General features: G+C 38.5%; 3 protein-coding genes across 3 annotated transcripts; 1 reads left to right on the top strand and 2 right to left on the bottom strand.

The window, feature by feature from the left end:
• Window positions 1-14,289: 14,289 nt before the first annotated feature.
• Window positions 14,290-18,077, bottom strand: LOC139121494 (cholesterol 25-hydroxylase-like protein 1, member 2). Its single transcript, XM_070686397.1, is given in 2 exon segments — window positions 14,290-17,145; window positions 17,148-18,077. Coding segments are annotated over 2 exon segments (912 nt in total). The 5' UTR covers window positions 17,977-18,077; the 3' UTR covers window positions 14,290-17,062.
• A 4,874-nt stretch (window positions 18,078-22,951) lies between these two features.
• LOC139121493 (cholesterol 25-hydroxylase-like protein 1, member 2) lies at window positions 22,952-24,448 on the bottom strand. Its single transcript, XM_070686396.1, has one exon. It carries the CDS (start codon window positions 24,267-24,269, stop codon window positions 23,355-23,357), a length of 915 nt encoding a protein of 304 aa, XP_070542497.1. The 5' UTR covers window positions 24,270-24,448; the 3' UTR covers window positions 22,952-23,354.
• A 14,625-nt stretch (window positions 24,449-39,073) lies between these two features.
• On the top strand, window positions 39,074-134,648 carry LOC139121492 (nonsense-mediated mRNA decay factor SMG5-like). Its single transcript, XM_070686395.1, has 19 exons — window positions 39,074-39,286; window positions 41,834-41,938; window positions 42,447-42,570; window positions 45,618-45,780; window positions 46,055-46,147; window positions 47,027-47,195; window positions 47,664-47,789; window positions 48,988-49,265; window positions 51,562-51,708; window positions 51,986-52,693; window positions 53,669-53,835; window positions 55,004-55,079; window positions 56,042-56,223; window positions 57,082-57,267; window positions 122,885-122,944; window positions 123,975-124,131; window positions 128,489-128,579; window positions 131,407-131,487; window positions 133,013-134,648. Exons 1-19 carry the CDS (start codon window positions 39,213-39,215, stop codon window positions 133,227-133,229), a joined length of 3,204 nt encoding a protein of 1,067 aa, XP_070542496.1. The 5' UTR covers window positions 39,074-39,212; the 3' UTR covers window positions 133,230-134,648.
• Window positions 134,649-144,179: the final 9,531 nt, after the last annotated feature.

The following is a 144,179-nucleotide window of genomic DNA, read 5'->3' as shown; positions in this document are numbered from 1 at the left end:
GGCATTGAAAACGATTCTGAAAATTGTGCTTTATCGGCGGTTGAACTAATCTGAAGTGTGAGAAGGCTTACACTGATTAGCGGAACGGAACGGAACGGAATAGCCACACCAAATAATAAATTAGTTTCTCTTAATTAGAGTCCATTTTTCGCCCACAGAATTTTTGAGCGGAAAAGAATGGAATTAAGAGAGACATTTTGATTTAAATAAAATATATCATTTATTCAACTCTACAAGTAAGGCACCTTAATTTTTGAAGTTTCCAAAAGGAAACTTATGTCAAATCAAATACCACAGGAAACGAGGCTGTAATTTCAATTTGAAGCTACATCTAAATTTAAATTTAACCCGTAGCCCGAGAATCACGCCTTATAGAGGGCAGTACCATAGTGTGGAGGGGGTGGTCAACCCAAAAGAGGGCAAGTCTATGGCCAACATGTAGTTTTGCACTCTGTTTTGTACGATCGCAATAGCTCAACATACTTTTCAAACAATAATTGCATGTGTACGGCATACAACGACCATTAGGGGTGTAAACACTACCTGCCTTCAAAACTGATCACAAAAGAATGACTTAAATTGCAAAATGGCCGTAGTTTCATGTTAACGCGTTGATCGACTGTGTGTGTAAGTATAAGCGATGCCTTTTGTATGTATTACTGATGTCCTTCGACCTAGTTGTTTGGTCATTCGATAGATTGATTTCAGCCCCACGTTTTTTACCGAGCATGCTAAGGGGAGAATCATTTTATTTCTGAAGGAGGGGCTGGAGGATTCGGGAGGGGGAATATTGTCACCCCCCCCCCCGGCGAATGATAAAATAATTTTCTGCAAAACCCCAAAGTGAGAAAAGAAATGTTACCACTTCCCTGAGAGGAAGGCAAAAATGTGATGCGAGGTTCTGGAATTATCAAAATGAATGTGTAGAACCGACCTTAGTATTTTGATCTTTGAGATCTGGATATTTAAAAAATTTCTAACGTGGGAAGGGGTTAGATATGCAAAATTCTGCAATAAAGATTACAGGTTGCATGAATGAACTTTGACATGCAAACATTATATGCACGTGCACTTCATTTTGAGAACAAATGAAATATATTGCATTGCCTTCAGTTGTGCAGAAAATAATTTGTTGCGCGAGCAAGCTTTTGAAAAAAATGCTGTCATAATGGGTGAAAAAAAATTTGTCTACACCTCCATTTTCACAATCCCCCCAAATCAACTGGTGCTCCCGTAAGTCTGCAGACCCTCGGCAACAAAAAACGAGAAAGAAGTGGCATCCGCGCCAATGAACACACAATCAGCAATGCAGTTGCAATGTAAAGTTGCGATCCGTCACCGCCTCCCTCTTTTTTTCACCTCCGCGCCAAATGTAATTAGGCGCCATGCCATCGAGGTGAATAATTAAACAGACCGCCACCTCACAGACGTTCTGTTGTGTGGGTAGTTTGTAAAAGTGTACTTTATGCTACGTTCGGACGTTCTCTTCCGTAGCCTTAACGTCGGAACGTAGCAGAAACTACATTTTTACAAACTAACCACTCAACAGAACGCCTGTGCGACATCTCACATGCCTCATGGTAGCCATAGCATCCTCCAGCAGATGCGATATCCAGGGCGATGTTTGGATTCAGGTGTAGTTTCAGATTTGAAATATAGCTTCAGTCCAGTAGTCTTATTCATTCCCAGCAGCAGTCTCGGGAGCAGTCTTGCCTAATTATATGTGTAATGTTTGATTTATTGTACTTGTTCTACCACAGCTCCCGAAGTGTGTTTCTATGGAATAAAATTCTTATTAGTAGTCTTACTCACGATTTTCATCACGGCAAGAGAAACTTCGAAAAACAGATGCATTACTTTAAGGGTTGAAAAATGATATTTCATTTAAATCCAAATTTCTGTTTTAGATCCGAAATTCCATGCTGTTCCGCTCCAAACTTCAGTGAACGAAAAAAAATGGACTCTAATTAAAGAGAAACTATTTTTCTTTTTGGTGTGGCTATTCCGTTCCGTTCCGTTCCGTTCCGCTCATTCCGTTCCGCTAATCAGTGTAAGCCGTTTGAGAAGGGCATGGCATTCTATGAAAAAGTAACAATTATTAGGCGTGTCGGTTTCAACGAACCGAGTTCATCTCCCAGTTCATCGTGCTGTCAACGATCCGAAACTTACTTTTAAACTATCCGTCCTAATCATTACATAAAAAGTTAATATAGCGAGTTGTTGTGAAATCTGTCTTGTGTTCATATTATTACTCATCCGTGTTCAGTCATATCATTTCGAAAGCTTCGATCGGCAGTGCGCTGTGCAACGGCGAATGTTGGATGGGAAATGGACTATTCTGACGTTGGTGGTGCTTTACCAGATGTAAGCTAAAATAACGGCATTATTCAAGAAGTTCACGGCTTTTATTCCATAAACAAATACATCTAGATACTATTTTAGCATTTATTCTATCTACTAGCGAAAATGATACCAAAAATCACACATTTTTTCATGCCCGCAACCCGCAGCCCGCAGCCCGCAACCCGCAGCCCGCAGCCCGCAACCCGCAAAATAGCGCATCCCTTTGGTGGAGGGACCGTAACAAATACTCTCTCCCGGATCCCATGTTAGTGGTACTAAACAGTCGCAGTGTTGTCATAAATCGCGTTGGTTTGTAGTTGCTGTAAATCATTGTGATTGTATATGTTGCGCAACCAATGCATTGGAGTTGTCTGAACGAAAATCAATAAGAAAATGACAGGTACGGTGTCAACCCTGGCTGCCTGTGCTTTGTGACTGTCGGGACCCGGGGTCGGGAACAAACCTGATGTTTAGTTTCTACCGGACTAACAGTCTATATTTGGTGTTGAAGTTACAGAACATGGATCTAGAGATATTGATAAACAAAAATATTACCGTTGTCGGACATTTTTGCGTTTCAACGGCTCACTTTATTTTTTTAAGTTTCGAAGATCAAATTCTAGGACTTACGGACGAGGTCTGAGCTTAGGACGTTTACGTGGCATTTACATGGGGTACAGCTTAGAGATAGGCATGTTTAAGCTACAATTATTGTACATAACCTCAGGGCGGTGCGCCGGCTTTCGCTGTCTTGTTGGATGTTTATTTACCACCGACCCCATAGCTAGCTGAAATAGGTGTAAACCCCGTGCGCTGGCTTCTATTGTCGTATTGGCTATACAGCAGCCAGTAGGATTACAATATTGCATCTCTAGGTGCGCACTTTGCTTTTTTGAGGCCACGAACCGCATTTTGCGTCCGCAAAATAGGAAATGAGCTCCGAGGATCGATCGCCCTTTATCCTTTTTTTGCTCGATTTCATAATTTCAGGGTCAAATATGGTATGTTGGTACCAAAATAAATATGTAAAAAAATTACCAAATAACAATGTAGTTTGGGTGACAGGCGAAGAGAAGATAGAAAAGCACCCAACCTCGAGATCTTTGCTCCCGGAAAATTGGGGGAAAAATCGACAATTGTTCTGAATTGATTTGTGTACAATCCGTCGACCAGGCTCTGCCCCCCCCCCCCACTATATCAGCGGTATACAGGAGGGTATTCGCTTGATTACAGTGTAAAACACCATTTGAAGATTGACAAATATGTTTACATCAAAAAGTAGTGTAAGGGGAGTTTATCGATATTCAAAGCTAAATTGCAGATTTGTTTCACCTTGACTCAAAACCCAGATACTAAACGGTAAAAGGTCATCGTCAAATGTGCTTTAATATAGGAGGATGAGCTTCCTTTCGTTATGAAACGTATAGCTTTGCTTATAACATATAGAATAAAAACAAAGGAATCTCGCATCACTGGGGCAAGCAAGTACACAGCTGTAAAATGCGCACGCGCAGTCGTCTCTTTAAAGGTGAACGAACTATTGAGTCTGCAAAAGTTTGTGGCACTGTATGTCAAAGTTACGATGTTGTTAATTTGTTGGTCAGCAATGGTACGATTCGCCATATATGGAAGACACAATGTCTCAAAACACAATAAAACAATGGAACGAGTTATTAAATGACAAAAGGATAATATGTTCGCATATTGAAGTTAACTACATATATTCTATCATGTCTGCGTGTATTGACGCGTCATGACGTGAGCATGACTCTTCTAAATAGCGATAATAATCAATAACTGTTTGTAGAAACGTGCGCACGGGTTATTCATGTCCTTTATTCGAGAAGTTTCGTAAAGAATAAAAATAGAAGACTTAGTCTGTGAAGGGTAGATTAACTAGACCTGATGTACACCACGAATTCATCCACACAAAGCCAGCGTCGCATTAAGAAGTGGAATGTGAGCCTCTGTGTGTAGTGTTAAAGTAAAAGGGATCAAAATATAAATAGCAAAAGGTTTATGAAATGAAAAGATTAAAGGTAGAAAGAAAATAATCTCCGATTGTCACAACCAACACAACCAACGACAAATCAATTTTGCACCATTGCGTTGTAATAGTTCGAGAGTCCACATAGCCCTCCCCGAGGCGCGTTCTACCTGAATCGAAATGAGTAAATACCCACAAGAATGACTACCCTATCGCAACAAAGGTGTTGAAAAGTAAGAAATTTATGATGACTGCAACTTGCTTGAAACAGGCTGAATGTATGCAATACTATGTATACATTTATATATTAGATGTATGTACATGATGTATGTATGTATGTATGTATGTATGTATGTATGTATGTATGTATGTATGTATGTATGTATGTATGTATGTATGTATGTATGTATGTACATGAGCCAATATGCAAATAGCTCAACATTGAAAATGCTCAAAAATGAAAATTTCGGTAACAACCAGTCAACTAACTGGTCTTGATATTTTATACGTAGGTTCCCTAGATATAATGTAGATATTTGGTTTTTTTCTGTGATATCTGTAATTTTCCATTGCTTGTGAAGATTTTTAAGTTTATACATTGTTGGTAAATAATACTTCTCAAAAACTAATCGCTTGATCGCTTTGAAATTTGATTTACCATTTCAAAGAGCTGTTGTTATGTACATGTGTTTAAAATGATGATGAAAATGAGCAATTATTGAAATTTGGGAGAACAGTGAAGTACGTGGTTAGAGTATGGAGTCCATGGCTAAAATGAGCACACTGTCAGCATGGTCAATGCTGTGAAACCTCTGTACCAATAATCGTCAATTAAAACTTTTCAAATTGATTAGGCCTACTCATATCCTGTTTACATGTAAGGGAAGGACCAGTTTTCCTGACCGATGTTGTTGGATCATTGCAAGCATAACAAATTAATCAAAAGAGAAGTAAACAATAGTGTGTCCTTGATAGTCTGTAGTTTAGACATTTATATTCATCCCATTATTTGCGCATCGTTGTGTCGCGTTGAACCCCTTAAAAGATTGTTTTTCAATAAAAATAAACGACTATGTGATGGGGTCAACTGCTTGTTTATGATCAAAGATCGATAGTCTACACGACAATAAAGAATAACTCTGATAACTAGTAAACGAATGGTTGTAGCTCGTTTTGTCTGAGGATTTGTCGTGGAAAAGGTCCTAATACAAAAACTAATGTGTCGTTCATACACCCGTGGCCACTTTACTGTTTACTTGATGCAGACAGAAATTCTGTTCGTACAAAGGCAAAACCAGCTCTATCTGAGGTTGTAAATAAGCTTTTACGATTGGCATCCTGTGTTCAAGATACAAGGTGTATTTATCACCGCATTAGCCTAGAGTTCTATTCGTCCGCTTGCCTCCGTACCTCCGACCCACTACCGTCTAGTCTCGTGAGCAGTATTTCGAGCTGGAGTTGTAAAAACTGCTCATTTGAATGTCAATGGTCGCCAACTGAGACCCTGACGGTAGTCACGGTGGGTCGGAGGTACGGAGGCAAGCGGACGAATAGAATTCTAGGCTATCACCGCATAGACATTGATAAACACTGTAAACTAAGCAAGAGTATTGTGTTGTTGTCCTTTGTTGAACGGGTCAGTTTGTATATGTTTAACGAATGCTTTGGTTCTAGGTCCTGTTGAAAATGACACGAAATATGTCAGGATGGAGATTTGTTTGTCTTAAAGGTAGTAGAGAACTTCTCCTTGGATTTGGTACATCATGGTACCCAAACATTTTGGGATTCCATGATGAAAATGCGGAAAGATTCTAGACTGGTCTTGAGGAAGACATAGCTTAGTTTCTGTAATTGGATGTTAGAATTCGTGATTGCAAAATACGTTTTGTAACTCTTTTATACTGTTGACACGTATGCTACTGTTACAGAGGCTATTTCATTCCCCTGTATCTTCTACTTCGTACACGACAGTCGAATGTAAGTTTGTTTTTATGTAACGACAGACACCGGATGGAGACACTGGATTCTCTCCAGTGACGAAAAAGACTATGAGTGATGTATTTTATTTGTAGTCATTTCAGGGGGCACTTCTACGAGTTGGCTTAATGGAGTAGTTTTAGAACTAGTACATCAATTTTTTTGAATAATAAGAATAATCTAGAGTAAATTGTTTTAACATCAAGTTTTTCTGTCACTAATTTTTGGGAATTGTGGTTCTATGAACATGTATAACTGCTGCACGAAGTGACTTCGTCATGTCAGCCAGCTGATTAAACACTGCACCATTATCGTTTCCTTTCCGTTTAGATTTCTAAATTTTCCTCTCTCTGAACGAATGACCTCACATGCATGGAGACACAAGTAGGTTGCTGGGCAAGAAATAGAGATGTCAAAAGCATTGAACACAATGGTGACTCGACAATATTTCACAGCTCGACATGTGACATCGTTGTTGCTTTTCACCATTGCTTCTCTTTACTGAGTCTCGTGAAAGTTTGAAGAAAATGTAGATACTCAAGGTGACCGTCTGACATTGCATGACGCAGGGGTAGACTTTCACCTTATACAGCCTTTGGAGATCGGTTGAGTTTCAATGAAAGGAGTGAACACTCATGGCAGTTATCATCTTATCAATAAAGTTAAGTTATCATGAAGTTACCATGGCATGGTTCTGTGTCGGTACAGAAAATCGTCTCTGAAAAGAAATGAGGACGACCTTTGTAAATAACAAGTTCCCATCCGATGAAATTAGACTTACAGATGACTCCTTCTTTAACAACAGGAAATAGAGTAATCTGGGTATTTAGTGTTGTTGTTTTGTTGTTGCTTATCCTGCTATTGGGTGATAAAATTGCAGAGCACAAGCATTTTCTGTATTTTGATTTATTTCTATTCAGTCTATTGTTAATCTTCCAAGTCTTGTAAAAGGAAATAATATATCATAGAGCTTCCCTGGCTTCGAAGTGCCAAGAAGATAGATTATATAGCGCCGGTGTCTATTTTTTCAAGACACCGGTGCTTACAGCAACATAAACAGCCAGAGTATTCCCTGTGCCTTCATAATTGATCGGTTGATTAAAGTTCCTGTGCTCATCCTGTTCAGCTACTGTTATTGCCTGGTGCGATGTTGAAAAAGATTAAATCTCAAATTCTGATTTTTGTCAGAATCCATCAGAGTAAACACATTGCCAATGCGGTAATGATGGTGATGACACATCGGGGTGCAGTGCAGTGCTCGTCGGTGGCGTTGGCTCATGATTTGTCTCGGGTGAACGAACTTTAGCCAAATTTGAATAGTTTGTTGACCCTGTTGTGCGAAAGACGTCGGTCTGATTTGCACGTATTCAAATAGCAGTGAGCAAAGACCGCTGATAACATTGGGATATGATATATTTCTGTCACTTGGTAATTTATCATAAACTATGACATCTATACATACAGTAGCGACACAGAGGGCATCCGTCTTCAATGCAGGGCCGTCCTGTCTGTGCTCTTTGGGACAGGTGATGATTTTGAGGAAAAGCTTCAATGGAGATTTAATCTACAAGGAGTGGTGGTTTTCAAAAAACACGGGTACATGGATGGGGCCTTGAGTGTTTTGAGAGTATGATGTGTGTTGTAATGTAAATAGTCACTCCGAAAACGGAAACGGCATATTGACCCCGACAACGAATGTGAAATTGTGAAATTATACACCACATGATATTATATCTATATATATATATATATATATATATATATATATTATATATATATATATATATATATATATATATATATATATTGTCTGTGTGTATACAGAAGTTCAACACGAAAAATTTATCTTTACACGCACATAGACGCACTTACACCGCACAACGATGTGTACGGATAGCTTTGGAAAGCTAAAAAACGAGACAAACAGGAAGACAATCACACGTAGCTATAGAGGAAAACACTGAACACAGATGTACAGACAGCTGGACAGATACACTGACAGAAACACTGATAGAGGGACGGATTGAAAACGAATCATCTTCTGCCTTTGGTCATTCAAACTCCCTGACGAGGCGATTTGTGAAAATTGTTCGGGTACTGTCCCCTTGTCTATCGGCCGTAGACGATAACAGCTAGCTGGGCGGAGAACATAAAACCTACCTGCTAATTCGCAACCATGCAGATAAAGTCAATATAGTCACTTTAGAAAATGTTTATCCGCATATTTTAAGTGTCAAGCAACATAAAATTGCTCTTAAAAGGCTGCAAAGTAATTGAAAAACACTCTTTATATAATGGTTTATGACATGTCTCCTTGAAGGAGGGCTTTACCAGATTTGTCAAATATATATATACCCTCATGCAGTTTGTCTGGAGACAAGTAGCACACACTCTAAGACTGACTCTGTCCTTTCTGGTAATTTTTGGAATGTACTGGATTGGAAGCTGGATCGTAGGACCATTATGTGTCATTTCTCAAGGTAATCGATGTCCATGGCATGAGACGACACGATAAAACGTCGCAAAAACAACAAAGTACTTACCTCTGCAGTTACAAGGGAAACAGCGACAGGATGAAAGATGAGTGATTGATTCATTGTTGATTTGAGAGGCATCGAAACGCTTCAAGATCAATATCGACCTACTTCCCTCCTGGGCGTTTATCTTGAACCTTGAGCAATCTCTACATGGTCATCAGGTGTTTGAGTTCGAACACGATGATGATGATGATGATGATGATGATGATGATGATGAAGACGATGTCACAAAACTAAGAGAGAATGCGAATTACTTACAGTAGTACGCACCACGAAATGGGAAGACAAACTTTTGCTTAAACTTTTTTCGAGGAAACTTTCAACCATTCTCTTTTGAATTTGAAATAAAAAATAAAACCCGGGGGGGGGGGGTTCACCGTGCAAATCTTGGTGCAATAATGGAAACAAATTACCTTAAATTTACAGAATCTTTAATTCTAGTAACTCAAAATGGCCGCCATCCCTGTGTTCACTCTATGCGGCAAAGTTTAAATTTTCGATTTTCACCAAAACATGAAGGTGGAAACTTTCTTTATTCTAAAGAGCTTCAAAATGAGCCCAAACAAGCGGCAGATCACCGAGGGGGTTGAGGGGGGGGGGTTACGACAGCATGGAGCAGAAATTAGATGTACACAAAAAAGGGATAAATTTACTGATAGCTAGTGGAGACGTAAGCTTAAGAAAAACTGGTGCACCACGAAATAAAAGTTTAAAAAGTAAACGATCAGAAATGATTTCACTCACATACACGGGAAAAAGGTAAGTTATTGTAAAAAAAAATGGTAAATAGTAGTTGTTCTGGTAACTTCTTTGTGATCAATATTGAAATGTCCTGACGTGATACGGTACAAATCGGGAGCCACACAACTCGACCTTTCATATGTGACAGACATCTCGAACATAAACCGTCTGTCTATATATAAGTTACTCCTATAGCTTTCAAGCCGTAAGCCGTCCATTTTCTACGAGGTTTAAAAGGGTATGTAGCTGTAATTTTTTGGGGTTTTTTTTCACTATTTTTGTTTTGAATGACAATTGCAAGTTCTTGTTCTGTTCCCCACAGTATGTCGAATCACCGTTTAGCTTGTCAACACAGTGTCTGTACATGCAAAATGCTCTGCTGTTGTTTACATTTTAATGCTTGTCCGGATCAGAATTCAATTGTCAACGAAAACAATACAGATTAGGCCCTACAGATACGCGTACATAGGCTGAGTTCACAAGGTGATCACTAGGTATCTCAACATGCTTTGGAGAGCAGAACAAAACGCTGTCGTCGACATTAAAAACAGAATTCGTGATGAAAAAACATTGAAAATTACAACTACCGGCACATTTTTCAACCATCGTCGCTGAACATGCTCCTGGCTGAATTCTCTACAAAATTTGCATATAACAAACCTGTAAAGACATTAATTTGAAGAACGTATAATAGTGTTGCGTAAGTGAAGGCTAAACATGAAAGTGTTGCATAGAGTGTATATACGTGAAACCACGGTGGAGGCACCGTGGTGAAACAATGGAGCTTGAAGGGTCTATGGTTGAATAGTTACTACTTTAGATATTTGTATAATCTCCATCATCATGTCAACATGTGACAAATGTATTGATGGTGAATTTTGGCAACGATAATGATGATGGTGACGAAGATGACGAATGACGATTTAAGACCGTCAGACAGGCATTTTGAAATGCCATTTTCTCACAGATGGTTCAAATATCAGGTAAATTTATGATGGCGTGATGAAAATCCATAGTACAGCTATTGTTTGAGAATTCTCAGTGTTTGTGTCCGCATGGCACGGGAAATATTACAGTTACAAGAAATTTAAGCGAGTTTTGTCAGTCTCACAAAATTGTACACTTCACAACTTCTTCTTTCACACATTTAATGAGCATCAACAAAGAAAAAATGCAGTTATAGGGACATCGTCAGGCATCATCGACCACGACGAAACTGTAAACAGTTGACCATTCATGACCCAGCGGCGGTCCACTCTCACAGCCAGACAGGAAAGTTTGTTGACCTCAGCTTTGTCAACAGACGGAAAGTTTACGTTGCTATCTCACACTGCACCAGTAGTAGCATCTGCAGTTTGAACTTGAAAAACATGTACCACAACAAGTGTCGCATCATCATCATCATCATCATCATCATCATCATCCTCAACATCGTCATCACCGCCTTGGTGTCGTTGCATATTAAGCATGCAGTTTGAAAAAAATATGGTCGTGATGAATCCAATTGAAATAAAATAAAGTAAGATAAATTGTAAAATTGCCTGTCTTGTATGCAGCAATTTAGATTAGATGAACCATTTTAAACAAATAAAAATTGATGTGTGCGTTAGCAACTTTATGAAAGTAGATTTCACAGACGAGATTTCACAAACGAGATTTCACAGACGAGGGGAGAATGGGGAAACCGTCAAAGCATGAAAGTATGATTACAAAGTCGACAGTGAAACATTGGATGAACTGAATAATTAAAGTTTCCTTATAAAAGGTATTCCTAATTGTCAGGTTTCTTGGTCCAATTTGTGATAGATGGTGACTTTACTCTCAGAAAATGGACTTGAAGATCCGAAGATTCACCCAGATCTCTTATTGTTGCAAGCCTCAATAAGGATTCTATGTGTATTTCTATTTTACGTATCATTTAATATGTGAAGATAATTGATGATGACGATGATGATATTGCTGATGATGATTATGATGATTATGAATGATGATTACGAATGATGATGATGATGATGATAACCATCATCATCATCATGATGGCCATCATCATCACCATCATCATCATCATCATCATCATCATCATCATCATCATCATCATCATCATCAACAACAATATCATCATCGTCATCATAATCACCAACATCCTCATGGTGGTGGTGATGATGATGGAGGACCAACACACGGATTTTGCCCGCTTCTTAAGATGAAGGTTCATCAATGAGGCATGTGCGTTATGTAAAGTCAATATTCGATCAGTGTCATTGTTCGTGAATTCTCAGATCTGTGTTCAGGGTATCATGAGTCATGAAACGTAATATCAAAGAGAATTTCGCACTGCACTTTCGCCAACAGTGACATCTTTCATTATTTTCAAACAGCGCCGAGAAACTTGTAAAGGACACAGTCCCTGTGTGCAGGGATTGTGTAAAGGACATTCATATTTATGACACGCCAACGAAAGAAAGAGAGGAAAAATATGCACACGCGAAAGTTTGTTGACCTCAATCAGAGCGGGTCCCCTAATCCAACACTTGGCCTTGTTTCGTAAACATGAATGATCCGCTCTGTGAAGTGAGAATATGTGACCACGTGTATCGTCGCTATCCACGACACTGCATATCAAAACTTCGTGACAGGCTTGGTGAACAACATTAAAATTACTTAGTCACCCGCCCTGCATACAAGGGACGGTGTTACGTTGCGAATACAGCGAACGCTGTAGCGCTTCTGCCTCCTTAAATAGGGCCGTTCACAGTTTACGTCACTGTTCTCTTATTAATATGCAAAAATAAATATTTGTCCGCATTTTCAGATAACGCTTTTGAAAATAACGCATGCAAGAACGACGAAAATACATCTCAGTGGGTGACTGCTAGTGTAACAATGAATACTAAAAAACATATTAACGACTCTGAGTACTAGCTGCAAAAACGGCCATGTATGCAACATTGATAAAATTTGTCCGCATTTCAAGCTGCGTGTGCGATGTCGCGCGCGTACAGCTATATTTAGTAACAAACCTGTAACCGTGAACAGCGCTATTGTAATAGCATATAAACGTTTAATACATTCGCATGAAATCGATTTTCAGAAAATGTGTTAGAGTAGCGGTAATCTGAAATAATAACCTGACTCAGATTCGGTCTAGCTCGTAACGTATTATCTAACGCCCTTGACCCGATGACCGACTTTTAGCAGAAGTTTACGAAATATATACAGAGAGCAGGAAGTTCATAAATGCTTGGAGGAGCGATCAACTCACTATATATTCACAATGCTCATAACTATGATGATTTTCGGTTAAATGGTCAACCTAGCAATAAACTGAATCAAACCGGGAAAATACCGACCGATTCTCCTGAAATATCGATTGAATAGTTTTTTTTTCAAATTCTTTCTCTTTTAAATCAATGATCGGTGTGATGTCAGTTATAAAAGAGTTTTTATTTCATGAGTCTATGGTGTGTTTATGAGAGAGAGAGAGAGAGAGAGAGAGAGAGAGAGAGAGAGAGAGAGAGAGAGAGAGAGAGAGAATAGACTCAGAATTCGCTCATTCGCAAGCCCATCTATAAAACAGTGTTAGTGGTACTTTCAGTGGGGAGACAATTTCATCATATCGACAAATTCTACAATTATAGGTAAAAAATAAACGAAAAAGCTACAAAAATCCTCCACTGACCAAACAATAGGCAGCACATGATTGGATCAAGTGCAAGGCGAGGGAAAAAGTTTGTTGACATCAGTCAGACTGACAGAGATACATTGCGAGCACCTGGCGGTCCGGCATGTCTTTCAATCAAGCCAGAGCAGTGACACAGACTGTGTAGACTGAACACTTTCGCATGGGGTGGGGTAGGGATGGGGATGAGAGAAACGTTTTGAAGGTATAACCTATTTTACACAAGAAATGGGTAATACAAATCGAAGAAAGAGAAACTAAAGGAAACAGTTAATTACTGTTAAGTATGGATGGGAAGATTTTGTAAGCCACCCTGACGCTTAATTGTTTAAACAATTGGTATCATTTGCGAGGTATCCTACAATAATTACTTTCAATCCCTCTTTTGGACTAGAAAGGTGCCAAATATGAACAAAAATTCGACTTGTTTTTACTTTACATATGCAAACATACTTTCAAAAGCAGATACGTGTCTGATCTGCACAGTCATCACCGGGGGTCATATTTATATGATTTGTTATGTCATTTTTTACTAAAATGTTACACACACCTATATCACGCAATTATCAAACGTATGTACGAGTATCATACGCATTTCTCGTACAAGTGCAAAAATGTTGGCATCTACAAAAATCACAGGCTTTCACGATTGAACAGACGTGGCCAGAAATCATGTTTTTTTGGTTTCATGTACATTGAGGTCCACCTCAGGACTGAAAGCTCAAAGGTCTGGGCTTGCACGATATCACAGCCACGTACCACATCGCATCATATCATTATCTCTCTCAAAACGTTGAAAAACATCGAAAACATGAAAATCAAAGAAAATACACTTACAACGCTAATACGCAAGTGTCAAATGGAATAAAAGGCGTGTGTGTGTGAGAAGGGACATGCGCTGCGCAGACGGACGACGAAATTGATGCTCAGAAATGAGCTGAAGAGACTGACTGACTGACAAACGGCGGAAATGGCGCGCAGTCCGCCGTGGTTGCTCGGCAAAAAGGAATCACAACACCAAAATGTTTGATCTCAAGCAGAACACTTTATTGCAGTGTGGTAATTACGAGAACCATGCCGTTCAAAGCCAGTTAAATACGTAGGAATATAGCCATACAAATTATATATCATACTGGCTTGTCATAAGGCATTTTAATACCTGACACACATGCACATTGATCAACATGCAGAATTTTTGCCGTCAACTAGTAAATCACATTGCGATTAGTTCTCATCCGTCGCTGGCGAAGCAATTCAACTCTCCTCCAATAACGCTGACTGGGCTGGAGGTCGATTTCATTCTGAACACACTTATTCAAAATATTCTGTGAGTGAACACTTCAAAGATTTCACATTTTCTACCCTTGAAATGAAACTTCAGCAACTTTTAGTGAAATTAAAAATATTTACCGTCACCCATTTACACAATGGTCATACAAGCAGGTTTCGTTGCGTCACCCAAAATTCAAGCAGACAATTCGGCGGAATACAGTGTTATTCATATTGCTGCACTGTAATTTAAACAAGGACAACCTGACAAAAATACGTTACTGATTCTCAATAAAAATGGTTACAAAAGCCAAAGCGACATTGAAATCCTTGTAAACGCCTGACACTGGGAAAAACTTCAAGGTTACGCTCAGCTCTAGGTATGTTATATCATGCTTTACAGGAATGAAATGGATCGTTATTTGTAAATGTTATAGTGTCGATAAGCAATAATAATTAGCATGACGAATTACCGAACAGGGTCTACGGTACCGCCCCTATACTGCAACAGTGCATCTTACAGATGACAAAATATGAAATATTCTTCAGAGGGACAAAATCGCTTCTTCAGACACTTTCTGTCGGTTTTGAGTAATTTGAGAAATACGTGCAAATTTTAACGACAAGCTTATTTTACTAATAGAAGCGTAATAACAGCATGGCTGACAAATATGCTTCCGGCTTAGATTCTCTTTGGACAGAGCGGATGACCTGACGGCCGAAACCTTTGTTCTGGTGTCTGCCGGACATATATGTTAAATGGCTAAACCGCAAAAACCGCAAAAACCGCAAACGTCTGTGAAAAGTTCGATGAGGTTACGTGTGACACGAATCCCCAATCAACATCATTTGAGTTAATGATTGATATTTAATTTTTGTTGACGTAAAACCGCCATTTAACGAGCGACTTTGTCCCCTTGTATATTGAAGTGCTTGTTGCCTGAAACAGTTTACTTGTGTAAATCGTGATACGAAAGTATCTTGAAGGCATTAATTTCTTGCAATATTGAACGTTGCAGTACAACTCATATTGTAAAGAAGCAGTTACAGAAATGTAGACAGGGCCAGCCCATCTCTATTTTAAAAAGTAAAGTTGATAAAGTTGATGGGATTGTAAAGGAATCAGGTCTCCTTAGTTAATTTATCATCGCTTCGTGACGCGTTCACTGTGACTGTAAAAACGTGCAATTATTACATTAAAAGACGTGGTGTGTTTATTTTTTGGCTCAGAATACACAAATCAAGATGTTTTTCCCACATACACAATGATTGTGTATCCAAGTTGTGAAAACCAGCGAAAAGCACAATTTCGCAACGTATACCACAAAATCAGGATATTTTTCTATAGAGGTCGCATACCTTTTACTGGCAATGCCAATGTCAGAAGTAAACCACACCGATCGACACATAAATACGTATAGACATGCGTGTGTATGTATGTATGTATGTATGTGTGTATGTATGTATGTATGTATGTATGTATGTATGTATGTATGTATGTATGTATGTATGTATGTATGTATGTATGTACGTACGTACGTACGTACGTATGTATGTATGTATGTATGTATGTATGTATGTATGTATGTATGTATGTATGTATGTATGTATGTATGTAAATTTGCATGTAAGTTTGAGATACAAACAATAATCTATGCATGTATTTATGCATATATGGTACAAAAATCAGGATTAAAAAATGACAATATATCGCTAGACTGGGAGACCCTAAGAGGAGAGCTGTGTAGATGTGTGACGCCGGACTTTGCCGCAATTTCAGAATCCGCAAGAAATTTAGGGAGTGAGGTGTACAAATGAATGAGGCTTGGGTAATTTTTTCATTAGTCTGAAAATGTATCTCATCAACTTCAAACCTCAAAAAAACAGCCACAGCCGGTTAGATAATACACGGTTTTGTACGCCTACACATGCATAGTAGGAAGTTTCTGACACGTCTAACAATGACAAACTGATCACCCCAACAAGTGGCTGCGGATATAACACGCCATTATCGAACACTAATCTCATGGCCTAACAACTCTAGTTCGAGCCTTAAAACGAGCATGGGGCAAATATTGATCTTTGTTAATCGAGGGACATGTTTTGCCGGAAGGTAGCTGTGCCCGGGGTTGGGGGTGAATATAACTTTCATTTAATGTATCTTAAAGTTACAGAAAAGCATTATGTTCATCGTATACAGACACAGTGAACGCGTCTATTGTCGACCTGATCGAACACCTGATTACTGTGCTCGTTTGTATGAAACTGTAAATGGAGCTCACCGATCTCCCCGCTATCTTTTGACTTCGAAACACCGCTAACACTTTGAAACACTGAGAAAAAAAGTTTTTCCTAATAAACGGTAGAATCACTTCGTTCATTGTTTAGTATTAGTTATTGGGACAGCATCAATTCCTCATATAGTATTTTCGTTCTTTGATTTCATTGAGTCTGGTGACATCTTGTTTGGTTGTCGATCCCGTTGCAAGAAGGCTTACCGAGTTCCATTGGATCAATCCTTTGCCTTTTTTACGCTTGCTTCTTTTTCATCTCTTCCCACTGTTCGGCAGTGATGCCGCCGGCATGCCAACCAGGACACTCGGTTCCAAAAGACGATCCCAGTGGGTAAAGAAAGGCTGGAAGTTGGACAGGGGCTTCAAGTGGTGCATGTCGTGTTTCGGAGCCCCTCCCCACAGTCCAAAGGGGCACCAGTGATTCAGAGCCCATGGAAAGTCGAAACCGATGTGTGCTTCAACGCTGACGATGATGCTGACCATCATGAAAGACCAGGTTGTCATCGGATGACTCTTAAAAATCCACGGGGATGTAGTGACGAAAATCCCGACGCTGATTAGCTCCCAGGGGTGTAAGTATTGGGTCACCCAGCTGAATGGGGAGTGGTAGCGGTGGTGTACCGAGTGAACGTGCTTATACAGCCATCGGTTTTTGTGATGACAGTAGTGCCAGATGAAGTACTCGAGGTCGAAGACGAGGAGGGCGGCAACAATCTGCCAGCAAAACTCCCACAAACCAGGCGCTTCAGGTGGGAGAGGGGTCGGCGGGGTGTAGATCCACTGGCCGATGCTGACGGGCAATATAAACACGATCTGATTCCAGAAGGTGAGACCGAGCGTATCGAAAACCTGCGGCATACTGACTTTCTGCTTGGGCTGCAACTTGTATCTCTGTATCCAGTTCCACTGTGTTCCGTAGAGATCGAACAACATGAACGGCAAACAGGCCACGAAGTAGAAAACGACATTCAGGACGATCGGGAAAAGAGGCGAGCGCAGGAAGTCGTGATCGACGTAGTTTAGAACCAAATCCCAAACAGGCTGGATAAGAGAACGTTTCGGATATAGTTCCATCAAATGTTCGACTAACGGGTCCAGCTGACGAGGCAGCGTAACATTCATGTTTGCTAAGCCCAGTATGGTCACCATTATTGTCCGGGAGTCGATGTACGTTACCACTTCGACTGATGGTGATCGAATGCGCACGACTGTATGGCTTCGTATCTTTTCACTACGCTAAAACTGACTGCCCGTTATATATATAGGCTGAACTGACTCACTTCCCGGACAAAGCTCGCACTCTGGCGGCGCAGCTCGTTCGCCGGGCTACTGAAAAAAACCAGGTCATTATCAATATTTTCAGTCTTTTCAACTGCTAAGGAATTGCGCCACCAAGAGGTGATTTGTATGCCCAGTTTCGAGGTATTTGTGTCCGGTAAAGAGGATACTTTGAGGATGCACGACACTTACCTATGAGACATGCTTGGAAGAGCTTGGAATGGGGGCTAATTAAATAAAGACGATGCCATAGTTCTATCACAAACGTGCATACAAATCTCACTTTTATTACCGAACGGAATGTTATTAAACCCTCTGATCGAGGTCTTCGACCACGAACTGCATCTCAATAAACATACAATTTTTTTTTCGAAATAGATTAACAATTCAATATTGTTTCAGTACAATTTTGACACTTTCAAGAACATGTATGAAAGAAGCTCTCAATCTTTTACGTCAGAAATGAAAAAGATGTTTAATATACAATTTATTGATGCCCCCTATGACAAAGCAGATAGACGAGTGATAACTCTAGGCGAAGCTTAGCACTCGATGTCACTCGAAGAAAATATCGCTTTTGACGTCATATTTCTAGAGATAAAATCAAAAGACGTCAAAAAAGTTTGGTATATTTCAAAATGAATATTATTCAATACGTTCTGTAGTATATCTTGAGAAAGATATACAGTAAGTTATAAAAAAAGTTTTTATTTCATGAATCCATGGTAAGAGAGAGAGAGAGAGAGAGAGAGAGAGAGAGAGAGAGAGAGAGAGAGAGAGAGAGAGAGAGAGAGAGAGAGCTCGAGCTCATCTATAAGAATCAGTGTAGTGGGACCTTTAGTGGGGAGACAATTTCCTCATATCGACAAATACTACAATTATAGGTAAAAAAAATAAAAGAAAAAGCTACAAAAATCATCCAATGACCAAACAACGAGTGAAACTTAGTTACACGAGCGTGTATAAGCAGCACATGAATGGTTCAAGTGCAAGGCGAGGGAAAAAATTTGTTGACCTCAGTCAGACTGACAGAGATACATTGTGAGCACCTGGCGGTCCGGCATTGTCTTTCAATCAAGCCAGAGCAGTGACACAGAGTGTTAATCGTACTATAGACTGAACACACATTCGCACGGGGTGGGGGTGTGGTGGGGGTGAGAGACACGCCTTCGAAGATATAATCTGTTTCGCACAAGGAACGGGAAATACAAATCGAAGAAAGAGAAACGAAAGGAAACACTTAAGTAGGGATGGGAAGATTTTGTGGGCCACCCTGACGCTTAATTTTTTTTAATCAATTTGTATCATTGCGAGGTATCCCACAATAATTACTTTTAATCCCACTTGACTATATCGGCGCCAAATGTGAACAAAAATTCGACTGGTTTTTCTGTTAAACCGGGCCCGTGTACATATGCAAACATACTTTCAAAAGCAGATGCGTGAAATATCATCTGCACGCGCGTACGGTCACCACCCGGGGTCATATTTATATGATTTGTGATGTCATTTCTTACTAAAATGTTACACACACCTATATCACACAATTATCAAACGTATGTACGAGTATCATTCGCATTTCTCGTACAAATGCAAAAATGTTGGCATAATCATAGGCTCTCACGTTTGAACAGACGTGGAAAGAAATAATGTTTTTTTGGTTTCATGTACATTGAGGTCCACCTCAGGACTGATAGCTCAAAGGTCTGGGCGTGCACGATATCACATCGCATCATATCATTATCACTCTCAAAACGTTGAAAAACATCGAAAACATGAAAATCAAAGAAAATGCACTTACAACGCTAATTCGCAAGTGTCAAATGGAACAAAAGGCGTGTGTGTGTGAGAAGGGACATGCGCTGCGCAGACGGACGACGAAATTGATGCTCAGAAATGAGCTAAAGAGACTGACTGACTGACAAACAGCGGAAATGGCGCGCAGTCCGCCGTGGTTGCTCGGCAAAAAGGAATCACAACACCAAAATGTTTGATCTCAAGCAGAACACTTTATTGCAGTGTGGTAATCACGTGAACCATGCCGTTCAAAGCATACGTACGAATATACCCATACAAATTATATATCAAACTGGCTTGTCATAAGGCATTTTAATACCTGACACACATGCACATTGATCAACATGCAGAAATTTTTGCCGTCAACTAGTAAATCACATTGCGATTCGTTCTCATCCGTCGCTGGCGAAGCAATTTAACTCTCCTCCAATAACGCTGACTGGGCTGGAGGTCGATTTCATTCTGAACACACTTATTCAAAATATTCTGTGAGTGAATACTTCAAAGATTTCACGTTTTCAACCCCTGAACTGAAACTTCAGCAACTTTAGTCAAATTAAAAATATTTACTGTCATCCATTTATACAATGGTCATACAAGCAGGTTTCGTTGCGTAAAATATACAATTTCTCTGACTTAAAAATCAAGCAGACAATTCGGCGGAATACAGTGTGTTATTCATATTGCTACACTGCAATTTTAACAAGGACAACCTGACAAAAATACGTTACTGATTCTCAATAAAAATGGTTACAAAAGCCAAGCGACATGGAAATCCTTGTACACGGCTGACACTGGGAAAAACTTCAAGGTTAGGCGCAGCAATAGGTGTGTTATATCAAGCTTTACAGGAATGAAATGGATCGGTATTTGTAAATGTTATAGTGTCGATAAGCAATAATAATTAGCATGACGAATTACCAAACAGCGTCTACGGTACCGCCCCTATACTGCAACAGTGCAGCTTACAGATGACAAAATATGAAATATTCTTGAGAGTACGGTGGCCCAAAACTACCTGTTCTCCGCATTCAAAGTCTGCGTCGCAATCAAATGTTTTTCTCTCACATATGTCTCTGCATTCAAAGTCTGCGTCGCAATCAAATGTTTTTCTCTCACATATGTCTCTGCATTCAAAGTCTGCGTCGCAATCAATTGTTTTTCTCTCACATATGTCTCCGCATTCAAAGTCTGCGTCGCAATCAAATGTTTTTCTCTCACATAAGCTTATGTCTCCGCATTCAAAGTCTGCGTCGCAATCAATTGTTTTTCTCTCACATATGTCTCCGCATTCAAAGTCTGCGTCGCAATCAGACTTTGAATGCAGAGACATATGTGAGAGAAAAACATTTGATTGCGACGCAGACTTTGAATGCGGAGAACAGGTAGTTTTGGGCCACCGTATGAGAGGGACAAAATCGCTTCTTCAGACACTTTCTGTCGGTTTTGAGAAATACGTGCAAATTTTAACATCAAGCTTTTTACTGATAGAAGCGTAATAACAGCATGACTGACAAATATGCTTCCGGCTTAGCTTCTCTTTGGACAGAGCGGATGACCTGACGGCCGAAACCTTTGTTCTGGTGTCTGCCGGACATATATGTTAAATGGCTAAACCGCAAAAACCGCAAAAACCGCAAACGTCAGTGAAAAGTTCGATGAGGTTACGTGTGACACGAATCCCCAATCAACATCATTTGAGTTAATGGTTGATATTTAATTTTTTGTTGACGTAAAACCGCCATTTAACGAGCGACTTTGTCCCTTTGTATATTGAAGTGGTTGTTGCCTGAAACAGTTTACTTGTGTAAATTGTTATACGAAAAGTAACTTGAAGGTATTAGTTTCTTGAATGTTGCAGTACAACTCATATTGTAAAGAAGCAGTTACAGAAATGTAGACAGGGCCAGCCCATCTCTATTTTAAAAAGTAAAGTTGATAAAGTTGATGGCATTGTAAACGAATCAGGTCTCCTAATTTATCATCGCTTCGTGACGCGTTCACTGTGACTGTAAAAACGTGCAATAATTACATTGAAAGACGTGGTGGGTTTATTTTTTGGCTCAGAATACACAAATCAAGACCTTTATTCCCACATACACAATGATTGTGTATGCAAGTTGTGAAAACCAGCGAAAAGCACAATTTCGCAACGTGTACCACAAAATCAGGATATTTTTCTACAGAGGTCGCATACCTTTTACTGGCAATGCCAATGTCAGTAGTAAACCACACCGATCGACACATAAATACATATAGACATATGTGTGTGTATGTATGTATGTGTGTGTATGTATTTATGTATGTATGTATGTATTTATGTATGTATGTATGTATGTATGTATGTATGTATGTATGTATGTATGTATGTATGTATGTATGTAAATTTGCATGTAAGTTTGAGATACAAACAATAATCTATGCATGTATTTATGCATATATGGTACAAAAATCTGGATTAAAAAATGACAATATATCGCTAGACTGGGAGACCCTAAGAGGAGAGCTGTGTAGATGTGTGACGCCGGACTTTGCCGCAATTTCAGAATCCGTAAGAAATTTAGGGAGTGAGGTGTACAAATGAATGAGGCTTGGGTAATTTTTTCATTAGTCTGAAAATGTATCTCATCAACTTCAAACCTCAAAAAAAACCCAGCCACAGCCGGTTAGATAATACACGGTTTTGTACGCCTACACATGCATAGTAGGAAGTTTCTGACACGTTTAACAATGACAAACTGATCACCCCAACAAGTGGCTGCGGATATAACACGCCATTATCGAACACTAATCTCATGGCCTAACAACTCTAATTCGAGCCTTAAAACGAGCAAGGGGCAAATATTGATCTTTGTTAATCGAGGGACATGTTTTGCCGGAAGGTAGCTGTGTCCGGGGTTGGGGTTGGGGTAGCTGCAATAATTGTAGCCCTTGGTTGGTGGGGATTGGGCTTCTGTCGTGCGGCTCGCGCCTGGTTGGGGCAAGGCGCGAGCCGCACGACAGAAGCCCAATCCCCACCAACCAAGGGCTACAATTATTGCAGCTAGGGGTTGGGGGTGAATATAACTTTCATTTAATGTATCTTAAAGTTACAGAAAAGCATTATGTTCATCGTATACAGACACAGTGAACGCGTCCATTGTCGACCTGATCGAACACCTGATTACTGTGCTCGTTTGTATGAAACTGTAAATGGAGCTCACCGATCTCCCCGCTATCTTTTGACTTCGAAACACCGCTAACACTTTGAAACACTGAGAAAAAAAAAGTTTTTCCTAATAAACGGTAGAATCACTTCGTTCATTGTTTAGTATTAGTTATTGGGACAGCATCAATTCCTCATATAGTATTTTCGTTCTTTGATTTCATTGAGTCTGGTGACATCTTGTTTGGTTGTCGATCCCGTTGCAAGAAGGCTTACCGAGTTCCATTGGATCAATCCTTTGCCTTTTTTACGCTTGCTTCTTTTTCATCTCTTCCCACTGTTCGGCAGTGATGCCGCCGGCATGCCAACCAGGACACTCGGTTCCAAAAAGACGATCCCAGTGGGTAAAGAAAGGCTGGAAGTTGGACAGGGGCTTCAAGTGGTGCATGTCGTGTTTCGGAGCCCCTCCCCACAGTCCAAAGGGGCACCAGTGATTCAGAGCCCATGGAAAGTCGAAACCGATGTGTGCTTCAACGCTGACGATGATGCTGACCATCATGAAAGACCAGGTTGTCATCGGATGACTCTTAAAAATCCACGGGGTTGTAGTGACGAAAATCCCGACGCTGATTAGCTCCCAGGGGTGTAAGTATTGGGTCACCCAGCTGAATGGGGAGTGGTAGCGGTGGTGTACCGAGTGAACGTGCTTATACAGCCATCGGTTTTTGTGATGACAGTAGTGCCAGATGAAGTACTCGAGGTCGAAGACGAGGAGGGCGGCAACAATCTGCCAGCAAAACTCCCACAAACCAGGCGCTTCAGGTGGGAGAGGGGTCGGCGGGGTGTAGATCCACTGGCCGATGCTGACGGGCAATATAAACACGATCTGATTCCAGAAGGTGAGACCGAGCGTATCGAAAACCTGCGGCATACTGACTTTCTGCTTGGGCTGCAACTTGTATCTCTGTATCCAGTTCCACTGTGTTCCGTAGAGATCGAACAACATGAACGGCAAACAGGCCACGAAGTAGAAAACGACATTCAGGACGATCGGGAAAAGAGGCGAGCGCAGGAAGTCGTGATCGACGTAGTTTAGAACCAAATCCCAAACAGGCTGGATAAGAGAACGTTTCGGATATAGTTCCATCAAATGTTCGACTAACGGGTCCAGCTGATGAGGCAGCGTAACATTCATGTTTGCGAAGTCCAGTATGGTCACCATTATTGTCCGGGAGTCGATGTACGTTACCACTTCGACTGATGGTGATCGAATGCGCACGACTGTATGGCTTCGTATCTTTTCACTACGCTAAAACTGACTGCCCGTTATATAGGCTGAACTGACTCACTTCCCGGACAAAGCTCGCACTCTGGCGGCGCAGCTCGTTCGCCGGGCTACTGAAAAAAACCAGGTCATTATCAATATTTTCAGTCTTTTCAACTGCTAAGGAATTGCGCCACCAAGAGGTGATTTGTATGCCCAGTTTCGAGGTATTTGTGTCCGGTAAAGAGGATACTTTGGGGATGCACGACACTCTATGAGACATGCTTGGAAGAGCTTGGAATGGGGGCTAATTAAATAAAGACGATGCCATAGTTCTACCACAAACGTGCACACAAATCTCACTTTTATTACCGAACGGAATGTTATTAAACCCTCTGATCGAGGTCTTCGACCACGAACTGCATCTCAATAAACATACAATTTTTTTTTCGAAATAGATTTACAATTCAATATTGTTTCAGTACAATTTTGACACTTTCAAGAACATGTATGAAAGAAGCTCTCAATCTTTTGCGTCAGAAATGAAAAAGATGTTTAATATACAATTTATTGATGCCCCCTATGACAAAGCAGATAGACGATTGATAACTCTAGGCGAAGCTTAGCACTCGATGTCACTCGTATAAAATATCGCTTTTGACGTCATATTTCTAGAGATAAAATCAAAAGACGTCAAAAAAGTTTGGTATATTTCAAAATGAATATTATTCAATACGTTCTGTAGTATATCTTGAGAAAGATATACAGTAAGTTATAAAAAAAGTTTTTATTTCGTGAATCTATGGTGAGAGAGAGAGAGAGAGAGAGAGAGAGAGAGAGAGAGAGAGAGAGAGAGAGAGAGAGAGACAGAGAGCCCATCTATAAGAATCAGTGTAGTGGGACCTTTAGTGGGGAGACAATTTCCTCATATCGACAAATACTACAATTATAGGTAAAAATAAAAGAAAAAGCTACAAAAATCATCCAATGACCAAACAACGAGTGAAACTTAGTTACACGAGCGTGTATAAGCAGCACATGAATGGTTCAAGTGCAAGGCGAGGGAAAAAATTTGTTGACCTCAGTCAGACTGACAGAGATACATTGTGAGCACCTGGCGGTCCGGCATTGTCTTTCAATCAAGCCAGAGCAGTGACACAGAGTGTTAATCGTACTATAGACTGAACACACATTCGCACGGGTGGGGTGTGGTGGGGTGAGAGACACGCCTTCGAAGATATAATCTGTTTCGCACAAGGAACGGGAAATGCAAATCGAAGAAAGAGAAACGAAAGGAAACACTTAAGTAGCGATGGGAAGATTTTGTGGGCCACCCTGACGCTTAATTTTTTTTAATCAACTTGTATCATTGCGAGGTATCCCACAATAATTACTTTTAATCCCACTTGACTATATCGGCGCCAAATGTGAACAAAAATTCGACTGGTTTTTCTGTTAAACCGGGCCCGTGTACATATGCAAACATACTTTCAAAAGCAGATGCGTGAAATATCATCTGCACGCGCGTACGGTCACCACCCGGGGTCATATTTATATGATTTGTGATGTCATTTCTTACTAAAATGTTACACACACCTATATCACACAATTATCAAACGTATGTACGAGTATCATTCGCACAAATGCAAAAATGTTGGCATCTACTAAATTAATCATAGGCTCTCACGTTTGAACAGACGTGGAAAGAAATAATGTTTTTTTGGTTTCAGGTCCACCTCAGGACTGATAGCTCAAAGGTCTGGGCGTGCACGATATCACATCGCATCATATCATTATCACTCTCAAAACGTTGAAAAACATCGAAAACATGAAAATCAAAGAAAATACACTTACAACGCTAATTCGCAAGTGTCAAATGGAACAAAAAGGCGTGTGTGTGTGAGAAGGGACATGCGCTGCGCAGACGGACGACGAAATTGATGCTCAGAAATGAGCTGAAGAGACTGACTGACTGACAAACAGCGGAAATGGCGCGCAGTCCGCCGTGGTTGCTCGGCAAAAAGGAATCACAACACCAAAATGTTTGATCTCAAGCAGAACACTTTATTGCAGTGTGGTAATTACGAGAACCATGCCGTTCAAAGCCAGTTGAATACGTACGAATATACCCATACAAATTATATATCAAACTGGCTTGTCATAAGGCATTTTAATACCTGACACACATGCACATTGATCAACATGCAGAAATTTTTGCCGTCAACTAGTAAATCACAGTGCGATTCGTTCTCATCCGTCGCTGGCGAAGCAATTTAACTCTCCTCCAATAACGCTGACTGGGCTGGAGGTCGATTTCATTCTGAACACACGTATTCAAAATATTCTGTGAGTGAATACTTCAAAGATTTCACGTTTTCAACCCCTGAACTGAAACTTCAGCAACTTTAGTCAAATTAAAAATATTTACTGTCATCCATTTACACGATGGTCATACAAGCAGGTTTCGTTGCGTAAAATATACAATTTCTCTGACTTAAAAATCAAGCAGACAATTCGACGGAATACAGTGTGTTATTCATATTGCTACACTGCAATTTTAACAAGGACAACCTGACAAAAATACGTTACTGATTCTCAATAAAAATGGTTACAAAAGCCAAGCGACATGGAAATCCTTTACACGGCTGACACTGGGAAAAACTTCAAGGTTAGGCGCAGCAATAGGTGTGTTATATCAAGCTTTACAGGAATGAAATGGATCGGTATTTGTAAATGTTATAGTGTCGATAAGCAATAATAATTAGCATGACGAATTACCAAACAGGGTCTACGGTACCGCCCCTATACTGCAACAGTGCAGCTTACAGATGACAAAATATGAAATATTCTTGAGAGGGACAAAATCGCTTCTTCAGACACTTTCTGTCGGTTTTGAGAAATACGTGCAAATTTTAACAACAAGCTTTTTACTGATAGAAGCGTAATAACAGCATGACTGACAAATATGCTTCCGGCTTAGATTCTCTTTGGACAGAGCGGATGACCTGACGGCCGAAACCTTTGTTCTGGTGTCTGCCGGACAAGGCTAAACCGCAAAACCGCAAAAACCGCAAACGTCTGTGAAAAGTTCGATGAGGTTATGTGTGACACGCATCCCCAATCAACATCATTTGAGTTAATGGTTGATATTTAATTTTTTGTTGACGTAAAACCGCCATTTAACGAGCGACTTTGTCCCTTTGTATATTGAAGTGGTTGTTGCCCGAAACAGTTTACTTGTGTAAATTGTGATACGAAAGTATCTTGAAGGCATTAATTTCTTGAACGTTGCAGTACAACTCATATTGTAAAGAAGCAGTTACAGAAATGTAGACAGGGCCAGCCCATCTCTATTTTAAAAAGTAAAGTTGATAAAGTTGATGGGATTGTAAAGGAATCAGGTCTCCTAATTTATCATCGCTTCGTTACGCGTTCACTGTGACTGTAAAACATCCAATAATTACATTAAAAGACGTGGTGGGTTTATTTTTTGGCTCAGAATACACAAATGAAGATTTTTTTCCCCACCTACACAATGATTGTGTGTGCAAGTTATGAAAACCAGCGAAAAGCTCAATTACGCAACGTGTACCACTAAATCAGGATATTTTTCTACAGAGGTCGTATACCTTTTACTGGCATTGTCAATGTCAGTAAACCACGTCGACCGACACATAAATAACTATAGTATTTATACATTTGTGTGTGTGTGTATGTATGTATGTATGTATGTATGTATGTATGTATGTATGTATGTATGTATGTGTGTATGTATGTGTGTATGTGTGTGTGTGTGTGTGTGTGTGTGTGTGTGTGTGTGTGTATGTATGTGTGTGTGTGTGTGTGTATGTGTGTGTGTGTGTATGTATGTATGTATGTATGTATGTATGTGTGTGTGTGTGTGTGTGTGTGTGTGTGTGTGTGTGTATGTATGTATGTATGTATGTATGTATGTATGTGTGTGTGTGTGTGTGTGTGTGTGTGTGTGTATGTATGTATGTATGTATGTATGTATGTATGTATGTATGTATGTATGTATGTATGTATGTATGTATGTATGTATGTATGTATGTATGTATGTATGTATGTATGTATGTATGTATGTATGTATGTATGTATGTATGTATGTATGTATGTATTTATGTATGTGTGTGTATGTATGTATGTATGTATGTATGTATGTATGTATGTATGTATGTATGTGTGTGTGTGTATGTATGTATGTATGTATGTATGTATGTATGTATGTATGTATGTATGTACATGTAAATTTGCATGTAAGTTTGAGATATACACGATAATCTATGTATGTATCTATGCATATATCGTACAAAAATCTGGATTAAAAAAAAAATGACAATATATCGCTAGACTGGGAGACCCTGAAAGGAGAGCCGTGTAGATGTTTGACGCTAGACTTGGTAGCAATTTTAGAAACCGTAAGAAATTTAGGGAGTGAGTTAAATGAATTAGGCTTAGGTGATTTTTTCATTAGTCTGAAAATGTATATCATCAGCTTCAACCCTCTAAAAACAGCCACAGCCGGTTACATAATACACGGTTTTGTAAGGGAGCCGTCATTATTTACGGCCTGGGGAGGGGATCGGAGGAATCTGAGGGGGGCGTCACTCAAAAAATCGAAAGCTACAAGGGGGGTTGCTCAAAAGTGGAGAACAAGAAGGGGGGGGGGCTACTCAATTTTGTTGAAATGTACTGAAGCATTTAGTGAAGTTATGAATTAATACAACAATAACAGTAAAGAACAGCAATATGTATGCTTGAGATATGTATGTTCATACCCGGTATACGTACACACACACACACACACACACACACACACACACACTCACACACACACACACACACACACACACACATATATACATATATATATCATAATACAGGTGGTTTCAAGTAGAAACTAGAATCTCATTACACTATGTGTTTCACGTTATTGTGATCTTCAGACGAGAATGATCAGCTATTCGACGTGGCAAGCGTTATGTTAGAGGCTAGTACTGAGTACATTTTCCAGTATTTCCTGATTAAAGATTGATATACTTGCCTGATCATTCATGAGAAACGTCTGCTTTCTATATTCTACATTGTATAGGTTACCGATAGGGGAAAATGTGTAAAGCAAGCTAATTCTGATTCTATAAAGTTTAAAACCAGTGGAATGCCCTGACAACAAACCCATCTTTTATTGCAGGAAAATAATAATAAATAATAAATGTGAATAAATATATATTTTTCAAAAAATGTAATCTTCATTGAAATCAGTGCACTGGAATATAAGTTTTGGAATACTGTCTCAGATTTCTGTTCCTTTGAGTTTTTTATACGAAAAAAATCTGACAAAAATACTCCCCAAGTGCCACAAAATAATACCATTTTAATCTCTATTTTTCAAAAGCTCCAATGGCAGGAGGGGGGACACCCCCTCCTGACCTCCCCCTTGCTTTCGCACCACATCTTCGCCCTCTTGTTAAAAAATACCCCTGTCGCAGCAATGGAACCTCTTTCCGACACAGACCCGTTGACGAGGCAGCGTCACATTCATGGTTGCTATAAAGTCAAGTATGGTCACTATTATTGTTATTGTCCGGGAGCCGATGTACGTTACCACTTCGACTGATGTTGATCGAATGCGCACGACTGTATGGCATCGTATCTTTTTACTACGCTCAAACTGATCACTGACTGCTCGTTATCTAGGATCAACTGACTCACTTCCCGGACAAAGCTCGCACTCTGGCGGCGCAGCTCCATTGTTCGCCGGGCTACTTAAAAAACCAGGTCATGACAATATTTTGTCATTTTTACTGCTGAGGAATTGCGCCACCAAGAGGTGATTTGTGTGCCCAGTTTCGAGGTATTTGTGTCCTGTAAAGAGGATGCTTCGCGGATGCACGACACTCTATGAGACGTGCTTGGAAGAGCTTGGAATGGGGCTAATTAAATAAAGACGATGCCATAGTTCTACCACAAACGTGCACACCAATCTCACTTTTTTATTACCAAACGGAATGTTATTAAACCCTCTGATCTGACCACGAACTGCATCTCAATAAACACAGAATTTTTTTTCGAAATAGATTAACAATTCAATATGATATGAGTACAATTTTGACACTTTCAAAAACATGTATGAAAGAAGCTCTCAATCATATGTGTCAGAGTCAAAAAAGACGTTTTATATACATCGTCGTAAACCACGCGCCTCGTTCGGGCAACAGCTTAGCGCTACCCGTTAATTTTGCGTAGGTCAGCGGAGCGGAAATTATGCTCTGGCTCGCGAGAATGTTTTATATACAAACTATTGATGCCGCAAATGACAAAGTAGCTAGACGCGTGAAAACTCTAAGAGATGCTTAAAGGGACAAAGTCGGCCATTTTTCATGAATTTTTGTTTGATACGAGATACCACTGATATTGTTTGACATGTTGAAAGATACTGAATGAATGGGGTGACCATTCATATGTTCGACCCCGTTTTTTAGAAAAATTAAATGAAAACATCGCGAAAATGAATTAATGGTCATGACCATCAATTCATTTTCGCGTTGGTTTCATGTATCGTGTCTAAAACCGGGATCAAATATATGCATGGTGACCATGCATTCAGTGTCTTTCGACATGTCAAACAATATAAGTAGTATCTCGTATCAAACAAAAATTCGTGAAAAATGGCCGACTTTGTCCCTTTAACAAGCGATGTCACTCGTATAAAATATCACTCTTTTGACGTCATATTTCTAGAGATAAAATCAAAAGACGTCAAAAACGTTTGGTATATTTCAAAATAAATATAATACGTTCTGTAGTATATTTTGAGAACGATATTCAAAATTCAAAACTTTTCTCATTAAAAATAATGGTTGGAAATGGTCAAAATTCTGGCTCGGGTATTAAATCTTTGGTGAAGTAACTCTGTGAAAAAAGAAAAAAAAACGAAAGATCTGGTGTACTGCTAGTTTGAGGGCGTGCTAAATCCCGTACGCAATGAATGCACAAGCAAGGGTGGACGCCTGCTGTTATACCCTTGCTGGTGCGTTCGTTGTTGACTTTATCAAAGTTAATCCAGTGATAACCTAGTGACAGTGTCAACAGATTATTAACTTAGGTACTTTAAGAGTAATAAGTCGCTACAGTTTTAGAGGAGGTAGCTGTATACACGTAATGTATGATTTCCTTAGACAACACAGAGTCTAAGACCAGAGTCAGCAATCAATATTCTTTGCGAGTTTGTAATCTTTCTTTTTGTTTTCTATGGACCAGTCTGAAATAAAAATAAAAATAATAATAATAATAATAATAATAATAATAATAATAATAATTAATAATAATTATCCTTTCTTGCTTTGGTGCATTAGGCATTAAACGCATCAGATAATAGACGCAAATAGGTGAGAGAAAAAATCTTTACAATTCACAAAACCAGTGCTAATATATAAGACAAAGGCACCCAAGGCTGGTAGGATAAATCCTCATTGGCAATATCATAGTCAAACGTATAAACAATGGCAACAAGAAACCTGTACTGAGACTAAGGCACCCCTAACCCCGCCCAATCCCTGGGGACCAATATTATCCCCTATGGGAAGATCAATCCCTTGGAGGTTTTCAGCTCAGGCAAAATTTCCCATCTGGTCTGGTATGCCAAAGTGATTGCATGATTTCTCAGGAGGTTTCTCTCGGCTACATTTGATGCTACTCCAGGCGTTGGAGGCAATTGCAGAAAACTCTGCCGTGACCTAAAGTAGGTCCGTAATAGCAGATCATATTGCTGCCACGACTTCTATAAGTTTGATCTTCAGTAAGGGGTGGCTCATTTTATATTCTGGGGAGAGGGTCTGGAAGATTGACTTTGAAGCATTATTTTTTCTCCCTGCTTTCAGATTTTTTTCAACTGTGCGATTTCCGGTAACTTTTTTCCAATTTCCCTCTCAAAGGAATCTGTATTTTTTCGCGCGTGCATGCAATTATTCCCTTTTCATTTTGTTAGGGTGATTTTCTGTATATAGCAAGACAAAAGCCAGCTTGGAAAGAAATGTACGGCAGCACAAAGTTGACACGTAACTACAGGCAAACAGCATCTGCTTCAGAATGTTGGAAAATTGGAAAGCGAATAAAAGCAACCTGTACTGCAGCAAGATTACTGATGGGGACTTAAAATAAGTCATCGTGGGCTTAATCTGTAAAACCCACAACCACTGTCTAGTGATTCATTTTGTTCTAGGTAGGATGCTAAAACACATGGCACAAACCGACTGAGGATTAAAAAGACTGGAAAATACATACAAAGGAAGGAGAAGTTTAGGGGAAACTTAGGAGGGGTTGTCCATTAGAACATTTTGAATATTACACATTAAATTAAAATTTGGTGGCCATTTTGAGTGTTTTAAAAACGCAAAAGTATATTAGATACAAAATGATTTCCCATCATTACCTTGTCAACAGAGACAAATGAATTATGTCCTAACAGGAAAGCATTCTATTTGATGCCGCAGTGACATATCTGTCTGAAATGTATGCCAAGAATAATTTTTAGAAAGATATAAAATTTCATTTTATTTCGATTAAATCCTCACTTAACTTTTTTATTTTGTACGTCATTTATCAACCCGATTTTAGCTATTGTATATGCTCGCTTTTGTTTGTAATATCAGCTTTTACCATAAAGAAGGCAACTTATGTGTTGCAGAAACGTCGGTTATATTTTAAATAACGATCATAAGATGACAAAGAGTGCTGGTTGAACTGCCTCCTCTATCCACTTATCTATGCCATGATCCTAGTGTTCCCGCACTCTGCGTTTAGCTTCTATGGTTATAGTTGGACTGACTCTTTTCAGAACATTCCTATCCATGAACTTAAATGAGAAATTCGAATACCTTCCACACATGACATGCTGAAATAGACCCAAAGGGCAAAATAAAATTCCTGAATAAGTGCACTATACTTGATCAGTATAAGATACATTTTAAAGGCTCAGAATTTATCTAAACATAAAATACCGGATCCGGGATCGAACATCACATATTAAACATCTTTTACCTGGTCATAAGGGCGGCCGAGGGGTATAGCGATTTTTCTGGTAACACACGGCCACGAGGGGTAATAAACGGGCGCTATAGCCCGAATAAAGACCAGTCCATAGGTGACAGGTGTTTTATAACACGCCAAATGCTCATATTGTATGATAACACGCCACATGCCCATTCCGTATCGCGATTCGCCAGAATACGTCACGTGACGAGAAAATAGATACGTCTCCCCACCGGATCGAAAAAAGTGACGTCAGAGGGTATTTTTTTGAAAAGCTATTTCCCTAGGGAAATAGTTCTGACCAAATTTGGAAAAGTGCCCGGTCACGTGACCGTCACGGGCGGATTTGTCGTCTGCAGCTTTGCAACAATGGCGGGTGACTGGAACGTGATGTGCATCCGGGATAGGTGACGACACATTCTCTAAAACATATTTTCCAACATTTTTCCAACATTCCAACAGCGTAGGAACTTGAACAGCTCATCGACGGAAAAGATTAAAGTGCAACTAAGGATGTCGCTAGGTATGCTTCGAAAATTTTTTAAAGAAAGTAGTACCACGTACAACTGAAACCCCTGTACATGCATCGCTCAGTAAACTTGTCACAATGGATTGTTGCGGTGCAAAATATCAAAACACATTAAAAACTATATAACAATACAACATGAGCATGTGGTGTGTTATAAAACACCTATAGCCTGGTCTTTATTCGGGCTATAGCGAAGGAGCTTACCTTGCAATATCCTTGGTTGCATTATTTTGAATCTTTGTCGTCGATGAGTTGTTCAAGTTCCTACGCTGTTGGAATGGAAAACCTTGCTGCTTTAGAGAGAGGTCATCCCGAGCGCTCATCATGACGTTCTTGTCACCCGCCATTGTTACAAAGCTGCAGACGACACAACGCGTATGGTCACGTGACTGGACACTTTTCAAAATCTAGCCAAAACAGTCTTTCAAAAATACCCTCTGACGTCACTTTTGTCGATTCAATGGGGAGTAGACGTATCAATTTTCTCGTCACGTGACGTATTCTAGCGAATCGCAACACGGAGCATCTGGCGTGTTATGATTAAATTTAAGCATTGAAACGACTTGAAACGATTAGTTCTGTAAGATTTTATAACAATAATTTAAAACAAAATATTTGGTACTTAAATCTTCCACTTCAGTCGATTTTGAATGTTGTCTAATTCCTGTCTCAGTGGATCAACTCGGATAAGATTGAATGTAGGATTAGTGAATCGTAGGTCGGGGAATTTCAACGACTGTGCCAGTCTCCCGGAGGCTAGGATCTTATCAAATCAGGTTACATTACAGCGACTGGAACACACATTGTAAAGGGTAGTATGCGCCTCGAAAGTGAAAGAACTTAAACTTTTGCAGAAACTTTCCTCAATGAAACTTTCAACCACACTCTTGCCAAATCAAGAATAAAGATCAAGGGTCACCGTGCAAGGTTTGGTACTAGAATAACAAATTACTTAACATTTGACGATTTTGGAAATTCAAAATGGCCGTCATTCCTGTGTTAAAAATAAATCTATAGGGACAAAAAAAAGCTAGGACGTTAAATTTGTTTCTTACTCTAAAAGTTTTAAATGAGCCCAAACAAGTGGTAGACAAGATCTGCATCATCTGCATCATCCCTAATTTCTCGCATGAAATACGGTGTTCCGCAAGGTTCTGTTCTAAGCCCTCTCTTGTTTACACTCTACACTGCACCCCTGGAAGACATCTTCGTACACCATAGGATTGATTGCATGATATACGCGGACGATACGCAAATTTATGTTATCTGCAATATACCTGACGATATTCGTAATAACATTGAACTCTGTCGACGACATCCGCAGCTGGATGAAATCTAACATGCTTGTACTGAATGACAACAAAACTGAAGTTATTCACTTCTCATCACGTCTAAAATCTGATGTGACAAAGCTAGACAGTCTGAGAATCGGTTAATGTGACATAATCCCTTCAGTTTCAGTCAGAAATCTTGGCATTATTTTAAGTCGTGATGGTAGCATGTCTGACCATATCAATGCGTTGTGCAGAAATGGTTTCTTCTCTTTGCATAGAATAGCTGAGATTCGCAAACTTCTTGACAAATCTACAACTGAAAAACTAATCCATGAATTTGTGACGTCCCACTAAGACTATTGTAACAGTCTTTTGTTTGGTATCCCCTAGAGGACAACTTGCTCGACTACAGTCTCTGCAGAATGCTGCGGCGAGGTTAGTTTCTCGTACGCGCAAATTTGATCATGTCACACCAATACTCAAAGATTTACATTGGTTACCGGTAGAGGCCAGCTTCAGATTTAGAATTCTCTTGCTAACATTCAAAATTATCCATGGAAATGCACCTATTTATCTGAGAGATTTATTAGATTTATATGTACCAGTGAGAGACCTGCGATCGAGTGACAATTGTGTTTAACCCAGCCCCGTGGCAACTTTAACAAGACATATGGAAGAGAGCGTTTTCAGTATGTGCACCCTTACTATGGAATGATTTGCCATTTGAAATTAAGACCGCCAGAAGTGCAGATAGTTTTAACCGCAGTTTGAAAATGTACCTTTTTACTCAGTTTTATGTGTAGTTTTATGTGTAATTTCTGTTTTAATTTTGTGTGGTTGTACTTTTTAAATGATTTTATCCAGCAATCTACAATGCGCTGAGACGTATGTGTAGTGCAATTTAAACAATTTTAATAATAATAATAATAATAGACAAGAAAAAAGTTGCAAGAGTTTGAGAGTCCGAAAATATGTCTTCGACGCGCATTCTACCTTAAAGGTGAACTAGTGCAGTTTTACTGAGCCATGAATGAAACCTACCACTGTACCAGTGTGAAATCAAGTGACAGGAAATACAGCGATGGTTATGCGCGAAAATTTGCATGCTAAGAGCTTCAATGAATGTTACCACAACATAGGTAGCGATGCACATGCGCAAAGCACATCTGTGTACTGGGTCCATACGCTCCTTAAAAGTCTTTGAATTTAAAGCATCCTGGAAAGTTCTGGAAAAATCCTAGAAAATGAAATTTCGTCCTGGAAATTAATAAATCCACCCACATTTTTTCAAAAATAACAATATGATCAGTCTTGATAATGTAAAAATTATATTTAGAATGATAAATACAAATAATATATTCTAAAATGATATCTTGAAAATTGTTTTTTGAACCTCCAAAAGTCTTTGAAATTGCTGAAAAAGTCCCTGAATTTTAATAATTTTAATAATTCTAATGATTTCCTACTGTTTGCACCATTTTGAGAACAACGCTCAGTGGTTGCATTTTGTCGTGATTCCGAAAGAGAAAAGTTTCTTCTTTTTAGCCAAGGCATTGCTCTTTTTTCATCTGTTCACTTATTTCTCCATTCCTTCCGAGACCAAATGAAATCTCCCTAACTTTTATCAATAACAAGTAGATATCATAGCTATCCTTTGAAGTTTCATAAAACTTATTCAGTTACATGTATTGCGAACTTTACCTTTTTAAAAACAGCACCCCCACATGGGCATTTTGAATACAAAGGAATGCCACTTTGACCATATATGGGCATATGTAGATTACAGGTGACTTTATACCTTAAATTGGAATACAAACTTTTGCTAGAACTTTCCTCTGATAAACTTTCGACCATCCTCATATTAAATTTAGAATAAAAATCAGGCTCACTGTACAAATTTTGGCACTATTGTTATATAAAATAACGTAAATTAACCGATATTTGAAATTCAAAACGGCTATGAGGAAAATTAAATTTTCGATTTTCATAGAAATAAGACGGCATAAGGTTTATTTACTCCAAGAGCTTCAATATGATCCCACACAAACGGTAGTTGTAAACATTTGAGAGTCCAAATATCTGTCTCCGAGGAGCATTCTGTCTTTAAAAAGTCGCAGATCATAGTAGATAAGAAGGCTAGTTTGTCAAAACTTCAACTTTGTTCGATGTATATGGAGAGGGTACAGTCTGAGTCACAAATTGAACTGTAATTTTAATCAGCGCCCTCCAAGAACTCGAAGGACATGCATGGAAACAGAAAAAAATACGAAAATGCGAGTGGACAAGATCAATAAGAATGACATCTTATTTAAATCACAAAAAGAAATCTTTAAATCAAAGTCTAAACAATCGTTTTGTGAATCTCATCATAAAATACTGTTTCTTATAGAGGGGGTGGTGAAGGCCTACTCCATATACTCGCAGAATCGAAAGAGAAAGAATTTTGACCTGTATGTAGTAGAATTTAAGGCAAACATTACCATGACTGGCAGCACGGGTGTTCGACGAAATGTGATGAAAGACACAAAATGAAACAAGGAGAGCAAGGCCATTCAATGACTTGAATTGTCAACATGGCAATCGCAACATAGAAATAGATACGGTTATGATATTTTATTTCTTGTATCAACTACAGATTTGTGTAAAAGCCAAGTGTTCATTGTTTACCAACAACTAATACAGCTTAAATATGCCCGTAAAGCCAATATGTATTTTGCTTACATTACTCTTTGGAGGTAACTCGACAGTGATTTACATATTGCAGGCTCTATCAATAAGTGGAATTTGAGGTGTAGTTGATACAAGGAACAAAAATGAAAAATGGCATTTCGCACTTAACTTCATGTAGTACCTCTTGAATGGATATAAGGCAAAGTACTGAAAACTTCTGGTGAAAGTAGTTAGCTGTTAAAAGTTTACATATTTTCCTTCATTTTACATGTTTCTGTCCTTTTCATTGCTGGTAAATTTGCGTTCATAAAAATATAAAATTTGCAACTTTAACAGCTCCCAGGATAGGTTTTCAGAATATGACCCCCGGGCCCATTCCTCTGGCCAATCCCCATAACAATAAAGCTCCCTACGTTTTGCACTACGGAGGCTGCATTGATTTCACGTATTTGAATGCCGAAGTGTGTATTTATTCAAATGATGACCAAACGCTGACCAAGATTTCAGAAGTTTTACCATATAATATTTACTTCAAACCCACTTGAAAATGACTTTTGTCCCGTCCGAAGGATAAGCTTGGAGAACGTCTGGCCAAACTTTCATATGATATTAATAATTGCTTGTCTTAGGATGCCTTTCCTGGTGAATAAATACAAACATGTCCCTGGGTTTGTCCATATGTCCATAGCTCAGGATGGACATAGTGGTCTTTAGTTCGCTAAAAACCTAATACTGTTTTTACTGATATTAGTGTCCAGATATTTTATTTTGAGGGTCCACTCTTTGTATACATACAGTACATATTGTATTTCAAATTCTTTCTGTTTATTTTTGTTTTGTCTGTTACTATTGCACTGTTCGTTTGTTTGTATTTTTTTTATTTTCTCGGAGTCTGTTATTGGGCCTTAGAGCCTGTTGACCCGTCAAATAGACAAACAAACAAAAAACCAAATAAATAAATAAATAAATAACTTGTTTTCAGACGGCCATTGATTTTGCTCCTACAAAAAACAAAACCAAATCAAAAATAGAGAAAGAATGTGAAAAATGAGTTTTTATGTATCAAAATATCAAAACGAATACGAACAATATTTTAGACAAACTCAAGAGGGCGCCTCTCGCTAGCGAGGCAGTCTGATTTTTGAGGTCAACTCGTCACAGGTGATTGAAAGTACAGTTTCGCTGATTGGTTTCATTTCCGAGCTTTAGCCAATCATAGTCCCCTATACATTTAGGCTATGACCTTTCATTCATACAAGATGGCGGATGGTTTCACCGAACTGTGATTGTGAGATTGGAAGAAAACTTCAAGGTTTCACGAAATTACCGTTGAATTAAGCCGAAAATGTGACTGTCTTGAAACTCAAGACACAAAGAATGAGCAAGAGTGAAACGAAGCCACCTGTCAAAGCAGATGTGGAAAAATTACAGCAAACAAAACGGACCTATCGGTATGTTTACGTCTCGTGACTGAATGATATGTCATGTACGCGACAGAATGCAGCATTCGTTTGTAGTTCTTTTGCATCATTTTCCCTCACCGCGTTGTAGAATAACCCATAGATCCGTACTGAGAGCATGCTACTACGGTGACCAAATATGCTGATTAGTTTTAATTTAAGCATAAATGGTGTCCGTGGGATAAGCAACAGCTAGCAATAACATTACAGACCAATGACATGTCCCACAAGGACGCAGAAAGTACACAGCTGCCGAGATACAGAATAGTCAGGGCTCGAATAGTGAAACTGATAACGAAAAAAAATATTGCACGGCTCTTTCGAACGTACTTCAGAGAAGCGTATCCTTTAAACCCAAAAAGTTCTCATTAATACGTTTTACTGCCAAAATTCCCCAAAGGGCCATACCGTGCATTCCAAATCTGAACTGCTCCATTATTAATGAGTCGACCCAGTTTGTAGACACAACATTTGACCTCAGGACAATATTTAACCCCTATAATAATGGTTTCGAAATAATTAGGCCTTGAATTGGGTCATGTCAAACTCCTGAACTGCATACTGTGCATATTCTCGCGATTTTAGAATGAAGTTAAATCTATACACAGTGATTATGATAGTATATTACTATTAGCTTGGCTCTTCCATTCATACTTATTTGGCAATCTGTTGACACATAATGCATTTCGCAGTAATTACTAGTGACCTAGGGAGTCGTCAGTGTTTAAGTATTGGGTAGTACTAACCAGAAGCCCCTTGGAAAACTGTTTAATTCACATCTAAAATGTTATGTCCACTTATCTTGACTCAGGCCTTTATTTGAACCGCTTCTGTGGAGTATGTAAAAACAGAAGGGGGCAGGTTCTGTTATAGATTGTGTCAAGTTTTGGAGCGCTTTCAGTAAATAAACATTTGGACTATTAAAGCTGTTAATTTTAGAATCCTGAACTCTGAAGAGGATTCCCCAGCAGATGGGCTATGTGTGAACCTTCATTCAACAGATGGTTTCTAGACGTTTCAGTACCAAGTCGTTTCGGCCCAAGACGTTTTGGCCTCCCAATTTCAGGCCCGAAGTCATTTTGGCACCGCGACCCAAGACGTTTCGGCTCTGCTGAAGGCTACCTGTGGGAACTAGTGCTGGAGCGTAATGTTACAAATCAAAGTACTAAAAAGTATAGTGTCAACTATTAAATTATTCATGTACATGCTTTAATCTTTGTGAGAACATGGTAAGAGACCGTAAGAAAAAACTTCATATCGTTTTCAAATCTGTGACACAAGTTTATCGATAGCAATAGCTGCCGACACAGCAAACGTTTGAAAGCGGTGCCAAAACAGCACAGCAAAAGTCACACAAAATGCACATAAAAGTACTGGTCAGAACACAAAGGTCACGCTTACGAATATGACGTGTCAGTCAATTACTAAACAGTTTGAAAAAAAAATTGAAACAGGGATGCCGAAACGTCTTGGGTTGCGAAGCCGAAATGACTTTGGGCCGCATATTGAGAGGCTGAAACAACTTGGTGCCAAAACAACCAGTTACCAAACAGACCACTAATGCAATCTTGTGGTTGTTTTGCTACCTATTTTTCATATAATATAAGACATGGAATCGATCATAGTTGTGCAGAGCTTTCTTCAACTATAATGTCTGTTTTTTTGGCATGCTATCAAAGATATTTTCATAACTTTGCATTTCAGTATTACTCTTGGTTAGTGCATCCATTTTAATTGATTTTCATGCATTGAACAATAAAAATAGAATATTACGACTGTTTGAAGTCCATAATCAAAAAAATGAAAATGAAATAAGACACTGAAAAATGGTGAACCATACAAAATAGAGATATAGTGCAATGAAACTAAAGGAGACTGAAATAAGAGGTTTTAGCCAGTTGAAAATAGTAAAACATATTAAAAATGCCAATGTTAATGTTAAAGGGACAAAGCCGCTCTCTTTTGACATTTTTATGATATCAAGAAGACATGGAATACTTGCATAAAGTCACCCAGTTTACAAAATGACAATGGCACTTAACTGCAAAAGTTTCAAAAATTACCACTCTGCTGAACTCAAACAGATGATTTCATTTGTGACCTCTGAACAAAATAGATTTTTCCCATTCAGACTTTCTCTTCTCCGAGTACGTTGCCACAGTGTAAGTGAAAAAATTGCTATCCTTACCTATATGAAAGGCACTGGCAATTAAAATTTCATTACAAAAAGCTTGCATGAGGTCCAAACCTAACAGTGTATGCTCAGCCATATATGGTGAAAGTAAGTTGCGTACAGAGCTTGGTTTTTTGGTACAGCCCGTAAAATGTTGCACTGAATGTTTAATCTCGTTTGGCTGCTAGCAGTGTGGAGGTTGTGCGCACTTTACCAGGATTTCAGCATGATTCAAGAAGTCAAACAACACAAACTGCTTTTCATATCAACAACAAATTCATGAAAAAAGTAGTTAAAAAAAAACCCACTCTGTTTCTTTAAGTATTTCCACTGACATATGAACATATTCTTACATTGCTGGACAGGTCCATATTGGATACCATAAGAAGACTAGAAGGTGGAGGATCAGGAAAAGGAAAGAATGCATACAAAGATGCATTCCAACCGGAAAATATTGCACTTAGAAACAGGTTGGTGATATTTTCTTACTTTTTAACCCTTTCAACACAGTGGTTTTGGCCCAGATCCCTTGTCTTCAATGGTGAGCTCAGACCTGTCTACAGAGAATTTGGGGGTGCCAGGAACAGGTAAAAATTTCTGAGCTTGAGTCAAATTTTCGTGAATCAGAGAGTGTAACCTAGAAATCAGTGGCATGTCTAATTGGCTATGAGGGCGCACTGATGATAGTAGAATCAGGTATTAATGTTACCAGTAATCACAATCATAGAGAGTCCAGAATTGAAAAAGATAGACTTATGGTATTCCATTGGTAGATTTATGATTTACCAGCCATTTCTTGGACTGTGCACATTGCTTTCTTTGAAACTTAGCAGGATGACCACTGACTCACTGTGATTGACATGTTCTTGTAAATTTATTCTATATAATACAGCCACTTTGTTACAGATTCCACGGTCGGAGCATTTGATCAGTCTTTTTGAGATCCATTTCTGTGAATATTCCCTTTCTTTGTTCCAGGTTGAAGGAGCTTTGTGAAAAAATGATGTTTTTGAACCCGGAAAGCTACGGTAGAAAAGCTGAAGAACTGCTGTGGAGGAAAGTGTTCTATGATGTCATTCAGATTGTCAAACAAAACAGAAAGGTAAACACACTGATAGTGTTTGTTCATCCAAAATGTTAAACATGAATTCTGTTCTGGACTGTGATCCAAATAGAAACAAAACGGGGCATTTTACATGTATAGATGCTGTGTTAACAAGGTAAATGGTTGCTGTTCCAACATGTTTTGGGAAGTAGAACAAGAACTTGTGATTAACATGTAAAACAAAAATAGTGAAAAAAACCATAAAAAATTAAACTACTGGTCCTTTACAGGGCCTATGACATGATTTCCAAAGTTTTTATTTTTTCCCTTCAAAACCTCAGCTAGGGGACCGTCTATGGATTGCATATTGTGTCAGTTCGGAAAGATGTGTGCGAAGGGCGAAATTTGACTCCTTTTTCATGCCTGGTGATCAGGGGGCCTCTTCGCACCCGAGCCAGGCAGCGGTATTTGCATATTGACCAACAGGTACAATTGACGTCATTTGTACCTCGCTATTATCACAAAAGTGTATTTAGCGGTTCTTGCATAAATTAGACCACAAACAAAGTCAGCTATATAAACAGTGCTCACAGACGCCCAGTAAACACTGGCAAGGAAGCCACACAGGCGGTCCAGCTGCTGGGACTTATCAAGTTGCTTCCAGCGAGGACAGTGTTGACCAGAATTCAGAAAGGGGAATTAGCTTGAAGGCGCATAGGCAACCCCAGGCATCTGAGACCAGTGGTTCAAAATCAGAGTCAGATTCTGATTCTGAAGAACAAAGTGCGAGTGGACAAAGCAATAGAATGCTCAGGACAGATTTGAAAGTACGATGATGCTACGTTTCATTTCTTTGTATGAAATAAAACAGTATCAGTCTCAGTTTGAACTTTTCACGGTTTAATTTATTTTATAAAAAGGGGAGCAATCCCGCGCCTGAGTGTTTCAATTCAATATTTACATATTTACATTCAGTTTTTGAAACACATCGAAAATGAAAATCAGGGTTTTGAAGTTTCAAATTATCAACATTTAACCCCTAATCACTTTCCAAATACGACGTCCGATTACTGCGATAGCAGTCCGATTACTACGGACTCAACACAGGGTCAAAAATTTTGCAACTTGACCCCGAAATACCACTTCCATCGTGTTAACAGTTTGAGGATAAACACAAAAAAGTTTCAAAAGGTATGGTAATAAGAATTCGTAGTGCTCGTCATTTATGAAACGGCTTTTGGCGAAATTCACTATACCCTTTCCAAAACTATCACTCTGAGTATAGCTGTGTTGGACATGGACCTTTGACAGAACTATCATTTCCTTGGAGCACGAGACAAATGGTGCAGTCGACCCATGTTCCCGTGCATCTTCAGAGCAAACGAATCCTGCAAAAAGTGATGTTTTAGGCTTATTTTGTACATGTCTTGATGAAGAAAAACAAAGAAAGCTTGTCGCCGCGTTGTCTGGTTGCCATTTTGAATCGCCGTCTTTACCGTTCACGATTGTGAAGAGACGGGAAGCTTCCTGCCGCACAAATGTTTCCCAATGAATGAGAATGAGACATAGACTGTCATCCTTCTTGTAATGTTTATTTCCCATATTTGACACGAAAGCATAGTACACCCATGGAGGTAGCAGATGCTACCTCCATGGTACACCTAATCAGATAGCTTGACAAGTCATTTTAATTTCAGTGATTTTAATTTACTCGATCGGCAAGGCGATCGGCCGTAAGCGACATGTGACCGTTGGTGATCTCCCAGAAAAGACCATGTCACTATAGCAAACTAAAAACTAAGCTTACAATGTTCTCTCGCGCGTTGAGCGCTGGGTGTACGTTCTGGGCTAATGAAGCCCTTGCTTCACACCCTTACGGACATGAGATTGCGGAGGTGTGAAAGACTGTTTGCCCGTATTAAGATAAGTCGTCAGTTCAACTTCGAAAAGCCGAAAAAAGTCGAACGAGTTGGGCTAGGGGTACATGCCCACCCGCAACTTTTAGTTGCGTTTTATCTGGACAAGGGGGTCGATACGAAATGCAAGACAGTGACGTAAGCTAACTTCAAGACCCAAAGAGTGATTTTACATTTGGTTGTAATGGGCATGCAGCATTCTCCCCAGGAGTTTCTGGTAGAGTGGTGGTTATTTTGCATAACAATAAATGTAATTGTTATTGTAATGAGTTTCTATTGTTTACCAAAAATTAAAGAGTGGCGGCCACCACTCTATAATTGCTTTGGGGAGAACACTGGGCATGTCATGGGCCCTTTAATCATGCCATGTCTTTGTTGACACCATATCCACCTGACACAATATGATGGTTTCCAAATTGATATTGTTATATTTTAAGTTTCAAAGAAATTTAGAGGCAATTTCAGAGCAAAAGAAATTATAAACCAGGCAACTTAGTGATGAAACATGTAAAATAGTCGTCAGTTTCTCTCTCTTTGATTGATATTTTTAAACAGGAAGTTACAGGATTGTGGGCGCACAACGGGGGGGGGGGGGGGGGGGGTAGTGATGACGCAGCCTTTTGCATACACTGGGCAGGAGTTTTTGAATTCTCACAGCATCGCTTTGACTGTATGATAAATTTAAATAATCATGATGGGCACTTTTGTGACTGACATATGCAAAGAGGGATCAAATGGTCGTACAGGGAACACATTTTGAAACATATGCGTTCTCTGACAAAAAAGGGAACATTTTTTCAGTTTATTTTCAACTCGAATTTGGTCGCTATATATTCACAGACATTATATGCAAGATTCGATGACAATGAATGCCTGAAACATAGCAAAATTATGGGATTCTGGAACCAAAAAGTAGCGTGGTTTTTTACATTTGCATAGATTTACGATAATCTGGCTTTTGTAGGGGAAGTTCCTGTTTAAGCAACACACTACACTTTGATCAGAAAATGTTATAAATGAATATACACACTAATGTAGTTGTAATATGACAAGGTGATCATTAGAGCAGCAGCATTTTTACGTACATGTATATTCAACCATGTTTGCTGCAGTATTAAAATACTGTATTGACTGGAATTGTATAAAATCCTCTATCATTTCACATCATCAATTTCTTTTTTGTTGTAGCAATTTCGACCTGGAAGTGCCCTGGAATGTGCATATCGCACACACCTCATGTCAGGTGTGGGCTACTATCACCATCTCATAAACAAGGTCCAGCTGGAGTTTGATGTGGATGTTGAGAACATTATTGACTGGACTACAGTACCTGATACTCAGACTCATTCAGGTAAGATATATGGTGTGGTGTGGTGTGGTGTGGTGTGGTGTGGTGTGGTGTGGTGTGGTGTGATTTGATTTGATATGATGTAATATGATGTGATATGATTTGACATGTGATGTGATGTGATGTGATGTGATAAATCTTATGGCTGTAATATATTTACTTTAGCAGCTCCCAATCTCTTGTGACACATATAAAGTACATGTAATTATGTACTGCAAAGTAAACAAAGCATTGATTGTGGTTCCTTTTGTACTTCCCGTCTTTGGCACTCTTGCAGATAAAAAAGATGCCAAGAAGTCGTATGAACCGTTAGCCAAGGGATGGGCAGTGAATGCTTGCCATCATTGCCTAGTTTATCTAGGTGATCTAGGTAAGTCCAATCTTTGCAATGATTTTGAACTGGGAGAGTGTCTGGCTTGTCAAGCCAGTTCCCAAAAAGTAAGGATCAACGTTGCCTTAAGAGGTACACTTGACCAAATCCTCCAATACCATTCTGTCTGTAAAATGTCCAAATTGTGCCTTTGAAATCAAAAGTATTGCACCAGCTTTTTTCAGTGAGACATACAAATGCTTTTTTACAAATTCACTTGAAAGCCATATCTCCACATCCTTTGCCAACTTTCTTACAGGTAGACTATCTTGTTCCATGTTTAACTATGATCAAGGCACTTTGTATTTGGTAGATGATGTATAGCACTTATGAATATACCTGGGTGTCCATTGCATGCTGTGCATTGATTTTGTAATATCAGTGGATAATTCACTTTTACAATAGCCAGCCATAGTTTATAAATATTCTGTTAATTTGTCTGGCTGAAAATGAAAACACTCATACCAGGTTCATTTGCTGTGACCTATCAGGTTAAGTTTGGCAAACCTCTGAAGCATAACATGTCGCGTAGCATACATTTAATCACACTTTGCAGTTACAGAGTTGCTTTGACTAAATCCAGCAGAAATATACAAGGTACATTTCACTGACCTTTTCTGTACTTGAAAAGTACATATCACAGCAATTTTCTGGGTACAGTTGTTTTTATGATGATTTTGAATGACCTAACCTTTATTCTGTGAACCCTGACCCCTGGTGACCTTTAACATCATGCAGAGATGTACCCCTGAACAGTGTGCAAAGGGTTTAAAGAGTGAAGGTCTGTCATGTAAAGCATATTGTTGTACCAGAAGTCAAGTGTGAAAGGCTTTGTGCAGCCAATGAGGGAGTCAATCTGTTATTTTTGCTCCCTGGCAGCTCGCTATCAACAAGACCTGGATGGTTATCGGAGTACCGTCTTGGCAGAACGTTACTACCACCAAGCCATCGTGTGGGACCCAGACATGGGCATGCCACATAACCAGCTGGGTACTCTATCCGGCAACAGGCATCAGAGCTGTGATGCTGCTTATCATTACATGAGATGGTAAGATACGAATTATAGTTTGTCCTGATTGGTTGATCACCAGATGTTTCATTAGGATCATGAAGGCTCCCTGACATGAGACATGAGCCGATGTAACTTATGCCCTATATTGCAATATGTATCAGAGTGTTGATGATATTAAGCATCATGTCAGATAGTAAGATACAAGCTTTACTTCATTCTGACTGGTTAGTTCCCAGGTGTGGCCTTGGCATTGTGCAGATTACATTGTAAACTTTATGAAGGTTGTGTGCAAGCTTGTGCTAATGAGAAATAACAGAACGATACTACCGATTTGTATTCTACCCATACTTTTTGAATCACTAGCACAGCGCACAACTTATTTCATTTGCTAAGCATTCAAATCACTAAAACTTCTTTGAGGGACAGAAATTGGTTGCAAAAATCATGGCAGAAGTACCTTCAACATTTGTGACGTGCAATGACAGTATTTCATGCTTTTCACAGCCTTATGACTTCCAGTCCATTTGAAGGCGCCCTAGCAAACCTCAAGAGACTCTTTGAAAAGAACAGGAAAAAATTCCGGGAATTGCCAGACAGTGATCCCAGAGACTTGCCGCCTGACTTACAAAGGTAAGCTTTCTTCATGTCTTGTCGTTTCTACGAAGAAAGAAAATACAGTGGTTTGCGTCGGGAACTATACATACTATCTAAATTGAGGAATTGCCAACACTATCAGGTGTAAATATCGTCTAGTGCTAATACCGGTCGAACAAAAAGAAATCAACACAGCGAAGTTTGAAACATTGTCTGGAACGAGGTCAGACATAGTCAAAACAACACCATCAGATCTGCACAAACCACAGTTGCAAATGGTGTGTTCTGGACAGTTAGTGGAATGCGTGTAGGTGTGTGGTGTTGTTTTGACTACGTGACCTCCTTCAAAACAATGTTTCAACTTTCTCATAGTTTATTTATTTATTATTGATTAATATTACCATTTTTATGATAATTACACTTGATAGTATTTGCAACTGTTTACAGCTTTTGTGTTTGGAGTTGAACTGTACGTTCATGTATGGAACATAAACATTTTACTATATATTTTTTAAAGTGTGCTTATCAAAGTCATCAAGACTGCTAGACTGACTAGTAAATGTGTTTTCCTGATAAGATATTTTACATCTATGAGCAAAGATGCCAAACGTGCAATCATATTATGGTTTGAAATATATAATTGCTTTCTTAGGTAGTGTGTTCTATTGTGCTTCATTTCTTTTATACCGGTATCTTTCCCTATATCTAGGCTTTCAGAAAATGTATAATGTACGGGGGTTCTGAGCTTATTGAGCACCAGAGAATTGTTAGATTAAAGAGGTCAATTTCTTGTCTTGGAATCTTCAATTTGTACCCTATTTGTTACAAAATAACATTTCAAAGTCAGCCATTGCTTTCACAGAGCTGTGATTGAGTCGCATGGTGTGTGCATGCTTTACGTGCACATGTACATGTTGAGGGCGGTATTCACTCTTTACTGTGAGTTCACATCTTTGTAGATAATGCATTATAACACTTACATATTTCTCAAGGTTTGTTGAATTGGAAGATCTTATATCCTTTTCAGTGTAAAATACAGGCATGTACATATCACTAAATAAAATACTGTGGAATGATCGCAATACTGTTCAGAAGTCTGCTTGTTTGAAGTTCGGGAATACGCATAACTATGACAAAGATTTTTCAGAAGAAGGGAAAAAATTAAAAAGGTAGTATTTTCCTATGAATGTCAGTGGTGATTATCTAACAGATGCTTCATCAATTTTCTTCCCAGACCCAAGGACATTAAGAAATTTTTAATCCAGTTCATGTATTTAGTGGGCATTCTACAGCCAGACTCAATGCCAAGCACTGCAGAAATAGCCGAAGTATGCCAAAAGGTTCTCCATGACTTCAACCTGTGTATGTACTACACCCAGGCCAATGGAGAACAGCCAATCATGCCAACCATCCGTGGGGCAGAAGATGATAAGGAGCAGTATGTCCCGGATGATCTAGTCTTCAAAATTGTCGTAATGTGCTTGATTACAATACACAGACTTCAAGAAAAAGGTTAGTGTGTGGTGGTGTCGTCGCCTGATTGCTCCTCTGTTTGATGCAGTGTTCCTCAAATTTGACAAATGTGAAATTATAGCAGTCAATGACTTAGAAAGAGAAAGTATGTGTGTATCAATTTTAGTTAACCCTAGAGGGCTACAGTCAATATTTGCTGCCTTTATAAAATGTAACCCAGACAGCTTTTTTGAGTTTTTTTTAGTCCCATGGACACCGTCCGGGGGGACTTATAGGTTTGGTCATGTCCGTGCGTGCGTCCGTCCGTTCAAGCAGATATCTCAGAGGTGCCTTGAACGATTTCATTCAAACTTGGTACAAGGATTACTTCATAAGTTATACATATTTTGTTTTCTTTTGTGATACGATCCAATATGGCCGCCGTGCGGCCATTTTGTTACGATTTTTCATGTACGGAGCCATAACTCAAGCACGTCTCAATCGATTTTATTCAAAGTTGGTACAAGGACATTGACCTATACCATACATATGCACGTCAATTTGTTTCACGAAATGATCCAATATGGCCGCATGGCGGCTATTTTGTTACGATTTTTTCATGTACGGAGCCATAACTCAGGCATGTCTCAATCGATTTTATTCAAAGTTGGTACATATTGGTACAAGTTGGTATCTTACTTATGCATGTCAATTTGTTTCACGATATGATCCAATATGGTCGCATGGCGGTCATTTTGTACAATTTTTTCATGTCCTTAGCCATAACTCAGACATGTATCATCGGATTTTATTCAAAGTTGGTACAAGGACATTGACCTATGTCATAATATGCATGTCAATTGGTTTCACAATCCGATGCAATATGGCTGCCTTGTGGCCATTTTGTCATGATTTTGTCATGTCCTGAGCGACAATTTGGATATGTATCAACTGATTTCTTTCAAAGTTGTTACAAGGACATTGACCTATCATGACATAAATATGCATGTCTATCGGTTTCACAGTCCAATGCAATATAATGGCTGCCTGGTGGCCATTTTGTCACAATTTTTTCATGTACAGAGCTATAACTCAGACATATTTCCACCAGTATCATTCAAAGTTGGTACAAGGACATTGACCTATCATGTAATAAATATGCATGTCTATCGGTTTCACAGTCCAATGCAATATAATGGCTGCCTGGTGGCCATTTTGTTACAATTTTTTCATGTACAGAGCTATAACTCAGACATATTTCCACCAGTATCATTCAAAGTTGGCACAAGGACATTGACCTATGTCATACATATGCACATCAATTTGTTTAACGGCATATAGCAGTATCATGTCAATTATTGAATTTTCGTAATTAGTCTGATATGTCAAGAAATACTGCATCAAATTTCATGAAACTTGGTACAGATGTTAAGCTCACATTGCTTTAACATTGAAAAAGACATTTATCAGTGTCAAGTTAATTAATTTGTAATTGCATATGTAATAAACTTTCCTAATTAGAGTGATATATCCACAAATACTGCGTTAACTTTGATGAAACTCGGTACAGATTTTGATCTCATAGTGTTGTAAATACAAATCAATGACACTTAGTGGTATCATTTATATATATAAAGTAATCGCTAGTTTGCATTTACATAATGGATTTTTGTTTTCAGGGTGAATGTCCAAAGTACTGCATCAAACTTTATGAAATATGGTACCGGTGATAATCTGTCAGTGTTAGGATAGGATGCAAAAATGTTTGGCAGCATCCTGTTGATTAAGTACTAATTGATTCATTTTAATGACGTTTTGTAATTAGTATGGCGGCTTACATTGGTTTTATGTTTTCACCACCATGGAACTCATTTTTGGCCATTAAGCCCCATCTGTATCGCAGTATTTTTAATCACAGACCTAATTAATGTAGAGGACTCTTTCCTCTCGGAGGACTTGTAATTAAAGTACCCATTGATAAGTGGGGACTGTGTCATTGTCAATGACTTGTTCCCCAAAGTCTTGATCAAAAACTAGCCTTTGAAAAGTGACGTCCATTTGGTCAAAAGTTGTCAAAAAATTACCAAAAATTCATCGAAATTGGTAAAATTTTGAACTAAAAATTTGGTGGGAAAATTTACAGCACTCAAAGGGTTAAACTTGCAACTACATGTGTGTACAAAGGAAAAACAAGGAGAACATTACCCCATTTCCTGCGTTAGAAGTCCTACTTTACCACAGAAACAATACGATTGGGCTTAACCATTTTGGTGAAGGGGCTAAAATGGACATGCTGTTGGCATCTTGTATTATAGCCTGACACAAGATCTCTGACATCAAAAATTTTCCATTTCAGGTTCTGAGCAAGTGTCAGCATCCATTGCTTTCACACTTGCCCTGTTTTCACACTTGTTAAATCATCTGAATGCAAGAATTGAAACCGCTCTGTATGACGTGGAACATCCCAGTTCTCTCATTGAAAACCAGGACAGAGAAGACCCAGGTATGATTCTGTATTACACTGTGGATGTCAATACTGCCCACTCATGTGTACAAATTGTTTCTGTTGCTGAACATTTTGTTACAGTAAATATTTTGGGAACCCTGCATAACATTTCTGCTGTAGCCATATGATTGCTGTTGACATTGTAACAGCAGCATGTTACCAAACTTAGTAAAAGCACTGATAATTTAGAATGATGTACTGTCAAAAGACAGAGAGTGTTAAAAGTTATTGAGCAAATCTTTGTTCATGTGAAAGACTTGTGCTTCCATTTCAGGCCATGTAGATGAAATTAATAGTGACAAGGAAAGTGGCCGTGAAGAGGACGACCAGCTGACCCCGCAAAGTACAGGTACGATAACGCCAGGCCAGAGTCAAGATGCTTTGTACGGAGACAACAGGGCAAAGAACAAGGAAAAGAAGTCAAAGCAGAGGGCTATTCATAAGCTGAGGAGGAGGAGGAGGGGTAACCATAGCGATGATGATCTCAGCGAGGGGGAGGACTCTGCGAGCAGTCCGTCAGATTTCAGCGATTCCGACAGCGATATTTCAGAGGATGGCATTCTTGCGTCAGATTCCGACAGCGAAGACGATTCCCTGATGGAAAGTCAGGAGTTGGCATCCGGATTCGCCGCCGGTGATGGTACCGATGCAGGAGTCCTTGGTCGGCCGGCGTCAAACTCGCCCTCGGAGATGAACCATGGCAAGTCTGAGCTGAAGAGTGGGAACAACGTGTCCCTCACTAATCACCTCAAGGACATGTCAAATCAGCTGTTTGCCCACAATCCAAGTTCCAGCTTCCTCAGAAGGAACATCAGACTGGCTCCCACTTTTGAGGCGTACGCCATGGACAGGGCCCAGGCAGAGGCACAGAGTGAGGGAAGCAGAAACGGAAATGGAAGCAAAAGCTGTGGCAACAGCACGGAAGATAAAAATGTCAGTGTTATCACCGATGATACAGAACAGCCAGAAGATGAAAAAATGGGTAAGTGCTTCAACTGGTAGTAATACTTGCAGTTGTCTATTGTCTGGAAATGGAAAAAGATAGTCATACTATCGCTGTGATTCTCTCATGCCCAATAACTCCAAATAAACTTACAGGTAGTTCATTTCAATTACAAGAATAACATGTTGCCATTCTATCCGCCAGAACTGTGAATTGATCAATCAGTCAGTCAGTTTGTGAAAGACGGTGAAATTGATCCTTGTTTGTTGTTGTATGTGATAATTATCATTTGCCTCATAATTAGCATGCAAAAGCTGGATGTATAAACAGGATTCTAAGGTTTCCTGCTGTTATGAAAATGAAAGCAAGATTTTATTTTGATTGTTACTCAATGAAACGTGAGGAGTATTTGCTTGAATCTTTTCTACTGAGTTCAACAGTGTTCTCAATAAATTGTTATGTGTCATTATTGTTATTGTTAGTCCACCTTTCATTTGACACTGGACATTAAAGAACCTATTCCACGATTCAATACAAAAAAATTTATAGAGTACCAAAATCAAATGCGAGGTAATGTTCCATAGTGCTGAACAGAGAAAATGTTATGTCAATTGACACATGTTACAGCGTCAGACATTGCATCCTGTGCCTGAGATTAAACAAAAGTAGAACTGACTTTGATAATCTGAGCATGATAGATTCATATTGTAGCTAAACATACATGTACATGAACAAGTTATTCAATGTGAATTACTAGTAACAATCATTAGAAAACAAAACAGTGGCACTGACACCTTTTTGGATACACAGCTACAACTCACAAAATGATGACAAAAATGAACAGTAATACCTAGGGTGTGAAATTGAATTACAGAGAAAATATTATGCAGGAATAGCTGAACTTTACCCAGGTATATTTTATCTTAAATTGAAAGAGTAATATTTAAGGAGAAATTCAGTTTTCTCATACCCTGATTTTTAAACATTTTTTCTTGATCACAATTTCGGGAACAGAAACAGAAACTGAAACACCAGAGGGCGCTGGTGACCAAGTGGAGAACAAGAAAGGTGGCCTGAATAGATTGATCACAGTGCTTCAAGAACAAGGACTCATGTTGTCTGTGAAAGTCTTTGCTGACTGGTTGATGGCTAATCCATACATCATTGAAACATGTGCACAGGTAAGGCTGTCACCTTTCTGTTCTTTCATGGGCAGACAATTGAAGATTTTAATTTTAAAAAAATTGAATATTTCTGCAACAAATACGTATTTCAAGTCCAGAGAAGACAGCCATATTATGTTCCAAATGAAGATGTGGTACCTTGTAAATGTTGCTTCTGGTAAGAAACTGATGTACTCGGTAGGAGAAAATGAACCTACTTTTGTTTAGTTTTTCCTTTAGCAAATACTGGATCTGCATGTAGTTGTGTTTTCTGAGTTTGGTTGACACATTTGCTACACAAGGGTTCCTCTCACCAGAGGTGATAATTACTTTAAAACATCTTGATCCAAAATTTGAGGATGAAGGAAGCCATTGTAACTCTGACTTGTGGACACTGTCATGATGGAAAGTTGATTTCCTACCCAAACCCTGAATTAAGATGTAAACAATATCAATGCATGTTGCTCATGTGGTTTCTGTTGGCAAGGCAGATACTGGGTATTTAACTTTGCTAGAAGGAGTAGGATAAAAACCGTTGATCATACATTGAACAAACATACAGAAAACTTTGTCACAAGTTACAGGAACTATAGCTTTAAACATAGAGTGTAGAGAATGTTTCTTTGGGGTCTATGTTTCAAGTTAAAGTTATATGTGCATCAAAACTGAAAGACTTAAACTTCTGCTCAAATTTTTCTCAAGGACACTTTCAACCATTCTCCTAAGAAGGCATAATAAAAATCCTGGGTCACCATGCAAATTTTGGTACCAGAGAAACAAATTATCAGATATTTACTGAAAGGTGAAATTCAAAATGGTTGCTATCTCTGTGTTTAATAACTGTCTCAGGAAAAATTAATGCTTTAAGTTTCACAACAGTAAGACTGTGTATAGTTGGCGCACTGCAAGAGTTTCCAAATGAGCCCTTCACAAGCAGTAGACCAGAAAAGAATTGTAAAATAAAAATTTTATGAGTCCAAATATCTATCTCAAAGGCAAATTCTACCCTATACCGGTAGTTGTGAATCTACACATGTTGTGAATAAGAAACCATGTCGGATAAATAGGCAAGTTGACAGTGTAACTGTGTCTGTATGCCTGGAAGAATCCTAGGATCATAGTTGTATTATAACAAGCAGGATGTTCAACTAAAACACTGTGTGTTTTTTGCACCCCGCTCTATCAGAGTTCCCAGTCACTGTGGTCCCGACTTTCAGTGTTTCTGAATCAACTTCCGAAGGAGACGCAGATCAACAATGAAGGTAAGTGCCATTTGTGTCTTTTGGCTAGCACTAATTTTACCCTTTTGTCTTTCAGGATCATATATCAGAGAAATCCCTCTCATGATGACTGTCTGTCAGCATTTTAATTACCAAAGGTTCTTGGTTTATCAATGATGAACCAATGGTGCAAACGTGAATCACTGTGTTGGATAATAACTTATGAAATAATGTTTTTAGGGATTCTAACAGAGAGCGGACACATTTCCATTTCTGTTTCACTTTCTGTGCTTATCCTTCAGTTTGAAAGGTCTGAGGTTCATTTGATATTGAAAAAAATCATACACGTTTTTCTTCAAGATTTTGTAAATGAGAATATGCCTCATTTGTATGTATGTGTAATATTCTTTGAAAAGCAAGTCACTGTGAATAACTCGCATGAGCACTGAATTGTTTCTTGCTTTGCCACCAAAATGATAGGCATTCAAAGGGTCAATGGCTGTGACTTGAGATATTACTTTCCCAGTTCTAATGCTTTAATAGTACAAAAATGAATTTCCAAAACTCATCTTGTTTCCACAACCCAGGGCTTATCATCAAAACCTGCTAGTGTGAGCAGGTCCATGCTGATGGTTGTCAACAGAAACCGATACCGGTATCAAAGTAAATCTCATTGTTCCACAATTTACTCTGTCCTTCATATGTTAAGTTGCTGTAGTTTATACTGATTTGTAGGAGGAACAAAATGGCAAATCTGCTGGTTCAAGGAAAGATATGGGTGGTCCTTGGCATATGACCCCTTAATTTGGTCATTTTTGGTATGGCCTATATATGGTTATGTGCTATCACTGCTGTGCAAGTTATTTGGACTCTTGAATGGCCAGTGAATTTATTTCCTGAATTGAATTTGAGTATGAATTTGTATCATTTTGACAATAAATTGATATATATCTCACACCATTATACCGCCCTCTTTCTTCGTTTCTTTTTTGACACTCACCCAGAACTGTGCCAGTCTACAGCGGCTCTTTGCATCATCAACAGTGCCATCCAGTACAATGACTGGCAGCAGACCATCGCCCTGACTGAGGATCATGCTGTGTTCAAGCTACCACTATTGAAAGAGTCTCAGAAACACTGGCAGGCCAGCTACGGTGAACATGTCATCCTGACACAGGCTGATGAGGTCAGTATAGATTGTTTCTGTTTCCCAGGGCTTGGCATAATACTTTTCGGCCTGTCCGATGCTTTGGACAGGTAGTTTTGAAAAGTACAGGGTGAAATTTTTGTGTTTTAGCTCAATGTGCAGTGGATTTTATCTACAGCATTGGCAGCAAATCACTCCTAATTTCTAAAGTTGGATCAAGGAAACAGGTTAAGAATGTTGTCAGTTGGCTGTGTGGTCAAAAGTTGCATTTGGTTGAAATTTGGAAAAAAATTATTATGAAAGAGCAGCTCTCTAATTGGTATATGTGTTAGTGGTGTAAGTTAAAATTGATTTTTCAGGTGGCTTTGAGACTACGCTGTTCCACAGACTCTGGCAAGCAAAGTTAGATTCACTTGAATCCATTGCAACTGTTTAGGAATATGAGTATACCAATAATGTTGCCTGCAGAAAGACCTGGCATGGCTTTTTGTGTGTGAGAGTGGACAAAGGATTGTTTGATGGTCAGATGTCTTACATACTGTATTTGTGTAAACATGGCCGATTTTAGTTTATACAGGGATGTTCTCATCTTTGTAATTTATTTTTCAACAGTTGAATAGAAACTGACGCATCTAACCCTCTGAAATGTAAAAAATACCTGGCACTTTGATCTTGTTCTCCAATATGTAGGAGTGTAAGTGTATTACAGGATCCCACAATGTATAAAGCCTTATTGTGACACATTGGTGCAATGTGGTTTCTGTTCATAAGAAATTTGAATTGAAGGTCAGATAAAAGTTAATTATCAAGGGTGTTGATGTAAGGATTAAATGTGAAGCTTGTGTGACACTCATGTAAGAACATTTTAACAAATGTTTCACTTTCTACCATCACCAGGCTCTTGTCCGCATCTGCTGTCTGCGTCAGTTTGGTCATCATCTCGCCAATCTGAAGTCTGTCAACCTGTTTTATGACCAGGAGAAGAATCTCTTCCTGGGTCAGTCGCATGGTATTTCAGACGGAGAACCCACTGTTCAGGAGACCGCAACTTTGGCAGACCTTGCAAAAGCCCAGATGAAAATGGTATGTACGGATGATCACTGTCCTACCCCCATTTCACTTTCACACTTTTTGCCCCGTGAAGATCATCATCTCTCTTTTTAGCAGGTATATTTCTGTCGTAACTTTAAACAAGGAACGGGAAATGCTGAAGAGAAACTCAGAAGAAACAAAAGTAGGGGTAGGCAATGCCTGTGAGGGCAGTCACCCATACTCCTGTCTGGTTGCCTTCAGGTCTGTTATGGTTATGCAAATGACAATATGGCATGATCTCCAGAGGGCGCAGTTTACAAGGACCGCAAATTTGCTCTCTGGTAGTGATTGCTGTGTCTGCATATGAAACTCGTTAGCATTTTTGACCTAATGTAAACTATCCCTCATCATTTCCTTTGTATGTTTTGTTATGGTCTTGCCAGACTTTACAGACCATAAAACCCAGGCAGTAAAGTGAAAGTTGACCACTATAAAACGCACTGCAGCCAAGCTAATCATCCAAATGGCTTCCCTCAGAGGATTTCAAAGTACACATATGACTGAGTTTGATTACAGAAATTTGCAGGCTGGATGCCCTGAAAATACTTCTGTTATGAACGCTGGCGAATGGAAGGCCGTATCAAATCATGCTTAAATGTGCCGTAAACTCTCCTGGGAAATAACTCTAGCCTACGGTGTTTAGTTATATTGGACAATTTGCCTGTTTTTATGGCCTGTGTGTTTCTAATAGGACACGGTACAGCTGTGCTGTGGCTGAGGCAGTCTGTGCTGAGGCAGTCAGTTTCTATCCTTGCTTTATTTGAGATGGTTGCATCAGGCCTGGGTTTTTATGGCCAGTATGCGATTACAGTGGCAATTTCTAGAGAGTTTATGGAGGATGAAATAGACCTTGTAAATTTCATTTGATAGGCCGTGGCAGGTCAACAGATTCAGCTCTTAGACTTGTTATGAGTGGGTAATAAAATCCACTGGCAGTCAGTCGTGTATATATTATGTTTTCTGTTGTGATCCTTTTGTTGGACTAGAAATTGGTGTGACGTTTAAGGTGAATTTAATATGAAGTGTTTTTCTCAGTTCTTAACTCATTTTCATGTTTTGCCATAAATGTATAATTAACTTCTAAATCAGTGATTTTATTTTTCAGCAGTACTAGTTTCAAAATGTATAATTCGTGCAAGGAGCAGTGTTTGTGGTCTGTGATACATTTGGATGCTGAATCAATTTTTAAAAAGCAGCATACTGCTAAGTAGCTATGAATGAGGGCGTTTTTCAGACAGTTTTTAACCCTTTCACCCCCAGTTCCCTGTATACAGGTCCAACTTTACCATAGAAAACAATGGATTTGGGACAAACCATGGTGGTGAAAGGGTTAAATCAAAATGCTCTACCATGCTGCTAGGGTAGTGGTGTCCATGTTGGAACATTCTGTATTGGCTTGCTACTTCATGTTAATTCAGGTCTTCAATGGGAGGAAGTATATTTTTTATGGACGACAGATCAAAACTCAAGTGTGTTTCACGAGTGTTTAGCTTTCTATTTTATTAGGTTTCACGTTTAATGTTTAATCGGGTTTCATTTCTGTGTGATGTTTGTGCCAAGATGCAAGGAGATCTGTCTTCAGTGGGGCGGTTTTTCACACCAGTGCTCGGCGGAAGTACCGGTACCACGTAATTGAGAAACCGGTGTCGTTAACTTTACACCATCAGGCTAAGTGTACGGTGCATACACATGCTCACAGCGTGATCCATTTCACCATAATTTGAATTCATCAAAGTTTGTTGATTACAGACAGGAATTTAGAGAGTATCAGGTTGTACCGACGGAGGTCAAATCAGGTCGTGAATGTGGTTGAGAAATACTACCAACAAATCCCTCAACTCTGATTTGAGATAGCATGGCATGATCAGAAATGATTGTGTTTGACTTTGAAACCAATACACATATAAAAATGTGTTTTGTATTTTACCATGCATTACGTATTGCATGTCAACTCTATAAATCAAATTGACAGAAGAAAAGCTACAAAGATCTTGATTATTTGGCTAACTCATAATTCCGGGATAATTTATTTCCTGAAGAATATTGGAATCTTGGGGAATGATGTGTGTGGGCACGGAGAGTTGAAATGAGGCTGTCACATTGCCAATTAATATGGGTTGATTTATTCAGTTTTATTGTGTTAGGTATGGATAACTGACTGTAACGTCCCTGAGTCATCAACACCATAAATAATTAATTTTTTGCCTTTTTTCACGAGTCAGAAAAATTCGAAAGGTCTAGGGATATGGGAGGACAGACACATCCCAGTGTAACAAATGATATTAACACTTCAAAAATATGCCGTTGTAGTAAATTATCTGTTGAAATTTATGAAACGTAGACTGAAATTGATTTGTTGATATTGGCCCCGTAATGTTTTCTCGGTCGCCTGCATATGTCAGTAATAAAGTGTGAATTATGTATTTCACGAGACTTCATATCTCCCCGTGCAGTCTGATGGGTAATAAAGTTTGGCCCAGCTCAAAACAGGCCATGATTTGTGTCGAATGTCTGGAGTCCAGGAATCTCACAAGGTAGCTGTTCCGTGTCGGGGAAAACTGTTGTTGACATTTAAAAATGACATCATTAAATGCAGTGTCAGAATTGATGCATCAGTGATTGAGAGGTGTACTTCCTTGGAATTTGTGTTCATGGGAATGAACTTTTTAAATTACAACCTATGTGGAATCAGGAAATGAAACATTTCATGCTCAAATTATGTGCCTTTAGTACTTTTAATATCCGTAACCAAGAAAGGAAAAAAAAAAAACGATTGTGTTCAGCATTTTGTCACCCCACTGCCTTACCATAGCACTGAAAAGATTGATAAAACCGAGGTGAATTTATCAAGACTGGCAGCAATATAAGTTTGATGTCGCCATGAATAAAATAGCGGCAAAGTATTCAAATAATTATGCCGTTCTATTTATTGTCTCAATCTGGATAAATGTCAATTTTTTTTCTCTTGTTTAATTTACTGAGTAAATAATGCATGCAACATAGTGATTTATACATGTTACTGCGACCTTTCATGGCTTGTCTTCCCAGCAGCATTTTTTGTTCATTCCTGAAAGCCTAGGAAAGAAAAAAAAAAGCAAACAAAGCGTGTATTGAAACACATGTTTGCTTTAGAATCTTAAAATGATTATTGCATCAGCACAAAAAAGTTCACTTTTGTGCCGTTTGATAATTTGATTCAGAAATCAACCGATAAATATCATTAAAGGAAGCGAGTTTGCTTTGCTGTCCTAGAGGGGAGATTTGGCGGTACTGTGAAAGTGTAAAGTAATAAATTTCCTGGCAATCAAATTTGTGGACCATAAAACGAATGTAACAGTCTGACAACCCCAATATAAAATGAGATAATTTAAATTGACTGAAATTATAGAAGAAGGAGATAAAACCCAAGGTTGTAGTTTTTCAGGGGGCGTGTTTATGTGTGCAGCCAATGAAAGAGGTCGTCCTCACAAACTGGTATGCATTTGCCAGTATGATGAAATTGAGGATGTGTAATATTTTTGGGGTGGAGGAGATGTGAAAATTGGAAGAATGATGACCTAAGCTGAGTTGTGGCCTTGGTCCAAATACAGCCAAAGATGACTTCCAAAGCCTCGGCATAAAAATTACACCATACGCTACACTGCGGATCCTTTGATAAAACTGCCATGCATGTTGGCCCATGTTTTGGAGTGCGTAGAGTCGGGTGGGGGCGTTGCCGGCCAACGATGTGCACTTGATCACACTTTAACAATGAGGGCAGTCACCACAAAGTGAGAAACAGCGTTGGAGTGGAGTGGTGAATTATGGCAACCGAGGCATTGATAGCCAACCCAACCCAATAAAGCATTTTCAACAGGCAAAGTCCAGAACGGTGGCTTTGGTAATATTAATGGCTTTATCATGGCTATCAACGCCAAGCAGTCCCAGTACTCTTTGTCTCAAGCTAATCCAGCACTTCATCTACTTTGATCACCGACTTGAGGTCAAATATAACTTGGCATATTTATCGGTAATGGAGTCATGCGCCAAAATAACCACTGACATTAAAAAAAGCGAACAGAAAATTATATCCGAATACTAGATTTATAGCCTCAATAATTTCAAAACAAACGTGTTATTTTAGTTGCCTGTACATTCCTTCTGCAGTAATTCCAATGCTAATGAAGCTGGCCTTTCTTCCATAATAGCCATGCTTTTCCCCTGCTGTGTATTCAATTAAGACAAATAGTGCATCCAATGAGAAGAGGGACCCGACAATTCAGAAAAAAAAACATTTTGATGAATATTATGTTCAGCGCACATGTCTGCATTATAGCATCCTGCTGTGATGTATAAACTATGGCAGGATATTGACTTGATTGCAGAGACTAAAAGATGTTTTAAAAAAAACCAAAATATGGCCACTTTGGTTCATAAGTATATGGTGTAAAATCAGTTCGATGTCAAAGCGTAGATGTCACATAAAAGAATATGTAGAGGGATATCTCTTGATGATTTGTTGTAATCATCCCCCTTGTAACCAATTTTAACTGCTGATATAGCAAAATAATATGCAGGACAACATCTGGGGTCTAATTCTCAATATTGTAAGATAGGTATGTTTCAGTTTTTCTTCAGCCTGAAGCTTTGCACACAGATACGCAATCATCATTGATGGCAGTGGGTTTGGGCCAAACCATGGTGGTGACATGGACAACCCTCAAGGTATAAAATTCTACAGCATTTTTGTCGCCACAATTGGCTCACTTCACACTCAGCTGTGCGGCATAGTTGAATGTCTTGTGAACGCTGCTCATATTTAATTACCCTTGGTAATTTCAGTATTACAAACAATTTTATTGTAAGTGTTTGGATTACTGATGAAGAAAGAAATTTGCCATAGTGTCATTGTTTACACATGCAAACACTGTGTTGTAATTTGCCTTTACGACTGAAACTTTCAAGTCACGAGGTTGGAATGCAGTGACAACAGCGAGGCAAATTTATTGACTAATTATTGCACAAGCCTTTGAGAGCTTACCGGTCAAAAATGCCGCCTTTGTCTCATTGATATACAGCATGGCTTGACCTGTAAAAACTTCTTATATATCAAAGTTGTAAAATCGATAAAAATTTACGCGTCAACTGATAAATGCAAATATGCTCCATGACATAATTCATGCATGGATGTTTGAGAAGCAGATTAAAATTATCAAATGTATCTAGCAGAGCTGTTTTTTCCTCATAATCTCAATTTTCTATTCTGTCGTGTTGTGAGTGTTCGATTCCAAATTAATATAATTTTGAAAATGTTTGTTGTAGTTGAACAGACTTGTGTTATGAGAATTCTCTTGCATTGAATCCTGTTTATAGTTGTATTTTGCGAGATAAAATGCCTGTTACCAACTGTAATATATGAGTGTTGATGTCAGGTAGGTGTCCGGATTTTCTCATGTCAAGAGTCTGCAGTGTTTGCGTTTATTTGACACATACTGGTTTTCCCAGATATCATCTGCTTAGAATTGCATTTGCCTTTTGGCGGAATAAGCCGGAGTTAAAGCCGCTGTGAGGAGCTGGGCAAACATGTCACCAATGGCTCTCGTTTGTAAGTCAGAGTTTAAAGTGAATAGAGCCCACTCAAAGTACAGCAATAATTCTCACCCTGCTGAAGTGTCAGCTTGTCAGGCACAGTTGATGTAGATCGGCGATTACCGTACACAAGCATCGGGGCCGCTCTGGAGATTGAGTCAGTAGGGCTCCCGTAATCATGTAATATATAACCCCGTAAAGGAAATCAAACATTGAAATGGACAACGGAGAAATGTACAGGTGTTTGCACGTACATGGTACTTAAGCAATACCAGTGTCCAACTGGTATTGTCGAGTTTAGCCATGTTTGGATTCCTGTAGGATCATGCTGGCTTAGTTTCATCCCTGAGTTTTGTGTACACAGGAAAACTATATTCTATTGGCAGTTTGTTTTTTCATTTCCAGACCATTGTATGGTTATCATTTCTTTTGAGATGCTTAGCTCACCAGTTGGTTATTGAAAAAAAAGGCAATTATCCAGTGGAGAGAGTAGGGCCCCCTTGAATTCTAGGCTGTTTATTTGAATAAGTGTAATTTCCACCTCAAGTAGCCTTGACACACCTGTTTTTATAAGTCATGTCAGGCTACTGGACAAGTGTCATTGAAGAATTTCTAGTTTCAAAATCCCATTTATCAAGACAATTAGGTTTTCCAACAGTGGCTAGACACAGTAAACTGCACAAGGGTACTGATTTAGTTATCACATAACTTATTAAAAAAGAAAGTTTGCCAACCTGCACAAGGTACGGATCACTCTATTGTATTATTTTGAACATTTCACAAAATAATTATGTGTCTGATTTTTACATGTCCAGAAAACCTCAGGTTTTGCCAACTTAAAATTAAATGAACTGTGAAAGTTAAACTTATTTTCCTTAATGAAAATTTTCCAAACTCGATTTAAGAAGAACATGCAGGGAATTTATACAGCTCCAGCCTTGAGGTTTTCCTGTGAATTTGAGATGTATTTATGTTGATTGATATAAAATGCAAATGTCACCAAGCGCTCATGAAATATGGAATTGTTTTCCAGCCGAGTGAAAAGAATTACAAAATCACCATCCATAATTGAACAATCTGAAAGCCAAAAACCTCAGAGAAACCAATATCCAGTGGGCCTGATTAAGCAATGCTTCTAAATAATTGAAGAATCGCAGAAATCATTTGTATCACGCAAGTGTTTCTGGCATTGCTTAAAAAAGTCACACTGCTACTGCACTGTGGGTGACTTACTCATTTGTTAAAACTTGATAGTCCAAATGTCTGTCCCTGAGGTAGGTGCATTCTGCCAACTATCTGTTCATCTCTATCAGTGCAGATGCATTGAAGTTGGTAATGCTACTTGTTAGCCCATTAACCCTTTGAGCACCAAAGTCAATTTTTGTCACCCTCATAAAATATATCTAAGTCAATTTTTGTTACATTTTTGCCAAAATTTTGATAAAAAACTGCGGCTAGTTAAATGTTGAGTTCATTTGGTCCAAAATTATCACAAAAATTACAGAAAAGTTCATAAAAACGGGTAAAATGTTGCACTGAAATTTTGGTGGGAAAAAATACAGCCAGGGTATTTTTTAATACTTGTTTGATAGAATTTAACATTTAGGACCCTTCACCAACCACTCTTGATGATCAAGTAATAGCAAGCTCTACAGGAAAACTGGTAGAATCTCTTGTACAGAATGTGAATAAAAGACGATGTTTAAAAATCTTTCTCTGATGCTGTCGAGTCATTTTCTTCCTTCTCAATTACAGTGGCTAATATACTTTGTACACTGTAAACACAGACCTAAAGGAATTCATTTTTGGTGCATTTGTCTGTGTCAGAGTACTGACATAAGTTTAATGCATACACAGTTGATCACTTTTTCTTACTCAATTAATGACAAAAGCATTATTACATGCACAGAAATGTTTTTTTTTCAACTGGCTAGGAACAGCTGCAACACTGCATAGACATTCCCAGTGTATTCATGGTGATGTTGGCCAAATCATTGTGATATTGGAGCTGTCTCACCACTTAGAAAATCTAGTTTTACTGCTGCTGTATTTACAGTGACGTGACATCTTGAAAGTCTGACCATGCAGTGTCATGAGGGATACGTCCCTTCAAAGGGGCATGTATTTTATCAGCTTTATCTCTGAACAAACTGAGTAACTGTACAGCACTTTCCAAGGACAGGAAATGATCAAAATCACATTAGCTGTCAATGTCGACAACTGCCAATGTGAGAACCCAGGGATTGAGGACTATCGTTTTAAAGTATGTTCAAGTACAAAGCACCAGCCTTGCAACCACAATACATTGTGTGCGATATGCAGTGTACAGCGTGGACAAATGAATTTGGGTCTGAATTTGAATTCAGTTGGCAAAATAACAGAAGAAACCACATACAGGCAGGCTGTGGTGACAAGCCGAGTGGTTTGCACTGTGACACGACTGTTGGAGTGGACGAAAATGCTATATTTTACAAACAGAAACAAAAATGATTAAAAATACATGAAAAAATAACAGCTGACAGAATTAAAGATCAGTGTACAGACATTGTGACTGTTGCATATACTCATGATACAGATCCAACTGGCCTTTGACTCCCCACACTGGATATGTATCAGTCATTTAGCAGGCTGTGCTTGCCATTAAAAACAATTTCCAAGAGATGGATTGGCAGTTATTCTTACCTAAACATCACATGCATGACACCCAGATAAGATAACAAGCAGCTTATCTACAATGTCATAAGTATACAAGTGAGTTAGGTATTCAAAAACTAGAACCAGATAACATTATCTGATTAGATTACAAGTTTTTTTTTATTTCAATATCTCTAAGGGGGTGGTCTGTGTTGACAAAGCAAACCTAAACAGGATCAATATATTTTTTTTTATCTGTAATCTTTTTTTCCCCTGCCACATGCAAGAACTAGTCAGTGATGCAATGCCGCTGCAGATAAAAATCTTTGTTTCAGGAATGATTTGTGAAGGCTTGTCAGATGCTATTTTGATTTGCCGCCAATAAAAAAAAAATTCTAAACATGGAATCGTTTAATAACACAGTATTTATGATTAAATACACATACTGGCTTGTATACCACAGGTAGATTATGGCTGTTTATGTCAGCCTCTATCCATAAAACATTGCAAGTTTTTGAATAAGTCAGTAATAATAGTGATTATCTGGAGGCAAAGATGTTCTGTTTATGCAAGGTGAACACGGCAAGGCTTTGCTCTGTGCCTTATTAGAATGAATGATGGTATTAATGAATTTCAGGAGGTAATGTTTATCTTTTACATTTTTGGTAAATTTATTCATGGCTTCAGTGTCATTACACTCATTTTTCAAATTACTGAAATATCAGCGAAAAGTTTCTGTAATGTAAATGAATGAATGCAAAGGTTACAGTTACTGAGGTAATAATGATAACAATACAGGTCCTTTGCGGCTGATTTGTGGTGGCATTAACATTTAAATCGGTGAAGTGAAAGAAATGATGACAGATGATGATGATGATGAAATGTGTAATAATTCAGAGTTCTCCTCGATGAAACCTTCAGACTTTTACAGTTGTTCTTTGATTGTCTGTGTTAGAACTACAGGACGTGCTTGTGTATTTTCAGGAGAGGAACATGTTTGTGTTTTCTTACGCAGAAATAACACTGATTTAACAAGGATGGACTTTGATAATAGTAGTGACCGTGAAAGAAAGATAGATTTTCCGAGAAAATAAAAGTGGTTACGCAGAAAGTCAGTGTTGCCTCAGGCAAGGTTAAAAGTGTCCCTGATATTGATACAATGATAAATTTACCTTGGAGCCTTCAAAAACAAAATCTGTTCCATTCAGGAAGTGGAGAAAGAGGCAGACCACCTTACAAGGAAAAGAATAGAGGATGTACATTGTGATCTGCCCTGAGATGATTGAAATGAATCTTTGCTCATCAGACGTTGAGTCATGGGGAAGAATTTCTGTAAAGTGTAATTACATCCACTTACTGGATAGATTGTTACAAATGAGATGAAAATGTCAATAATAGATGAACTGATGAATTATAGAGATAGGCCTTCCAAAAAACAAATAACATCATTTCATTAATTTCACATGATCCATCTTCACAATCTCTGTACTCATTGCAAATATATATTCATCACTCTGCGTTCTAGTGTCGAAAATTGATAACTTTATTGAGGCTGATAGGTTCAGATCACTTTGAATCTGACAATCTAGTTTTCCAACAAATATGTTATGGAAAACAAAGATCAATAAGAAGATGTATATTTGCATAAAGAATCTCAAATTTAACATGGATTAAAAGACTAAACCAACATAGAAAACCTGTATGTGTGCCGCAAAATCTAAGTGGCTTTTATTAAGTGCAAAGTGCACAATCTGTGAACACCCGCTTTTAATATTGAGTCATAATCGTTTAATTTAGGTTCTTAAGCCATACCCATGAATAAATTTGCATAAATGAATACTATTAGTGTTGTGTTTTCAAGCAGTTGAAATCATCAGTTGAAATCCCGCCCTTGAGAATTAAGGTCATCAGGGTGGCAACGTTTTCACTTCTGCCAGTCATATCTGACATACTGTGCATGACCATATCAGAGTTAATTGTTCCTGTTCTGTTTTATCAGGACTTGAAGTAAACAAGTCATGGGAACAATTGAAATAATCAATACATTACAGGTGTGCCACCTTATTTTTCACCCGTCCAAAGTCCACGCCATCCAAAATGTCAGATCCTTGAGTACAGATTACAAGTATCAGCTCTCCCTCAAGTGGTCTATTTGTATCGTTCCTTATCCCCTTGTCTCATCTGTCATATTTTTTTCTTCCCTCCCGCTCTGATAGCACAGGGTGAGTTATGGGATATATTCGGGTGGTGGACGTGCCTGTGAAAGGTCACTCTGTGTTCAAATATGAGAATTCAAGTGTTGGTTATTAATTCACGTGTGGCGATCTAACCAAAGGGTGAAGTGTCCGTTCTTGTCTCACTTTATTGATAGAAGATACCCGATGCCCTCCTGATTGTCAGTTTAGTTAGCTGTTTGTGTCGGTGTTCATGTCTCTCGGCTTCTTTGTCCCTTCTCTGATAGTCAGATGAAATGTGAAGAGCAGATTAAACTGCTACAGAGTGAACTTTGAAGAAAGGCAAACAGTCAACAAAGTGCAACTTTTCACCTGTATTGTGAGTGGTGTGCATGTCCCGCCATCAGTACTTGAAACTATCAGCAGGGTGATAATTTTGTTTTTCAAACTGTAATGTTTGAATTAGTCTAGGACCTCTTGTCAGTTTACAATGTACACTGCACTCCCACCGAAACCTACACGTACACCGTAAAGGGAGGAGAGATCCTAGATTGTGTTTGAGGGGAGTCAAAGTGCGTTGTTAAGTGGTTCTGCTTGAACTGAGTCTGACTTATCCTGATATGTAGGTTGATATGAGAGGGAAAAAAAATGCAAAATGAACGGGGATGCACTTATGATGAAACAGGCTGGTTGATTTCTATGTCTGCACTCCCTCTACTGCCGTCAGAATATGTTGAAACACTGAATTTGTTGAAATGTGATGGAGTAATACTAGCTTTTTAGTCCCCACGGACACCGTCCGGGGGGACTTATAGGTTTGGTCATGTCCGTGCGTGGTGTGTGCGTGCGTGCGTGCGTGTGCGTGCGTGCGTGCGTGTGTGCGTCCGTGCGTGCGTCCGTCCGTTCACGCAGATATCTCAGAGATGCAAGAAGCGATTTCATTCAAACTTGGTACAAGGATTACTTCATATGTCATACAGATGCACGTCGATTTGTTTGTGATACGATCCAATATGGTCGCCAGGCGGCCATTTTTATTACGATTTTTTCATGTACAGAGCCATAACTCAGACATGTTTCAACCGATTTATTCAAAGTTGGTACAATGACATTGACCAATGTCATAGATATGCACATCATTTTGTTTTGTGATACGATCCAATATGGCCGCCAGGCGGCCATTTTATTACGATTTTTTCATGTACAGAGCCATAACTCAGACATGTTTCAACCGATTTTATTCCAAGTTGGTACAAGGACATTGACCAATGTCATAGATATGCACGTCATTTTGTTTTGTGATACGATCCAATATGGCCGCCAGGCGGCCATTTTATTACGATTTTTTCATGTACAGAGCCATTACTCAGCATGTTCCAACCTATTTATTCAAAGTTGGTACAAGGACATTGACCAATGTCATAGATATGCACGTCATTTTGTTTTGTGATACGATCCAATATGGCCGCCAGGCGGCCATTTTATTACGATTTTTTCATGTACAGAGCCATAACTCAGACATGTTTCAACCGATTTTATTCAAAGTTGGTAAAAGGACATTGACCAATGTCATAGATATGCATGTCGATTTGTTTTGTGATACGATCCAATATGGCCGCCAGGCGGCCATTTTATTACGATTTTTTCATATACAGTGCCATAACTCAGACATGTTTTAACCGATTTTATTCAAAGTTGGTACAAGGACATTGACCAATGTCATAGATATGCATGTCAATTTGTTTTGTGATACAATCCAATATGGCTGCTGTGTGGCCATTTTATTACGATTTTTCATATGCAGAGGCATAACTCAGGCAAATCTCAACCGATTTTATTCAAAGTTGGTACAAGGACATTGACCTATGTCTTACATATGTACGTCAATTTGTTATGTGATACGATCCAGTATGGCCGCTAGGCAGCCATTTTATTACGATATTTTCATGTACAGAGCAATAACTCAGACATGTTTCAACGGATTTTATTCAAAGTTGGTACAAGGAGATTGACTAATGTCATTCATATGCATGTCAATTTGTTATGTGATACGATCCAATATGGCTGCCTTGCGGCCATTTTATTACGATTTTTTCCTGTCGAGGGCCATAATACTCTAAGGCATATCTTAACCGATTTTATTCAAAGTTGGTACAAGGACATTAAACTATGTCATACATATGTTTGTCAATTTGTTTCTTGATATGATCCAATATGGCTGCATGGCAGCCATTTTGTTACAATTTTTTCGTGTCCTTAGCCAAAACTTGGGCATGTCTCAATTAATGAAGAGGACTCTATCCTCTTAGCACATGTAATCAAAGTACCCATTAACAAGTGGGGACTGTGTCATCAACGATGACTTGTTCTTGGGAGAATGTGGAGGAAGCGGAGGAAGGATTTGTGAATGATGATAATGATAGTGACTGTGGTGGTGATGGTGATGGCGATGGTTAGGGCCATGATGATGTTGATGATGATAATGATGATGATGATAATGATTATGATGGCAGCGTTGGTCTCTGTTGTGATGATGATGATGATGACGATAATGATGATGATGATGATGATGATGACAACAATGATGATGGTGGCATTGGTAGTAACAGTGGTGCTATGTAGGAGGAGGAGGAAGATCGTTGCATAGCAACCAGAAAAGTTTACTTGAATGTTCAACAAAGATAGTTATCATACAGTCAATTACATGAGTTGTCTTTGCATAACCATAAATCAATCCCATAGTACAGCATGTGACTACCGCTATATGGAAGGTAAACATTGCTGTCCATTTCAAACAACATATCTTTAACCCTGTAGCTGACACTGATCAGTCACTGTTTGATGTAGGGCCTTACGGCTGCCCCAATCTGTTTACATAAAAGTTTAGGCCAAGGCAATTGGTACACAAGGCAAGATACTGTAGGCTCTCATATTTTTCAGAAAAGGAAGACATCTTGTTTTTCACCAACCTTTTGATCTGTGTTTGTTGCCCCTCCCCTTTCCGTGTGTCTTTGCCTCTCTCCTCCCCATGCCCCCCTCTCTTTTCCTGCCCACGCTATCTAGATTGTTGGAGAACTCTTCGAAATGAACAAAGCTGTAGATTGGTACCACGCTGTAGACACAGAATAGGGTGTACGGTAATGCAGAAGTCAAACAAACATGTATGGGAACATGCATAGCTAAACAAACACGCTTTCAGCCCTTCTGTTTGGGAGGTTTCATAACACGAACAATCATATCCTTTCATTCAGAGGAAATGGTTCTATTCATAAAGCGGAGGAAGTCAGAAGTGGTTTGAGCGACAAAGCGGCAATTATCAATTTTAAGAGTAAGATTTGAATTCATATGTTGTTCTCTCTGCCTCATTGGTTACTTCATTCTTGGAGAATTGACAATCACACCCTGTTTATCAGATTGCTGGGAATTTGACACATCTTAGCAGAAATGATAGCCAGATACAGAGTTTTGATAACAGCCAAATATTTGCATTTTAGCATGGCCACACAAGTGATAGGGTATCTCCCGATGCCTATCCCTTGCACCAAATACATAGATACCAAACATTCAAGGGTACGCTAGGGTTAAGATACATATGATGGCGGTGACCAACACCCAAGGTGCAGTGACCCCCTTCCTTTCCTGTGTTACCTGTGCTCAATAAACACTTGACTTGAGGAGGGTGTATGGGGGCATGTTGAAGTAGCAGTTCAACCAGAGACAAATGTCCACACATCACATGTAGTTTATCCCACCCAGGTCAAAGGTCACCGTATCAATGTCTCAGATAGGTATGCTGATTGCATTTTTCCTTTGACTTAATAAGCCATTTCAGTTGTTTAGCAGGTTTTAATTCATGATGTCCCAAAATCCAGTGTACAGAAGGCTGTGATGTACACGGTATGGTATGATATTTATAAAGCCCCCATTCTGGCTGTGGTGTTAAATACAGCGCTGATGCCGACAGATAGCTAGAACAATGGCCTGTGTTGTGTTATTTCCACATTTACAAACAACTGTCAATTGTCAACTGTGTCCATATGTCTGATTCAGGTCTGTTTGTTCATCAAACCGTTTAATCTCTGTAGGCTTTTTATCAGTGCTGGCAGTTGCTAATAATATACAGTTGTATTCATGGATTTTTAATAGGGGAAGTACTATTAGGCAAGAAGCCAAGATTACTCAACATTGTTATCAGCTGTAACTATCCGATCAGATTGCTTCCAGTGTAGTCTGGGAGGGCATAGCAGGACCAATGAGACGCTCTGAAATAGAATATCACAGGATAACAGAAGTAAAATGGTTTCTGATTGGCCATTTGGTCAGATTAATGGGATTGCTTATGCAAATAAAATAACGAAAGATACTAAAAATGTTTCAAATGTGATGCAACATCTGAAGCCTGTTTGAACATAGTATTTAAACAGTGTGCAAACAGTACTGAGCTGAAATGAAATTCATTTGTTGTGGGATTGTTTCTGAGTATGGAGTTTCTCCTGTTTTATAAAATAATCTTCAAAGTCTTTTTCCATGTTTCTTAAAACAATAGGCTAAAATTTCTACACTGCTGGTGTTATGATTTACTTCAGACAAAACAGCCAGATTATCAGTGACATATGGGTCATGGAACATCTGTTGTATACCAGGTTCTCATTTGTGTACTTATTTGAATCATGACGAACTTTTTTCAGAAGTTAGCTCTGTCATCTCAGGTGTTATTATATTGATTTATCCACTGTTTACAACAAAGGGATTGTCTTAGAGTAAATTAATAAAATATAAGTATGAGATAAACAGAAAAGTGCAGGCCTTTGAAGTTTATGTTTCATTACAATCACTATTTCTTGCACCCAGTGACCTCCTTAAACGAGGGGGGGGGGAAATCTTTTATACAATATTGAATATTAAAGGCAGGTTTGATGAAGTATGTGTCATTCTGAATCAAGTCGAAGAAGTATAATAACTAAGGTAGCTCTCTGTGTTTGTTGTACTATTCAACTTTAGGGAAATTAACCCACAGTTGCATCTTCTAAGCCAAATTGACTTGCCACTGACTGTTAAAAATAAGTTCTCTCCAATGGATAGAAATGTTACATGTCACGGCTATGGTATCAGGCAGCAAGCTTATGCAAAGAAATTCCTAATAATTCTGGAATTAACTCTATGAGTTTGATAGTCTGAGGGCGCTCTGCAGACCAACCAATGAACCAAAAGGTAACGCATCAAAAAATTATTTTGGTAATGGCCATTCTGAAACCCAGTGTCAGATCGTAATCTTACGACAAAGTCAAGATTTTATTCTCATTGTAGTGATGTGAACTATTCCCCCATTGACTGTGAGTTTTACAATGTTTCTCAAAAACAAAGGGGTATCTATGGTGTGCTCTGAATAGGGCAACAGGTGTCGCCAGTTCCCATATCAAATTTAAATCCAATAAAATACCTTCAGTGGTAAACACAGGCAAAGTACACAGTGACAGATGAATTGGCCTGTGTTCAAGCACCTTGTGCAAACACTCCAACTTAATGTCCACATACTAGGGGTGTTTTTATTGACCATTTTTGACAAGTACAGATATCAAAAAGATAATCCATTCTTAATTAAAGATAAACAGTGATGATAAGGAGCTCATTTTTATCATAACTACCCTGAAGTGGACTCTGTCAATATTTGCCCTGTTGCCAAGAAATTCATTGGGGGTTTGAATACAATAGGGGGCAGTCATCGCTGATAGACCACAGGTGAATAAGGCCGCTCAGCAAATATTGACTCTGGAGATAAATGGCTTCTCCGCAGCCACATGTTTGTGTGTGCTAAGAGCGGCAAGCACTAACATTGGCTGCTTTAATGGATTTGCTGTTTGAAGGGGAGTACTTTGCTCCCAGAGACTTAAGATAACGTGTTTATTTGAACAAATTAATAAACGCATTGACTGACAAGGCTCGATTCGGTGCTCAAATGCCACTCCAGACCCGCATGTCGGGCCGTTACTAAGGAAGTTGCCATACTCCAAAAGTATCTAATCGCCCGGTTGCTAGGGGACTGCAGATGGGCTCCAGACCATGTACACTTGTATCAAATAGCTATTGCTTGTTTGAGTACTACTGCCCAAGCGGAGTTTGAACAGATCTCATCGTGTTATTAAAACAGAGAGACGTGTTGGTCATTCAGTGAAGGGGGAAACGCGGCCGATAATCGATGACAAATTTCAGGGATAAGCGTTAAACCCATGAAGAAAGAGGGATTCTGTTTAATTGCTGAGTTTTACAACCGTATATACAACACCTCCACGACCACTTCAACACACTTCAAAAGCGTCATGTCTTTTAGGATTTTAACACGCTTCACAAGTTCTTTGTATCCACAAAAGAGGCTTGGTTGTGTTTTCCTTTGATTTCAGTATTAAAATTGACAAAGCGTACGATTGTGATAAACAAATCAAGTACCGGAACTTTTTTTTCCTTTTTTTTTACGTCTGTAACAGGAAGAAACATTACAAAAATTTATTATCCTCATTCAAGATTTGGTGGTTAGGTCTTGACAAACAACATAAATCTCAGTGCACAGGAAAATAAACAAATGAATGACATCATTATCGGGTCAGTGTTAAAAACAGGAACAGAAACATTTTGATCAATTTGTCACCTCTTAAGTTAGTAAAATAAGTGTCTTGTTTGGCACACAAATTAAGTTTTATGGTACTTTTAATTTTCTCCAAAGACTAGATGAGTAAATATATTGTCTTAATTGATTAATGGCACTCCCTGACCACATAGAGGGGAAAAGGAGAAGTGCCCCTCCCTCAGAGCCAATTACCCTTATTCATAAAATGGTACAGCCCATGTTTCAGATATCGCAAACTAATACCTTGTGCAGTTCCACCTGCAATAACCTTTATTGCAAATAAATGAGAAATATGCCAGAAATTTGCAGTTGTTTGCAGAGCTCTTTAAAATGTTTCAGGGGTATTGTACAGGGCGCTGTATTTCATAAAGCCCTTGTGTGAGCAGAATTTCTTTGTTTCCACAGGAGGAGGGGGGATAAAGGTTGAAAGTTGCCCAATGAGGAATGTCTGAAAAGCTAAGATACTTATCGGCCGTGTGGGCGGAGCTCTGCGCTTTGGTTTAATGAGTAATCTGTAGTCCAACACAGAGAGAAGTGTGTTTACACTTTAAACACTTAAATCACAGAGCACAGTGACAAGTTACACAAACTGTCAACCCCAATCAGCTACTTACTTATTTGAACTAGCCCCCAAGGCATGTTGACCGAGCTGGCCCAGCTGTCTAGATATTGAGCAAAGTTAAACACAGCTCTCTGTTAGCAAAGCACACAGAAAGCACTGAGCAACATAACACACTCCAAACACAGACCAGCGCTTTTTGAAAGTAATGAGAGAAAAAAAAAATTTAGGGGCCTCTGGAAAAAGCATGTCTGCTGAAGAACACACAAAGGGGATCAACATTTACCGATGGAATTGTACATACAAAAGCAAAGGGCTTGCGCTGCTTCAAGAGTAAGATCCCCCTTGTAGTAATGTGTGTGCTCTTCTCGATGGAGAGCCATTACGCCCTTGTTTAAGAGTGGAAGGCCTATTTACTTTTTCATATATCACCTCTGAAAGGTGACCAAACTTCCAAGGAGCTCTTGTTGTAAATATTCCATCTCAATGCCTTTCACTGCTCCCTGTGTTTGCGCATATTTTCCAAAATCATTCGCCGCTCACCATTGCACACAGAGTGGCCTTGTCTTCTTTTTTTAATAGGGCTTTATTTTTCCTCATTCATGTTTAAAGTGTTTGCACACCGTCTTCACTCTGTGACTTCGGTCGTTGGCTGAATGTAGTGGTTTGTTATGAACCATTTAATCCGAGTGCTATTGTATGTGTTTCTCTGCATCCAAGCATGCAGATGGCTGTTTGCCCCGAATGAACCGTTCTTATTTGCTGGGCAATACGCCAACACTGTGCTGTTTGGATATTTGATGAACTCTCCTGGGTGGCTTTGTGTCAAGTTCAAATTGTCTGTAAAAGTCATCACTGATCAAAACACAGTCTGTCATTTCTTTGACTGCCGGAAGTGTTTCAAAAAGTCATTCCGGCATATTTCATGAACCTGTCATTTATGGACTCTCTTTAACCTGGACATCTGCCTAGTGTGTACAAAACATCAGCACAAGTTGGATGGAAATTAATTTCCTATCATCAATTGAGTGGAATATACGTCTTAAACAAGAATTCAATCCTTGTTCATAATATACACCCATTTTTCAATGTACTGTACATTGTGTTGCGTACATCTAAGGTTCAGCATATACTAAGTTTTTGTTTTGACTTTGAATTTAACCCTCTGAGTGCTGTAATATTTCCCCTCAAAATTTTAGTGCAACATTTTACCAATTTTTGTGAAATTTTCTGTAATTTTTTGGGTAATTTTGGACCGAATGGACATTACAATTCTTTGGCTCAAGATTTTTATCAAAATTTTGGCAGAAATCTGAAAAAAATTGACTGGGGTATATTTTATAAAGGCAACAAAAATTGACTTTGGCGCTCAATGGGTTAATAGACTAGTCAACTATAAGCCAGCTCATAGTCGTATGTATGGCATTTATCTTAAAGGGGCAGATTTTTTATCAGCTTTTACTCTGAGCAAATTTACAAATTTCATGGAGGACAAAGAAATAAATTTACATAAACAGCTAATGTTAACAACCACTAATGCGAGAACCAGGGATTGAAAACTGCCCCTTTAACTTTGCTTGTAAAAATGCAGTTACGTGGCTCGCTAAGCATGATCACACCATCATCAACGTGAGTGTTTAAATCCACGTACATAGTGCACACAGTTCTACATCTGTCAGACTCACTAGACTGCCCTGATCAGATACGTTTAGAGTGGTTTACTGTTAAAATTCTCTGCAGTCAAACATGTTTTGATTTGTGTGACAGTGAATGTAATATCAGTTTGTTTGCTTAGCTGAATGTTTTCCCCATAAATGTCATTGTAAGTTTGAAATGTTTTATTCTGTTTGGACATGCCCTGTCCTTCTGTGATTGTGAGCGAAGTTATCTTTAGATAATATTGACATGTAGAACAGAAATTGTGACAACATTGTCGGTCACTGGTGTAAGGTGATTTATTCATCAGAAATTGAAGCCTCAATCAGCTTTAAACACTCTCCCCCATTCACAAATAGTTCCTTCTGATCTTAAATTTAACTTAGAAGGCCATGGTGGAGTGTTCAGAGTCTCATTTTAAGGGAAAAGTTACCTTCTAGGATTTTCTGAACAGCAAAATACAGATTACATCACACTATCAACAAAGAATCTATCTCAAACATAAGGATTTATCAATCTTTTTTTTTCCCTGGGAAAAATCAAATGTATTTTGAAATTTACCACATTTCTGTTAACTTTTATTTGGAGAGTTGCTGCACTTCATTTCATTTGGAAGAAGAAGGAATTTGGCCACAGTAACTTTTTTCATTCTTTTCTTTATTTGTTGTGAGTTTTTGGAAAAACAATCTTCACTTTTCATCTATTATAAGATGCACTCTTCAGTTCTCTTTTGGTTCTTTGAAAGTAAATAATCTGTGGTAGACAGGAATGTTTATATATATTGTTTATCATTTTTTCACAATAAACTGTGAAGGAAGGAAGGTGGGTGATTTGTGTCTGGTAAGTGTTGCTAGGATACCAGTCAGTGTGGTTTTTAGCTTTCAATATGCTGTATTTGGTAAAATGGATGGATATATCCAGAGCTTGTAGGCAGGCGGGTAGTTGATGGGTTGGCAGACTGGTAGGTAGGTCAGGAGGCTTGTATGAATTTAATTATACATATAAATGGAATGTGTTTGTCCGTCCTTCCATTATGAAAAGTTTAAAAATTGCATGTTGTGTAAGTTGGCTTTTATAAGGGTGGGGCATGCGTCAGGGGTTGAAGATATCCCTAACTTAAAAAATGAAAATTGACGATATCAAAAATGCACCATGTGCTGGATAATTACACAGAACATAGAAAGTGTAGAAGTGGAATAGCGTTGGTTATTTATAAGTGTCTGTGGTCTACCTGTATAATGCATGTGTGGTTGAAACCTGATATGTTCTGCATGAATACAAAAACCATATAATATGTATTGTTTTCAAGGTTAGTATTCAACAACAGTAGTGAGGCAAACATTTTCTTTTGACTGACATGTTGTATACACGTGTTGATAACCAGATATGAACTGTAAATGCTCACGTGTTTCATTATATATTGAATTTATGTGTAAATTTGAACCTTTGCCACATGTTTGCAACTTCATTGAAAGTATTATGATCAACATAATGAACAATATTCACCACAGATTAACTTTATAGGTCATTAAGTATTCAAATACGCAATTAGCTGAAATAGAAATAGTTAATTTCTTTGACTGCTGTCATTGTATCACCACTTTATATAGCAAGTGTAATTGCCTTTGGTCAAGTCCTTCAAACTATATATTCCAAACTTTGAAAGCTCATTAGATATGCAAACTATAAATTAGCTGACAAGAAAACTTAAGCGCGAAATGACTTCTAATATTGGTATAACCTGGTATAATCATAAATGTACATAGCATGTTATGCCAACTTTGATCAAATAAATTCAAGTATATATCCCTTGTTAGAAAAGTTCATTAAATACACAAATTAGGAATTGGCTGAAGCAAAAATGCTTAATGCCTTTCAATAATGTTAGCCTACATAATAGTATCTTTAATGTACATAGCAAATTTCATCAATTTTGGTCATGTAAATTCAAATATATATCCCTAATTTCAAAAATTTATTAAATATGCAAATTAGGAGCTGGATGAAGTAAAAATGCTTCATGACTTTCAGTAACGTCGTATCATAGTATCTTTATGTACATAGCAAGTTTCTTCAACTTTGGTCTAGTCAATACAGATAAATATCCCTGATTATGAAAGTTCATTAAATATGCAAATAAGGAATTGGCTAATGTTTCAAATGCTTAATGACTTTCAATAATGTTCTATCATAGTATCTTTAATGTACATAGTCAGTTTCGTCAACTGTGGTCTCGTCAATTCAGATAAATACCCCTAATTAGGAAAGTTCATAAAATATGCAAATTAGGAATTGGCTGAAGTAAAAATGCTTAATGACATTTAATAATGTTCTATCATAGTATCTTTAATGTACATAGCAAGTTTCATCAATTTTGGTCATGTAAATTCAAATATATATCCTTAATTTCAAAAGGTCATTAAATATGCAAATTAGGATTTGGATGAAGTAAAAATGCTTATTGACTTTCAGTAATGTTAAATCATAGTATCCTCAATATGCATACCAAGTTTCGTCAATTTTGATCGAGTAAATTCAGATATATATGCCTAATTAGGAGATTTCATTAAATATGCAAATTAGTAATTATCTTTCACGTCACCCCTTAATAACTTGCACAGCTGATATATCTTGATGTTATCAACATTTGTAGCAAATCTCATAAAATTGTGTGCAGTCGTTCTCAATGTATAGCCGTTTTTTCTAAAATAATTAATTATGCAAATGAGCAAAAAGTAAGCAAGCCACACCCACAGAAAACTAATCAGTTCTTGCCATTTGCAAACTGAATCTATGTACCAGATTTGAATCTGATCTGATGAGCCGTTTATGAGATATTGAGCACACAGACAGACAGACACACAGACAGACAGACAGACAGACACACAGACAGACACACAGACAGACAGACATCGCTGCGACATATGCTCACGTGTGTCAACACGTGAGCAAAAAACTACTGTGTGTTCACTGTCTGAGCAAACTCCTCTACTTCAGTGATGAGCAGTTTAACAATAGCAAGTAGATTTACCCATATATCATCAGACAATGGCTTCTTCCTATTGTTTCTGATTGTGTACTTAGACTGACTAATTGACCAATCAGAGTGAAAGGTTAAAACAACCTGAATATCCATTTCATAGGGAGGGCTGTCCCTATATAGGAGTAGCATAGAAACTTACACATGCATTCATGACAACTGTAACCTTCATCCCAACTCCATTGTATCCCACCAAAGTCCCTCCTCTCTAGTCTAGAATCAGCCAGTATTTTTGTGTCTCTGCAAGTCTGGATTTGTGCAGAGCTGCAAAGTGGCCAGTCAGATTCTAGACTGCTTCCTGCTATATTCTTACATTATTAAAGGGGCAGTCTTCAATCCCTGGTTCTCACATTAGTGATTGTTGATTGATTGTTTATGTGATTTTAGTCCTTTGTTCTCCATTGAAATTTGTGCACAGTTAGTCAGTTTGCTCAGAGATAAAGCTGATGAAAAACCTCCCCTTTAACCCTTTCACCACCATGGTTTGTCCCAAATCCATTGTTTTCTATGGTAAAGTTGGAACTGTATACAGGGAACTGGGGGTGAAAGGGTTAAAAGTTGTGAGTCAAGTACACAAAATGAACTTGACATTTGATTTGAGTTGGCAGAGATCTACATGGAGACCATTTCACATTTAGTTTCTTTTACCTGCAAAGAATGGTACAATGTGTTATGTTGACATATCAAGGAATTAAATGAAACAAAATTTCCGGTCTTTGATGCAAAGATGTACATTTTATTAAATTTATTGTGAATTTAAGATGCTAATTGTAATTTGTACCTTGAAGATCCCAATTAAAAGCCCTGATTACTAATCCTTGAATCTTTCATCAGAAGGTAATGTTGGTTGTTATCATTGAAACTTGCGCTTGGTCAATTAGTTTTCCAGCAAAAAGTGGGACGGATAACATCTGAATCTGATTTTATTTGAAAGCTGGTTGTCCTGTGTACAACTGAAAATGGAGAGCTTTAGGCTCACCTGGAAATCTTAAAATTTACAATTGTTTCAAAATACTAGAGAGTTCAATCCTTGAGAGAGAGTTACTCCTTTAACCCTTTCAGCACAATGGTTTGGTCCAAATCTATTGTTATCAATGATGATTGTGGACCTATTGACATGGAACTGGGGGTGAATAGGTTTGTATGCGAAAAGCAGTCTTACCTGATAGTCTTAGTTTATGTTTCTCTCTGTGTCACAGATATCTTAAAGGCCAGGGACTTGAGCCCCGGGATCAAGTTTGTTCTAGTCTGTGAGAGGATTATGGAGTCTCATAGCCTTTTGTATTCCATCGAAATTGTAATCTAGTTAGTAAATTTCCTTGTTAGACAATCTGACGCCAACACAGGCCTTAAAGAGTAGCAGTGTATTTGCACAACTGATAGAAAATGACAAAAGAAATATGTTATTCAGAAATCTATTACTGTATTTTGCTTGAGCAGAAATCCACAGCTGCACTTTCACTTTTTTCCAGACTTTCTTCATTTTTGAAGATAATGTTTTGTACCAATGCTTTCTATCAGCATCCTCTACAGATCACTGTACAAGTGCTATTTGTTCTGTTGTTCGGCTCTCATTCAACTTCAGTGTTGATCCAGGAACTCAAGATTATTGCCGCTTTGAGAAAGAACATTAGCAGGTGTACATGGTTGAAAGCCACTTCCAACCTCTGTTGATGCATTCTTCTTTTAATTTTTCTCAGAGTCTTTTGGCAATCTCTCCTACTGTGCTAGAAATTGTTGACACCGCCTAGCCTTGGTTTCTAATCATTGCCTGGCATTGACAAAAACCATATCAAGAATCAGATAGCTGACAATCTTATCTGCTTTAATTGTAGGACAGATTGAATCAACATTAAACATGACAACCTTATCTGCCCATGGCTGTTAGAGAAAAAAATAACTGACATAGACCAAGAACTTTGTGACATCAGTTTTGGCGGTGACTTTGATGGAAGTTCAGTGAGCCATAAACTTCTTGATTTTCAGTTTGTCTGTTTTCTTACTCATGGAGGTTTCTGATTGGTCGGCGTCTTCTATAGCTGTCTATTTCAAGATGAAGTTACGCCAGTAGCAGATCAAGTTGCTCAATTACTCAGGGTTACAACCCTGCATTGCTTTATCTGGAACGCAAAGTCCACTCCAAGTACCAGACTCTGGCAAAAGTTACAAGGAGAAAGGTTTTCACCCTGTGTATGCCCATCTAGACTGAACCCCAGTCTCTGCTTTATGACTATAGGCACACATATGTACATACACGCACATACTTACTTACCAGATACAACACAGGCGTCTGGATTTGGCACAAAGACAGAACACCTCATTCCCGGACCTCATTACAGCATTACCTTGTGGCTGATAAAGTGGCCATAACTTCCACTACTGACAGGCATTGCCCAACACATCTTTCCATAAAAAAACAGTCTTTGCTACATATCTAGCATCTCCAAATTGATGTTCGACACCGGATTAATACTAAAATTAATTTTTCATGACATACTAACTACTGTGGAATACTTTATTTTCACTTGAAATTTATTTTCGCTGGACCTTTTAATCTTCTTAAATAAAATCCAAGTGAAAATTTTAATATTCTATACTTTGCATGTAGTCAGACTTGACAATGTGAAAATGAAATCACAGTGTAACATTGGAAATCTGTTTTCAGCTAAAATAAATTCCAGTGAAAATAAAATAGTCCACAGTATGAGAAAAAAAATTATACCACAACCTTGATTCTTTGATATCCAAGGCAAACACAAACCCACTGCTCAACATGTTTTATGAAAACAAACAAGTCATTGTCAATATCATCTCTTCTGTTTCTTAAGACTTTTTCTTGCAACAGAGAATTTGTAGCCTATCTGTCAAGTACTTTGCATAGATGGAGACCGATATTCACATCACTGCATATCACCAGACAGACAGACACGTAGAAACGTAGTGAGCGCCACCAATCAGGCCAGCCGGGAACCATCAAGTTTGTACAGTTTCACATTATCTACAGTTTACCAAGACCGCCTGTTTGTTTATACCTTTGGCAAACTGCTGGGCAGAGGATAATATGGCTGGCATGCCAGCACAAATAAACAGACCTGGCCACAGATCAGGGAACAAATATTTGGTGTGGGTAAATAAACCAAACTTGGGGTAAAACCAAACAGTTGTGTGATAGCCACCCACTGGCCACTCCACTGGGCCATAAATCGGCCAAGACTGTTTATTTTTCCCTTCCCACTTCCTCATTAAATTATTCCCATGTTGCTTGGATAAAAATACGCCAATTTGCCCTGAATCAACACACCAGGGTGTTGGAGTGTTTCATGTCAAATCGCACAGCCAGAGCGTGTCAGTTTCACACTGGTTCCTATCAGCTGGGCCCATGTTTGATTTCACCCACATTAATTTCTGCCCCTCCCAATGATCCTAATCAAAAGTGTCCACAGCAACAATTACCAGAGATATGCCTGTTACATGCTATTGCATAACAAAGAATGTTGGCAAATCTCACCAGTCCTTTGTCTGCTTCAGTTCCCAGCCTCTTTTCTCTCTCATGCATTAAGATTGTAAATCTGTTTGTATAAGCAATGATGTATGATATCTTTCACTGACTAAACAACAGTCAACTTTGTAGTCTGGATTGATCATCTCTCTATCGAGGTCAGGTTCAATCTGACAGGCTTTACAGAAAGTCTCCGGCCTTTTGGCCAAGATGACATCATAGAAATGTGGTTGACCACAAGCTCTAAACTCATGATATCTCTTCCTGATCATACGCCCACAATATATATAGTGCTCGAAGTAGGACTGTGTATCAAATATATGAGAAATTTGTTTTTCTCTCAAAAAAGGAAAAAGACTAGTCCAAGTTGGTATTTTGATATCTTGTTAGTGAGAGTCCGACGTATTTTATTGCCATATCTATGTCTTTATTGCATTGCTTTCTGCAGACAGCAATTTGAATATATTTCAATTTTGGATAGCAAAATTCTCGACAAATTCATGTTCCTTGGCTATGCTCACAAGCTTGTTGATAGTTGAGGACAAAACCCCAGATACTGGTTTCGTCACGTTGGATATTTATACAGGAATCTTACAACAAGTTCTGATAACCCAAGGTACATCAGCAATAGTAACCCGAAGTTCACGTAAAAAGATGAAAATATTTGCCAGTTTGGCTGTGTGTGAAAACTTGAAAAGGGTTCGAGAATTTCACTTGTGCGCGGTCTCTCTTTAAGCACATCTTCTGTTGGCCACTTGCACGCAATATTCACCACATTGCGTGTACAGAAGTCTACAGTCTGGATGTTGTCATCTCCGATTTGCCACACTTTCTTTGTGGTCCATTTATATTCAGAATGAATGATTCACACGGCTCATTGCTTGTAACTATGTGCACTATCTCACATCAACTCCTCAAAAAAGTAGCCTGTGATAGATAGCTCTGTATAAACAGTAATTTTCCAAAAATATACGTGAAACATGTGGTTTGAACACGTAAGGCCAAAAGTACATTCAAAGGCAATATTTATGTGTGAGTCCAGCTCCACAGTTTCAATTTCATTTGATTCATATGGAGACATTCTGAGCCAAATTGAGAGAGACGATTTTCACTTTTCAAGGGAAAAAATATGGGAGCCGCATCATGTACTTGGAACACAAAAATAAGTTTTTACAATACATTTGTGCCGGGGTTTAGTAAATAAATCTAAATTCAGCAAAGCAGTCAAGGCTCAGTTCACCCAATCCGTGATTTTAAGACAAACACGATTTGATGTATTCTTCCATGTTGAAACAATCAGCAAATAACAAACCACTTGGGGTAATTTTGTGATTTAGTTCCATTGCTTGGATCCACAAACCTTTATAAGAACATGGAGCTTCCGTTGTCCCCCAACATTGGAGTATCGTTTTTAACCGTTTTGCTGATATTTAAAGTTTGTTCTGCTTCCCAAAGAAATTATAAGGGAGTATTCTATTCATTTGTTTGTGGAGGGGAGGAACAGGGCAGGTGTCAGTTAAGGTCAAAGGTCGCTATACTTCACATATTTGGTTGTACGAACTGTGACCTCCAGCAGTTACTATTTACTTATGCTGATACCCAATCAATGTATGTTTTCAGTGCCCATGTGTTTAATGAGTTTGTTTATCATTATTTATCAGAATATATGAAATGTTTGTACTCTGAAATAATCCAGCTACCAGGGAGAGTTCATGTTATTAGGTTGAATACATGGGTGAGGGGGGAGGGGCAGTGAACTTCACCCCAGTGAGGTCTTGTTTTATTCAGTCTGGAGGAAGTCAGTAGCAAATATGTAACTATCCTCTCGTTAAATAAATCACGGTTGGTGGCAAGTTTTGAGAAATTATATCCAAGGGAATAAAAAAGGTTTAGCCAAAAGCCTGGATGTAAATAGATATGGTAATATTTTAACATCTGGTCATCTCAGATTTCTTTAAAAGTCACATAATAATTTTACAGACATGTTTTGAACAAACATGTATGCAGTAGTTGTAAACTTTAAATGACTGCGGACTCTGATCAGTGGACCACTCTGAACACAGAGTCACTGGTAAAGCTGGTTGATCTTTTTGGAGAGTTTGCTGTGTACGCGTGTCAGTGCTGTCCTGAAGTTGATCATGAACCTGTGCCTTTGTTCTTTCTATAAGTTGTGTTGTCCTAAATGAGAGATATGAAAGTTCAAAGCAATTAAAGTTTGTCTTATCCGACCAACGAGGTGAAGAAAAAGAACACAAAAATGCTTGTTGTTTTTATGTGGTGTGGTTTGTAACGCCATTGTTTGTAAAATTGGCTGTTTCACATCCTCTTTGTAATGACTAAATGTGTCAGTTGTCTTCCTTCTCGGCACTTTATTGAGTGTGTTACGTGCAGAGAAAACGAACAAAAGGGTGAACTCAGCAGTTTACGTTTAAACAAAATTTATTACGAAAACAAAACTAATTGCTAAGTCAGGGACAGAGTACAAGCTTTAAAAGTGTACAGACTACTTATCTCAGCTGGGACGGCAAAGCTCCAGTCTCAGAGTTGTAACAGTCAGTCGGATGAATGAACAGTCCTTTGGCTTGCAGGCTTGAAGCTGCACAAAGTCCACAGTATAAATCCAGCGTTGACAGTGAAGGTCTTGAAAAGTCTTGAGAATGACTACTGCTGGAGTTTAGTAACACACAAGAGACACGATCCCAAAAGTCTGACTGGAAGCTGTGCACGTCCCTTTTATAAAGGCATATAAGAACAATCTAGAACTTTTATTGACATGCTAATTACTGTTCTAAAATTATCTCCCTTACACAACTAATCAACTTTCCAGAACATTCCAAACATGACTAATTGAATTCAAGGTTGTGAGGTCATCAAGGGCAGGACCTTGAGAATGTTCTAGACTAATTGAACTCAGGTCATGATGAGTGTGGGGGGAATGACCTACATAACACACCCCCTCTTCAAAAAAAGAAAATTTTTCAAAGAAAAATCTTTCTTTTACAAATGTAATCTTGAAAAGGATTTAAGTACTCAAATTTTGTTTTACTCTAAAGTAAAGTTTCTTGAAAGTGAACAACAATAAAATTTCTTGAAGTGAACAACAATAAACTCTAAATACGAGAGAGACAGTCTGCAATTAAATTGTCTCTGCCTTTGATATGTCTAATGTCAAGATTAAACTCCTGTAACATTAAACTCCATCTTAGCAATCTCTGATTTTTGCCTTTAAATTTCTGCAGAAAAACAAGAGGGTTGTGATCAATATAAACCACTATTGGCTGATTTGAAGAAGTAACATAAACTTCAAAATGCTGTAAAGCTAATATCAAAGATAAACACTCTGTTTCAATTGTAGAGTAGTTTCTCTGAGATTTGTTAAATTTGTGTGAAAAGTAGCAAACAGGATGTCCCATGACTATCTTCTTGCAATTTGTTGTTGGAAAACTTGAAATGGCACTGAATTTGGCATAAAGTATGCACGGCAAAGTCCGGTTATTTTTACTGAGTTCGATAAAGTCATTGTTCGGCAAATACTTGGCTTCCTCCTGGAGATATTCCGCTTTCGCAGGATTCAGTCCGTCTGGATGTTGTTCCACTGGATTACTGTCGCAGACATCTTCGTTGTGGTAGATGATGTTTGTCCTCGTTGGAACATCTTGGAACAAATGTTCATGGATTGGTTCTTTCAGCTGTTGTTGGTGTTCTGGCTGGAGGTGTGCCAACTTTGTAGACTCCAGCTTCTCCAGGATTTCTGAGTTCTGAAGCTTGACCGAGCCCAGCTTTGAGTTTAGAGTATTTTCACTCAAGTCAGTTTCAGTATCACTATCTTCATAATGGTTTGAACTGACTGCACTGACAGGCTGAGTTATAGTAGGATTATCCCTATCAAAATATGGCTTAAGCATATTTATGTGACATAGCTGTTTTGTTTTCGCCTGTCAGGTGTTATTATGATGTAATTTAAATCACTCAATTTCTTATCAATTAGGTATGGCCCAAAGTAACGAGCATGGAGTGGTTTGCCAGGAATTGGAAGTAGAACAAGAACTTTTTGACCTGGTTCAAACTTCCGTTTTGAGGTGCTTTTATCATATTTGGTTTTCATTGACTGCTGAGATGACTCAAGATTTTCACTGGCTAATTCACATGCTTTAGAGAGTTTTGTACGAAAATCTGACACATATTGCAAAATATTCAGACAATCATCATCGTCTGATAGGAATTTCTCTTTAACGAGCTTAAGTGGGCCACGGACTGTATGTCCAAATACAAGCTCAAATGGGCTAAAACCAAGAGACTCTTGAATTGACTCTCTAACAGCAAAGAGCAAAAAATGAATTCCTTCATCCCACTGCTTCTCTGTATCGAAACAGTAGGTCCTAATCATGGTTTTCAAAGTTTGATGAAATCGCTCAAGAGCACCCTGACTTTCTGGATGATAGGCGGATGACGTATACTGTTTAATGCCTAGCTGGTCCATTACTTGTTGAAAAATTCCAGACATAAAGTTGGAGCCTTGATCGGACTGGACACATTTAGGGAGGCCAAATAAAGTGAAGAATTTGACTAAAGCTTTCACTATAGTCTTTGTCTTTATATTTCTCAGTGGTATGGCTTCGGGGAACCGAGTTGATGTACACATTATTGTCAGCATGTACTCATTTCCTGATCTTGTTTTTGGTAGGGGCCCAACACAGTCTATTAGTATCCTACTAAATGGTTCTTGAAATGCAGGAATTGGCTGTAAAGGGGCCTTTGGAATGGTCTGATTTGGCTTTCCTACCATTTGACATGTGTGACAAGTTTTACAGAAATGTGCTACATCCTGCCTGAGATTAGGCCAATAAAAGTGACTGAGAATTTTATGATAAGTTTTCCTGACTCCTAAGTGACCAGCCCAGGGCGTTTCATGGGCCAGGCGCAATATTTCAGCACGGTAGGGCTTTGGAACCACAATTTGATGTTTATAGCCCAATCGTCATCAACCAAAACATCTGGAGGTCTCCATTTACGCATGAGAATACCAGATTTTGTATAATAGGAAACAGAGCTATGTGAAGTTTTACCTTCATCATCTACCCTGTCAAACAAAGACAAAATATCTGGGTCTTTGTGTTGTTCTGCAATGAGATTTGATCTAGAAAATGTCTGACTTTGGTCAGCAGAAGTTTTACTGGAAGTTTCAAATCCACGAGGGATAACGGAATGATCCGTGTCAAACACCTGACTGAGAAAGGTGTCATTTAAGTCAACATCTGTGACATTATTTTTGAGAGTATTTTGATTCTCGGAAGTTTTCTTTGACATGGCTCGAGTAATAGCACATGAAGGAAATAAATCGGGTATCTCTTGTTCAATTGGCTCTGGATCCTGATCTAAACTAGGATTATCAGTCACAAGTGGATTAGTAATGACCTTGTCCCCAGCAAGGTCGTTTCCAAGAAGAAGGTGAATCCCTTCAAAAGGCAAAAAAGGCCTAATACCTAAAGCCACAGGTCCAGAAACAAAGTCCGAAGACAAATAGACATTATGGAGAGGAACAGGAATAAAGTCATTGCAATCTACCCCCTTAATAAGAACTTTAGAACCTGAAAATGACTTTTCAGAAAACGGCAGGGTATCTGCCGAACGCCAACAAAGAGACTGGGAAGCCCCGGTATCTCTTAAAATTTTGACAGGGGTAGCGGAAGAAAAATCACTAGAAAGTGATATAAAACCATCGTGAATAAATGGTTCGAAAATACCCATAATGCTATCTTGAGAAGAATTGACCTTGACCTCATTAATTGGGGATAAGAGGGGTTTAACCTCAGACAATGTGTTACACACATTATTAGACTCTAATTGAGTTGATGAAGAAATAAAGCCGGTTGGCTTAGATCCACTTTGACCACTTTGACCTTCACGTTTTCTTTTCAATTTGAAACAATCTGACATTAAATGGCCGTCTTTCTTGCAATAATTACAAGAAAGTGTACCAAACTGTTTGTCAGAAGGAGATTGAGACTTGGGATCTGATGATGTGGGAGTGTTACTTGAACTCTGTGAACTGTTGTCATTTGATTTCCTACTGTCCTTTGAGAAATTCTTGGATGAAAAGGAGGAGTTAAATTTACCTGCATTGTTTCTGTAGGAAAAGGACTGGGATGGTTTGCTGAGAAATGAAGATTTGTGGGTCAATGAATAATCATCGGCCAAACGTGCAGCAACCTCCAATGTATCTGCCTTTTGTTCATTGATAAACGTCTTGATGTCACTCCGGATGCACCTTTTAAATTCCTCAATCAAAACAAGCTGTCGTAATTTTCATAATTCTGACTGACCTTTTCAGAAGAACACCAACGATCAAACAGTTGTTCTTTTGTTCGAGCAAATTCAATGTAAGTTTGATCTTCACCTTCTCACAATCCCTAAATTTCTGACGGTAAGCTTCAGGCACCAACTCATAGCCCTTGAGAATTAATTCCTTCACAGAATCATAATCTGAAGCCTGCTCTACTGACAACTGAATGTAAATTTCTCTGGCTTTACCCACCAAAGCACTCTGCAAAAGCATAGACCAGGACTCCTTAGGCCAATTCAGACTCTGAGCAATTTTCTCAAAATGAAGGAAATATTTATCAACATCCTTTTCTTGGAAAGGGGGAACTAACCTGAAATGCTTAGTGATGTCAAACTTGTCTGAAGGGAAGAATTTTCCTGACTGTCCAAGCTCTAAACGTCTCATTTCTAACTGCAGTCGGTGTTCTGCTAATTCTCTTTCCTTTTCTTTTTCCTCTCTTTCTTTCTCCCTTTGTCTTTCTTCCATTTGCAATTCTTTTCTTTCATTTCCAATTCCCTCTCTTTCTGTCTTTCTTCCATTTCTAACTGCATTTGTATTTTTTCTTTTTCTAATGCCTGTCTCTCCTTTTCCATTTGTAATTCTTTTTCTTTCATTTGTAATTCTTTTTCTTTTTCTAATGCCAATTTTTTTAGCTCGAAATCTGCCTGTATTTCTAATTCCAATTTTTTGAGTTTTAAGGAAGACTCAGGCTCATAATCTTTTAAGGCAGACTCCTCAAAATGGCCAGAATTAACTAAATGTTTTGCAATCTTGAACTGTATTTCTCGCTTGCGCATAGATCTTTTGACATCTACTTTAAGGAAATTGGCCAGTGCTATGAGGTTGTCTTTTCTGAGGGAATTAAATGTGTCCTGATCAAGGTCATCCATAAATTCGTCTGGCTTGAATTCCGCCATGATTGAATTTCGCTGAGTTCACAGTATACAGTAGTTTTGAAAAGGTAGGCAAAATGTTGTCAAACGGCTCAAAATATTCGTCTCCCGGACGAGCCCCCAATTTGTTACGTGCAGAGAAAACGAACAAAAGGGTGAACTCAGCAGTTTACGTTTAAACAAAATTTATTACGAAAACAAAACTAATTGCTAAGTCAGGGACAGAGTACAAGCTTTAAAAGTGTACAGACTACTTATCTCAGCTGGGACGGCAAAGCTCCAGTCTCAGAGTTGTAACAGTCAGTCGGATGAATGAACAGTCCTTTGGCTTGCAGGCTTGAAGCTGCACAAAGTCCACAGTATAAATCCAGCGTTGACAGTGAAGGTCTTGAAAAGTCTTGAGAATGACTACTGCTGGAGTTTAGTAACACAACAAGAGACACGATCCCAAAGTCTGACTGGAAGCTGTGCACGTCCCTTTTATAAAGGCATATAAGAACAATCTAGAACTTTTATTGACATGCTAATTACTGTTCTAAAATTATCTCCCTTACACAACTAATCAACTTTCCAGAACATTCCAAACATGACTAATTGAATTCAAGGTTGTGAGGTCATCAAGGGCAGTGACCTTGAGAATGTTCTAGACTAATTGAACTCAGGTCATGATGAGTGTGGGGGGAATGACCTACATAACAAGTGTCATAAAAGAGTTTGTGGTAGAATAATTCAGTCAATTTCCTGTCAGATAAAAGCCCAGTGGATCCATCAAGCCGGCCACTGGATTGGATTGCAGAAAGTTTCTGCTAGACATGTACATGTGGGGAGCAGAAAATGAGTTCTAAAGTTAAACATGATGAAACAATTTCGAGTGGACTCTCTTTCTACTTAATACAGTCTGCAGCTGTTCCGTGTCAATTATCATCCAACATATTTGGAAATCAAACTCTGTTTTCCACGTAGCCTCAGTTTACCCCATTGGTACGGTTTTGGTTTCCCAGACTGATATGGTTATTTTCCCTGCCCCGAGGGAGTGAAATTTTTTTCCAGAGGAAGAAAGGGAGGACAAAATCCCCAGATCGTCAGGGGGAAACTAAACCCCAAACTATGCTGGTTCAGTCAAGAGGTTTCTTTTTTATGAAGAGGCTGGCTGTCGGAAAGATTAAGCTGTACAGTGCACTGTAACGTGAGCATCACATGATAAATAGAGGGATCACGGAAAGGCCAGTGCCGGCGTTGATTTCAAGTTGTTCCATATGATGACAGATCATATGACATTTGATGCTTTGTCAATATAATTAAAATGGATAGTTAGCGTTGGGTGTGGTGGCATAAGCCCTCTCTTTTTTAATGTTTTCCTCATCACTCCACATCTCCGGCCAAACACTCCGGCTGACATTTTTTCGCCCAGACGTGAAACCGGGCGTGAAATATCTCAGCAGGGTTCACTTCCGAGTGAGCTTTCCAATAAAACTGGCGGGTGTTTGTTTTCTGAAGAGGGTACAGTACGTCCAACATTTCAAAACCTTGTGGTGGAAAGTCATCGCGACCCAGTTTTATGATTTTTCACTAGCTTTCATGAACGGATACATAATCATGGAAAGCAAAACTTGTCTACGCTCTGTAAAAGAGTTTTCAGCTGAGATATGTTATTTTTAGAGCCAGGAATTTTCAAGCCCATTTTCTCACGTCTTTGTTTGAGTAGATTCCTGTGTGCGTATTTTTGGTTGACTATTTATTCTCGATCACAAAATTTCTTCAAATTAAAAGGCCATCATTAGAGCTTCATGCATATTATTGGGGAGGACTGAAGATCAGTTGACACACCTTTGGCTGTGAACTCAAAGGGATTTTCTCAGGTGGTTTTAATAAGAGTGTGTGGACTCCCTAGGTTACTAACAATTCAAACAAAATTTGTTTGTGTCCACTAATCTTCAGTGTTGCCCTTTATTGTCTGTCATGGTGTTATTACAGAATCTTATCATAATTGCTAAGGTAGTACATGTGTTGGAATTGAAAGACTTCAACTTTTATTCCAACTTACTGTATAGAAACTTTTCAGTCATTCCCTTCCAAAGTCAAGAATGAAAATCAGGGGTGACTGTGCAAAATTTTGTAGTAGAGAAACTAAATACCCAACCCAAGTTTGAAATTCAAATTGGCCACCATACTTTTGTTTACTCTATGGCGAAAAATTAAATTTTCCATTTTCATAAAAGTAAGCCGGTGAAAAATTTAGCTACTCCATGCGTTCAAAATGAGCCCCCACAAGTGAAAGACCAAAACAATATTGCTAAAGTTTGAGAGTCAGAATACTTGTCCTGGAGGCACATTGTACATTAAGGCAGCCATTTACAGAGTTGAAGAGTGCAAATACCTGATAAAATACAGAGAGAAAGTGAATTAAAATGACTTAAAGTGAAGACAATAGCATAACAGTAACATGAAATCATATTGTTGATAAAAAGAAGAAAAACATGGAAAATTTTAAATACTTTAGTACTGCTGTAAAGTATTTGAAAACGATGGGAGTGTATCCAATAAAACCCTTCATTGATACTTTGACATGGTGATGTAGTACACAAATAAATGCATTGCTTTTGTAGTTGTCTGTAGTGTCTTTGGTGTTTTACTTTGATGGTATGTTGAGCGTACTTCAAAACTTCAAATTTTCTGCCATAAATTTTTTGAAAGTGACATGAAAGTTGTTTCTGTTTCCCGGTGAACAAATGGTTCACATTTGCTAAGCACATGACTGGCAAGTGTATGCTGGAACTGTCTGCATGATGACTGTTCGTAAAATGGATAGAAACTTACTCATGAGTTCATAGAACTCCAGTTACACTGTATTGTATGACTAGCAACGTTGTAATTTTCCTGTGATACCCCTTTTCACCTCCCGCCACCCCTGATTAAAAAACCGGTGCGGTATATCTGTGCATGCCTGACACCAATTATGCTTCAGTCGTGTTCATTTTTTTCCCATGGTTGCGCTGCATGACCTCGGCAAGCTGCAGATATGCGGCAGAGTGGGCCGGCCGAGGATAGGAACGCAGGGCAGAGAGTGGGAATTTACAACCTTGCAGATAGCTGGCATTACTGTAATAACTGCCACTGATATATAGCTCCTTCTGGAGTTGAAGGGGTGTCTGCCAGAAGTTGACATAGTTTACACTGATATATGTCTGTCCCGGTGATATATTGTCTTGTTTCATCTGGGGAAGTGGACAAGATAAAGTGTTGATGGCCAGCATGTGTAGGTCCAGGAATTTTAAGTACTCTGATATGTCTGGTAGAGCTGTTGACAGACCAGGACCTGGAGAGTTGCTGGCAGGAGGGGGGATCATTGATTGGCAGGAGGATGGCCCAATAGTTCAAGTGGTTTCGGCTGTCTTGTCGAGCCTCTGTTAAAGCATGTCTAATTGTTATCTGATACGTCTTGCCAACTATAAGTTCTGTATACAACTCTAGGGTTGGTGTACTGAGTTACAACAACAGAGCAGATATTTCGTTACAACTACAGCTGTTCTCATTAGGGCCCAGCTGCTACATGTCTGGTCCTGTGACGCTCCTCCCAAGTGGTTCGGGGAACGCCAGGCATCCCACGTGACTGGGCCGGCCTGCTACTGCGCTGCAGGGCATTGCCGTTAATGATGGGCACTTTTGCTTGTGGGCCTCTTCTCCCTGCTTGGCTTGGCTTGGTCTCAGTTTGGTTTGGTTTTGGCTGCCGTGGATCTGATTACTAAGCAAATAGGCGATCTTCTTACAGCAAAGCCGGGAATGCTATGTAAACAACTGTAAAGCAGACCCTGATAGCCTTGGAGGGCAGTCAAGCTCAAAGAGGCTCCTTGAAGGAACTGAAAGTCCAGTGTGCGTGTTCCTTCACAGGGCACGGTTGGATTGCCACCTATAACCAATACAAATTTACTGACTGCAGATCAGTTGCACTTGAAACTTTCACTAAAGCTGTGATGTGATGTGAACCTTTCTAAATAAATTTTCAAACTTTGAGCCTGCCTGTGAACTGAGGCGGCACGATCGTCTTTACGGCCAGTGGTTTCTTGCTCCCAGAGATGAAGTAATTTTCCTAACTAAAATATAAAAGGGTAGCAGAGGTCCCATGTCTCACAGTATGCCCTTAGGTGTCTGTCTTTGTGCACCCTTGCCAGACTGTGGTTTGTTGACAGCTCGGCAAATTTCCTCCTCGCTGACAGATGGGAAACATGCACGAGACAAACAGAGGGGTTATCGATCCGCATGACTGGCAGGAAGTTTGTTCCGACGGGAGAACAGAATGAAGCGAGAGAAAGAGTCACCAGTGCAAGTCCGATGGTGCAGCACGTCTCCCAGGCTCTGGAAAAAATTAAAGAGTTCGGGCAGATCGTGAGTCATGCCTGGGAGATTACAGGGAGTTTATTGTGAGAAGTAGGGCATAAAAAAAACCCGGCAAAGTTGTTATTGGGCATTTCAAGTTGACTTAGTTTACACTAAAAGTACACACATATGCCCCGGTGTGATGACCTGTAGTATTTGGTTCAAGGGAAAGTGCCTGCTGGTCATCCAAGCTTAGCCGAACACACTAAATCAATACACTAGAATGGCTAAACATTTTAATGGCATTCTGCTGTGGGAAGGGGCAGTGACTTGCGGGTTAGGGTTTCAAGGCATAAATAGACCGGACCAATTGTCCGCAGCCAGTGACTTGAGAACATGCCATCCGGCACAATAGTCGCCCAGCCAATATTTATTTTAAAAGTTGAATTCTTCTCAGCAGTTCTCAGAGTTGAATGGACAGCCTCTGTAATTGCTGAAGTGTTTTCTTTTCCTTCCGTTTTTTTTTTTCTTCCTCTCAATGCTTCAACTCCTCACAGTCCTAGAAACCAATCAAGGGAATCAGCCTTTCTTTCTGTCTCTTGTGACGCGATCGTCGTCAATGGCGTGCTTTTTAAAAAGGTAACCTAGCTCAAGGATTTGGTGATGATTGAAAAGAACCATCAAACCTTGTTTCTGCAAATACATTGCCTGAGTTGAGCTCTGAAGGAGCTATTTCTCTGCCAATAGATCAACTCAGAGAACTTTGATTTAATTCAGCCAGTAATCCCGACAGATAAATCAAGTCTCCAAGCAGCCCCACTGTGTTTTTCACAGCTAAATTTCTCTCTCTTAAATGTTTTTTATTTATTTCCCTTGTACCGTGTTTGTATGCATTGAATTACTGCCCTCTTCAGAGTACAGTATATAGTTCTCACTTGACGTGAAATGAGGCATGTGTGTGTGTAGTCGCGTCCCAGTCAGATAGGTCACAGAGCCCTCTGTTGATGGAACCTGGCCATGACAGGGAGTGGAAACAATCATGACTTCACCTGGTACCATCTCAGCCTCAGGGCGATTCATTGTAATGGAAGTAACCTCACACAAGGAAAATAAATTAATATCCAATTCCAGAAGATGAAATTTCACCAGGTTAGAAACCAGAGGAAATAGAGCTTGTTCAGTGGGTTGTTTTTAGGCTAATGGCAAATGAAATGTGCTGTTGCCATGGTGATTATTTCAATGAGATGGAGGAGGGAAGGGAAATGAGCCGACAGTGAAGGTTAATCATACTTGAATATAGGTTGGTCTCTCATATACATATATTCAGAAAAATTTGTCAGGGAAGGGATGAATCTCGTACTTTCTTGGGAGGGGCTGAAGAATTTCTGAAGATAATTTTTGTCTGCCAAGTGTCCCCCCGAAATATTTTCCCACACAGTTGATCAGTGCAAACAACTCACTATTATAATATGATAAAACTTACCTATCATACTAGAGTTCTTCTGTTTGCTTTTAGGCCACAGATTTTATTCATCCCCACCCAATATGAAATGGTTTTCAATTTCATTTCCAATCTGCTCTTTGAGATTAGGTTTTTTTGTTTTTGACTTTAATGTAGGTAATGTGTGATAGAATGTGTGGCTTAGAGCACTAGGGAATGGTGTATGGACACACAACTACAACCTATATCTGTTGTCACACTCATAGCTTATGAAGTCAATGGTTAGCTTATGGCCCAGAAAATAAAACTCATTTTACATATTTTATCATGTGTTGCTCCAAAATCATAATTTCAAACAGAAAATTTGATCAAATTAGATCCCAGACTGATTGTTTGATACTGGCAGGTCAATATAGTCATGAATGAAATCCTTTATCTAATAACGAGAAGGTTTTGGTTTGAACATCAGGTGTGGATAGCTTTTTCGCCTCTTTGAAATGAAACATAATTCCTTTGTTTCCCTTCCCCCTTTTCAAGTGCTAATGAAGTCAAATTGAACTCGTAAATAGCTCATGAACACTGACTTTATGTGTAATTGCCCAACAACTTTTTAGGAGCTTGTCGTCATGGATTATTGTCAGGCAGATTATTTTCAGTGCTTGGTTCAATGAACAGATAAAGTGATAGAGTTTTGGGCTCAACATAACTCAATATAATATACCTCTGTTTGATCTGCAATCGTGTTTTCAACTTTAAGCTGAAAAAAGGAGTATAAATCATGGAATGCGCCCATCAAAATGTAATTCAACTTTACAGTGCACCTCTTCCTGAAACAAGGTAACTCAAAAGTGGGTCCACTGTATTACAAATTATAGTTGTATGTGATGTAATGCTGACGTTTATTTGATGTCTGTTGTCATGACAGTACGTAAAGCAAAGGGATGCATCCCCAGTGTAGCTGTCAGCTTTGATATTTATTCTGCAAACAATCACTGAACATTTGGACAGGCTTTTAGACACAGATTAAATAAATGGCGAAAGTAAATAATGTGTTTCAGTAGTGGTTAGTGATGAATGAATTATAAGGCAGTCAATTTTGAACTGTCTGGTGCAATCTCTTTCGAACCTTCTTGAAAGGCGAGGGGGTAAGGTGTATAATAGCCTAGATTCTATTCGTCCGCTTGCCTCCGTACCTCCGACCCACCCTGGGTCGGATGTACGGAGGCAAGCGGACGAATAGAATCTAGGCTAGGTGTGTAAGGACTGATATTTGAACTCTCTAACTTTTTCAGTACTACTGTGGTCAACCACATGTGGGGGCTTAACCCTTTTAGCGCCAAAGTCTATTTTTGTCCCCTTTATAAAATAAACCCCAGTCAATTTTTCTCAGAGTTTTTGCCAAAATTTTGAGAAAAAACTGTAGCGAATGAAATGTGATGTCCATTCGGTCCAAAATTATCAAAAAATTACAGAAAAATTCATAAAAATTGTTAAAATTTTGCACTTAAATTTTGGCAGGAGAAAATTTACAGCACTCAAAGGGTTAATACTTTGAAGCACATGGAGTAAATAAAGTGTACACTGGCTTAGTTTTGTGAGTTTAAAATCAAAAATTTTATTTTCCCCATAGAGTTAACACAGGGATAGCAGCCATTTTGAATTTCAAGTGTCGGTAAACATTGGGTTATTTATTTCTCTATTTCCAAATTTTGCATCGTGACTCTAGCTTTTAATTCTTAATTTCAAAACGGAATGGTATAAAGTTTCCGTACAGACAGTTTAAGCAAAAGTTTACGTCTTTCAATCTTGAGGCACAAACTACCACATGTGTGCAAAGTTGTTGTGATGCAGGTAATGAGGACTCAGGGACCATTTGTTAAATGAGAGAAAGTGGTTAGAAACAATAGGGAAACTATTGAATGAAAATTGTCTAAATTGTTGACATAGGATATTGACGTGATGGCAAAGTGAAGAGAAGTAGAAATCAAAAGGATGTACATGCTTTGCCTGTGATTGAAGGGAAATATATCAAATCTTGTGAAAGTAAGGGTGCTTATCTTAATTCAGACCTCCCCTTTAATGATCTAATGGTTGCCCTAACTTATTTGAGGTATCTGAAATGTGCCGATCATTTTTCCCCTCTAGCTGTCCAACCCTTTGGTGCAATGAAGGAATTTCTGGAGATTTCTTTGGGTCAGCCCAACCTCAGTATATGCCGTATGCTTTTCTTTGTTCATGGATCGGCTGATTTGACTCAGAGGGTAGGGTACACTGCAGGAGGGAGACCTAGGATGGATCTTTTCTCAAAGTCAAGGTCGAGGCGCTGCTGCATACCGTAAAAACCCTGTCAATTCAACCAGAAAAAAATAATTGCGAATTTAAATAGTTGAATTATTAAGAACATTAACAAAGCCAAAATAATTTTAGTGGTTGAATTATCATTTCAACTTTTTGGACAATACGTAAGTGATATGCTTACCATCTTGGATGAGTGAAACATATAAAGGTGACTTTCCTGAAGTCCCGACTTAGACATTCTATGCTGTTCGTTGTATTTTACTGTGTATTTTGTCGAAAATAAAGTGCTCAAAACAGCTTGTCATGATTGGTTGGTTGAATTATCAGAGATTGGGAAAGTCCCAGTTTCCGTCTGTGGTTGAATTGATAAGGGTAAGATAAAATTACGTTTGAGAAAAAAAAATTAATAGGATTTTTACGGTATTAGTTTTGCCATGCCTTGTCAATGTTGGTTTTTCAGGATTTTCGAAAGTGTTCTCATGATGTTGTCCTCACTAGGAGATGTGTGTCTGCTTGTTATTATGTCAGTGCAAGAAATGTACCTGTAAATCATAGCATGTGAAGGGAATATATTAGGTATACTCCAAAATGTGGTCATCGATGAACAGCGTCATTGAAGCTGCGGACATTATACCTTTATTCTTTGGTAAAAGAACAGAAAAGAAATATACAAATCTTTGCAAATTCATTTGGGGCTAGAAAGTTTATCGGTGAAGCTCTTAATCTATAAAAGCATTGTCTACAGATTTATAAATGACCCGTAGCAAATGGTGGTTAACAATTTGAAATCAGCTGGTTCAGTGGCTTAATTAGGGACGTGTCATTATTAATGGTTGTCACGCCAACACTGCTTGTACTGCTCAGAAGAAATAATTGGACTATGTTACAATAAAAGAGGATGACATTTTGTGAAAAAGTAATTTGAAATATCAAGTACATGTACTGGTATCTAAACCCATATTTGTTGGCTACTTGGGAGTGATGTTCAGAAGATTGGAGCCGTGATGGTGTAATGATTGCCGGGGCAAGAGATTGCGTAATCTACATGAGTTGCTATTAGGGTGTTTGAACTGCAGCCTTCTATGCACATATCACCCGTCAAGGATGTTGTCATTTGAAATGAGGGCCTGCCACACTGCAGTCTCTCATTCCTAAGCCTCCCCTCCCCTCCTTGTAATGCCATTGCATTATCAATACACCAAGTCCACAAAGCCAGTCTGTGATTTGACTGCCTGATAAAACGCTCCCAATGCTGTTGTCCATTTTAATATGAAATGCAATGAATTATATCCGACCAGATAAAATCTTCCCTGCTCAACTTTTCCCCCTATCCCCATAAGTGTGAGTTGCAGCCGATACAAGTGTAACTATAATGTTATCAGCGTCGCCATCTTTACAGTTAGTCCCCAGTCGTAATAAGTCCATTAACACTTATCTGCTAAAGACCCTATCTCCACACATCAGGAAACTGGAGTCCCTTCCCTGAAAATTAATTCACTTGAAATTCCTCCGGGCTTTTCAAAATGTAAACCACTGTTCGGGTTACCTTGGCAACGCTATCTACGGCGTTAATATGGCTTCAGAATTTTGTTCCAAGAACCATGCCTCAGTGCCTGTTCTCTAATCTTACAGATCATATTTTTCCACATTTCTCATTCCAGTTGCTTTGGCAACAGCAATCCCGGAATTAGTCCGTTATTTTTATTGTTACAGCATATTGCCGGGTGACACTTCTGGACTCAGCTCATCGCTGAGAGACAGTTTCTGAATAATAGAACAATGCCGTTTACTGAGAGGTATTTTCGCTGGGGATCATAGCACACTGATGTGAGCGGATTTGCCTAGCCAAAGGAATCTTGTCGAACTATTGTCAGAAAAAGGATTGAAAAAACAATTCTGTCAAATGACAAAAAAGTGAAAGTTACTGTAAACCATGAATTGTTCATGGGCCGTCTCTGTGCCTCATGGAATTTGCAGCCTTCATCATCATCCCAGACCAGCAACTTTTACAGAATTCCGCATAACCATGGCAACAAAGCAATTCATTTCAAGTTTCTGGAGTTGTTGTCGAGTTGCATCTGGTTCGGTTGTTTGGCATGCAAATTACTTTGAATTCTACTTGTTCATCCATATCACTGAACACTGAATAAAATCGAGCTGCTTGTGGAAAAAGCGAGTGTATTTAAAACCTTGTCAGGCTTTATGTTTTGAATTTCATGCACTTTTGGACTCTTTCACTTTGAAGCATTGAAAATTATTTTTTAAGGCTGACACAAAAAGCAAGCGTGAATAGACGGCAATGGATGTCACATCATCGGCATCGCATGAAGTGTCATTTTTCCTCCGTGATGGATTTATGGTTTTCTGCACAAAAAAACAAACATTTTTTATATAGTGAGAATATTGTTAAATTTTCTACTGCAGTGCACTCCATCTGGTATCCCAGGCAGTGTAGCATCTGTTGCCATGGCAGTGGCTTGCAAGCAGCACTGGTTGTTGCAACAGTGTATGTCAGTAAGAGGGGTCTGTTGATGTGACATGGTTCTACCAATGGGATGGAGCTATGCTGAGTCAGTCAGTTTCCATGGTAACCGGCAGGTATAGAATTGATCTGGTGAAACATGACAGCACAGGGAGTGTAGGTTTCCATAAAAATCACTACATTGGTTTGATTCGTTGTCTAGAATTGTTGGGTGTTTTGAGGAATTCATACCAAAGTGTGCATCAAGCGATGAGAAAAGATGATGTGTAAAGTGTCACACCATATTAACTGTAAGTTTGTTTTTCCATCATCACTGATCTTTCTTCCATCAGTTTGTACACGTGGGTTTGTTTGTACTGCGATGAAGTGATTTCTTTAGCGTGTACTGAGTATATATAACACATCGCGTCATTTTTATTCCGGAGTAGAACTATTACTTGTCTGCATGTGTGTACAAATTCCGTCACTCTACATGTATGGTCCTGCTCACATGCTGGAATGTGAACTTCTTTTGTGTTTGTGTCTGTGTTTTTTGTCTGTTTCTGAGACTGTCTGTCTTTCTATCTGTCTGTCTGTCTGTCTGTCTGTCAGTCTGTCTGTATTGATATGTACGGTGTGCACTGTACTAATAAGTGAAGAAAGTGAAGGGTGGTGCCATGTGCAACCGTGGTGATTTATCATGACATTTTGTCGCAATGTCTCTTAACAACATCTGTGCACCTTGAATGATTATGCTCACTTGGTTCAAATTTTCATGAAAACAAATTCCTTAAATGCTAATTTCACAACTTTGAAAGTTTGTGGATCACTGCAAAACTTACCAAGTCGTGAACTTTCCCTGCCATGACATCATTGATAAACAATGTTTTTTATTCCAATAATGACGAGAAATTGGGTTATTTTACATTTCAAAATGTTTTGTATACATATATGACTTTTATTCTAGAAAAAATGTTCATTTAGTGATAAGCAAAAGAAACTTACTTTTAATAATGACAGGTGCTTTATGGTATTTTATAATTATAAATGCACACACTATTATAGGGGTTTAATTTATATTTGAGGGCATATTTCATTTATGTTTGTTATTATTAATGCCAAGTGGACGTTTTTATAAAAATGCAATTTGCGCATATGTGTCACCTTTCATTACATTCTGTTCTTGCTTTGTGTTAACGTGAATAACATAACTAATGTCAAGTCTATTAGCAGTGATGGTTAAACATGTTTGACTTTTAAAGGGTCAATAACTCTAACTTTTGATGATTTTTTGCACTATTTTTGTAAATGTCACACACACACACACACACACACACACACACACAAATACACACACACACACACACATACATAAACATTATTTTTTATGTGCATTTATACACCTGTTTACATATATATATATAATATATATATATATATATATATATATATATATATATATATCTATATATATATATATATATATATATTATATTATATATATATATATATATATATATATATATATATATAAATAAACAGGTGATGACTGATGACTGCATCGCAAGATGCACGAAACTCTGAGTAGCGAATAAATGTTTTAATCTATAATCCAGCTCCGGACTTTCATCTATATATATATATATATATATATAATATATATATATATATATATATATATATATATATATATATATATATATATATATATATATATATATATATATATATATATATATATATATATATATATATATATATATATATATATATATATATATATATATATATAAACATTTATTTTTTATAAATGTGCATTTATATACATGTTTATGGATGTGAGTGCATGTAATATATGATTTAATAACTATAAAATAATTACTATTTTATAATTTATATGACGTCCGCAGTACCTACAGTTTATCTGTTAATCGGCCTATATCCATGTGAGAGTATGACATCACGTAATGGGAGCTCACATTCCAAATGGTTTATTACTTTTCAGGCTGTTAGTCAAGTGGAATATCTCTTTTCTCTCTCCTTTCCTTTCTTTTTTAAGGGCAAAATGAAAACAAAATTAGCGGGAGATGACTTTACATCCAATGAAACATGAATTCCCTTTTAAATTTCTTTTCTGACAAATAAGATAGTTCCATTATTCAAGCCAATCAATAAGATCCATTTAATGGATTCCCTGCGGAGTTGCCAGGCGTATCCTGCATTCTTATTCCATGAGTGTCTGCTGATGTTTTACTTTTTTTTTCCTGCTGCTTTACATGATATTACCCAGTTACAACATCAGTAAGTAAAGTAATGAACAGGTATTAAAGTTTAATGAAAGGTGTCATTTTCCTTCCCATAAAAGCTTCCTTGCCCAAGTAAGGATATATTACTCCTTAAGTATATCTGATTAGTAAGGAAGTCGTGCGTCTTATTAACAAGAGACTGTCAGTCTTAGCGCTGGATTTGACGGGTAAATTTCCGTCTCAGGTGGCTTGTAAAAAAAGTCTGGCTGCGCTGCGCAGTGTTGGTTTTTTGAGTATTCTGTGGATTGATTGAAGAGGTCGAGCACTGGTTTGTATCTGTGGAATCGTGACCTGGGAGGACAATCCTTCAGACGTGTTAATTTCCTGGCGATTGTGGTAAATGCGGTTTTCACTGGGATGTGGCTAGTTCAGAGAGAAGGCTGGTGATGATTGCAGACTGCGTGGATTTAAAGCTGTCATCATCATGTTTTTTTATGCATTACATCAAGAAAGACATTGTATGTGATGGTAATTCCTAAGTAGGGCAGGAAAAAGCTTTTAAATTTGGCATTTAAATTTTTCATGTGCATCATGTAGCGTTGGCTGCATTTATTAAACTAACCTTCCCATCGAGCAGTCTCAGGTTTAAACTGCTTTTGTGAGTGATGGGACGTTGAAGCTGTTTCCCTGTTGTTGGGATGGGAACAAGGGCTGCTGTGAAATGAATGACATTTCTCAATGTCAGAAGGAGAATGTTTTCATGTGACGGCAGTGATATTTTGATTAACCCCGTAACCACCATGGTTTTGCCCAAACCTGTTGTTATCAATGCTGATTGTGGACCTGTTTACAGGGAATTTGGGTGAGCAGGTTAAACATACCCCATATTGGATTATTATCAGGGGATAAGGTGAAAGAATGGAAAGGAAAGTTTTCAAATCTACAAATTGATAGTTAGGGAGGTGGTGCTTAATTTCAAGGTTTGAAACATCATATGAAAGTTTAATCTTTTCCCTGTCGGACAGTATTAACTTCCCCACCTGCCGAGTCAGTAAAAAGTGGTATTTAGCCAAAACCGTATGTATTTTCACCCACTTGGCTTGGTATGTTATAGCAGCTTAAGTCAGTAAAAATCATTTTTACAGTATCTCTGTCTTCAGGGACCTTCAAATCTTCAAGTCTTTGTTAAGATGCACTATAAGGGACATTTTTGCTTCACTAGTTTTAACCAACTTGACCTTATGATGAAATATAAACTGGGCAAAATTTATAAGGGTCAAAGTGTGTGATACCGGAAGCGCTTCTTTAGAAGCATTGGCAGTTTTATCATAGGATTTCTGCCTGTGAAAGTTTTTATGCACCATATGTACACAGATGCGGAGGGTTTCTCAGTTGCCTGAGAGGAGGTAGTTGCAACGTTCTCGAAAGGACAATCAACACCTAGCCTTTGTAAATGATGTTGCAAAAAGTGTGAATTAGAGAGAACCTTGAGAAGGAAAAAATTGGAGTGCTCGTCTGCTCAAGGATTTCACAAGAGGGCGTTGATGGGTAGTAGGAGGGTAAGCTGAAGCAAAAGCAACAGATGATGGTAACAAGTAGACAGACAGCGTACTGCCAAGGAGGAGGTATGAAGTAATTTTACATGTGGAGATTAAGGTCAACAAGCTCTCAGAAACACTCTGCACAGTGTCCTCCGGTGGTAAGATCTAATGTACGGTTAACAAGTAAACTTGCACAACTTGTTCAGATGAAACTAGCTCAAGTGGACATTACTGCAGCTGCATGATTGCAGAAAGAAGGGCCAGCAAGTCTTTATTTTTTATTTGTAATGCATAAAAAATAAAATTTATCAGTCTTAATATGTGGGTACAGGTGTATAATAGCAAAGAAATATCACAGGAAGTAAGTTTGTCATCAAATGAATAAAATTTATTATTTTATTCATTGCATGTGTATTTTCAAAAAGTGGAATTGACTCGAATGCACGCAGGAAAAACAATAATTAGTTTTTTATATGAAATTTGAATTTGACACGCAGAGAAAATGCAGCCTAACAGTGAAGTAATAAACTCTGACAATTATGTTTTCTTTACGGGTTCCCTAGTGTCAAGTTTTGCATTCATAGTTGTCACTTGCAGCTAGTAAATACCAATTACGAACATTCACCAGGATCACAGACCGAAATAATTGATCGCGTTGAATGCGACCGGGGAGCCAACATTGCGACAGTGTAATATTAGAAATAAACGCGCTGAAGAGAAATGCGAGAAACATACAAGGTACTGAAATATGCATGAACTCGGCATGTTAGTGGTGTCTCATTTGTACCGAATGACAGCTGGCCATGCAATGATGTAGAACTAGTGGGTTCATTCATGCAGTGTAAAAATCTGCAGACCATGTCAAGAAGTATAGCAGCCACAGCAGGTTATCGTTTCTTCTTATATTAATTCTTTTCCGTCTAGGGTGTTGTAAATATTCCCCCGTAACAGCTGTGAAATGTTTGTGATGAACCCACGCTTTGTTTAAATCCCATCGTATTTGTATTCTGAGTTTTAAGCATCCTGACCATGTTTTTCTATGCTGCTAATTGTCCAAAGTTTTGCAACCATAGAAAGCTGTGCTCAAATAGCCGCATCTGCTCTTGCTTGGTTTGTCTCGTACTGAGTAAACTCTACAGAGCAAGAGATGGATATGTCTTCATGACTTTGGATTTCATGGTTTATGCCAGAGCACTTGAGATTTTTATGACTAAGGTCCCAGTAAATTGAAGGTGTGACAAATTCCAAGTGTTGTATTTGGTGATTCAATGAGCCTCAAGAAGTCGTGTCTTTTCAGTGGTAATTCCTTATTGATCAAGAAGAGATGATACCGATGAATTAGAAACATTTCATTGAAGATGATGTACACATACTGTGCTGTGATGAGGTAATGTGTAAAGGCATGTGTTTCAATCCAAGGGCCTAATTTTCTACCATGAAAACACATTTAACAAAGTCAACCCAGCCCACATGTGTGAAATGTGCAATGTTATTGTCGACCAATGAATATAAAGCCCAGACTAGAATTCATTTGTCAACAATAGCATTGCATATAGTAAACAATTTCTTGTGTTTTGCAAAACTAATACTTTGTTTTGCAAACACACTTACAGAGACAAAACAGTGAAGTGTATTTGTTTCATAGTATACTGATACAGGCACCGACAGTAGTGTGAAAAGTTATTGCTATTCTCGACCATGGGCCATCTGGGTAATTGCGGGGTCTTACGTCATTTTTGCATCACAGCACGGTGAAAACAAATAATTGAAGTTCTGATTTTTCAACCACTAATATTCAAAGTTTCAACAAACAGAAATGACATAACTTTTAGTTCTGCTGTTTTCACACAATTTTTGTATCATTCACTCTTCTATATGGTCTGATCCTCCGCTCACGTTCGTTTCACCTACTGACATCACTCCGCAGTCAAGAATTGTCCCTTTAAGAGAATTCTCAAAAGTTACCATCTGATACCAACTGAGACCTACCAGGAACAAATTCTGTTGTGCATTTGTAGTTCAGCACATATTTTTATGCAGGATGTCTTTATAACCTCACATTCTATTTTATCACAGAACTTGAAATAACAAATCCGCAAAATGATTAGTTAATTTTCAAGCAGTGAAAAAAAAATGTAAGATAAATTTTGGGTCATAGAGTCACCTTGGCAAGACTTTTCAACTCACGGAAAGAAATGTCACCAATCAACAAAGTGCTAGGGGTTCCAATTACTTTTCAGAGCTCTGAGAGGACCCCCAAGTAGGTGTACATTTTCACAATGAAGATCGTATCCAGTATTCTTCAGATGCGTCTCCACTTGTGAAGTCAGGCCGCAAAGCGTTTTGTTATGCGGCAAGGTATCACTTCTGCATGCCCCGCTCGCTTCAAACTATTTTGATATTCAATCAGCAAAACCTGGGGCTTTTCAGAGCTGACAGCATCTTTGCCATGAAGAAGTGGAATTCTGTGTGATGATCATGTCAATGAAGCCGTGAGTTCTCCATGTTTACATGCTGTGCATGTGTGTCATCATTTGACTTCAGTAATTTGAGCAGGCTCGTAAAATGAGCTATGTTCATCTTCCCCATGTTACGGAAAGAGGTAGTCACACAGTAAAATATTACCAATACCCCCCACCCCCACCCCCACCTCCTACCTTCTTCCTGACCTACAAGGAATGAAACCAGCGGCACACAACAGTGCATTGAAGCTGACATGAACAATTTTTAACCGCCATAAGTTATCTATTTTACTGTCTGGCCTTCGTGTGTGCATCTCGCCAGCGCTAACATTAAATGAGTTTCGCTTTAACAGCTCAATTTTACGAGGGCATAAAACCAAAACAACAGGGAGAAATATATGTGGCTTGTATACGACACGGACAGTCACCCTGGGGGCTCTCTCTCCTGTGAGAGAAAAAGGATGATTCGATGTTCAAGTATGTGTAATGGTTTTGCTTTAGTGTATGTGAAAAGACTGGCCATGCAGCTGGCTTTATGAGATGAATATTTGAACAGAACGGCGTTTTACTGGCAAATTGTGAATTCTCACAAATCTATCCTATAAAAGATTTATGATGGTGGAAGTCATTGAGCATGCTCAAATGATAGATGTGCCCAGCACATGGTCTCCCAATCTCGCTTTTTTCCCCCTCCCTCAAGTTTCATTAAATCTTTTATTCCAAGACAGTAAAGTAATGCTGTGTGAGAAATGAGTGTTTGTTTTGAAATCCCGCCGTTTTGCCCAATAGGGGGCTCCGTCTTATCTACATCTCAACTCCTCCCCCCTGTGCGTTTTAGGTGCATTCGAGGTGAAACCTACACTTGGCAGGAGGATATTAACATCACCACACAAGCAGCCACTCCTAGCTTGACATGTCACACTCCAGCAGGCAAGCACAAAGAGAACGGCCAGCCAGCGTAATTAGCCCGAGCAGTTGTTGCTCTCTGCTATGCATGAGCGGGCGAGCAGGGAGATTTTATTATATTTTTGGGTCATTTTAAGATCATTTTGTCATTGTCAATTGTTGGCGCCTCGCATCTTTTGTCGTGAATCTCCCGGAGCTGTCAGCTTAAAAATTCCACGCATGAAGTGTTTTAGTGTATATCTCTTTTCTCATTTACGCTGAATATCACCAGTGTTTTGTATAGGAGTCACACACCATTAATTCCTCGTACCACCTGCCTTCATTCTGCTCAATGACATTTGGTTAGCCATCGCTTGTTTTCTTCCTCTGAAAGGGGCAGCTTCAAAACATTGTGTAACTGTAACAACTGACTGAGAGTGCCCCCTCCTCCCTTTCGTCTCAAAACAACAAACATTGACCGCTTAACCTCAAAAGAATGGCCGGTATGCTGGGCATTCGCGACTTTTCTCCCACTGGTCATTCTCCAAAAATGAAGTGAAAGAAGTGGGCTGAAATGGATCACATATATGTGTGACATTCATCAGACCGCAGGCAGCAGCGTAACTGTTTACAATAATGTCCCAGAAGGTGTGGCTGAGTAAAACCTAGAAAAAGTTGAAACCCGAAGTTGGAAAACAGGCTCTGAAAGAATAAACCCGCATTGATCGCGCAGTTGGAACGTATAATGGCGCCACCAAGAGGATGACAAGAGAGATTCACCACGCTATAACAACCGCTGCTGTTGTATCACAAGGATTAAAGAGCCTGGATAGGGTCTAATAGAGATATTGATTGCAGTGCGTGACTACCAGGTAAATCTCTATGTAATAAGAGAATGGACTGGATGAATGCAGCAAACACCCCTTCTCTCAAAATGGTTGAATCTGTTCTCACATCAGCAATTGGTTCTTGAATGACTCTGGCAGTTAATATTACACATTACCAAGGTCCCCTCACAAACGGACCGTGACATTGCCTTTGTCTTTGCGAACTCCTGAATCAAACCTTGTAGGTCACCTAGTAACCGTGCGTGAACATGTAATCAACAACCTAGCTTGGTTACTCCGCTTGGTTCATCGTGGAATTTGCCCCAAGCCTGTTTTTTTTATTGGTGCATGGCGGCATTTACTGGTACATGACCCTTATTCATTCGTTCTGGCTTGCAAATGTCAGTCATGTGTACAAGACGCTGCACATCCTTGCATTTTGCAACCATTGAATACACATGGCGGTTACAACACAGCAGCTGGAAAAGTTACAGAAACAAGGTGATTGCTGTTTGGTCAGCGTTGCAAAAGGCCAGGATAGAAAGTGCCTGCTGATTTGTTGGTGCAGACTTGGTCAAGATACAAGCTGACAGCTGATTGGTCAATATTGCGCAAGCCCTAGAAACAAGCTTGTTGTTGATTTGTGGATAGTCATCTGCCATAATAAGTCGATCATAACATTAGGGAGTGATTCAGAGAAAATCTTTCTGTCAATTGACAATAAAATTCTGAATTATTTATTAAGAAATGGACTTAAGCTTAACTGATCAAGTGTGATTGATTGATTGATTGATTGATTGAAGAGATTAAAACATTCAATACAAAAGTGAACATTGTCACCTGGGTTCCCCCATATTTTAGGTCAAAGTTCAATCAAACCATAGTAAGCAATAGGACTACAGCACAAAATGGTGATAAAAGGACAAAAGCATCTGTTAAAAACACTTAGACTGCCCTCCACTCCCCACTCCAACATTGTATGCCCCCACGTTGTTTTACACTTGTGATCAACATTCAAATCACCGAAAGGAAGTACATGAAACAAATTATTAGATTGGCATGGCTGCCGTAAGTGTTTGGCTGAGTTGATCTACAAGGGTGTGTTAAGACCCAGAGACAAAGTAACATTTTAAAGAGAAGCAGATTGAAGTGGTCCTCGTGGTAACGTTGATGAATGGTGGATTCTGTATCCATTGGATGGCTAAACAGTCTGGCAAGAGTTTACGCTAAACAGTCTGGCAAGAGTCTGGCAAGAGTTTACGCTACGTTTGTGTGGTCTGATTGCTATCAGTCAAGTTATTTCAACAAACTTGAAAATTTACAGTCCAAAGTTATCTCTAGCCGGGGACTCCTGCAGCCGGGGAAAGGAGAAAAAATGGGGAATTGAACCTGCTATCTTGGCTCGGGGCATGCCCTGCGGTGAAAAGACACAGGATGTGCAATGCTGTTTATCACCATTTAATACAGGATGAAGTAGACAAAAGATATAGGGGACAAATTTGGTGGCAAGATCGGATCTCACTGTGTGAAAATAATTCAATACTTGTCTGACCTGCTGAGGAGAGCAGTAGTTGCTCTTGTTATCAGTCTGGAAGGCAAAAGTGACTCCAAATTCTGCAAAGAATTCCAAGGCTGGTATTATTATGGAGCATGCCAAACCAGAAATCTAATTTCTAGTTTCAACGCATTTCTCTCTTAGTTGTCAACATCAAGGCTCAGTCAAACCAGATTTGCAATTTGATAATTTGTAGCATTTTCAACCAAGGACTCATTTACCCGCCCGAAATCCTTGCCATATATTTTTTGATGTATCGGTAGTAGTCAACTTGACAACTGTACGCCATGAAAGGTGATAAAGCACATGTATGCCCATGTTGGCATGTGACTTGCCAATATAGTCGCCCCTCGAAATTGTAGACTTCAACTGTTGCTCAAACTTTCCGTAAGAAAACTTTAAACTATTCCCTTTTGAAATCAAGAATAAAAATTGGGGTCACAGTGCAAAATTTTGTACTGGAGACACAAATTACCCACCATTTACTCTGGCCATGCCGTCCCTATGTTAACTCTATGGGGAAAAATAAAATTTTCCGATTTTCACAAAAAGCTGGTGAACACCTTATTGACTCCATAAGCTTCAAAATGTCCCTCTACAAGCAGTAGACCAAAAAAGAATTGTACAAATGTGAGATTCCAAATGTCTGTCCCTGTGGCCCTTTCTACCTTAAATTTGTAAAACTCAGCTTTACTTGAATGTTGCCCCTCATGCTTTCTGATAATAGGTCAAAGGTTGTAGATACTAGAGACCTACCCAGTTTCACTGATGTTTTTTTAAAGCTGTGTATCTATTGGTGAATTATACCAGGCAACATATTGGAGTATTCACCTATAGTGTAAACAAGCGTGTACATGAAACATTGCCGTGAAAACAGATCAGTTGTTGTTTCGTGTGTTTAACCAATGACTGTCAATCATTTGTAGCTTTGTAGGCAGACATCTTTCAGCCTGGTAAATTCTGAAAGAGGTCAGTTGATTGGCAGAAAATTATTCTGAGAATATGTACTTCTGCTTACTTTCGTATGCTGATTTAAAAAGGCTTGTTTGGCCAGTAATATTAGATAGAGGTTTATCACAGAATGCAACCTTTCCAGTGATTGGTTGTTTTCTTGGATGGAGATTGATCACAGAATGTAAACCTTACTGTAATTGGTTGTGTACAGTGTACTTTATAGTTTCAATCACAGCATTTGATAACAATACAGCCATGAAAAGAAAGGCCATACCGGGAACCAATAGAATATGACATTTTGAGATGGACTTCTTCAAGCAAAAGGGATTGATGACAATTTTGTCTTTGTCCAACAGGAAGTCTTTGGTGTGTGAATCACTTGTTTTCCAAAATTGAAAACACAAAAGTCACACTATGGCAAAGTTTAAACTACATGTGTGATCTTGACAAGTTCTGTTTTACACAGCACACATAAGATAACACTCTGCAGACACTTCTATGATAGATTCACCTTTTATGCCAGCTGCTCATTTTAACATTAATTATAACACTTTCTATCAGCTGGATATGGCAGTAATAGTGAAAATTCCCCGATGTATATCCTAGCCTGTTAAAAGTTCACAGAGTACCGCAAAGTGGAAACCTTTATTGCTTTTTCTAGTAATCCATAATCCATAATCCACAGATGGGCTGCTTATTTTCTGTGCCAGCGAAGAGACATGTTGGAAATCATGTGATGTCTCCCCCATTCACCGACTGGCTAGCCCCCTCACCAGGCCTTGATGATCACAGTCAGTCTGGAGTACATAAATATTACCGCACGTTCTCTGTCTCTGTAGCTCCAAGTTCCTGATTCTCTCAGTCAGCCTTCCCTCCCAAGTCACATAATCATGGTCGTATTTCATTTTCACAGAAGTTTGGGTTTAATTTTGATTTCCAATTGGCCGTCGTAAACCTGAAATTAAAACTTCTAGATGTTATTATGGCCATAACTTTTCCTCTCATGTGCCATAAAACTATATAACGATAAAAAACTGGTTGGGTTTTTATAGCTTCACGTTAAAGTGAGCTTTTAATATACTGCCTGTGTGGCTGAGAGTGCTCAGCAATCAGCCTGTTTTCATTGTGTTTTTTTACTGTATTTTGCCATTTGGTAATTTTAGGAAACTATACCAGATACTATGTTCAAACAAGAGAGAGCACTACTATGCCTAATACAACTGTTAGCTTCTATGTAATGTAGTTACGAATTACGTACTGTTGTATGGGAGGATATAAATTAGGATCGCAAGCATCAGTCTGCTTTTATTAATTTTTTATTGGAAACCATGAAATTTTAGAGGGGATGATAAGATAGGTAAATGATATTGCCAGCGATATATTATTCTGCTCTCCTACACACTGTGTTCATTAAGGCGTTGTGTGTCATATGGTAAGGTATTACGGTACGAGTTCACATCTTGTATCTTTAATCTGGATGTTGTCAATGTATTCCTACCTTCAGTGTGTTACATTCTGATAGAATTAGTATTGTAGGCAGTCCCTTCTGTTTGTTAGGCCAAAAAAACCAAAAGAAATGTTTCTGGTCAGGTCTTTCTTTAAAAAATGGTGCGGCGACGCGAATTTTATTTTTTTTTATTTTTATTTTTTTTTTCTCTCAAGGGAGGGTCAGTTTTATAGTTTTATCAATATAGTCACATATATACTGTTCATGCAGTCACTGATCATGGCCCCAAAGAATTTTCTCTTTCTCCTCAGCCATTTTGGTTTGGTGTCAGCCACGGCCGCCGGCCACAAACAGAAAAAAAAGGGTGACGCGCTGTTGTTCAAGTGACGTGCGCGCTGACCAGAAACATTTCTTTTTCTTTTTTTGGCCTTAGGTGTCATCAATTGGCCCTGCAAATTGCTTGTTTTTGTTGATATTTACCCTAATCTCCTGGATTAAATGAACCTCTTTTTGGAAAAGCGCAGTGCAAGGATTAAATCCATACTTTCTGGCGAAGTGAAGAAAAGAAGTTATTCTAATGGACAAAGTTTTTAGAGGAATGAGTTAAAAAAAGGTCTGATTGCCTTGGATTTCAGTTGGTGAGATGCATTACTTGTCACTTGATTTGATCAGTTTGTTTGACGTTATCAGCCTCTGTATTCTCTTAGGGCCTTAGAAATGAGTATAATCCTTTTCACCACCAGTTTGGCCCAACTTTTGTTTCCCACAGCAAATTTAGACTGCTAACTTGGGGAAATCAACCCTTTGAGAGCCAAAGGCAATTTTTGTTGCCTTTTAATATCTAACACTGATAATATTTTTCCGATCCAGACAATTTGTTTTCAGATTTTACGGAACATTTTGATAAAAAATTGTAGCAGATGAAAATTCATGTCCCTTTGTTCAAACATTATCAAAACTATTACAGAAAAATTGGTGAAATGTTGCACTAAAATTAGGCGGGAAAAATTACATTGTTTGAAGGGTGAAGGGTAACAAGTTCAATGATGAATGGTAATAATACTGACACAAATTACAGAATCAGGCTGTGCTGGCACCCTCTGATCTGTTCAAACCCCCCCCCCACCAATCTTTGGTATAAACCTATTATTGTATCACGAAAAAGATGGACTTTATACAGGAAAATGGGGTTAATATTACTGCTGGTCACTCGTTTGTTGAATTTCACTGCTTTTATGCATTGCATCAGCACTGACGAACATGTGGAAATTTGTTACTGTGAAGATGAAAGATTGTCTCTCTTTGCTCTTGCATCGGAACCCAATGATAATAGATGATAATAGAAAATGTGCTATGTCAATTCAAGCATGGCCATTGGTGATGTGTCCGCTTTAATACCATGCTGCTGTATCGAAGACAAACCCACCAGGCCAATTTTAGCTGTAACTCTTGAGGGCGAAATGAATCATGAATGGTTTTATTGCAAAAAGTGAAGCTTTATAAAATGTAGCTGGTCATTTTGCGGCTGTGCAAATCACACAGTGACTTGCTTGTCTATAGGTCAAGGTGCAGGCATGCTATATATGAAATTAGGCATATGGTCATATACCCTTGAATATATGACGTTTTCGATAAAATGCATACAATGCATGGATAGACTACACATTCACAGTTACAGAAGACATGACATATATCATCTCTGATTGTTCAGGGTTCCCTCCTTCAAGCACCTCCCCCTTTTTATTCCCCAGCCCTTCTCTTTAGGAGCAAATTCCCACAATACATCTGTGTCATGGCCCACTATCTAATTAGGGCGAACCTATCGCTAGCATGGCTGACTGACTCTCATGGTTTTTTTAGGACTTCCATTTCACACTTGACTACCCTTGAGAATTGGATAAACATCTTAACACACTCATAGTCACGATATCAAGAGAAGGAAAGGCTGCCGGCCTGTGTTAATACTTCTAATGGCCGGCGCAAAAAGCCAGCTCACCGGGGTAATCCATTTCTTCCACTCGGGGCTACAAGATATCTGGAAATAATTGGAAATGAACTAAAAGTGTCTTCTTCATGTCAGGGAAGCCCTCCCTCTTTTCACTACCCCCCAGTGTGAAAATTCCAGTCCTTTAGCTGTAACTAGGAGATACCATTTCAGGTTCCCCTGGAATGCAGTTGGTGGGTACTCCCAGCAGATTTTGTGCATGCATGGGTTGTCTCCAGTGGAATATCGAATGAACTATTAATACAGTCAAGGACTGTTACATTCCGTGTACAGAGGGGTGACAGACAAGCGTGTGGATGGGGTAGAGGGCATGAACTCAGTCCACGTCTGTTTAACCCTCACTAGGGATATGTCTAATTTCACCCGGCTGTCAAAAGAGCATGTTGCACTCTGCAATGCTGGATTATTCTTCCAAGGCTTTCACAATCAGTCCATATTCTGTGAGAGTAGATTCTCACCCATGATGACATGATAGGGAGTAATATGCAGGACATTGTCTCATGGTAAGTGCCAAAGTCCCTGTAGAGTTTTATGTCGCATGATGGACCTGAATGCAGTAAGTCTCTGAAGTGTATCTTTTTTTTTTCTTTTTTTTTTTGTGGACAAAGTATATTTGAAATTTTTCCTGCAATTTTACCAGGATTCTGGGCATATGTCTTACAGTGGTAGTGGGATATTAAACCTTTTTCATTGTAGTAAATTTCTGTACTTCACCACTGTTCTGTGACTGATGAAGCTTTGTCAGACAAGTCAAAGGTCAGTTTTAGAAACAAACTTGTATCACAGGTGAACTTGTATCACAGGTTGATCATGTGGCATAATCAATATTAATAGCTAACATTATCTATTCCTCACATTGTAAAGTATTCAAGTGTACCTGTTTTAGCAATAGTATTTTAACATTCAAAAAAGATTCAACTAAATGTAGAATGGCTTAGGCGGCCTTACTGAACCCCTCAACTCACTGTAAATCTACCAATATTGAATCATCCTCAATGCCATCCTCTGGCTAGAAGACTAAATGATGCCAAAGACATTGGATCTCATGGCCTTCATCATCCAGAGGAGTCATTTTTGTCTTCGACAGTGTACCAGTGAAACTCATAATTTCATAAAGACAAATATAATAATTTAGTGTTCATAATGAAAGGCTAAGGGTACTTCAACTTGCCCTCCAGATGTCGTATCCCTGAACAGTTTAGCTACGTGCATTATATTTTGTGTCAATTGGTGTTAATATATCCCACAAAATAATGCATTTTGTTCGTTTTAATAATAATTGACTGAAAGCTCAGATAAACACACAACCTGAATCAAAAGCGATCTGAATGAAAGTGGGGGAAAGTCATGGTTGTCTCTACAAAATGGATAATCCGTTCCCTTGAACCGATAAAATGATTCTCAGCTTCTTCTCTTGATAAATTGTGAAAAAATTGGATTCAGCCTCTGGGAGAAACAAAATAATAGCAGTTCTTCCACAACTCACAGAACTAAGTCACTGCTCTTCCAGGCAATAGTCATGATATGAACTCCCCAGTCTTACGGTGTTTCAGCTTAGTGATCTTGTACCAGAAGGCTCCCTATCTTCATTGATTTTTGACATTTAACACTGCCCTGATTCAGATTACTGGTATCAATTACCCATACAAGTTACACTACCATCTGCTGCGTTTTTTTTAAGAGATTGGATGATAAGAAATTTTATTTCCAGGGATTAGGATATTTAATAATGAATTTTCTCGAATGCATTTAACAAATTTAGTTCTACCCCGCAAACACTGAAATTTTGATTTTATTCTCATACTACGGCACAGGCCATAATAAATGGCAGGTTAAAATTTACAATAAAGATTAAAATGGAGTAGTTTAACAATATACTGCCATTTCTCTACATGCTCTGTGTTTGCACAGTTTTGTAATTTATACATATTACTCCCCATTCACAGTGTATGCGAACAAAAGTCAGTTTAGGTTTGTGCAACGATCAATATGTTGCAAAAATAGGAATGACCCACAACTGGTAGAGTAACATGCTGTTTTGTCTAAACATGAAAATAAATAGGTATGAGAAAATAATCTCTTTTATATTAATGATGTAAATGGTTGTATTAGAGTAGCCTGTGAGCGTAACGTAGTAACATGATCCCTGTTTTATTACAAAAAGTTGAAAGGATTTGTGCAGTGTATCGTTTTCCAAATGGCTGACCAACATGATTATTTTCAACAGTGCTCAGAATCAGGTGCATGTATTTCTAAACTGTGCCCGTGGCTGTGAAGATAGGGGAGCACACAGGGCTCCTCAGCCCGAAGGAAATGTCAGAAAATGGTTTAATTTTCTTCAAGCGGCTGTACAACGGCAGTGTTTGCGATGGTTAGATCCATGTGTATTTATGGGCAGTGCCGTGTTCCAAGCCCCTTGATAACCTCCATTGATAACACGTAGTGCACAAAATGAGCTAAGTGCATAAATTGAAACTGTGCTCTCCTTAATAATTCATATCGGTGTACTTCATTTATATTGGCCTCACTCGGTGAGATAGTACATTAAGGGCTTTCTTGGTGATCACCATGCATAAAAGAGACTTGTATGAATTCAAGCATAATTAATGACAACAGTGAGCTCATCTGTGCGAAAATTCTCCCACACACATTGCCGCCGCACTTTACAGTTTAATATGCAGTCTGTATGAAGGGTCTGTGAAAATAATAGTCAGGGGGAGGCAATCAGAACAAATCCTATTTTGGTGAAGTTGAATTGCATTGAATAATGTTTTCTCAACCTGAGATACTATACCTCAATATTACAATGTTATGTTCAAAACACATCAAATATTATTGATTCGGATTTTTTTTCAAAAATAACCAGCTATGTTTCCTTGTTATAATTACCATTGAATTGATATTGTATAAAATTGAATGAAAATTATGGGATTAAGTGAAAATTATGGGATATAGCAAGAACTTCAAGTTCATTGGGTACTGAGCTCGCTTTTGACCAACTTTGTTATGGCAGTTGTGAATTGGAATATCCTGGGAGAAAGAAAGTTGAGAAAACCCTGTGATATGTAAATTACTTAAAAACACGTGCCACCTAAATAATTGATTGATAAGTCATGGCTCACAGAGAACAGTATAAAGTTTCATGCCACATGTGTGGTTCCTCTACTCTAATAGAAAAATATATGAATCAAAAAGATAGATCACCGCATGAAACAACAATGATCTGATGAACTGTCATTCCAGCTTCCGATTAAAACTTCATGAAATTTAAACTCTCTGTTTGGTCGTACAAAGCAGTTATTATATCATCATGTATGATGGTGGTGTGATCGACCACCCACTGGGGACACGTACTTGATGAAGCGGGATTAAAAACTGCTTTGATTGCAGAGTTAGGTTGATAGAATGGAGCCTTCAGTCTCTTTCCTTCAAGATTGAGTGAACTGAAACCGTGTTTATCACTGAGGGCATGTTCCGCTCCTTTCAAAGGGCCAAGGTGCGGACTGACAGGTCCACAGACAATTTTGCAGTCAGTATTTCCACACAACACCATAAGAAATTCTTGGATTTTACAGTTGAAATGTTAGGAAATTTTTTTCACAATTTTCTGTTTTGAATGTCCATTACAGTTTCTTGTTCAGCTCCCCAAGCATTTTGAGATACACAGTATTCAGCTCCTTAACCCAGTCTGTACATGTGTACACTACATTGTTTGATTGTTGACAAGTGAATTCTCGTCTGGACAACATTTCAAATATAAACAATAACAGAGCACTTAACCCTTTGAGTGCTGTAATTTTTCCCGCCAAAATTTTAATGCAGCATTTTACAATTTTTATGATTTTTTAAAAAGTTTTTTTGATAATTTTGGACCAAATGGACATCACATTTCATTAGCTACAGCTTTTTATCAAATTTTGGCATAAATCTGGAAAAAAAAATTTGACTAGGGTATATTTTAGGAAGGCAACAAAACTTTGACTTTGGCACTCAAAGGGTTAACCCTTTGAGCACCAAAGTCAATTTTTGCAGCCTTTATTAAATGTAACCCAGACAATTTTTTTCAGATTTTTTAAAAAATTTTGATCAAAAACTGTAGCCAATGAAATGTAATGACCATTTGGTCCAAAATTGCCCAAAAAATTACAAAAAATTCATAGAAAATTGGTAAAATTTTGCAGAAAATTTTAGCGGGAAAATTTACAGCACTCAAAGGGTTAATATGTATTTATGCTGTGTAGACAAGTTGGTTAGCAGGTGTTTCAACACACTTTTGGGAGTAGAACAAGAACTTGTTGTTGACACACAAAACAAAAATAGTCAAAAAGTCATGAAAGTTTCAACTACTTGCCCTATAACAAAGGATGAACAAATATTTGATAAGTTTAAGAGAGCGCCCATCTCCTTCAAGAAAATGTTTACAAGTTTCAACATTCCCAGACAGTGGTGCTCTATCATTATCTGAAGCTGTGTAATGTAGACATTCAAATATCGCTGTGCATGTACAGCAGATGAAGCAAAAAGGAAGAGTTTGTTCAAGAAGGGAGGAGGGTAGGCAAGGAAAAAAGGTTGGAGTTTGCCGGAGCATTTCCATTCTACTCGTCCAGATTGGAAATGATGTTTAACATGGACAACGATCTCTCCATTACACAGGCATTCATGCGTGAAGACAGTAACGAGCCCATGCACCTCAGTGGTATAAAGTAAAAAGTAAAGCCGCCTTTAGCCTGATGTAAAATTTATACAGTGCTCAGTGGACCTTTCAGCTATGCTTAATGCGATTGCAAAGCATGCTAAATTGGAGAGATCACCGAGATAATAATGGAGACTGGCTGACAAAGACAGAGATATAAATCATAGCAAACGATGCAAACCGCTTCCTCCTTAGTTATTATTTCCCGGTAGGGAATTATTCCCAAAATGTTTTATTCAGTTTTATAGCCCTTCTGAGAGGTATCAAAAGTAAAAAAAAAAAGGTCAGCGATAAGATTTATTTCGATGATTTTGTGATGTTGATTTGTTCTGTGTCTTAATTTCAAGTCTTTGCGACGGCACAGCGGAGATCTTCTGGCAATATGTTCTGATGGGTCTGACCTCATTGCTGTGCTAAGTTGAAAATAGAATTTTCTGGCCGACCTTAGCTCATTTGAAAACTGTAAATCGTCATTTGTGCCTTCCAATTTTCATTCTAATTAAGATATATGATAATGGGCCATTTCCGAGGAGATGAAGTCAATTTGGCCACTTGCATTGTGGGAAATTGCCCCCAGACTAGATTCCCTCCTGTTCCTTTCTTAGCAAACGCACAATGGCATAGAAAAGGACAGAATTATTAATGGAAATGTCATAGTTAATTCTCAGGGAGAGTGACTATGCACAGACGTATGATGAATTTTTAGTGGAAAAAGAGCTTGGAAGTTAACAGTGGAATTGGAAAGTTGCAAGTCCACCAGGGTTGAACATACCAATTCCTTACACAATTCCCAGTTTTTGGAAATGATTCTTTGACAAAGCAGTAGTGAAATGTGAACCTTCCCTGAATATAGTATGAGAAACCTGACAAAATGATTGCTGCATTAGATTGATGATGTCATCATCCACGCTGATTATCCCTACACAAGTTAATATTGGTGATCAGGTTTCATAGTCTGCCTAACACAATTATACCACAGGCCTTGATTTGTAGCCTTGATTGGACTCTCTTTGAGCATGAAGTGGCCTTTTCCATCTTCTGTGTTCGTTTTCAGAAAGTCTAATCACTATAATGGTGCAGCAGATGAAAAAGTATATGTATAAAATGGTTTCCAAATACAGAGTGGAAGGAAAAATTATACTTTAGAAACTTTTGAAGAAAGCTGTAATGATTGAAACTTTTGTTAACAATGATTGGACCAACTGAAACATTTCTGCTACTGTCATTTTACAACCAACCTGCTCACCAAGGCTTGTCACCCTGTTATCGTGGTTGCTATGGTTTTGAGTCCCCGCTGGATGAAGTCTGGAACAGGGACTTGCAGATTGCGTTCCGTCCATGTGTGCATCAGTCTATCCGTCTGTCCATCCGTTTTTCCATCCATCTGTCCATTGCTATTTCTCAGACATGACTGATGTGTCTCAAGTTTGGTATGAGGACAACACACTATGACATACATATGGGCATTGATTTATGATGTTATCTAATCTAATATGGCCGCCTGGCGGACATTTTGTGTAAAGAGCTATTATTTACACAAGCCCTGATTGATTTCATTCAAAGTTGTCTCAAAAAGAAAAGGCACTTTGGCTCATATGATTATGCATTTTAAATATTTTGCGACATGGTCGACTATCGGCAATTGGCGGCCATTTTGTTGAAATTTTTTGGGTCTGGAGCCAGAAGTCTTGCATGATTTGACCATTTGATGTTTCTTGAACTTACATTTCCAGAGGGAAGTGACTTTCTGTATGTGGATATATCTGGTATATAAAACACCTGCAGGGAGGCTTTTTTACCATAATTTGGCCCAAACCCAGTATTATCAATGGAGATTGTAGTTGGGTAATTTGTGTAAATGCTGTAATCAGCATAAGTGTTTAAGATCAACGGACACAAATCTTTGGATCAAGCGAGGAAAAGAATCTGGAATCTGACATATTCATCCAAAATCTTTGTCATGAGCACATATTTACATACACAAAAATTTGACAAAAACCAGACAGATAAAGAATAAGGCACAGGACCTCAAAGACAAAACCAAGAAAGATATGTAGAGACTGGTTTCAAACTAGGAGATGATGTCAGGTATTTTGAAAAGAGGGAGCACATCCTGTCCAACATTTGGCAGCTGCCATATTTCATATGAACGAAAGGGTTTCCTTATGGCCTCTGGTTATGTACGCTGTCCCCACCCCTAATGCCCCTTAGGTGACTAGGTATTTCTGCATATCTGGGCCCACTAATGTACATATTTGCCTTAAAATCTGCTCAGTGAGCATCTATAATTTACTGACCATGCTGAACGCAGGTGGCAGGATCGAGAGACATCAATGACGTAAATTTTGTCACATAACCCTTTCACCACCATGGTTAGGCCCAAACCTAATACTTTCAATGGTGAGTATGGACCTGTGTACAGGGAGCTGGGGGTGAACTGGGTAAAGGGATGGGAAGGGTCATATTTCTCAACAGTCCATAGTGTATTTCAATCTCTAACTCTTGACAAGTCTTGATGCAATCAGTTGGCCTCTCAGAATTGGAAATTGGAAAATGACTAAAATAAGGTCACATAGAAATCCTGTGAAAGATCGCGGACATGTAAAATACTGTAAACACTTCTGCACGGCATCAAAAACGTGCTTTTACAGATAATTCATGTCACCATTTGAAATCAGCATGATTTTCTGTTTGCGTACAGAAATATGCCCTCTCTTAAAGAACTGCAAGCCAAACCGGTTATATATTTCCTATTGAGATGTACGGTTTATTAAATGACTTAAACCTGTGTGATTAATGCTGCAGTTGCTGTGCTATCTATCTGTCTCATAATAAAACAGTCTCAGTGAAAATTGGTCAATAATGGTGTCGAATCCTAAAGCTTGTATTCCTTTCTTACCAGCGTAATCCATAAACAACATTCCTTCAAATCCATCGACATTACATGTAAATGTTGAGCCTCGGCTGAAAAAGAACAAGTTAACTATCCTCTGGGGGTGAATTTTGCCTTTATAAGTTCTCATCATGTTAGCGTAATGTCACCCATGACTTGCCTTCTCATCAACTGGCTTGAGTCGATCTTATCGGCGGGTGAATTGTAAAACGTCCCAATAGGACACTGGCCGATTAAAGTTCTTTATGTAATCAGAATTTACAAGTGCTGGGAGATATGCCTCTGGTGCTGTGGGGTGCCCGAACAGTTGGGTTCTGCTTCGCTGTGCAAGTCAATGAGCTTGCTGAGCGGTCTTCGGTGCAAAGAAGATTTATCAACAAGGCAGATCCAAGTATTACTGTAGGACCTGTGCTTTGTGGGCGAGAAACTCAGTTCTCATTGATCAAGGCTTTATGACGCGCAATCGGCTGAAACGATAAGAATGCAGACGTGTGTTTAAAACTGTGGTAAATTAAACTAGAAGTTGTAAATCCACTTTTGATAAAAAAGGATCTGCCCTAAAAAATTATTATGAACATCTAAAATTTTGTATTTTTTTGCAATTTTTTTTTATTTGTAGGCAGAAGAAGAGGCACGCAGGAATCAATTGATGCGAGACATGGCACAGCTTAGATTACAGGTAAATGGCAAAATGTAACATTGGAAATTAAATGACAGAGTATTGTATGTTTTGTTGTAGATCATCTATGGAAATACTAGACCAAAAAAACGTTTTTGCTGTATTTTATTGTAACAGTGGCTATGGATCTATTACTGCCTTGCGGCAAAAGTAGGAAGTGTTCATATTATGAACAAAATTGTAAATGTTGTTAAGGAGACTGGTGTCCAGACAGGATGCAATATCGATATTCCTTGGTGAAAGTTTGCAATGCAGAAACGTAACAAATCCCTGAAATGTCAGTGTTGGTAGGTTTCCAAAGAGTTGTGAGTTGCAACGCTGCAATTTTCTGTTTATAGCTTTGAGCTAGCTGTCTCTGAGAGAATTGTCAGGTATCCCTAGAGACGTTGCTGTGATGGATGAGTGAAAGAAATCATTGAGAAACAATGTGAATTTCTCAAGGCTTTCTGCTTTCTTTGACAAATATGGCCCCAGAGCACTCGGTTATCAATACTGTGTGTTGTGTGACTGCTTTTTCAACTGGAGTTGTACAAACAAGATATATATGCATGAAGGTAGTATGTGCCTCGAAAGTGAAAGACTGAAACTTTTACTCAAACTTTCCTCGATGAAACTTTCAACCATTCTCTATCAAATCAAGAATAAAAATCAAGGGTCACAGTGCAAAGTTTAGTACTAGAGAAACAAATTACCTACAATCACTGATATTTGAAATTCAAAATGGCCGCCATCCCAGTGTTAGCTCTATAGGGAAAACAAAAATTTTCCATTTTCTTAAAACTAAGACGGTAAAAACTTTTCTTACTTCAAGAGCTTTGAAATGAGCCCCCACAAGTGGTAGATCAGAAAAGAATTATAAAAGTTTTAGAGACCAAAGATCTATCCCTGAGGTGCATTCTACCATAACTGTTGAAGACAAATTGTGGAATAGTCGCAGAAAAGGATACTTGTCACTATCAATTATTTCACTTTTTTGTTTTGATTTTACAGTCATTTAAACCCCTCTTTGTGTATGTTTTTTCATCTACAGTCAGAAGTCAAACAACTTGAAGGGAGTCTGGAGCCCAAGGACCAGTCTAGTCTGTCTCCATATCTGGTGCCGGATGCCAGGGTTCTCAGTAACCACCTGAATATCATCCGCCAACTGGCAGCAAGTGCCAGATTCATCATCATCATACCCAGAGTGGGTGAGTCACATCAAATAGTGTTTTGATAAGACTCCCCTTTCCCTTCTACCATTTCGCTGTATAAGACCTAATGTATTCATTGGCTAGGCTTTCAACAATAGGGAGCAATGCAATGAATTTAGATTCAACTCGTTACATGAACCAAAACTGACTGTTTCGCTAGGATTAGTGCATGGAGCGTTACCAGAAAAATTTAATGCTGCAATTGTGATTTTATCGTCATGGAGGAAAAAAGATTACCTTTTAAAATGTTAAGTTGTATAGTAAACTAAAAGAGTTACCTTCAATCATACTTCAATATGAGCTTGAAAAATGCTTGAGCAAGTTTTCCTTAACCCTTTGAGCGTTCAAGTTAATTTTTGCCACCTTCATGCATAAAATGCACCCCAGTAAAATTTTTTCAAGTTTTTGTCAAAATTTTAATGAAAAACTATAGCCAATGAAATGTAATGTCCATTTGATCCAAAATTATCAAAAAAATACAGAAAAATCATAAAAATTGGTAAAATGTTGCACTAAAATTTTGGTTGGAAAAATTACAGCACCCAAAGGTTTTAATTGGCCTGTAAAATCACTAAGATTTTAAGAAGTAGCATGTACACACCTATTTGTCTTTCTGAATTCTAATAAAAACCACACTTGAGGAATCCAGATTGCAGATTTCAAAATGAATGAAAATGCATTGATCTGAGGTTCCTACAAGGATTAGATTGTTAGTCCCCACGGACACCGTCCGGGGGGACTTATAGGTTTGGTCATGTCCGTGCGTGTGTGCGTGCGTCCGTGCGTGCGTGCGTGCGTGCGTGCGTGCGTCCGTCCGTCCGTCCGTTCACGCAGATATCTCAGAGATGCCTGAAGCGATTTCATTCAAACTTGGTACAAGGATTACTTCATATGTCATACAGATGCACGTCGATTTGTTTTGTGATACGATCCAATATGGCTGCCAGGCGGCCATTTTATTACGATTTTTTCATGTACAGAGCCATAATTCAGGCATGTTTCAACTGATTTTATTCAAAGTTGGTACAAGGACATTGACCAGTGTCATAGATATGCACGTCGATTCTTTTTGTGATACAATCCAATATGGCCGCCGTGCGGCCATTTTGTTACGATTTTTCATGGACAGAGCCATAACTCAGGCATATCTCAACCAATTTCATTCAAAATTGGTACAAGGACATTGACCGATGTCATACATATGCACATCAATTTGTTTTGTGATACGATCCAATATGGCCGCCAGGCGGCCATTTTATTACGATTTTTTCATGTACAGAGCCATAACTCAGGCATGTTTCTACAGATTTTATTCAAAGTTGGTACAAGGACATTGACCAATGTCATAGCTATGCACATCAATTTGTTTTGTGATACGATCCAATATGGCCGCCAGGCGGCCATTTTGTTACGATTGTTTCATGTACAGAGCCATAACTCAGGCATATCTCAACCAATTTCATTCAAAATTGGTACAAGGACATTGACCTATGTCATACATATGCACGTCAATTTGTTTTGTGATACGATCCAATATGGCCGCCAGCAGGCGGCCATTTTATTACGATTTTTTCATGTACAGAGTCATAACTCAGGCATGTTTCTACAGATTTTATTCAAAGTTGGTACAAGGACATTGACCAATGTCATAGCTATACACATCAATTTGTTTTGTGATACGATCCAATATGGCCGCCATGCGGCCATTTTGTTACGATTTTTTCATGTACAGAGCCATAACTCAGGCATATCTCAACCAATTTTATTCAAACTTGGTACCAAGGACATTGACCTATGTCATACATATGCACATTGATTTGTTTTGTGATTCGATCCAATATGGCCACCATGTGGCCATTTTATTACGATTTTTCATCTCCTGAACTACAACTCAGACATGTATCAAGCGAATTTATTCAAAGTATTTTTATCACAGACCTAATGAAGAGGACTCTATCTTCTCTGAGGACCTGTAATCAAAGCACCCATTAACAAGTGGGGACTGTGTCATCAACGATGACTTGTTTTAACTACTTTGCCATGTACTTTAGTCAACTCTTGCTGTTTTCTATGGCATAAACATAAAGCATGTACAGAGAAATGTGACTGTGTGGGTATAAAACAGAGAAATGTGGCTGCGTGGGAATGAATGTGAAATGTGTACAGAGAAACTTGGCTGAGCGAGTATGAGGATATACAGTGAGTATTACTGAAAATAGTGTCATTTTTGTGGATTTATCCATGAAATTTGAATGGTAATCAGTGTCCAAATCCACAGTGACAGATTAGAGTGCCCCAGGTTTTCTTGACATGAACAGTACTGTGAATTCCATGGAGGATAATTGAAAAAGTGCTGAGTCAGCACATTTAAGCCAAATGTTTATTGAGTGACTAATGTGGTTGTCAGTACAGAAACAAAAAAAGGTCTGTTTGATTTTAATTTCCTTGTGGTTGAAGTATATGCGATAGGTTCTTGAGAGTGACAATAACAGAAGCAGATTTTGAGCTCCTCACGGCGTGATTGTACAAGATGCGCGACAAATGCGAGAACCTAATAGCACCAGTACGTCCTCAAACATTGACAAACCCTGCATGATGTATTGCCATGATTGCTAGTGGACATGTTTTTGCTCTGTGTACAACAATACAAAACAAGATACCATGCAACATTCTTGTGTTAATGAAGGGATCCCGAGGGACTGGAATGCTAAGATTTTCAAAGTGAAAAAAATATACATGGCATGTAGCATTAAATCTTGATTAAACTTGTCTTCAGTTGAAACGTCAAAAATGGATAGTTGGAACTGGTGTATTGCATAGCTGATAAGTATCACAAGCACAAATATGCTGGTTGATTTTTTGCTTTTTTCGTTGTAATTACGATAAGCTCTAATGTAAAACTTTAATTCATCATGATATGAGTGCTCTTCACTGCTTCGAAAGATATCAAAACAACCTGTTACACTCCCCTAGTATAGCTGGTTTAGTGAATCCATATTTGACCTTATTTACAAAAAGAGAGTTTGAGCAGGAGGTCAGTTGTATCTTTATTCAAAACCAGGTCACTTTGTCAACAATGACTGTGAGACTGCATCTCTGCATGAAGCAAAGTTGCTGTGAGCCAAGTACAACCACAATGGGCAATTTGTATCGGAAATTGGTAACGCAAAGAAAGCAGCTTCAAACAAAAGGAAGATGACTTTCTTGTCTCAAGGCACTTGGCATTTGATGAATCCAGACTTCAATATATCTCAGTATCAGATGTAGCGACTGTACGGATGCGTAAATATCAAAGTGCCATTATTAGTGACAAATGAAGAAATGTAATCATTTTAGAGCATCTGGAAATCTATTAATTATGAGCATTAACTTTATGTTAAATGACAAGTATCTCAGAGTGCTGGAAATTTGAGTGTATGGAATCAATATATTGATGCCCATATCGGTGTAACATTCATCCCATCTTATAGCGGAGCCAACCAATGGCATACGTTTACAGTTTTAGCTCTGGGAGAACATCAAGATTGTCGGAAAGTGTTTTAAAGTTTTGACAATTTATCTGTGACCTAGGGTGTCTTTTGTGTTGTATTTGTTATTAAAGCTCCCAAGAACAACCAGCTTATTGTAGAATGATAATGCCCAGTCTTTTTCTGAGAACAAAAATGTTGTCAAATCTCTGATCTTTTTGGTGGAATATAATATACTTATTTGTATTTTCATCAATACTCTTGTATAGGGAAGACTGTGACAGGCAAAATTACTTGTGACTATAACTATTGATAACAGTACTAATATTTTTCTTCTAGAAAACATGTCCAATTTCTTCTTTTTGCCCCTCTGGTATAAGCTTTGCCAACATAACCCAGTCTGTACAATATCCGATGTTATCATAATACAAATGAATTCTAGTCTGGACCAGAATCAGTTGTCAGCAATGACATTGAACATGTCAGACTATGTCGACAACTTGAACACAATGCATTTCAATATGATTTTGAGAGATTAACAAGACAGAACGGAAAATAACGGAAAATAATAGAAAATGGGTCAATAGTTACGACTGATGGAGCTTCAAAACAATCTAGTTTCAGTTGTTTGAATTAAATATTGACTAGGATCTTCATGCTTCCTAAAGTCCTCACATTGCCATTACAACAAGCAATTGAATCAGGCTCAAAGGACTACAACTCATTGCACCGGGCCATACACCTATGATTTCAATGAGACGTTTGGCTGTTATACAGGTTAATACGGCAAATGGACAAACAGTCTATTTGTGTACGGGTCAAAATGAATTAGCAATATTCTATATGGGGATTTCTTTTATCTTTTATTTATTTATTATTAATTTCAGTTATCGACACGCTGGACTATATCAAGAAGGCTAATCAAGGAGCTAGGGATGCCATCAAGTTTCTTGAGAAGGAGTTCCACAAGGGAAATAGGTAAAATTACTTGATATCAAAGTTTTTCCCAACCATGATAATTCTGCTTCATGTTATCTGTGAGATGCTTCCACTCTAGCTTGAAACATTGCGATACAGTAATCAGACATGACCAATAGCTGGTGGATGGGGAGTCTCGGATTGAGTCGGGCAAATTTGACAGGGGAAAAGTCAATATGCCAGCTCTAAAGTCATAACTGTTATATTTTTCAAGGTCGATTACAGCTGTTCATCAGACAGAGATGCATTTCAAATGGCTGTTATTGTGTGCTATGTGCAGCAGGTGCCTTTGGTAGTCTCGGAATTACAACATGTATCCACAAATATTGTAACTCTATAGGTCAGCTATAGAGCTATAGCTGTAGCTATAGGCTAATTTGAAATGTTATTCTTCGTAAAAGTTGATGAACGGCTTTGACATTGAACTTGCTCAATCAAAATAGATTGCCGTGACATCAAGGGTGAAAGAAAGCAATGGAAACGTTATCATAAGCCGTTCCCTCATTGAACATTTGGGATGAAATTACAGGTGACTGCTCAAAATAAATCTTCGTGTAGACCAGTGGAGGAAATCCACAGATTAAGTTAATTGAAATTCAAACGTCACACATTGATATGAAGAGGCTTCATTTCAAACATGCATGTTTATGAATGTGTTTTTGTGAGCAAGTGGCATGGGCTGATGATTATCTTGTCCTGTGGGACCCATCGACTCACATACTTTTCCAGGTTTTTTTTTAACCCATCCTTCAGGGAGTAGCCTCTGGAAGACCCCCACTCCCCATCATCAGCAACTTTAGTCACATCCAGCCGTTATTAATTACATTATCATCCCCGGCTTGATTCATTAACGCTTGGAATCATCTCAGGGGCCCCAGCCAGCCATTCAGCCGTGCTGCTGCTTGGCAGTCCCCCCCTGAGCCAGACAGTTTCTTGATTGTCCAAGGCTAATGAAGAGAGCCAGCGGTGGGGGCATTGCCGGAATTGATCGAAGATGATGGAAATTGGGAGGAGGCCAATGTTCTGATGAGCTTTTTGCCCCGAGCATTGACAGCAGAGAGAAGTGGTAGATTCCTACAAGATTCATTACACACTGAGCTTTGGGCCTCCAGTCAACATTTCCAGTCACTAATTACTTTACGTCTTCCCGAAACCTTTCTGAATTCATCCGTACTCATTTTTCCCCATCAATTATACCCGAAATTGTAAGATAATTATCTGAAAAGTTTTATCCCTGGCATGTAAAATTCATAAAGATGGATATGCAGTTATATAATGGGAGGAAAAAACGGCCAAATTACATGCTATAGTTACATTGACATTATCGAGTCTACGTCTCAATTCTTCACTTCTACGGTTTTCCCGCAATCCCCATCAGTAGCGAGTTGCATTTCATAACGAAATTCTGACATTTAGGGCTCCCAGAATTACTCTCTTCTGGCTCCGTTTTCGTCATTCACAAACTGCCTAATGGTGATTGGCCCCAGTATCGATTTCAAAATTTGCTCAGATGACAGGGAAAAGAAATCGTTATCTCTCGTCCTAACTAGTCGTGTGTCTGCTCAATATGCCAAGTGAAAAGCTTACTTTTTTGATTGAAAGGTGCCAGTGAATGCCCAAATGTTCTGTGCGTGTATTGCTTCCACGGTATGACTGCGCTCATTATATGTGCTTTTGTATACGTTGCATATCATGACCAGAATATATGATCATGTGTCAGAGATAAGAACGGGGTCGGTTTGATAAAACCGAATGCAAATGATCTCCTGACAAAACACTAATGTCCCAGAGCTGGTTTTTTTGTAATGTATTTTATTCTGTCCCACATGTCAAACAAAGTTAGTGAAGCATTTTGTGAGATTAGCCCCAGCAAATAATGACAATTTTCAGTTGTTAATCCAACGATTTGTGTCAATTTTGCCCAGACGCTGATTGTGCTCTGTGGAACACGTCCAAAATGAGCTGCCTATTATCAAAGGACTACAAACGTTGGAAATTAATCAGAGTATTTTGTGTCATGTACCGACTGTTTCTTGTAGGCATGTCTCTATCTTTTTTTAACAATTTTTTTGTGTCGTCAAGAGCAATTTCTCAGACATTCTGGGATCAGCCTGTCTCATATGCGGTGCAAGGATGACAAAATATTACTTTTATCAATTTGTTTTATGACATAATCCAATGCAGCTGACTAATGGCTTTTGTTTTTGATGTTGTCTTGAGGTCATACATGTCGCTGTTATCCAGACTCTCCTGATTTTCTCAAACTTGTCACAACAGGGACAGTGCATTCATGATGTGATTAGAATCTTGTAAACTTGAACATGAACAATACACAGTGTTTTTCAATGTGATATCTCATTATCCCATTTTTTGGGGGCATTTTCAAATCTGGATGTGCCCTTACTCTGTTCAAAATATTACCTGAGAAAGCACACCAAGAGATGGAAAAAGTTACTTTGCTTTCCAAATCTCTTTCTAAATGAGCACCAAAAATACTCTGGCAGGCAGTAGAGTGTCGGCAATTGTCCTTGATCCGTAGAATGCAGAATTAAAGGTTTTTAAAGAGAAAAAACTACCCTCCCTTCAGACACGTGTCATTGCATAGGGGAGGGGGGTTCTCTATTGCTTGAAATTTTTTCACTGACTTTTATTTATGTGAATATTTGAAAATGTTCACAAACCCACATTTTTATCAAAATGTTAAATTTTTGAACAAGAGACATTATATGAATTATTGTCCAGTTGTTCAATTTAACGGCAAAGTGCAAGATGGGAGCCCCATACGCAGATTTGTGATGATGAGTTTAAAACGTCTCTGTCCGTGCAGGTACATACGCGCCCAGAAAGAGAATGAAGTAGGCAAGGGTATTGAGAGGAAAAAGATCAAAGGAGAAGAGAGAGAAGTGTGGTAAGTCTGGTCCATCTGTCATTGCAAAACCTACTCCGTGATTTCTTTGAGCTTCTATATCTGATACAAATGTATGACATATGGCAATAGAATTGTATTTGAACATGCCGTGTGTTAGAATAGTGTGTACCACATGTATTGAAAAATGTTGTTGAAATGTTCTTTGTTAAAGGGGCAGTTCTAATCCCTGGTTTTCGGATTGGTTCTTGTTGACATTGAGTACTTACATGGTGTTAGCCCTTCGTTTTCCATTGAAATATTTATCAAGTTAGTCAATTTGCTTTTAGATAAAGCTGAGAAGTGACCTGCCCCTTTAAAGGGGCATATATTTTAGATATGGTTTACCAATTTGCCTATATGTGTAACTGCCTAGTTCACATATTGCAAACCTTTATTTACCGTTGAAGCAATTTGCTTTCTGTTTAATCTCATCAGGCATATGCCTGTTTCATTGTTGTTCTGTAATTGTGCCGGACTTAAAGGGGCAGGTAAATTATCAGCTATATCAAAAAGCAAATCGAATACTTGATAGAAATTTCAATGGAAAACAATAGGCTAACTAACACCATATAAGTACTGGATGTGAACAATAACTAATCCAAAAACCAGGGATTGAGGACTGCCCTGTAAAATAAGTTCATTGCTGAACAGATTAGTATTGTTGCTCAGGAATGAGAATTCAGTGGAATTCAATGGAAAACAACTTTCAAGATTCAATATAGATATAGCATAGAATACATGTAGAACATTTCACATACCACTTGCTTTTTGATTTTAACTTGGTAGTGCCAATTGTAGAGATTAATTTTCTCAATGATATTTGTTTTTAATTTCATTCATTTTTAGCTTCTCGTCTATTTATAGACAGAGAAGTTATTCTTTGCAAAAAGTTTTAGATGATTGATCAAAACCAAACACATTGACATCATAAAACAGCACCAAGAAGGCATTGTTGTCATAACGTAGCATCGAAGGACGATTTTGAAATATCTCTTACAATGCAATGCAATGCATCAAACAGATTTGGGGATGTAACTAAACTGATAATTATTGTGTCATGATGCAAAGTTATTTTTTTTTAGTTTGACAAATTAATAAATGAATGAAATTACTCATTGTTATAAAAGGTGCTGTTGAATTTTAAAGATAATGTTAATGAGATTGAATTGTTTTAAACTGTTCTTGTCAATGATATAATACTTGACAACAAAATCTTTTAAACTGTTCTTTTCAATGATATAATACTTGACAAAAAATCTTATCGACGCACATAATACGGATTTAAAGATAGTCTGCATCTGCCCAAAGTGAAAAACATAAGCAGGAACAAGCTTATAAAAAAAAATACATGTAAAAAACACTTTTTAGTACAATGGATCAAACTGTTGAATTTTGATCAGATTACCTTTACAATGTAATCAGAATGCTGTAAGTGTTCCTGTGAAAAAAAAACCTCTGAGTTAGACAAATATGTTTATCTCAGTGGGCTGTTTGATCAATAACGGTTTGTTTTATTACTTCACAGGTGCTTGTATCGAATTCTAGACTGCTGCAGGTATTTTGCTTGCCAGAGTTCGGACTACGATCCCAAAGGGATGGTAACGATATTGATAAATTACCAGCCAGAAGAGTCAGATTCGCTATCTGTCCGCATGCGAGCCGCCATTAAGGCTGCCAACGGCGAGGGAATAAACGTGGAGTACGCCCCAGACTTCCATGCCAAGTGGAAAAGCCAGGGATGAGAGAGCTGCCCAGGGTATGGAAAAAATAAAGGTAGTGTTGGAATTAAACGTTGCTGGATGTGTTTCGCTGTCAGTGAATTGAGGAAATCCGACTGGATTATTGTGTTTGGTGGCTGAGTGTTAGTCCCACTGTGCAGGATTTCTGTGATTCTGTAAATGCCGTGCTGTGTCAGAATCTCTGTGATTGGGCGTTTCAGATGTGTTGCAAATCCTCCCATCATTCACCCATGTGCACGCACAAATACCAGGATATTTTGGGCAGATTTTGTTTCTTTTCCCCCGAGACGACCCAGAGGACTGTCGTTGTTTACCAGGTGGACCACTTTGTCATTTTGTCATCACCGCTGCCTGCTCCATCAACGTGTTTTCATTTTTCTCCCGAAGAAGAAGTGCTGATGACAATTTCCACAAGGACTGTGTATTCTCGGGAAGTTATAATTTTCACATTTGGACATATAGTTTTTGCCCTATTAAAACGCAAATGTACAGAAACACTGTTGGTTGGATCTGTGCTCACCACATGATTGGGATGGGGTGAAGAAATACCACGTTTAACAAAAACTGAAGTTGGGTCTTGGTGACACACATGGATGTCAGAACACAAAGACCATGGTGATCAGTGGGGCGACACACATGCAACTCATCCATGCGGCTGTTTCTACGTGGTCTTGAACAGTACTAATGACAGCACCATAACACGACAGAGATGAAGACAGGATACGTGAGGACGTAATGTTTATATAACCCAGAGAGACATTGGTGAACGCATGGTGGTGGGAGAATTCTGCCATTGTACTTTAATTTTACAGATGATCTTTAATGAAACCAGTGAGTTTTTGTCATAGCGGATGAAAGACAGCTTCTAGCGGCCTGCCGACTCGCGTTGCAGTATGCCTCCAGTAGATATGAAATTATACGTTCATCAGCGTAATTTGTCATATAATTGCGAAACTGAAACCTCAGAGAAGATTAGAACTCTCGTAGAATGTCACATCCGTCATTGATAAAAAATAAGGAGTGATTAAACAAGGATGAAATTGCTGTTCAGGAAACTAGTCGTGAATCCTGGGCATTTTACATAGATGATACTTAATCAGCAGATGCACGCGAGGCGAATTTAAGAAAATGTAATGAGAGTGATCTATCTTGGCATTATCTTTGTATTTTTAGTGCATCATCTGCAATTATCCCCGAATGGACAGATAAGAAGAGACGTTAATGTCCATGGCAGCGATATCAGACACCACAGAATGTGTGCTGCTCCAGTGCCACTCTCAGCAATGAGTGTCTTATCTACAGCTCAATTTCTAATGCTGCTCTTAGTTGCATTATTTTTTCCCATTTTTTTTATCTCAGTTTATCAACTTGTCAAGTAGAATCTTACAATAAAGGAATAATTTATAGAAATGAGAAAGTCAATATTTTTTTTTGGTTAAAACTGATAGTTTTTTCCCCCCACCCACGGTAAAAATAATGGCTGACTGTGAGTTCTTTGAATGAGTGGGACAAATTGCTAATAAAACTTAACAGCAGCCACAGATCTTTTACACAGGTTGTGCTTCCCTCCCTGGTGAAAATTTTGGACAATTGTCCACTCTTTGTGAAAAGAAAGTTTGATTAATCCCACCTTCAAACATATGGCAGCTTGTGCGAGAGACCAGAAATTGCTTATAGACAATGTAGCGTTCAAAACGAAAATGGCTGCCAGTAATCGTTGTTAGCCATTGAAGCAAAGAAAATTAATTAGTCATTTGCATAAACATGAAAAAGGAGAATGTCAACAAAAAAGGGAACTCAAAGTTACATCAATCATCATATTGCCTGACGTAAGAGTGTTCATGTTCAGTTTGGAAAGGTAATTGAGCAAAAGCGGAATACTTTGGGATGAGGGTCCTTTGTTGAAGTTAAAACAATAATCCGCTGATACACAACACTATGTAGAGTTTTAAACCCATCGCTATGAAGAGCTCTCTTACCAGGGAGGCATTATAAGAATGGCAACTTTTGCATGTTGATGCGGCGTACCTTTATTTGTCAGCTCACCTCTTTAAGCAAAAGAAATAAATGTTGATGTCATGAGAGAAGAAGAGAGGAAAAAGATTGATTAGGCAAAATGAGATAGTCTGGAAATGCAGTCCGCCACGCTTCAGAGCAACAGCTCTTAAACTGAAGATTGGCCAGGAAGTGAGTGTTGTGGATCTAATCCTGCAGCTCTTGCAGTGCTATCTCATTCTCTGCTCCCTGGTCCCATTCTCTGAATAACATTTGTTTTGTGGCTTAATTTCCTTCCTGTTAATTTGTGTCCCGTGACTCCTCGGATTACATCCGATGTCACCATTTTGAAATCAATATTGCATGAAAACAAATTCCCCCTGACCTCTCTCTGGGTCACCGGCAATCAATATGGTGGATTGGGTTACGCAGGGTTCAGACACCTAAAGGATGAAAAGACGTCCATCAGACACATCAAGACCTTTTTCTGCTGTCGCTAGCTCGATAAAGTCAGTGGTTTGCAAGTCCTTTGACTCGGAGGAGAAATTCTAGCCGTGCAACTGTAGCAAACTTTTTTACTGGGAAATGTACATCAAATGTTTAACCCTTTTGAGTGCTGTAATTTTTCCCACCAAATTTTCAGTGCAACATTTTAACACTTTTTATGGATCTTTCAGTAATTTTTGGATCATTTGGACCAAATGGACATCACATTTCATTGGCTACAGTTTCTTATAAAAATTGTTGCAAAAATTACAAAAAAACTGAATTGTATAATTTTTATAAAGGCGACAAAAATTGACGTTGGCATTCAAAGCATTAAACTTCTATTGTTGTCAAGGAATAGTTAACACTTGGATGGATTCACAGCCACATACTCTATACTTGGCATATTTTATAAAAGACAGCAGCTGCTACTTGCATTTGTGAACTTTTCTTGAAAAATTACCTCTGTGAACAATAATAATTAGCACACAGCTGTACGGGTCTCCTGTGTTCTTATACACTGAGTGTCATCCTAACCATTGAAGACAATATTAATGGACTGTAATGCCCAAGAAAGTGAACACTGCAAAGTTGTTTCTCCAACTTACAAAATATTATTCAGACATATCTCATGAATCTGAAATGGCAGGACATCTTTGTACAGGCTTGAAAGGCAGAGTTTGAGTTGTTTTGGATTATTTTTCTTTTATCAATTAGATAAAAACTTAGTCCATTTTGAATCACAATTTTTGACAATTTGTTGTAACCCAACAGCAATCTGAAAGACTGGTTATATTCACTGGGGATAGTTTGTCCCAGAGAAGTCTGCATCATATCATCTACTCTGTGTGTATTGTCACTATAGGTTGAGAAATCAGAATGTGTTTTCACAGCAGTTTACTGACACACCAGTAGTATTAGATACCGACAATCAGACACCAGACCATTCTTTCAACAGTTTTGATTCATTTGTCAACTACAGTTTGTTGATCTACCCCTGAAAGCATTGCAAAATATTGACTATTGGACTTATCATCACATTACGGATTTGTGTGACCTGCATCAACATTATAGATGAATGAAGTCACAGCAGATGCAATTGACCAGAAAAACTCTTCTGTTTGAAAATTTCTCAATCTGATTCCAAATTTGCAGTGACCCCACTTCATTCCATGATCCAAACAATGAGAAGAACTTTCTGATGTTTAGGGACACAAAGCATTTGAGACATAATGATGTTCACCATGTTTACTTTTAGCTGTGTGAGTTTGAACCTTGTCAGATAAAATGTCCGGTAATGACACTACAAATGTTTCTTGATCCGCTGGGAAGAATAGAGTGAAAGGGCTTGCATTGAAAATGTATTAGTTCCCGTTATTTCAGATCTTGTCGCAAACTGCTTTAAATTGTCACCCAGGACCTCAGATGGGTGATCAGATTGAGAAGTTTGATAAGCAAGCACTGATCCCACACCGCTGGCAATATCAGAAGCCTTGTTCAAAATTCAGAGACGGCTCTGTATCTGTGATTAACATGTAATGACCTCAGATAGTGGAAACATCAGGAAATCCAAATGACAGCGGCTTGGGGATATTAGACCTAAATACTACCCCTGAATACTCTCACAAGTAACGTCAGAGAATTTAGTCATCATCAAGTTAGCAAATTGCGTGATTCTTACAACCTATATTTCTGAAATACCAAACTCCTAAACTAGTGAATCCATGTTGAAAATTCAAAACCAGTGAAACTTTCTCTTTTTTTTCAATTATTTCACCAGATTTGTCTCCTTCACTGGATTATTTCTTTTGTCATTAATCTGTTCATCCCCAATTACTTGTAAACAGGTCCAAAATCACCATTGACAGCAATGGGTTTAGGCCAAACCATAGTGGTGAAAAGGGGGTAAAGAGAATCCAGAAGCCAGCATTGTTAGACATTTACAGCACATATATGCATACAGTGTATTCTAATAATTCGTGTTATTGTCATCTTATTCCTGATTGTGACACCAGACTTTGCATTCATGATGACATTGAGCAGTTTGTTGACTTTATTTGCTACCTAACAGAATCTAACTCTAAAATATTTGGCAAATTAACACAAACTTTTCACATCGAAAACTGAAAGTTTCTTGAACAGATGGAAAATATCGACAGAAAATATCATCTAAATATTCTGGATTGTACTTTGTGAAAAATCTGCAACAGCAAATATCTGAGTATTTGATATGTCTTTAGATTGAAATAACTCACCCAATGTGTATGATACGCAATAGTGTTAAAAGGACAAATTATTTTTCAAATAATTTGTTATTTTTGTTTCATGTGAGAAGTTATATCAATGATCAGAGCTCTACTCATACCTTGCGAATACATATAACATGTAAATATGCTCATATAATTTCTGGTATGTACCATAAATTATGTCATCAAAGCAATTATTGTCATATCTACAAGCTGGGAGGGAGTGGAGATCTGACGACTGGCAATTGAGCATGTTTCGGTGATATGAACAACATGAATATTTACTAGCACGAAGCAAAAAATAACGGAAATAATTTGAAAAGATAGCGACTTTGTCAATTTATAATTAGTAACAATTGTTGTGATGCAAAACAAATAGGTAGCTGAGATCCTATCATATGTAACAATTTTCTATTTGTATGAAGGAGTGAATAAAATCTGTGACTTTGGAAATTTTTTTTTAGCTATCAACTGTTCTCAACAGTGTGACCAATTGCCCCTTATATCACTTCAGGATGTCACATTTATCCACGACGGAAACTGACATTTTCTTCGGATCTGTGCAGATGCATAACAGCTGTACTGTACTGGTAATTGCAGGGATCGGCATGTTTCTTCCAAAGCGGTGTAATACACTTCTCAACCTTCTGTCTTGAAACTCCTCAGGACAAAAAGAACGTTACTAACCTTTATTTCTTTCTCTCTGCCCCCTACCCCATCTTGACATTTCATTAATGAAAATGTAACATTCATCTGTGTGTGTCAGGGAGAGATGATTAACTGTAGAGGGCAGTGTTTTGGGTGCCCCCTGTGCAACACCTTGTCCTTTTTCTCCCCCTGGCCTGTTAATAATATTTGTGAGTTAGTTAATATCATGATATTCTCCGTAGACATATCTGGAGGGGCTTTGCGTGAATAGCAAATTTAAATCAAGCGGAGACAGTGGATAGTTTCTTATATTTGTACGGTCAAAGTTCAGACTGTCTTGCTCACCCTTTGATTGACATGCAGCACTCTTAACATCACGATTGCTTTTTCAGTTCCATCATCTATACATGGATTCAAGAACACGTTTGTTTTTTCCTTTCCAACTGATCCCCTAGCCCGAGTTCCATCATTTATGCTGATTACATTTACTCTAAATTCATGTACCTGCAGGCTGAAGTTTGTATAGAGGGTTTCTTTTCAGTGCTGTCAGCTCTAATTCCTCCATTCTAAGGGGTTCAACAAGTATCCCTTAACCAGTAAAAATTCATACTATGGTTGCATATCTAATAACACATTTGAAGAAAGTTTTCATGTATCCATGTAAATTGAAGTCCACGTTAGTCCTCTTAGTCCAATATTATTCGTAAAAAAATTTTTTTGTTCAAAATGTTAATCAAATGCAATATTAGTAATGAAAATAGCAGAATCTCTTGTGTCTGTTAACTTTAGAAGAGGTAGAAAAGTGTGGGAAATAGTTGAGAAGTTAGTTTGTTTTGAATACGAGGAAGATGAGCTTGTTAAGTAAAAACAGGCATGAACAGCAGAGGTTGATGATAATTGAATATAATTCATGGGTGTATTACCAACTTACATGGCAGCAATTGAGAAAACATTGGAATCCAATGAATATTACATGGCTCGGAAACATTCTACTTCTGAATTATGCAAGAGAACGCCAATAGGTGTGTGTTTTTGGTTTGAAAATGGCGCAGAATGTGGCCATACTTCGATTTTCTTTATTTTTCTGCCCATTAATGCCTACTTTGTAGACATGCAACCCTAAATTGATGTCACCGACAAGGGGCAACCGCTTGTGAAAACAAAGTGTGAAAAAAAAAGGAGAGAGTCGGCAGAATTGCGCTGGAGATATACTTTTCCTCCCAATGGTTTTTAGGAGTGCCATGTCGAAATAAAAGTGCTTCTTCAATCTTTAATCGCCAGGGATCTCATAACGGTACCAAGTATTACTGCAGCCGGAGGCAAAATTCATTATCAGTCCCAAATTCCCCGATTTTATGCATGAAATATACCCAATTGGCAATGTGTTATTAACCTCGCTGACACTGATTTTTCTGTGCAGTCTCACGGGTACTGATTTGTTATTCTTAGCTTGAGTAATGGGGTCTGTATCTTGCATATCTATGCTTTATTTCAATTCCTTAGGCAAGTGATTACCCAGTAAGCTGCAACAACTCCTGCCTCCGGTCCCTCAGCCCAAATGAGTCAAATTTGATCGTAGACTGGCTCCTGGCTACACGGTGAACATTGCAATTGAGTATTGCATTATGGAATATTTGATAAGAGCCAAATTCACTTGCATTCAATCATTTCTGCCTGCCTCTCTGTGCACTTTGATTCTCTCTCGACCATAGTTATGCCCCCACGTCTCTCTAAGGAGAGCTCTTCATCCAGTGGTTGCCATGGCAACAGTAACTACGGTAATTGCTCTATTAGCTCAACCATGGAGGGAAAAAATATCTCAATTTATCCGAGACACAATTACCGACTGAAGTAAATTTAGAAATTGAATTCATTGGATCATTGAGTGAATGTAATTTTTTTTTTGGCCAACTCGCTAAATACATGCCTTGTTTACTTAAAGCCATTTTGTTCGGAGGGAAAATTTGATTTGCCAGCTCTTAAGGAGCACTCATCTCATGGTTTGGAAAATACAGCCCGGTAGCACATGTATCATTCGCGGGTAATGAAAAATGTAGCTTTCAACATATTTCTTCACAGTCTTCATCTATCTATCACTTCATATCTCTGTTGGAAGTTGTGGAAATACTGAATTTCTAAAGCATGAATTTCTATACTTCATTAATTTTAGGTTAAGATGATATGAAATTCAAAATAGCATATTTTAAATTTTGCTCTAACTTTCCTCAAGAAAGCATTAAACTATTCTCTTTCTGAACTGAGAGTAACATTAACAATAGGGGTCACTGTGCGAAAATTAGGATGAGAAAAACAAATTACCCAAAATTTACTGACTTTTGAAAATCAAAGTGGCCTGTATACCCTGTTGTTAACCCCGCCGGGAAAAATTAAATTGTCGATTTTCACAAAGACAAAACTGTGAAACTTCATTATTAAACTCCACGGGAATCCACATATGCAACATACTAAGAAACTATTGCAAAAATTTGAGAGTCCCCAAAATTGACCCTGAGGCACAAGAGAGCTATTGAGTTAAAATTATGTTGTTATCAATGTATGTCTACTCATGTACCCTCAGTAGTTGGTGCCATGGTATGAAATTCAGTACAATTTTGCTTGCAATATTTTAAGATAGATTGAATAGGGGCAAATAGTCTCCCAATTTTGAATACAGGGAATTTGTGCTACCGCAGGGCTCGAAATTTAAGGTATAAAAGCCAATATACAGTCACAATTACTAATTGGTGGCTGCAGTTATAAACTTGGTTGATTGATATTCAACCAATCAGAAACTCATATGCTAATTAAGCTCCATTTACAACAAATCAAAAGCTGCTTGTACCAGAGGTTGTAGACTGCAAAGCAACAGTTACTGTGTGGGTGAATTTGCAGCATGGATGTAAACGCAAAAATTGCGATTTGTAAGTCACTCAACCTGTCATATCACCTGTGCTGCTAAGCATGTACGTTGAAGGAACTTATTTTGAAAATCAGACCGTTTGAGATTTCACCATGTCGTGAAAACTAGTGACCTCTTCATGACCCTGTCATGACCTCTGCGTAACTTTTTGATAAATATTTTCAATATTTTTTTCTGTAAATGAAGTAAAGTTTCTTTTACTTTTCCCTAAACCTTGTTTGAAGACATTAGTATCAGCCTTGCCAATGCAATGCATTATGTACAAACTGCAATATTTATTATTGATAAATGAATTCTAGTCGGGGCCAAAATTCAATTTTCAACACTAACATTGGTCATTGCACACATACAGGCTCAGTTGATCAGTCAGACATAAGGCACTGTGACACAATTTTAGCAGTAGAATGATTTTAGAAGTAGAAGAAGAATTTCTTTTACAAAGTGAATAAAAATACCAGAAAATACATCAAAGTAGCAGCTTTTGGAGCTTTAGTTTGAGATTCCTTTGATATCAATGGTGTAAACTGTCTACACTATGGTCTCATAAATTCTGTCAAGTAGTTTCATAATGCTCATCTGACTTTTAAATAATGCTACTATTTCAATATTTCACAGGCATGTGTAAATTTATGGATGATTTACTGTCAAAGGGCTGCACATTTGATATCAGCTGTACATTGTACTGTAATAGTTTGTAGTGTTGTTGTTTACTTCAGAACTGAATCTTTTCCCTGAGGCTCCATACACTGTAATTTTTTTGTGTGTTTTCCAGTCTCTTCTCTTTGTAAAACCTGTTCTGCTCCTAAGATTATATCAATATGAAGTTGTATTTAGCTTGTCAATACAGCCTGTTTGTATGGGATGTCCAATTTAATGATTGACAACTGAATTTAAGTTTGGACGTATTTGTCAACAGTGCTTTGCACATTGTATACGATGCTTAGCGACAGCTAAGCTGAGATTTTTTTTAGTTCGACATATAATACCCCGGCAGTAAAAACACATACGTTTTATAGAACAAAAATAATAATATTATTATCAAAAGTCACAGCTGCTGTTATTATAAGCAAAAATACTCTGTTCTGTTAGTTTTGCCAATTTTTGATGTTTTATAAGCCTAGCCAGCAATTATTTTGCTCATATTTTTCAATTTCAGTTCATGCTCTGATTTTCAGTGTATCTTGCTATTAAAGTTTAAAGGTACTTATAAATTGTTTCTAAAAAATGGGTTATACAGCCAGCTTTATTGTAATCCGCTGGCATCTGTGTGATCTCTGTTAATTCACACAATGTCAAACTGACATGGCTAAGAAGAAAGGAAAAAAATCCATTCAGGATGGTCAACATGGCCAGCTTTCAAAAGCTTTAACCCTAGCATTGCTTTTGTCATGTGTGACATGTTGGTACAATACCAGAGTTTTTTCTCCCGCTCCGCTACCGACTAGACGCACCAGAAGTCATATATACGAAGTCACATTGATGGACACATCATGGCGACAAGCACTTAATCCGTTTACATTGCTTTGAATAGATCTGAATCGAGAATAGCTAAAAACTGAAACTCAAAACAATAAAACAAGACTCTTTAATACAAACATTTTAATCACCTCACAAAGGAATGCCTCGATTTTTATCTGGCCCGATAGAAATTATGTGAATACACAAAAATCGCTGAAATGGAATGGGGCATAGTTTTCTCCCTAATCTCTATACAATGTGTGTGCCCTCCTGAATAAGGACATTTACAAAAGCCAGATAATTCCATACTTTTAGCAAAAAAATTTGTCACATGTGCACAAAACATACAGTGTTGAGAGGCCCAGCAGTTTCTTTCAAAAAGAAAACAAAGTCTTTGTAGAGTATTTAATCAGGGCATAATATACCTTTACAACGTCCGACTCAAACAGCTGTGACATTGCTTTGGTGCTATGGAGTAATCTGTGTGCGTGTAATACTACAGCGGACAGTCATATTCTTTTTATGAAGCACCACCCAATTGTATCCTGTGCACCTGTCAAATAATCTTTGCACTCTGTGTTCCACCCCGAGAGTCGGGGGAATGTTTGTCGGTGGATTACCCATTGCCGACCACCCCGCAATTTCTCTTTGTAGTGAAGCGATCCATGTAAGGGTTGTATTGGGGGAGACTCTACCATATATGCATGCGAGGAAGGGAGTGGATGGCTACTCATAGGGTTAATCTCTCCTTTGACCCCCCTGCTTCTGTCTGATGATTTAAGCTGTAGATCTAATGTAGATTGAAGACTTAATCAGATTTTGCAGTCACAGATGTGATAGCGGGGGAAAAAAAAGAGGAAAAAAAATTGAAAACATCGGTATCGGAAACACTGAATAAATGCTATCGGTCTGATCGGCTTGGTATGACCACTTATATACTGAAGCATTCCCTGATAGAGAGTTAACACTCCATCAATAAAATTGTTGAAATGGAATATTAACAAGCTGATCCACTTTTAATGTTCTGTCAATATGACTTTCACATAGTTAAAAAAAAGAGAAGAAGGAAGCACATTTTTTTTTAACCCCATCAGTATGAAATAAACAAATTAAAAGAGAAGCTATTGTTTATATGTCCTAAAGTACATAGAAGCTCTTAATGTATGAAAAATATAAATAATGAAAAGAAACAACAAATTA

This window comes from Ptychodera flava, chromosome 21, assembly GCF_041260155.1.
Source record: "Ptychodera flava strain L36383 chromosome 21, AS_Pfla_20210202, whole genome shotgun sequence".
Lineage (NCBI taxonomy): Eukaryota > Metazoa > Hemichordata > Enteropneusta > Ptychoderidae > Ptychodera > Ptychodera flava.
The sequence above is the reverse complement of the archived record's forward strand: the minus strand, read 5'-3'. Positions and strand labels throughout refer to the sequence as shown.

Bases quoted from the DNA above. Each gene is read 5' to 3' on its own strand.
- LOC139121493 (XM_070686396.1), bottom strand. From the start codon at position 24,269: ATGGTGACCATACTGGACTTCGCAAACATGAATGTTACGCTGCCTCAT.
- LOC139121492 (XM_070686395.1), top strand. From the start codon at position 39,213: ATGAGCAAGAGTGAAACGAAGCCACCTGTCAAAGCAGATGTGGAAAAA. The intron at 53,836-55,003 runs GTAAGGCTGTCA...CCGCTCTATCAG, and splicing joins TCATTGAAACATGTGCACAG to AGTTCCCAGTCACTGTGGTC. The intron at 124,132-128,488 runs GTGAGTCACATC...TATTAATTTCAG, and splicing joins CATCATCATACCCAGAGTGG to TTATCGACACGCTGGACTAT.